Here is a 130,300-nt window from a genome sequence, read left to right as displayed (position 1 = left end):
CGAAGCCACGACCTTGCAGTAAAGAAAGTCGAACGCTCTATAACCACTGGACTTAGACTTTTTAAACAAACAATAACAACGGATTCCCACCGAGTTCATGTGCAAAATATGGGTTAAGAATATCTCTTAGAATGAGACAGAAGGACGTATTAGGACGTAGTATACTATAGCTAATTTATTAATAACCAATAACTGGTCATTATAGATTATTTATATTGATTTACCCGCAAAGGCGCAGCAGCGAATGGCGCAATAGAATTATGTATACCCGCAATTACTTCTATTATAATTTACGATGTTTTTAATTTATTGCTAAAAATAATTGAGCGTCATGTAATTATATCAGTTAATTGTCGATACAGAATTGCAAACGCTTCGTAGAGTTTCTCGGTCGATGGTTCCAATGAATTTTTATACGGGGTTGCCATATCAATTCATGGAATTTAACAACTTGAAAGTTGGCTACCGTTATTGAAGTAAGCCGTGAGTGTATTTTAGTTGCTGACCAAATATTTCTCAAAAATAAACATGCCAAATTGAGTCGCTAAACTAAAACATAATAACGTCACTAACGCAAAAGGAAGTAGAAGCACATAAAAGATGTAACTTTAATATTGGTTTGTACGATTTTTTCCCACCCTGTATAGATGGAAGTCGATTTAATTTCTTATTAATGAATTATTAAATTGTTTTTTCTTCTATAGGTTTGGGAAAGAACAAGTTCGCCGCATTTGTATGCGATCATGCATGGCTCTCTAATTAAATGATAGCAGCATATTAATTAATGCTATATAACCAAATTCGAACGCGTATTCTTGCCAATACTCAAAGAATATTGAACACATATTATAATTTTAATTATAATACTTTGTTATTGATGGCGTTCGCTATGATTTTATAATCAATTTAATACATTATACTGCTCTATTTTAAATAGGACTAATGAATACAGTGTTTTTTCATATTTAAATTCATTACTTTCGTATCGTTGGAAAATTTTAATATGTGCATAATGATCGAAACTGAGACAGTAGAGCGCATAATATGTATATGAATAAACTAGTTCTTAGTTTTTCTCTCATTAAAAATACCATTTTTTTGTTGCGATTATACAGACCTTTAAATTTCCCACGCTGGTCAGTGTGACGTCATTTTACATGAAGCTCGCCAGCACCTTAGAATGATCTTGAAAACTACATGATGTGTCATAACTATATTCACTTGATATTTTTTTCACACCTGAGGACTTTCAGCCTGACTGAAAAAAGAAAACTGTCCTCTGGTTACCAGAAAGCAACATTGCATTGTTATGCTTGCTACATGAATCACCTATATCACGTAATATTTGGTATTTGTATAAGGACGTCATCCCTACTGGCCGAATGTTACAAATTAATATTTTCGATCCAATGTGTTAACGCAAATCATTTTAGTAGGTACCTCTCTAAGCAGATATCATTACTAATCCTACCTAATTTATTATTTTTAGCATTGTCAAAGAGTCTATCGTAAGTGATGACAGCCTAATGAGCCGCCCAGGGCCTCCGCCCATCCGCCCACCGCCTTGGGCAATGCAACGGTACTGGCGGTGACAGAATATTGTCAACATTTTACTAAGTAAAATAATTGTAAGTTTATTTTATAGATCGTTTGATCCAAGCAATCCGAGCGTCATTATTGTAGTGTGTGGACTCATGGATAATTTAGCGTGTACCGATAACACTCAAACATTAGCGGAAGAACAATGGGACGCGTCTTCGTGGCTGAAACTTTGACGAAACGATATGTATTCTGAAAATGTAAATCATTTTCAGAATTCTTTGAAACTTCACGGCGTTTTTTATTGCAATATCTGTAGAGTGGCAGAGAGTTTGGTCTTAAAAGAACGATAAGTTCAAATCAACTGACAATTTGCAATCTAAGTATGTATTTTTTACCTATCTAGGTAGGTGGTGAACAAATACAGTTTCTTATAACTTAGGCCTACCTAGCCATAACATTTTTATTTTACTTAACGACTACACATAAAGAGTAGATACTTTGCATAAAAAGGAAAGAAAAATTAATTACGTTGGTTGAGATCTTCGATCGAACTTGAATTTCGACAAATCGAAAGAAATTAGACCAAAAAGCGCATTTCACCTTATGCACGCGATGATACCCAGTGCCAGCAATAAGTCCTGCAGCTGATTGCGGCGAGCGCGGTAATGAGGCTCTCATTAAGCAATTATTAATTGCTGGCGACCCGCTGTGCGCACCAATCGCGGTGCGGGACGAACTTATGCCAAATGTTTGGGCCAATATTTGACACCATTCCATTTCTTCTAAGATGCTATTTGGTCCAATATTACATCATGCCGCTTAAAAACGTCTCATTTTTTCATATTGACAATAAATATTTGTTATGCGCACCAACTGCAGTGCGGGACGAGCTATTTACTTATGCTGCATATAAGTTAAAAGTGCCAAAATAAATGTTAAGACTAGATAGATAATAGAAATCACACTCCTGAATCTGCTCTACTTTTACCTCATTATAACAATTTGAATCATTATTGAAAAATTAATTAAGACAATGAATAAGGAAATAATATAACTTCTTTATGTGTGGTTCTTTTTTACTGGTCAAATTTACACGCACACTTTTCAGGTGATCCGAATACGAATGTATTTACAAGTACAATAATTTGTTCCAGTTTGTCTAATTTACAAAAAATAATTAAGTATTTTTTATAAGTCTAAACGTACGAATATCTATCAGCTTTATTATCCTGGCATTAGAGCTAGTTAGAGATCATATAAATTTATCATTCGGTATTTTTTATTAGTATACATTCAATTAACAGCGCTGTTATTAATGCAGCCAATTATACTTGATGCTCAACATCCTTCACTCGTAAATTAGGAAACGATAATGTTAAATTATTTAACAAACTCAATGCCACCAAGTTATTTAAGTCATCCCAAACAAATAACGCCGAACGCGGCAAACACAATAAACTCTTAAAAAATGATGTTTCGTACGTCGCCTGTTAAGGCAAAGTCATCAGTAAGTTATAGGGCCGTCCAGCCAGCCGCCATCTTAGTATTGAAATTTAACTTCAATATATTACGTTTGTTTGTTAAGTTAATTGTTAAATGGAGAGGCTCGTTATATCCTCGCGCATATTTTATTGGGGCCCAGCGCTTGCGCTTTCAACCCGTGGGTATAAATTCTTTGATTGTAATACATGCATCCGCTTTTTCGTATAAGACCATAGCCCGCGGCCGCGGCCATAGTGTTTTTCATAATCATTTTTATTAAAATCTCAAACATGATTAATCTCATAAACACGGATATTTATTACTATAATGGAACGTTGTTTTTAACAAGGTCCAGCGTCGGCTCGTTATTTGTTTGAACTTTTGTAAATTAACGGAATTCGAACGTTTCTATCAACGTTTATTTTTAAACAAATATAGTTAGGCCAATTCTGGTGGATCTTGTTAACCACAAATGGATCTCACATAACGTATCTGGGATACGTCCATATTTATTGACAGCGGTGCCTTAAAAGTCTGTAAGTTACGCTGACTTAAACGACCGCGTTAACGTTACAAACCCATTGAATTTTATTTGAGATCTAAATTTTTACGTAAACTCAAACATTTTGTAATCGACTAGAGTCATTTGTAATATAATCAAAAGCAAGGCATAAGCCGATTCGGCATTAGATTTAGAAATACGATTAATTTTTATGATTAAAATTATTAGATGAATTCATTATGAATGCAAATACGAGGCGTTTAATTTGAGATTTAAAAATATATGGAGCTTTTAAAGTTTTCATCGTAGATGCTATTGGAAAGTTCTCATCAAGGTTTTGTATCATTTTCGTAACTAACTGAGACCTTTCTAAAAATGAATCAATCTATTCCGTAGTCTCAATTATAAATCGAAGGCAACCAAAATCATTTCCTATTTATTGATTGTCGGTTAATTATTAACTAATTACCGATTGACGATAAAATATCGAACTTAATTACGACATAAATTTTTAAATTCGGTATAAAAAATAATATGTAATACATATTTTTTTTAAACGTCAGCCTAAGTACTTTGATTGAGGTAGGTACTCGTACTTCAACTAAAACAAAAATGCCTTTTTATTGACTGCCGCTAATTTCCCTTTTTCTTTGAGATTGCGTTATTTCCAGAAAATTAAATATATGAATTTGTTAATAGAAAAAGAATACAATTGAAAAAAAAATATTTTTTTTTTTAATAAATTACTCATCAGAAAACACTTACGACCATTTTGTCTTTTATAAATGGCAGTAGTATGTTTGACCTAATTTTCTCATACAGCGATAAGTCCCTTGTCAAGTTTTCCTACTTATCGCTACCCTATAAAACCCTGTAAAACGAAATAAATAAGGTGTCGACAGCGCTTTTTACAGCAACGCATAAATCCCGCACGACTTCCTAATCACATAAAACATTTACAAACAGTATTCCGACTATCCAGGCCGCGGGCGAACGAACGAATTTAATTATTCCCAAACTGGCCTCAAAACATTTGCATAAAACAACAATAATTTATCTATATAAGAAATTAACCTCTGCCTCAACTCAATTAGGTCGAAGCAGGCCGCATACTAAAAGGGTTTAATAAGTTTCGGTTTTTTTGTTTGTTAATTTAGTTTTTTAGTCGAACTCATAAGTCAGGCTATCAATTAGTCAATGCATCAGTCCCGCGTCGCTTCGTGACAGAAAGCGTTTAGTTTTAGTTGAGGCGAGGAGTTTGCTCTACGCTTAATCACGTTACGGTGCTTAGGCGCCTAAATGTAGTTTTAGAACGTGTTGAACATCTTTAATGTCGGTAAATGGGTTGCGAGATCCTTCTAGTATTGTGATATTATATGTAGAAAACACTAATAGTAGAGATTTTTCAGGCTTGCTGTATGTAGGCAAATAACACGAGTTAATTTGCACTAAAGCACAACAACAACACACGTTGATTCACAACAAGGACAACACTGCTTTGCATTAGTTACCAAATCAAATAGATACTATTATTATGTGTTTACTCTACATTTTATAAGTAAAGCTCTAGTATTTTATACCTAAGTAATTCTCAGGTTAAAAGCTCTAGCATCTTAATCCTATTAGGTAATTTGTGTTAAAAGTACTTTATAAAGATAATAATAATGAAACTAATTAGAAGTCAAGTTGTAAGATGTAAATTGCAATAGCTTAGTTCATCTCATTCTTGTAATTTCTTTATGAATAAAGTACAATCCACGCCCACATATTTATGTTAAGTACAACTGTAAATGCAACTTTTTCCTTAAGCAGGCGCCTTGACTAAATGCTAGTTAAGGGGGAGCAGAATTAAAACAAATTAGAAGTACCCAGAGGATTAAAAGCCCACCATAATTTTTGAGGTTGATTTTCAAATGTAACTCTACTTAGTTTTGACATCGCGTTGCTTGTGTGACATAATTATCTTCACAAGCAGAATTTGCCATGACCGTTGTTATGGGTCAATTAATAATGTAATGTAACTTGTCATCTGGTAGATATTAATACGAAGGACTTGATCAGTATCATACCTAGGTATGTTTTCCTTATCTTCTTGAGCACCCTTAAACATCTTAATCAGGGCCTTCTCTGACTGTCCCCAAGGTATCTTCATAAAAACCTAAACTTTCAAAATGTTTAAAACTCAGCAGCAGAACGACAGTTAGTTCTTAACATTAAAGCTAAAGAGAGCAAGCACCTTTAAATAATATCTCAAGGAAATCATTAAGCTTCAGATAAGAAATTGTACAAACTAGAATTACCTTGCCACAAATGTTCGCTAAAACCAGCAATACTTAATACTTTGTCTTTATTTCAACGCATTTAACTTGACCCCTTAACATTGTGCGCGGACGCATAATTGGAATGGCCCGGGGCGCGGTTATTTATGCGCCACATACATCAGTCGAAAACAAACATTCGGACAATCAGCGCGATGCAAATTGACTAATGCTGGTTACAGCACATAACTCGAGTGTTTATGACGTCGACAAGTTTATGTTAACTGTTAAGTCAATAACAGGAATACAGGTAGTTAGGTTTTACGGTTCATCATCATCATCATTTCAGCCATAGGACGTCCACTGCTGAACATAGGCCTCCCCCAATGATTTCCACAACACACGGTTTTACGGTTAATAAAAAAAAAATCCGCACACCTAGTACCTAATAACCCTCCTTCTGGCGTAATCGGGTAAAATGGCACTGAAAACCTAGATATAAAAGCCAATTTGGACGTGGTGAACTTTCAACATCCAAATCGCGAAAAACTTTGGCCCGGGTCCGTTGGACTCTTCTGTTGTGTTCGTCCTTCCTTCAAATGGACCATGAAATTAAATTTTAAATGGTGAAGTATTCCCATACCAAAAATTTGGCATTTATTCTTTAGAGAAAAAAAGAATCCCCCGAACTCTGCTTGTATTCAGTTAAGTCCACTTTTGGTGATGAACCAGACACATTCACAGAAATATAGAGTCACAGACTCTACCCACTTACTTATTTAATTTTTAGCGTTAAGAGTTGCATCTCAAACTAATTTGAAAATCATAAATAACTTGAAAAACACGAACAGCATAAGGCGGGAATTGAACCCACGACCTTCCGCTTGCGACTGCTGTTCCAACTTCTACCCGCTTAATTTAGCTCCACACTCCATTATTGTGTGGGTTCTTACAACCACACAATATTAAGAAGAGTGAATTTATAAGATCCAGTTACTATTTCATAATTTATGATAAAAACACGGTAACACAAAAAGTGTAGGTAACTTAAAGCTCTCACTTAATATTGCTCCAAATTGCAGCCGCTCACGAAAACAAAAAAGAATTAAGAGCCTCAAAAAATCATTTTACACGATCTCCTTTGAATATGTCGCACCAGAGGTGTCGTGTTATGCTAATGTTTTTAAAATAAGCCAACAACTGACACGAGCTGAGCGCTGTCGCGCAGCGGGCGCCGCGCCCACTCCTGCGCGCTAGCGACACCTACTGGAGTTACAGGAACAGTATGGGTTGGGGTCTGGTAGATTAATTTTTATGATAAGTTTATTACTAGAATCGGGAACTGATTTTGTGGCGGTTAGGTTGTCAGCTAGCAAAATCGATTCGGATGAGATCCTGGTTTGGCAATACCTATGCTCTAATTAAATTCTGTGTTAAATTTTATACGGTTAAAAAGTTGCTATTTTGCAATCTTATGTATGATAGCCTGAAGTGATTTCTACTGTGTTGCAGTTTGAATTGAAAGCCTTAATTTTATCAATAACAAACTTTCGCATTTATTTAGTAAGATTACTTTTAAATAAGTAATTATTTTTTCAATATGATGATAAAGTATTGGTTAAAATACTACCTACTAAAGTCAATGTGCAAGTTTTTCCTTTAAAACGAATGATATAAATGAGAAAAATACATAGTAATTATAGACACTAATCCGTCTATCTTAGCTAGAGTACCTACATAAATAATTCATTATTTCTGTGTAAAAGATGTCTAATTTGATCGTAAATTTATTTAATTTACTGCTAAGTGAAACACTGAAGTCATAACTTACTGACATAAGTACCCAATCTAAACTTTAACCTTTAACAAATTCGTTTCGTTAAAGTACATAATTGCTTTTGCTGTCTCAAGCAGGTAATAATTTACTTAACTGACACTACACTCCCACGTAAATATCTTTGACAGTGTATTTAATTGTAAATATTTAAAAAGTAATTAAGTGCTTATAAGTAAAATGATTCTATAAATGGGTAATAAACTCATCAGATATTTTTATAATGAAATAAGTTCTTAGAAGGTCTTTTCTTTGAAGATGGAGCATGATTTAAAGACACCCAGGATAGAGAGTGAGAAAACAGATCTGAGGACTGACTTGTCTTTTATAAGATGGAGTATGATGTAAAGACACTCCTAAACAAACAGTGAAAAGTCAGATCCTAAAAGAGGATTCATTCTTTGCAGTGTGCAAGTTGTATTAAATCCTCATCCAAAACTTACCAGTGACTCTACCTATAGGTATTACACCGTCTGAACTATCAGAGTCGATTTAATGATTGTTTAATTGCCAAATTATTTAGGGACAGGGTTACATCACGGTAGTATTACCGTGGTTACATTGTCTACATTACACTGTTACCGATGAATTGATAAATTCTAGTCTAACTAAACGTTAAACGTGCAATTCACCTTCATGGTTGTGTTATTATTGGTGGTCAAGCTGTAGATCCTGGCTGCACAGGAGTTGCAGCGGTGGGAACGAGAAGTCCCTCTAACTAAACGTGCAACAATATCACAACTTTTGCCATCCAGGTTACATCCTTGCGGATTATTCTACCATTGTGCTGTGCAATTTGTAGATCAGTGTACAAGTGGCGCAGTAAAGTGTTAGTGTTTATTAATTCAATTGTGCCTGTCGCAGCCCACGGCCCGACGGGAGCGTTGCGCGCGCGTCGGTGGCTTACAACTTCATGTGAGGTGGCTATGAATTTGGGTTTAAGAGGAATAGATGTTGAATGGATCGTCAGAATTGCAAAAGTAGGAAGTTGGGATGTGTAATGTAGGTAGTTTCATTCAATTTATTCCAGTGGTTAGTAGCGGTAAAAGGAACGGCGATATTATGAGAGAAAATTAAAGATGGGTCGTTGTAAAAAATGACACTCAAAACTCTATTCGAACTTATTTGTATGATTGATATCATCATCATCATCATTTCAGCCACAGGACGTCCACTGCTGAACATAGGCCTCCCTCAATGACTTCCACATCGCACGGTTGGTAGCGGCCTGCATCCAGCGCCTTCCTGCTACCTTTATCAGGTCGTCGGTCCACCTTGTGGGTGGACGTCCCACGCTGCGTTTTCCGGTACGCGGTCTCCATTCCACAACCTTGATTGATCTAATTATATTGAAATTCCAACGGTATACCTATAACTTGGAGTCCTTGACCAAGATCTTTAGCACAAGATCTGCTAGACCTTGACCATCTAACAGATCTTGTGCTCAACATCTGCTAGATGGTCTACTAGGACTCTAGGCTTAGCCGTTTTTGGTTTAATTTGAGGAATAGCGCGTCTACTTCTTTCAATTTGGGAAGAATGAAGTGTAGTAGTGCTTTAGTCAGTGTCATCATAATAATTTCTGTTTGAAACGAATTGCCACAGATTCTATACACTATACACATAATATCTAATCCTTTTATAATTGGTCTTAATTTATTGTCACCCTCAGCCCATCCAGGCTATAATGAGCCAACAAAGGCCCAATGTCCCCGTATCTATGACATCTATCGGCCGCGTCCAGACATTTATTCGCACTATCTTTATCAGTTTAATGCCCAACAAAGATGTCCTTTTATTGCAACCTTTCACTTGCAAATTGTATTCAAATATCGATGCGGGATGTCTGGATTATGAAGATGGAGTCGTAGTTTTGTTCGGGAATTGTGTGGACAGTCTTTGTTGTCTATCGCAAATCATTTGGAATTCAAAAGCTATTAGATGCTTTTCAAGAACCTGGATGCGTTGCTGGTCGTTATGGAAATTCTTGGGGGAGGCCTTTGTCCAGCAGTGGATGTCATTTGCCTGAAACGAACGAGGTTTCCGATTGCAAAACATCTGAATCGGCAACTTGTGAAACCAAAAGTTGCAATTTATCTGATAGATCTAGGTAATGCTTTTCCGCAATTTTCCGCTCTATATAAGTCATTTCTGTACTCAGTTCGCGGGAATTTATATAAATTAAACTAAAGGGTAAATAACAAGACGTATAAATAGGTGTCGATCAAACTCAACCCTCATTTCAAAGCTTTAATTTCCATTAACTTCCACCTTTGCTTTACCCATCAACCCTCAAAACGAGGGTGCTAAAGTTACCAATTTTCCGCTCGATTTACCGCCAAAACGTATATCCTCCATAACCAAAAACGCCGCTGTCATGCGAAGCATAGACAATTAAAAAAGAAAGCAACCAATGAGCCCCGATACCCAAACCTCCTTTGTTAGCCTCTAATTAATTACTTGTAAACAAGGGCGATGATTTTACGAAAAGTAAATAATAAAAGTAGAAAGCTAGTAGGCGTAAAATTAACAATGGCCCTACCATTTTTTCGACTGACAACGGTTAATAGTGAATGAATTCGGCTTTATTCGGGAGCTCTTTCAACAATGCCGGTGTTTCCTTCCTTTTGTGAGTCAATGAAATTACAACGAATTGATTTCTTGATCGGATATTAATTTCATGCGAACACATCATTTTAATAGGATTTTGTTACATCAACCTACTACTTGTTAGTAAATAAAAAACTTGAATTCCTTGTAAACATGATTGTTTGTATTTTTTTTTTCAGTTATAATAATTAATTAAAACTTATATCAGTCAGCATCAACGTCGCAACGGTGTTATAGAAAGTTTTTAAAACAACATTTATAATACTTACATAATTAATTAGTTTTCACTGTATTACGCCTATTTGACAATGCTATTTTAAATTAAGCCAAAATTCAATTATGGTTTTGTCTACCATGTGCTAAGCCCATTATTCTTCATTGCAAAGAACTAATTGTTGCAATTTACCGCTTCCTCAAACAGTTTTTGAGCAATCGAGTACTATTGCTATTTATAAAAAATTTTGGCTCACGCCCAGCCTATAAAAACTTAAGACTATTGGCTTATTATTACTAAGAAATTACTCGCATAATATTTCCACGCATTGTCACACCAATTGTCTGACCATCACAGCGGCTACGGGACTTTTTTCCAAAAAAAAACGACAATCCATACCCTGCCCAAAGCCAGTAGCCACCAATGCCACCATACACCATACGGCCGGCGCCAGCGCACCCAAACGGCGTCAAAGGCGTTCCCCAAACTTGCTAGTCAGCGCTTGCCGATTAGACTCCTCTAGTACTCGGCACGCCCCACCGGAATATTGGACGTAATTACCCCGCTATAATACCCGTCAGTTACTTGCAACTTTTTCCTAAATAGATTTTGGACACCGCCTTTTTGTAACTAGATATTAGCCGCTTGGTTTGAAAGGGCGATTGATATTCAAATATTTGCGTGAGGTGAAATGATTGCCTATTATGGAGTTGAAATGAACTCGGAAGATATTAAAATATGACTTAAGGCACGGTCAGGCGCGGTGCCATGTAGGTACCTACTATCAGGCCTGTTCATCTCCGCGAGTTTACCTACATCGAAAACAAAACACGCACGATTGCCCCCTACAAGAGTACTATTCGGCAAGGCCTCACATACGAGCGAACATTGACTCACGCACGCGTATTCTTGTGTATGATGGAAAAAAATAAAGAAAATGGTGTACTAAATACTGTGCAGTATTTAACTGCCTAAATAATAATAAAAACACAGAATGTACTTTTTTAAGTTGCCTCAAGACACTGAGAGGTAAATAAGTAGTTAATATTATTCATGATAATTCATGCTAAATCATGTATTTCCTCCGCCATTTTCTGCAGATTGGCACCTCACGTCACATCATTTTACCGAAGTCAGCCCTATAGCTTCGGCGCAGTACCGATCACTGACGTTTGTCAACAAAACTTTTGACAAACTTGCTTGACTCTTGAGACAAGCTAAATTACACCATATTGTTAATGACATTGACCATACATTTTTTTAAATACCTTCGCGAAGTAAAACTTCTGTACGTAGTACTTATTATTATTCTGTGGTACTATCGGCAACAGTGTTAACTGCCCATTGCCGGCCATGTCGTCTCGTTCTATCGCAAAGAATCACCATTTATTTTGATGAGAGCGAGAGCAAAAACAAAAATGGATAGTTAACACTGTGGCCGTGTGTGCAAGACGTAGTATGTAATATGTACCGTCAACAATAGGTACATCGGGTACTAGTTAGGCAGTACAAAATTCACGCCCGTATTCACAAACATTACTATGAGGTCTCACAGTGCGCGTGGACGCACAGGGTGACACACGATCCAATCACATAGCTCATCAACGCCGTGCGTTCGATTTGCTGCTTCACATAAGCAAGTATCGTTTGTGAATACGGGCGTCAGTATAAAAAAAACTACAAAAATACCAAACGGAGCATAAGTCGCGTTTATCGTGAAGAAAATCGTCGTCGTGTCGTGTCGATATGACTCTTAATATTGTGATCAATTGTCACCGATAAATAAAGCAAATGAAACAAAATGTATTTGAAAATGTATATGTTTTATTTTATCTACATATAAACACGTGTGTAGGATACGGTATTGCCAAATAATACTTACTTCTAAGAGACCAGTGCAATACACAGTGTTTTTAAAAGAAAATCCCTCAACCATAGTCTTTGGCACATTATCTTTGAATAGGACAAAGACTCGATTCCGACATTCAGTTCTTTTATACTTAAACTTATATTATACACATTCCTTCATAGCTTCTATACATAGACGATGTTTTTTAGTCTCAGAAAAATAACATATTTTCTTATATTGACAGGACCATTGCAAGTTCAATTTTGAATAAACTCATGTTAAAATACCGACAATGTGTAGAAGCCAATTTATAGGTTGATAGATACATTAAATACGATATAGATAACGACTACAAAATGCATACAAATATAATAATTTTATATCCTATATTTATACCTTGTGGTAACACAAAACAAAGAAAATTACATCTTATTTGTTCAAAATTAATTACATTGAATATTACAAAAAATATGTGGGATACATTTGTTTATAAAGAATACCTATTTTACATTGCAATATATTACACATAATTTTAAATATCTATAAAGTAATGCCATTTTTTGTTCGCATCAAGTTTCATTCAATAACAAATCATAATGTATTAGCAAATAAAAATCATAAAGCTTTCCTTTAATTAATTACAATATTTTATCTTAATCATAAAAACACAAAACTTTGACTTACCTTTTATTTTACACAAGTATTGTGACCCTAACTTAGAATTGACTACATTAATGTGACAAGAAAAAAATATCCTAAAATACATTATATGAGTATTATAGTATTACATAATGTCCGGAAATCGGTGGTAAAGGACAGGATATGTTTACATTTACGTACAGTATTATAATCATCAATATTTACAAAGTTTGAGATAGAAAAATCATTATACTATCATTGATATTACAAATTGAAAAGAAGAAAATCATTTTATCAAATAACTTATTAAGTATTCTATGCCATCGAGTAAGTGAAAAAGTTCACTATTATTATTAACATGTGAAAAATAAACACAACCAAAAAATTTTATCATCTTTTAAAAAATCTTTTTACTAAAACAAATATGTAGGTACCTATTTGACCGTACATTTTAAACGGATTTTTTAACCTATATTTATTTGATCAATAGAATAGAAAAGAATCTAAAAGTGACTAATCAAGGTTCACTATTATTTATACTACATTTTGAACCATTGCGAATTTTCTACAGGATTGCACAGCCAAAATTATGGTACAATAATCACATTCAGTTAAATCCATTGGTTCTTCTACTAATGACTTTGCAGACTTGGCGTAATAATAATTGATACTTTATAAAAAATGACACTACTGACATATCTTAAAAGCGGAAAAAATCTACACAAGATACTACAAGTACAAGTACTTTTTTTAAATAATTTGTCACTTATTTACCTTATTGGTTATAGACAAAATTCAAAGTAGAATAACAATATTTTTCATACCTTAGTAAGGCATATACAAATCATCAAGAAAATTAATGCTATGCCAAAATTACATTGGGTGAAGATTAACTTTTAAAAAGAAAATGTTCTTTTCATCAAAATTTCAACACTCACTCAAATAGATCATGGGCATTTAACAAGTAAAAAAGTTTTTAAGCCATTTAACTCATTTTAATGACACAAAGAATGAATTATCATGAAGATACTCTTATAGTAAATGTATAAAAACTTATGACGTAGAAGAGGCATTCTGCCTCAATTCATAGACGTCAGTTCAAATTCGTTACTATAATGACAAAAGCTATCTTACTAAGACACTTCATTGACTACTTTGGACATTACGTACAGTCGGATTCAGTGTAATTTGGTATTTCATTAACTTAGATTATGTCAAAAATATCACTTTAAGTAAAGTTTGCTTACTGATACGACAAAAAAAAACCTTTTATAAATCTGTCTATCTTTGTTGAATCCGACTGTACATCGGATGAGGCACTTCACTATTCAACAAATTGCGCTAAACGTGCCTACATACATAACATGTGTAAATGACAGGTCGAAAATTCCCTAGTAAATTCGTGATTGTTGTGCAGAAGATCAGAAGCACCTTAAGTGGTTGTGACTACGAGCTTAATGGTGACAAACACCATCCTTACACCATAATTTGACTCTATTCATGTCTTGTGACGACATTATGTGTCAACAAACTGGAGAAATATCTGCGTCTCATCCAAAAATGTAAGGAACATGGTCCACTCAATTTCCAATGTTTAATATGGCCTTTTTTTACTGTCTTTTAGGTTAAACAATGTAACCAATGTCTGCAATGGACATAAGAGCGTGCACCGTGCTCATGCGCTAATTAATAGCGATATTATTCTACAAAAATTCAAAGTCTAAGTCCGCACACACGTCAAGTATCAAACACGTTAGAATACACTATAATGGTCAAGGTAGTATAGCTTACAATATAGGCTATTGCTTTAATATCTTACATTTAAATTCATTCCGTTATTTAGTCTAGAACCATTAAAATTATGTTCTTAGGATTGTCTACATGGATATAGGAATTCAAACAAGGAAATTACATGGGGAAGACGTACACAGAAACATCTCCTTGAAAAGGTTAAAAAATATAATCACATTTGTTGCCTGTAGGCTTTGGTATTGCCATAATAAACAACATTCCCCGTGTAATATTATTAGAATTGGTAAATACTTATTTTATTAGATTCCTAGATTGGTAAAAGTCGTAAAAAGTTTATGTAATTGATTCATTCTCAGACCAATCAGAGTACAACACTATTTAGTGATGTTTTATCACCTCAAGTGGGATTACTAANGAAGGATACCCCTCAAGTGAGATCAAGCAGTGGAAAGTTATATCACATTACAAATACATTTTTATTGTAATTTGGTTGACTTGATCTAATTCGAAGTGACGTCACTCTCTCTCGAACAAGCAGTTCTAATCTAATGTAGGGTCGAATTTCCTAGTGATAAATTACATTTAATTTTGATACCTCACATTAGGGACTAAAATTACTTAGCCTCCAACTAGTTATCAATTCAAAATCATTCGCTTTCTTGGCCAAAGGTCGGTGGGCGTGAACCTTCATTAGAAATATAGAAATTAGCACTTACAGACCACACTACGTGGCAGTTTGGATATAGTTTATTTTCGATTCCATTGTCTCCTCGATTTCGGAGTGTAAAATTATGAACGACAGTGTTAGTACGACTGTAGTAATAATTTTAGACTGTGTCTAAGCGCTTTGTAAAGGTTTCTCGCAGAAAATAAATTACTTTTATGTCTCTATTAGGTTTCAAAAAAATATTTACAGCCACGCGAATCCTTGCTACATTTTTCGGGCACTAGGTGACTAAACCTAAACCCATTAGGGTAAACTATCCGGTAATGCGATAATACCTCGCTTTACGGTCGGTCACACTTACAATTCGTCTCAAATACCTTTTTATTAGGTACACTAGAGTTACGAAGTGGATTGCAGCGCCAGCGCAAGATTTGGCCACTTGATGGCGCCGGTGGTAGAATCGACAGTGTCCGATCATATCGTTATCCAAATTGTTCGATACACTTATTCACTTATCCATAACTTTTGGTACTCCTAGAACAAATCAAACCGTCTCAAATACCTCTTCACTTGTACACTAGAGCGACAGAGTAGATTGCAGCGCAAGCGCAAGCTTCGCGGTAGATGTCAGACGGCATTGGGTGGAAAATCTTTGCTATCTTATGGTACCGGGTGATAGTATTGACCAAGTGCTCGACTAACATATTACAAGTCTCGCTTCACATTCGGATACACTTATTTAACTTTTGGTACACCTAGAACAAATCGTCTCAAATACCTCTTCACTATCACTTCACGTACACTAGAGCGACAGAGTTGTTTGCGGCGCGAGTGCAAGCATCGGGCACTAGATGACGGCGGCGAGGAGAGCCGAAACTTGGCTATAAGATAAATTACCGGGTAGGTAACAATTACAAGTCTCACATCACTTTCGGATACACTTATTTAACTTTTGGTACACCTAGAACAAATCGTCTCAAATACCTCTTCACTATCACTTCACGTACACTAGAGCGACAGAGTTGTTTGCGGCGCGAGTGCAAGCATCGGGCACTAGATGACGGCGGCGAGGAGAGCCGAAACTTGGCTATAGATAATTTACCGGGTAGGTAACAATTACAAGTCTCACATCACATTCGGATACACTTATTTAACTTTTGGTACACCTAGAACAAATCGTCTCAAACACCTCTTCACTTGTACACTAGAGCGACAGAGTGGATTGCGGCGCGAGCGCAAGCATCGGACGCTAGGTGGCGGCGGCGGAAGGCGCGGACGCGGCGGGCGGCGCGGGGTGCGGGGAGCCTCGTAGACTGTTGTGTCGCCGAAGGAGCTCGGTAACTGTGATGGCCACTTAAACCGTGGTAGGGGTGGACAACTCTTTTAACCGAACGAAACCTCAGATTAGGTGACAGAATCGTGCCCTATCATAATTAGTAATAGCATTACAAGTCTAGCTTCACTTTCCGATACACTTATTTAACTTTTGGTACACCTAGAACAAATTGCTTCAAATACCTCGTCATGTACGATAGAGCGACAGAGTGGATTGCGGCGCGAGCGCAAGCATCGGACACTAGATGACGTCATAGGGAGACGAGAAACCTTGCTATATTAGTAGTAATAGCTTCACATTCAGCCACTTATTTAACTTTTGGTACACCTAGAACAAATCGTCTCAAACACCTCTTCACTTGTACACTAGAGCGACAGAGTGGATTGCGGCGCGAGCGCAAGCATCGGACGCTAGGTGGCGGCGGCGGAAGGCGCGGACGCGGCGGGCGGCGCGGGGTGCGGGGAGCCTCGTAGACTGTTGTGTCGCCGAAGGAGCTCGGTAACTGTGATGGCCACTTAAACCGTGGTAGGGGTGGACAACTCTTTTAACCGAACGAAACCTCAGATTAGGTGACAGAATCGTGCCCTATCATAATTAGTAATAGCATTACAAGTCTAGCTTCACTTTCCGATACACTTATTTAACTTTTGGTACACCTAGAACAAATTGCTTCAAATACCTCGTCATGTACGATAGAGCGACAGAGTGGATTGCGGCGCGAGCGCAAGCATCGGACACTAGATGACGTCATAGGGAGACGAGAAACCTTGCTATATTAGTATTAATAGCTTCACATTCAGACACTTATTTAACTTTTGGTACACCTAGAACAAATCGTCTCATACACATGTTCACTTCAAGTACGTCGTCTCAAATACCTTGCTGTACTTCTTCACTATCACTTCACGTACACTAGAGCGACAGAGTGGATTGCGGCGCGAGCGCAAGCATCGGACGCTAGGTGGCGGCGGCGGAAGGCGCGGACGCGGCGGGCGGCGCGGGGTGCGGGGAGCCTCGTAGGCTGTTGTGTCGCCGAAGGAGCTCGGTTACTGTGATGGCCACTTGCACTGTGCCTTTGCCCTCGAGAACGTCGGCCGCGCAGCACATTAGTTTCTGGTGAAAAAAATAAGTAAGTTAGGCCCAGAACACACGGTGAAACACAACTGAATCTATGGCAGAAACTTAAGATGCAACTCAAAAGTAACTAGAAGTTGCAGTTTCGTTTCACCGTGTGCTCTGGGCCTAAGCGATTTGTTAAATATGTCAGTGATATAGAAACACTTCAAGATATCGTATGATTCATCATCATTTCTCTCGGACCGAATTGCTATGTACCTAAATAAATGGTTAATATGTGTTCATAATAATAAGATCATTCGTTTTACAAAAATATTTGAAAAAAGAAACACTACCACCAGATAGAGTTAACTAGGCACCTATGCACCTCGCTGGAATGCGACTCCCTCGCACATCCCCTCGTTCACCCCATCCGTACGTCGATGTGACGTCACGTCTGCCAAGTGCGCACGTCGATGTGACGTCACGTCTGCCAAGTGCGCACGTCGATGTGACGTCACGTCTGCCAAGTGCGCAGTTAACTCGATCGGACTGTACTAGACTCAAAGGACTTCATTCATGAATAAACGTCGATTTTACTGTACTTGAATAGCTTGTGGAATTAGTCAAAAAAAAAGAGGAAAAAGTTAAAATAATAGTAAAATGGATCTCGACCGTTGCAAACTTCTAAACTTTTCTGTATGTTGATGTCTATTCACATAAAATAGAAGACAAAAATGTAAAATGATTATAGGTCAATAAATAATACACGGTAAGTACCAATGAAAATGTTTATTTTAAGTAGAGAAAAACATTGTAAGTACATACAAAAAGTACATCATAAAACATTTTGGAAAAACAGTTACATAATATAAAAAAAAAGTTTACTTATAAAATACTATATTCGTAATGGATATTAAGAAAACGCACATTAGTTGTAATAAGTTTGAAGAATACATAACATACATAAAACCGAAACTAATTTCCCTTTCTGTGATTAAACAATACTATAATACAAAATTAATTATTTTGGCCGATAGGAGTGTACCTTTTATAACCAAAATATATTTCAGCTGCTGATATGTTAGTTACATAATTTCGTAAAATAAAATTCCATATTTATGTAAATGAATCAGTAATTTGTAAGGCTCTGTTTCAGAAACACAACAAAGAAAAATAAACGAATTTATGTAATCATATTTTTTGTATTTATCATCGAGAAAGGTACACCATTGTCAGCGCCTATGAACTACACAAATAAGTACCCAAGCACCACAAGCTAATAAATATATTATTATGCTATATGTACCGTTTTAAATTATATATTAAATATTCTATCTTATGTTATCAGCATTGTACTCGCAACTTTAAAGCTCAAAATAACGTTATAAACAAAAGATATCAAATCAAATTAGGAAATGACGAAATATAGATTAGATGACACATAGTAAGTACATATAAATATGGCATATTTTATACATTTCATAAAGCGTTTTAAGGTAGTTTCGAACAAATATCAATCATATCTTTCTGCAAAAAATGAGTTTATGTATAGCATTTAATGAATGCCACTCAGAAATGAATTTAGTTATATTCGAAATTGATTATGGATTGTCATGGCGCTGAAAGATCTGTTTACATATTACATACTTAAATAATAAATAAGGCAAATACTGTATCAGATTATAAGTAAAATGGAAGAATGTAAGGAATTTAAGATAAAACAGATTTGAATCGCCTATTGCGCATCATTATACAAGTACACAATTTACAGTCTATGTATAATAATATATAAAACATCTTTGGAATGATAATAAAATCGTACAAAAATAACTCATCGTTGCATTCAAATGTCAAAGCATTTATGCAAGGAGAGTTATTAATATTTATGTCAGGTTTTTATAATCGACGAATTGTAAGGTCATTTTTTCTCTTTCAGAAAAACTTCGTCTGACATATTTTTCAGAAAACAGAATAAAAGTAAAGTTAAATTTGCCGTTCATACAAACCTGACTATAGTAATAAATGCAAGATACCATCAACAAATACTTTTTAATTAATTCTCCATAGAATTCGTTGGCATCACAAGTTATTGGCATGGTTAGGAATACTTTTTTATGTTATGTTAGTTATGTCTTTTAAAATCCAATTATTATGCGAAAAAAGCCTCAAAAATTCAAAATACAGTATAAATATAGTACTAATATAATTTGGACCAAATCTACTTTAAACATAAAAGCCCATAAGTGAAATTAACGATGCAGGGTTGAATGACTAAAGAGGTTATGTCGGAAAAAAATAACTATTATTTATGGTTAAAGTAGTCTTTGGTCGACCATATCGAAATCAAACGAAATGTTTGCATTAATAATACAATAACGATATGAAGTTTCGATTAAGGCATACAATTCTTATTTGATAAGAAACGTTAAAATACGTTAAACAGCTAAGCTACGAATATTTATTCATTTATCTGCTTACGACTATCTCAATACCATCCGTTTCGTACTCTTGGTATAATTCATAATACTTATTGCACCAATATTTTCTGTCATTGTACCTTAATTTCGGATTAATATTGAATTATCTTTGTTTCTATAACATCGTCTTCAGTTCATAATATTAATATTAATTATACTAAAAAAACTACATAATGTATAATCTTTATAGTATAAAGATGCAAAAGATCAATTTTATCGGTAAATTGGTGCAAAAAATACTACATTTTGTTAGTGTGGTATTAGTATACACTACATCTAGATAGCTTCGAAATAGCAATGACACACCAAAAAAATAAATTTTATGAAAGAAAAAACGTATAAAAAAGACTTCTCTCAAAAAGTTCAAAACAACAAACGCACTGAGATCGTGGGAATAGTGTAAAATAAATCAAACAAAACACACCAAAACACAGGAAATATAAAAAAAAAAAGTAATTGGCAAATTTCTAAAATACCTAATCTATAAACTTAATTAAAAAATTTAAATGCCTCTAATGGGAATGAATTTATCAATTTAATTGGAATAATAGAATTGAATCTAATTCAACCAATCGTACTAACCAATCGTTTTAACCAATTCATGTCTACGTCAAATCACACAAGCCAATTCTCCCTTAACAAGTCTTATTTTTCCAGTACAAATGCATCAAGAGTTCCTGATTATATTTCTATCATCGACACAAGTTATTCGCTTACATTTTATTAAATAATATGCTAACCTTACTTGGGTACACATAGTAAGCGCGTATTCCATTTTAGCAATTGTATCAACAGGGAATTTTGCCATTGTTCAAATCCGAATGGAAAAATACATGGATAGACAAAGAAAAAAAAAATAAATAAAAAAAGTCTGCATCACTCAATAATTAATTGTGTAAAAAAATCTTTGCATGTCTGCAGTACATTGTTACTGGTAGCCAGCCAGTACCCCTAAAGAAGTGAGAATGTCAAAGTTCCACAATAGGTTTTGACCCGTACATCAAAGACATAAAGGTCAAATTCATTGCGGATATTCGATATTTTTGGAAAATTGACCGATTGGCCACTGATATTTCACTGGATAGGGATAATAAATAGCAACACTAGGCGGAGTCTTTAGACAACTGGTAACACCAATTCGCTTGTCAGCAATTGGCATTGTTATTGCACTGCATATTGGTTTTTATGTACATCACACTTCGAAACATATTTGCGTAAATGCATTATCACCGTCAAAAAATCCTATAAACCATCAAGCGTAAATACAAGTCTTCCAGATCAATACCGACGAGTTACATCAAGCCTCATACAAAGTCTAGAATGCACTAGATAATACGAAAAAGCAGCCTCAAAATCTAATTTCAGACTACGTTCACAGTTTGACTGTGAATATGTAAGGCAATAGTGTGGTCCAAGCAATTCAATAAGTTAATATTGTAATATATTAACTTATCCAAATTGTTTTCGCACTAAGTATACTTATGTTACTGGGAATAGTTGCCATATTTAGTGTACAATATTAATTAAGTTGATAGAAAGATAGAACTCACACTGTTGTTTTTTTTTTGCTGAAAATTGTTTCAAATCGTACATAAATATTATTAAATGCCATATATTCGTAATGTAACAGAAAACACAGTGTAAGTTCTATCTCACATCGATAAGTATAAATTAAAAATAAGTATAAACTAGTTCACGCGTCCCAGCCGTCCATCCCAGACTTACAAAGGGTACATAATAAGTAAAATCGTAGATATAAGGAATGTGCCAAGGCACAGGCAAGTGAAAAGCAGTCTGTTCTCATTATCCTTAGCCGTTTCAGTCTCTGTTTTAAGATCCCTGTTCAGATTGTCCTGTATGTCGAGATTCATTTTTCCCCTGTCGTAGCGTTGCATATTCTCCTCTTGCGATAATTCTACTGGAAAATCCACTTCATCCGTGTCGTAAATTTCAAAGTTCTCGCTTCGGAGGACGTGATCTTTATAAAACGGTTGCACAAATTGGACTCTGTTATTCTGGTAATACGGGCCACGGCTCCGCAGTCCGTCGCCGTAAACCGGAGAATAGTGGATGTTTTGTGGTGATTCTGTGTTGTTGTTTTCGTAGTTCAATTGAAACTCCTCAGACTCATCAATGGTGTAGTTGCCGTCGGAAAAGTTGAAGTTGCTCAAGATTCTTTCTTCGGAGTACCTTCGGAGCTGCCGTTTGTAGTAGTTGACTTCGACGCAATCGACCGAGTTGTTATCGTAGTGTGTGTAATCGGGGTCTTGTACGTATTGGTCAGAGGTTCGAGCGTACGGGTGACCGATATCGCTTTGGTCGCGGAAAGGGGGCGGGGCGTGACTAGGGGGCGTGGCGTGTGCGAGGAGCGCGACCGCTGTGCGAGCGAGAGGCGCGAGCGCGGCGGGCGCGGAGTCCACGCCCACAATGTCCCCGGGCGAGCACACGTCCTCCTGCAACACACGCCACCCGTCTCTTTTAATAAACAGTCTTTTGTTCCGCTCGCAAAAGGATATCGATACCCTGTAACACTCGAAACGGACACGGCGGTACGAATAATATATTAAACGAGGAAAGGTCAGTGGGGCACAGTAAATCAAGCACTTTTTATCACCGCCCAAATTACGCCGTTATCGAAAATAATGAAAGCGTCATATTTATCAGTGAAACTGACAAGATAAAACGATCATGCAAAGTAGCCGAACCGTTACGTGATGTTCAATTACGGACTCTTTACGAACGGAAGGTTAAATGAAATGTTAAAGAATATGAAAGAATGGTTACCTCTTCAACTCCAATTTTTCGACACGCTTCCAAGAAGTTGTCCACGTTTCTTCGACACCTTGCCATTGTGAGTTTGGGCTGAAACAACAAAACAAATATTAATTACAGTTTAGGGAAAAATAATACAAGACGCGTAGGCAATGTAAGCCTAGTAATTTAAAAAAAAGCTATAAAATGAGTGATTCGACCGTACCGTCGACTTCGGTCGGTTACGGTATCTACGACAGTACTAGGGTATAAGGGAGTACCGTATCCGCGATAGTACTCGTACCAGGCCTGCAGAATACAAGGAGGTTACCACCCCTGTGATAGTGTTAAGTCTGTCAAGTACAAGGGGGTACTACGGTACCCCCACACAACACAAGGGGATGCTTTACCTGGGACAATACTGTATCTGCAGAGTATAAGGGAGTACTTTACCAACAAAATACAAGCAGGTGCCATACCTTTGTTAGCACCAGGCCTGCAGAAAACATGGGGGTACCGGACCTGGGACAGTACGAGTGTGAGGTGGCACAGCACCATGCCGTTGCAGAGAACCGGCGCCAGCAGCTCTCGGAACGACATCTTTAAGCGTCTCTACTGTCTGAAGCTACAAGGGGTACCGTACCTATCGAGCACAAGGGGGTGTCTATCTATCTATCTACGTCAGCCTTTGTCTATCTATCTATCTACGTCTTCAAACATAGGCCTCCTCTTCAACCTTCCACCGACTTCTGTACCTGGTCACTTGCATCCAGTTTATTCCAGCTTGTTGCCAGATGTCATCTATCTTTTACGCAGTTTTCCTCTACCGCGGGTTTTATTACGGTCTCTACTCCAAGCTCTTTCTAGCAAGGGGGTGTAATACCTACGATAGCAGTATACAAGTGGTAATTACCTGCGCAGGCGAGGGCACGTGCACGGAGGCGACGGCGCGAGGTCGAACGTGGTTGGCGAGATGACACAGTACCACGCCGTCGCATAGAACCAAGGCCAGCAGCTCTCGGAACGACATCTTCAAGAGTCTTTACTGTCTGAGACTACAAGGGGTACCGTACTTGTGACAGTACCAGGCCTGCAGAGTACAAGGGGGTACCGTACCTTCGACAGTACCAGGCCTGCAGAGTGCAAGGTAGTACCGTACCTGCGACAGCACCAGGCCTGCAGAATTCAAGGGCGTACCGTATCTGTGACAGCACCAGGCCTGCAGAATAGAAGGTAGTACCGTACCTGCGATAGCAAGAGGCCTGCAGAATACAAGTGGGTACCGTACCTGCGACAGTAAGCCTACAGAGTACAAGGGGGTACCGTATCCGTATCGGTAGAGTACAAGGGGGTATCGTAGCCGTACCGGCGGAGTACAAGGGGGTATCTTAGCCGTACCGGCAGAGTACAAGGGGGTACCGTAGCCGTACCGGCAGAGTACAAAGAATACAAATGGGTACCGTACCTGCGACAGTAAGCCTACAGAGTACAAGGGGGTACCGTAGCCGTACCGGCAGAGTACAAAGAATACAAATGGGTACCGTACCTGCGACAGTAAGCCTACAGAGTACAAGGGGGTACCGTAGCCGTACCGGCAGAGTACAAGTAGTAATTACCTGCGCGGGCGAGGGTACATGCACGGAGGCGACGGCGCGAGGTCGCACGTGGTTGGCGAGATGACACAGTACCACCCCGTCGCAGAGAACCGGCGCCAACTGTTCTGGGAGTGACATCTTCAGTCGTGTTTCTATTATCTGAAATGTACAATTAAAACACTTTAGGTACCTAACTTAAATAAGAATTATGTTTCCTATTATTATCTGAAATGTACAATAAAAAAAATTGGTATCTGCAATAAGAAGTGTTATTCCAGTAGAGTAGAATCGAATCACCCCCACTCTTTCCGTAAATGTTACAAGAGGGGACACACATGCGACTAACCCATCTGTCAAAATATGGAGTAAAAAACTAAAATGGGGAGTGTAAGCCAAATCATTCATTTGATTAGGGTGAAATGAGTGGGTCGTAATTCTGCAGTTAAGTCTAAATGACCTAATGGACAATAATGATCATATGTAAAATGTAGATAATGGTTACAGAGAAGTTCAGTAGTGAGAATAGTCCCGAATCTTAAATCCAATACGATCGAAAGTTCTCTTCAGATCGTAGATGTTTCAAACTTAAATTGTGATACCATCATCATTTCAGCCACAGGACGTTCAATGCTGAACATAGGCCTCTCTAAATGATTTCCATATCGCCCGGTTGGTAGCGGCCTGCACCCAGCGCCTTCCTACTACCATTATGAGGTCGTCTTTATGAGGTGAGTTGTGATACCGTTTCTTAATAAAGAGACCAACTTACCGTCCTCAACTGCTGCAATAATTCTTCCTCTTCCTTCTGCTTATCAAACTCCCTCTTCATGGTGAAGCTGAGCTTATCCGCCGCCGCCTCTTTATTCCACGCCATCTTGCCCGCCGGCTTCGGTGCACCTTTCAAGTACGACACGCTTGTGGTCAACAGTCGAGCGCTGTCCCCATTCACTCGCGGTATACTAGACTTCCCTATGCTATTGTACCCTAATGTACTAGTTGGTGATTTAGTAGGTGATGTCGGTTTAATGTACACTTCGGTTTGACCGTTCACTCGGTTGTAGTCTACGTTTCCATTGACGCTCGAATACATTTTGTTGACATTACGAGATGGCACAACTTTCTGCACTGGTCGTTTATTTTCTTCTTTGTCGTTATTCCCATTCTGACTCTGGAATCGTCTGGGGGTGGAATGGAGGAGGGGGGAGTTTGGCACTTGAGACGAATTAGGGGATGAGGTAGAAATGCTAGCGTTGGAAGATATGGATCGGGAGTAGAAACTAGGGGATACGTTACTGTAGCCGTTGACTGGTGAGTGAGGGGAGGACTTCGCGTGGACTGGACTCTGGTTTAAGGATTGGGGGGAGGAGTCCAGTTCAGGCGAGGGCTGGTCCGTTCGGGGTCGGTAGACGTCTTGCTGGCGCTGCTGTCTTAGGGCTTCTTTGTATTGTCTGGAAACATTTTTAATAATCGATTAGTGACATTGTGTAAGTGGGGGGTACAGCTTTAATAACACTTAGATATTATTCATTAGTCACTGTCATCTCCAGTTTAGATTGTTGTATCAATATTTACAATCACAATGCTGCTTAGTAAGCACATATAGATAAATCATTCAACAAAGACTATTTCTGTAGTGAAATGCAGATAAGGAAGAGGCGAGACACGTGACTACGCCGCTTCTCATCTCCCATTCAATATCCCAGAAACAGTATTTGAATGGTGGGACAAAAGTTAGTACATCAGTGCATTAGAAAAAAGCAATCTCATTAGTAGCAGGACAACATATTGTTATTTACATATTACGATAAAATGGCAGTTATGAGCACCCAATGTTAATCTATCCAAGTGTTATTAAAGTTTTAGCGGTATACAAGCAAAGTTAGTGCGGGCATGTGTGCGAATGTTGTGCTTATGAATGACCATGTACCTGTATGTTTGTTGATGGGCTACTTTACTCTTATCGTCGCCATTGGAAAGGTTCCCATCGGGCGAAATACGTAGGCTGAAAGGGACAACACCGGGGTTAATAAAAAACAGGTGGAAAAAAAAAGATAAAAAGACAAAAAATGAGACAGAGGAGCGATAGATGGCGGTGACGTATCTAGAGTTAGTTTTTACCTCTGGATCGGCGAATGCAAAAGAAAAAATAAAATAAATTAACGTAAATAACATAGCCAATAGAGTATCTAATAAATACAATCTACATCTATGTTGTACAGTCAATAGAATACTAATTGATGATAATGACGTGTAATCTTTTAGCTGGTGTTTTAATTAAATCCCTTTAGGTTGAATCTGAAATAAAGCGCCAAGCTATCTCCCATTTTATGTATACCAAAATTATTTTATCCTGCCTTGAAAGAAAAATAAATAGCAAGACATGATCCCCATACATATACCAAGTGTGTTTTCGATATTAAAAAGGTTTGACGCTGATGATACAATCAGCGAACAATATCAATCATTATGAAGTTAACAGTGAATTAGTCTGCCTTATATCGACAGTCATTTTCTAAATTACAAACTAACATTATTTTGTGATTAGTGACCATCAAAAGTACGTTTATTTCGTCTTATCAGTCAACTGCTAGACGTAAGCCTCTTCCAAGGAGCACGATATTTCCACATCCTTTTATAAACCAATTCTGATAGTTAGAATAGATCTTTAACATATACAAAATGACAAAATAAACTTGTCCATACTGCCTATCGGCTGTTACCCCATAGAAGTGTTTTTGAGAACATTTCCATATTAGTTGAAATGATCACCATTTGAAAACGAATATTACACTGTTTAAAGGCCCAGCGTATACAATAGAAGTAGCGTAAATGTCAAGACTTATGTCAATAATTCTTTTATAGGCCCAGCGCTTACAATAGTAGCGTAATGTCAAACTACTATGTCTAATTTGTTAACACGTTGACCTCAAAAAGATCTTCATATTTACACAAAGAGCCCCAATATACAATACTAGCTTTTGCCCGCGGCTTCACCCGCGTAAAATGTAGTGTCATAGATCGGCATAAATTATAGCCTATATGTTGATCTGGGTTACAAACAATAATACAGTAAAGTTTCAACAAAATCCATTCAGGATATTTTGTGTGAAAGAGTAACAAACATCCAGACATCCAAACTTTCGCATTTATAATATTAAAAGGCCTATTCAGACCTAAGCGGTATTCGCTACCGTCTGCGGCAGAGAAAACCCAGTGGGTGTGCGGTAGTAATACTGTTCAGACCTAAGCGGTATTCGCTATCGTCTACCTATGTACCTCTACCCACACCGGCAGCGAATATCGCTCAGGTCGCTCTAGCCGCGATACTTGATACTAAATACCTGAGCGAAACCCGCGCGGTATGTACCTCTACCCACAGCGGCAGCGAATATCGCTCAGGTTTGAATATGCCTTTAAGTAGGATAATCTCCACTCACCCCGATAGCAGAGGAGTGAGCGGCGCTAGCGGCGTCTCACTCGATAGAGACTGAGCCCGCGATAGCGCTGCTCCTGGAGACAGGGTTGACGGTGTAGATGGCGTTGACCGACCGGAGCCCCCGCCCCCCGCTTCGCCGCCTCCTGTGGTGATAAAATGATGATGATACACAAGCTGAGGGGACAAGGTTGCGCTTGAAGATGGCACTACGACTAAGCCCTGAGGCAAGCCTGGCCAAACCCAGGCAGGATTTTCAAAAAGCTGTGGCCCGGCGTAGCTACAGTCTAAGAAATGTTGCTCATCTGGAAAATCTATTGGACCAGCTGCAGCCTTGCCCTAAGGGCTTATCATAACAGGCGCGGATCCACCGTTGTGGGCACTGTGGGCATGCCCACAACCCTAATTTGCTTGTTTTAATTATGATCTATTGATAAGATCGATAGGCTGATGATAAAAACGGCTGACTGATGAGCCTTTAAAAATCGAGCGTGATTTGGAACACAGCCGTTCCACTAAAACGCCGCCGCCACCGACCACTTGGTGCTACTAGCGCGCCTGCCCAAGTCCAGTTTGATTTGATGATGTGACCATTGTAAATAATATCAAATTAAAAAAAAATTCAAAACACAGGTTAGGTAGTCCATGATTGTTCATGAGTGAGCTCGTACTCCAACCCAACTCTCACTTTGCTAATTTTTGGTGGCTGTGCCCACAACCTTTTTTGGGGGCTGGATCCGCGCCTGTATCATAACAGGCGTAAAGCGCGCCCAGAACGAAATAAAATTATCGCCACCTGAGTCTGTTGATGATGATGACACAATATGGCGATTACTCGTCCCACTCTTAGCTAGCCCGTGGAACCCTAAGCGGTCGCTTGAGACCGCGGTACAATTGATTTCTATTGTGTCTCGATTCGCTGATACTTGAAGTGCTATATGCGCTTGAAGATGTAATTTTGACCCTAACTAGCGCTTAAAAGTGGCAAATAAATAAATAAAAGAGTATGACTCAAGTATTAAATAAGACAGTGAAATTATCACTGGCTGTCTGTTGATAAAGTCGAACAATCAACACAAGATAAATACAATAAATATTACATTTTTAATGATTCTGCCTCTGAACTCATTATGTCACCAAGGTAATATCCAAGAAATACCTATGACTTGCTTGCAGCAGTTACATTCCTATTAAAGCGATGATTGTATCGATGCGCAAATTAATCATAATAATGAAGTCATTGTAAGCAATGCGCATTTTAATAATTTCCGTTCCGGATAAGCGAGCGCACAAAAGTGCGACTTATTCAAATCAAGAGTAACGAACTGTGACACGAAGTAAATTGTCATATCTACAAACGTACTCCTATTATAGTTTGTAAATTGTAACTTATGTTAGACCAATAAAGATTATTTTTAAATGACAGAACGCTTGCGCCAATTTTTTTGATTCTATGACTTCATCCTGTCGTGTTGTCTGGACTAAATGATGAGTTTAACCGCTAAATCTAAATTGGATTTATATTCTGAATTATATTGGATAGGTCATCTAGGATTTGGCCACTATTTATCTGCTAGCAGTAGTAAGTCTTTATAAGAAAAATCGTCGCAAATATCTACATAAATAAATATTATTGAGTAACGCCAAGCTGACTCGGTGTTGAAATTACAGCCATGACCAAAACTTGTCCATAAGAAGTACCTATTAAGAAGCATCATCGTCCTTATGAAACCCCTAACCTTTCACACTAAATACTTCTTCTAAGTTAGCTTGGTACATCATAAAAATACTATCGTCATTAGTCCCACATTTAACCTAAACATGATCAAAACTCACCATCATTTGACCACCTCTTGTCTACGCCGTCCGTACTGTATCCACTATCCACCACATGCCTCGGTTTGTGCCTCAAGCAGTCAATGGTAGCGTTGCCCGATGTAATTTGATGGTTCGCCGACTGATTCGGCGAGTTGTTTATGTACGAACTGTGTTTGGCCGTTCTTCGGGTCTCTTCGATCCTTTTGTGTGCCGGTAAGTTATCTTTGTTTGCCATATTCTCTAGGTATTTGAAGATGTGCACGCGCCCGCGCATGCAAATCTGAAATAGGAGAAGAAATTACGATTAGTAGTAGAAGTAGTTGTCATAGTAAAAGGGAAAACATCGACTTGGAGCTCGCGATGACGGGTACAAAACTCATTTATTTATGCAAGTAGGCTTATAAAAAGCACTTTTAGGTCCCAGTATTAACCCTACCACTGCTTCAGGATAATAAATGGGCCAGTGCTGAGTAGAAGCAGCGCAAGAAACTCAGTCACTATTGCTTGTCAGGTCATCTGGACCAGATCTGTTTGAGTTAGTTAGGTATCTTCTTCTAAATATATAAAAGGAGAAACTGACTGACTGACTGACAGATCAACGCACAGCCTAAACGGCTAAACGTAGGCACTTGAAATTTGGAAGGGACGTAGCTTAGGTACCGTAGAGGTGCACTAAGAAAGGAATTCCCGAAATTCCCACGGGAACGGGAATTAGCGGGAATAACGGGATTCACGCGTACGAAGTCGCGGGCGGCCGCTAGTTAGGTATAATTGATGCGGTTGTTGATGAAGGAAGCACCGCTAGGAATGTAACAAAATTGGGAGTTATTAGGAAGATGATATGAATCTTTATTATATTAGAACTAGGCTACACGATTTATTACACAGATAGGCTTAACAAAGAGATTCTCGAAATAATTGGGCTAATGGCAGATATGTATTATAAATGTATACAGTCTCCAACATTAAGAATACAATATTCTTGTTGCAAAATCGCACCTATTAGAACGGCATAAGATGCCACAGTTTTATGTGCTGTATGTACCTACATAATCAAATTAAAACAAATACACGGATGAGACGTATGCCAGAGCTCAGATGATATTAAGATTGGCATTTAGGTCTTGATTGTTGAGATCGGCACAGGGTCATTTGTCTTGATGCGTACTGCATACAAACAACAGGCAGTAACTAGCAGGCAAACCACGTTATTTATTGATTCAGGGGTTTGCAATTTGTAAATTCCCACTGTTTACGTCGAAATTAATAACAGTTGTCCGCCACTATTGCAAGTAAAAGAGATCTGCATTAAAGGGTCAGCAATGTTTATTACTAACTAGCGGCCGCCCACGACTTCGTACGCGTGGATCCCGTATTACCCCCTATGATTGAATTTAGCAAAATCACCTACGTTCTAAAAGGAACCCCCAAGCAAAATTTGAGACTCCTATAGTCTGGTCTGCGAGCACGTAGAATTTTGTCCAATGACCCCAAGCTACCCATCTTTATCGCTCGCGCGTCATTATGTTGCTGTTGCGCTCGCACATTCACTGCGGGCGCCCGTCGCACAGTCGCGACAGCAATATAATTACGCGTGAGCGATAAGGATGGGTAGCTTGGGGTCATTGGATAAAATTCTACGTGCTCGGCGACCAGACTATAGCACTTGTAGTTTCTGAGATTTCGTGATAAGTGTGTCAGTCAATCAGTGACCTTTCGCTTTTATAAATATAGATAAAGATGGACATACCGTAGTAGGCGGTGAGACTAGAGGATTGTTGTCCAGATTCAACGTGACGAGTGTGTTCATATTCCGCAGCTCCAGCGGCAGTGAGGATATGCAATTACAGCTGACGTCCAAATGTTCCAACCTAAGGTATGTAATTTCTGAAAATAGAAAGGTAATTTTGTAATTATTCGATGGTTTAAACACTGGGTTTAACAAAACTGCGTGGGGCTTGTTAAGTGCCGTTAACGTTTGTCATCACGTCATTTGCGTCTAGGACAGAATTGCAGAGGTTCTACTTCTTATGAATTAAGTTGTCAGGGTGTGTAATTTGCAGTTAACGTCAATAATTATACGTCCTTACATGATTGGGAGAGGCCTGTGTTCAACAAGTCATCCTATGGCTGAAATAATGATGACTTAATAGGAACATCTTCACCAAAAGCATGTAGTATTTGTCCCGAAATCTTTGAAATTAAGATTTATAACATATTAACGTCACAAGTTCCTATTGCTAACCTATTTTCATCACACCCTTTATGTAGGGGTATAGCGTTTTGTTTGACGAGTCTAAAATTTGACTCAATTAGAGTGGCAGTCATTAACTAACTAGTCAAGAGTTCAAGTTCATAATACTCACGTAAAGGTAATAGTCCTAACTGGTTGTGGCTCAAATCTAAAGCCCTCAGTCCAGAGCAGTCTCCCAGAGCCATAGGGACTTGCGTCAGCCTGTTATTGGAGGCATCCAGCTCAGCCAGTGACGTCATCTTGCCGATCTCCTTCGGCAGTGTGGACAGCAAGTTGTCGGGAACTAAGAGCACCTGAAGTGGCATCTGACATACTTCTCTGGGCAGCTCGGTGAGCTGATTTGAACTGTGAACAAGAAAAAGAAAATTATGGTTAGTGGCACTTTAATTCTGCTACAATATCTAAACAATATGGCTACTTATTCAAGGATTATTACAGAATTTTTCGTGACAAATGAACAAATAGGGTTTGACGCGATGAGATCCGACACCACTAGAGATCTAACCACAACGACTTTGCCAACGCAAGTATTAATATCGCAACCTTCACCTCGGAGGATAAACATAATTCTCATAAATAATGTTTCCTTGGATAAAGAATATCATCTTTCAAGGTGTCACCCTCAATTCTGGTTCCCCGTTGCATGACAAACGCGAGTATAGTCCGTAAATTTTAATTATCGTCAAACGTCAAAACTAATTGTGCGCCCCACGATAACCTGACGTCCATATAGCACGCAGACACTCCAAAAGCCAACAACCTAAAATGTAAACAAATGCACGCAATCGAAATTTGTTATTGGTGGCTATTTTTAACTGGAACATACTTAGGGATAAGATTGCATGTAATTAGATCGGTTGTAACATAAATCGCTCGTCGTTTAACCTAATAGACGCGGAGTTGGTGCCAAGAAAACTTGTAAACACCCAGTTAATCGGTTTGTTAGAACTGAACTTCCCGATGCAGTGGAACGACATGAAAATGCTCTCGCATTTTATATTGACACAGTTCAGGAACTGGAGCGAGATAAATTGGACGTTCTTTTTTCTTGCGGGGATAGTGTTGATACATTTGTAAACACGACCCCACACGTGGAGAGCTGCGTAATAATAAAAGAGATAGGAGTTGTGATGAAACTGCTTATCGTAGTGCTGAATAATACATTCTTTGACTCCGTAAGTAAGTATACTGGATAGCTCCTGTCATCAGTAATCAAACACTTAGCTGTATAAGTAGAGTACCCAGACCCACACCTGATGTAGCAATTTAGACTTTCATGCACCCCTGAAGCAATTTTCACTTCTTTAGTCTGAAAGAGTCTGCATAATTTTACAAATTGCTAACCAAAGTGGTATTGTTAGACGCACCCTCGTCTGCGGAAATTTTTTGGACAGACCATTATCGGGCCCGTCTAGACGCGTAGACATGCCTGAATCTAGATTCAATACAGCTAGACCGGGAATCAATAATAGAACGGAGGTGAACGGACGTGTCTTTCTTAGCCGCATATACGGAGCGGATTCAACGTGTCGAGACTTGAAACTCATGCCATTAGTATAAATACTACAGCCTTTCAGTAAAAATTAGAAAATAATATAAGCACGAAAAGCAAGCGAGAAGCTTGAAACCCTCAAACGATGCTTCACCATTAAAAGCATGCTTTTAATAAAGCTACCTGTTATCATGACAGAAGCCACTCCAGATAAGATTACAAAGTGGTTTCTGCAATTGAAATACTGTAGAATAAAGGGATCGTTTCTTCATTGCATATTCCCTTGAGCATTTCACAAAGTGTTCGTTCATACAAAACGATCTTTGACGATGTAAGCTAAAAATATTATGTTTTGTAAGATTTCCCATTGGGATCCGTTAACACAATTCCGAACCAATATCGTTCCACCATGTAAGGCAACCAAGCAGTTACATAAAGAAACCTGAGGCCAAGTTGTCAGTTAATGTAAATAAGTTTTCTAGACAACTTTTTGCATTTGATCCCACTTTTTACATAGTAGAACTTGGATGGAGTCGAACATTGGTGGGGCGCTGAAAATGGAACAAAAAGAACCAACAGCGCGTGACATGGCGGAAGAATAGGCTTAATTAATTACATAATTATACATGGATATAACTTTAATCTAAATTGTATCTTTCGCATTTTGGTACTTCATTCAAAAAAATTCTATATTTTATCAATGTGAATACAATACGTATGGGACACAACTGGAGTAATGGACGAAGAAAAGAAATTACGAATTCAGTAATGCTTTCTTGCCTTTCAAAACCACTTTCAGTGTCACGGCTAACTTGCCCGGGGCCACTCCCACGCCAAATTAGCGGGTCTATGATGACACTCGCCCACGGGACCCGTTTTTATTGCCTCAGAGGGTCGACCCTCAGCTCCCTGGACATTTGAAACATTCGCGTAGGCGCTCCGTTAATAATTCAAAGGTTTCCCAACATGGTTGATGTGCAAATTCTGGCCGCTCATATGATTAAATCAACGAGCCGTACTCCGGGCAATCTAATTTTGTCCGGAGTATATAATTTATTTAAAGCGTCAAGCATTTAGGCTGAAAGGTTTTGCTGCAATCCGCACTCATTAATAATTTATTGGAAAATGCATTTATTTCACCGGAGTGCAGATGCGGTTTGGTTTAAACAAATTTCAAATTACTCCTGCCTGCCCTAATGAAAATAAATCTAACATCAAGGACAACAAAGTCTAACAAATCGTATTCGTTTGTATTCCTCGTTCCCTATAGCATTAGGTGGGACCTTTCCCCTCGTAGGTGATTCACTGATTATTTGCACGGCCAGTGGGTGTTTCAAGGTCTGCATCATATCGATTCACTTCCTACAGTAGGGTCGGAGAGGGATGACAACAATTGACATAACGACGACCTTAGCAAATTAGTTCGCGACTAACAAGGTTACTGACAATAACAACACGTCCTTTCTCCATGTTATTTACGAATTATGAGGGAAATAATTTACCTTCTATCGTAGGGTGAAGAGAATAACAATTGCGTTCGTTATTTGCTTGATCACTAAACAATGGCCATGGCTGATTGGGAATGGAGTCTTATCACGACCGTGTCTGCTAAAAAATTTCCAGATTTTCAAATTGGTTTCCGAGTACTTTTGTCCATAACATGTCGGATTGTTGTCTTAGGTCTACACAACAGATGAAAATGAAACCGCAAGTTTGTTTGGACACGATAAGTTTTACAAATTCTAAAGCTATCACGATCGTGGGAACTTATTGGTTCCTAAAAACTTTCATCCCTTATTTCACCCTCTTCCACTATTATCTTCGCGACGAAAAGTAACGCATGTCTAGGATCCAATCATCTCTACCTTACCAAAATTTGCTGAAATAGAGATATTTTTTTCGCATTTTACGACCAATTGTTACCGGAATAGATAGAGGGTCATTCCATCGTTTCGGGTGTTACGTTCGTACACACATATTCAACAATTTCTTGTATTTTGAAATAGTATTTTAATAATGTTAGTGCCTTAATCTGTCCGTTTTTAGTTGTTTTATCTAAATAATAAAGTTTGTACAGCTTAGAATGTAGGATAACGAAAATATGAGTCGAAAAGTGTGCGTTTCGGGCGTTACGAGATTTTGCCTCTATGTTCTGACTGTTGCTGCATTTACTCGAAATTTAGCGAATTTTCTTAAGGAATCATACCTAAAACTTACAGGACTTCTAAAGTATGAAATTTACNCATGTGTAAGGTACAATAATAAAACAAATACCTGTTTTTTTGTTTCGGGTGTTACATCGCCGAAGTAACAAGAAAACACACTTAAAACTTGATGATTATCAATTTTTTTGGGACTATGACGCTATCTACCAATACTATGATAAATACCCTCAAATCATATAGTGGCAAAACGGTTCATAGATTGATAGTTTTTTTTAAATCGTATTACCAATAATAAGAGAGAAAATGATCATTCAAACAGTTGACTTAAGTATAGACTTTGAAGACTAATAACTTAAAAATTACTTGTTTCTTCCAGATTTTTTTTGTTGCACATTATAATTTGGAATGTTTACTTTCAAAATTCATCAGATTTAATGCGAAAAGAACATATTTTGTTTTTCACCCTCGGTAACATTTGTCATGGAATGACCCTAGATCCCCTAATACAATCAGTTTGGCGCGAGTGTTCCATATTCGAAAGCTTGGTCGTGCGCACGCGCACTCAAACGTCATGGCCCGTGCGCACGCGTCGAACCGCGATCACAATGCGTGAGTTAGACCCAGCCAGTGGTTTTATGACGGTGATTTACCGATATTGTGGGCATAAATAGTATTTTGATTGTGCTATACCCGTTCTACTAGGCGGTTTTACACATTCGCACTACCAATTCGTAATGGCGGCGTAAATAAGTGTGCTGTTGAGTAAAAGTTGAGTCATGGCTTATGATTTTATATTGGCTAGGGGTTTTCAAACATTCAGAATATGCGGAAAGGACCTCTGAAAAATATTCACTGTGGTACTTATATGCTAGCGTGAAAGTAAGAAATTGCTTATTGGTTCATTTAGATAGAGATCTTGGAGGTTCTACTCTAGCTAACACTAGTAGCGCAGATAGGGCTGTCAAAATCTTTATTTCTGTTATCTATTAAGATCAGCTTTTGATTTAGGTGCCTAATGCCCATTTTACCATCAATCCCTAATTTTTAAGTGTATAAATACATAATATGGATTTTGTTTTTATAGGGGTCACTTAGGTGAAAACGGGCATAAGTGTACTTAGATTCATGATTTTGTAGAAAAAATACTAAATAAATAAATGTGTGGACGGTAAGACCTACTTGAGCACTTTCGATCAATGTTGGGCCTAGTAATCCTTCCAAACAGCTGTCTTCCCATACAAGACATACTTCTCCTTTTACACCCATCCCAGGAATATTGATTTGACACCGCATTGTCCTGCGTTCCGTTCAGCGAAAGCTCCATAACAGAATAAACACAACATTTCATCGTAACTACGCGAAACAGTAGGTTTACGATGCGAGACCGATGTTTGGCGTGTGGTATTACACAAGCACAATATTCCTGGAATATAAGCTTGCGCTAGATTTCGATCGCATGCAAACGAATGATATAACTTGAGGTGCTAACGGTACACTTTATTAGTTCGTTGTGCGTGTGTGGGAATTAGGAAATAACATGTAGGTGACAACAATACATAAGAAACATTATGGCAGCAAGACGAACCACTGTCTCATGTGATGCTGACGCCCGTATTCACAAACATTACTATGAGGTCTCCCAGTGCACGTGGACGCACAGGGTGACACACGAACCTATCACAGAGCTCTATTCAACGCTGTGCGTTCGATTTGCTGATTCACTTAAGCAAGCATCGTCTGTGAATACGGGCGTATGATTGTTAAGTTTAGGACGTCTTTTAAGACAATGACATGTCAAAAATAGCGGACGCTTCTGTCATTTTCAATTTGGAAATGTTAAAAAGGAAGTTAATTAAATTACTTTTGCCAACCCTATAATTTTAACACTTTTTAAATTGATTGTTCATAAAGACAGACGTCTCATTTCTGCGTGCCAATCTAACGGCGGTTTTGTTTAGTACTTAATCATGTACACCACGTGCGAGCCGTATACGGACATACCAAATCTATAAAATAGTTAAACGCCAATTTGAACCGTATGTCTATGAGCACTAGGAGTTGTTGCCAACCAGTCAATACCATACAACCGGCAACACGGCCGTGACATCTCCGGTCGTTCACCTCACACACTGATCTTTTTGTCGACCTACAAACAAACTTACTTCACATTCCATAAGGGCTATTTTCGCTTTGGTATAATGTTATGGGTTATTATGGGCTATTAAAGCATCGTAATCTCTAATGCAACCGAGATAAAACCGTAAGAATTTTTGAGTATAAAACTATCAACACCACAGGTGCACACTTTATAGAGTCCATTTGTTGCCAGATACATTGCTGTAATAGCTGGGTTCTACCTACCTATTAATCTACCTATAATTACAAAACTGTAAATGCAATTGACAATTTAACACAAACTGTTCATTACAAATCCAAAGTAGCTGCATTCTGACACAGATTAATTTAACTACAGGCTGTGTCGCCACTTGAAGGACTTAAAAGGATGTTAGGGTAATAGATATAAAACTTAATAAGAGTTGAACTACGTTGAACGCTCATAACTTAAGCTCTAGAAATATTGAAGTAGGTAAATGTATTAAAGTTCAAAACAAAAATATATCGAGAATTCTGAATGTGAGACCGCTACCAGGGCAGAAATCAAAAGGCCCTATAATCATAAAAGATACTTGGATCTCGACAAAACGTTTGGTTTATTTCCAACGTCATTATGGCCATCTCGGTGGATGGTCCGCGGAGATTTTGTTATTTCTGGCTTGGGGGCAACGTCATTTCAAAAGACAGCCATTTCAATGTTTCAAGTCGTTTTCATCGTCTCTCAGGCATAAGAACTAACTAAATACAATTAGAACTACACTGATTCAAAATAGAAATCAAGTACAGTCAGAAATGAAGTAAGTTTTAAATGTGATTAACAATAATTGTCCTTTGTCCAGCAGTGGACGTCATTTGGCTGAAAACGAACGAACGAACAATAATTGAGTTTAGCAAGTTGTAGCGCAAGTGCGACCAGTAAGACTGATTGCTTTCATAGTGGATCCTTATTGCTTACAAATTGAATTAATGTATCATGTAATATTATTCCAGGTTTAAGTTTCTAATAACGATAACCATAATTAAATATTATCCAATGTTTATAATGCCATTTTGGTTTAGTTCTTGGACTCTTATCGATCCAGAAATACTATCAAACGAACAAAGTGAAGAAAAAAAAGTTATGAGTTCTAAAAGTTTATTATTGTTATACTTATTGATGATGTTAGACTTTAGTCATTAGCACTAAATATAAATATCCATGAAAATAGAAAGACAACACTATTTTACTTTACTTAGGACATTAGATCATTCGCTGTAATATTATTTGGCTTTACAAAATTGATATAAAACTTGTATGATTATTCAAACATGTGGAGATACCTTTACTGAGAAACGTGGCCTTTAATATTCAAGTGGGTACTCTGGCAGGCAAACTAACGACAACCTAGCCTGCCTACTTAAATATTTCTCTCCCTTAAAAGGGGTCAAAGTTTGTATAATAAATCCTTTTTGCCTGAGTATATCCAGTAATTTGCTTGCTCAGTCAACGTTTGAGCTACATTTCTAATGAGACAGGATGACTGTAGGTGACCCAGTTTAAAGATTAACGTTAAACCCTCATTCGAATGCCCGACCTCTTTTTAAATACTGTTGAAGAGACTACCTACATAAAAAAGTACGACAGGCATGCTGAAGCTAGCGAGAACTAATTGACAGAAATACAGAGTAGCCCTGGATTTAATCCAAAAATTGTTTTAAGGATTTCTCACACTGGGATGGTCTGCAGTCAGGTCAAAGGGAATGTAGATTCAGAAGACGTCCATCCAGTGAGGCAAATTAAATATCTATGAATGCGTTCACTTCCCGACAAATATTGATTGTTTTCAATATGGGTGGCGTTTTCCCGACTGCCTGCTGTGGAAACTACCTCTCACTACTCTACCAAAGGTTGTTTTGATCATGTGAATGTACAAACAACAGCAAATCAGATATAATGTTGCAAAATTGCCTCTATTACTAAGCACATAAGAGATCACCATGTTTAGTTTGGCGTGCCGTCTTTTACCAATATCCGACATCGTAATGAATATTTCGATGATTTACAACCTAGCCAAGAGAGGATTCGTACAAATATCGATAACCCATCTCCGAGGGGTGTAATCCGTCTATTTAATCGCAGCCGCTTCTAGCAGAAAAGATGAGAAAATAGACAGATTTTATTTAAAACTATTTTACTCGCATAACTAGTATTAACTAGGAATGTTTTGATGTTTATGAATAAGAGAGTATGGTTGGTAACGTTTATTTATGTAGTAAAATGTCACGTAGTAGTTATGAAGGTAGAGCATATGAACCAGTTTATTTATAAACACCCATCTTGCTATTATGTAGGTCTCCAAAATGGGTAATCTTTTTTTTTTTCAATTTTTTTTTCAAATCTCCACCTGTGCCAGAGCCCAAAAACTCTAAGTCTCAAAGTCAAAGGCTACGTTAGCGGGCAAAATAGAAAAAAAAACGTTGACTTGAAACGCGGGAGAGTCGATGTGTTGCGGTGTGGTTGTGGTCTGCAGACGCCAACACGGACCGAGCGTTTACTTCCACGCGCCGCAGGCTAGACGCGCGCCGTTCGATAACGCGCGTTTGCTAGGGTGACCAAGGTTTCAGATATTTTTTGTTTTTTATTGTGCGAGATTCAAAAAGTAACGCTGATTGAAAACCTAGTCCTAAATTAAGTCAAAGTTTATACAAAAGGAGGCGAAATAGCTTACACTTCACAGACACTTCATGCGTGAAAACGCTTTAAATATTCGTGCACATTTGTCAAGTTAATTATAGAGGTCACAGCCGAAGGCTCCAAAAGAAAAACCAAAATGATTTAATAAAATTTAATTTAAAATAAAATTTGTTACAATTAGTTGCTAAGCCTAGTTGACCCTATCGATGTAAGATAAGAAGTAAGTTTAATAAAAATGAAATATTGAAGGAAAACGCGCCGATGACGCGGTAAGTTGCGGTGTCAGCGGTGGCGTGATCGTGCAGCGTCGCCTGACGCTGCTATTGAAATAATGGGTGTGTTTTATTTACATCACAGGCAAATACGCTCGTTTCAGTCAAATAAAGTCCACTGCTGGACAAAGGCCTCTAAGGATTTTCATAACGAACGACCGGTCCTGCGCTGCCGCATCTACGACCTTGAGTTATTTAATAAAAATTAATTATAATAATTAATTTACTCTTTAATACCTTTTTAATTATATTTAAGACCAACAAGTATCGAAGCACTTAGTCTGAAATAAGTAAATAATAAAAACGTAATTGCTCGATGTAATTAATTAGGCAATGTTTTAGAAATCAACAAGGCCCTGTACGCCTCAAGTTCAAGTCAAGGTAAGTACCCGTGTTATCAATGTAGATAGGTACGCAACATTGAATATGTCAAGAAGGTCAGCAGAAGAATTAATTAAACTTCAAGTACGAAAAAAAGAAAAATTTTTAGCTACTTCGTGAAAGGATATCCACCCTAACGAAAACAGGCGGCCATTTTGGAGTTTAACCGCAGCGTTCGCGTTCCCCCGCCGGCAGCGCGGCAGTCGGCCGTCGCCTGCCCTTTCAACTGTACGAACGACGAGCACGCGCGTTCGCACCGCGCCGCTAACGCCGCGTCGACGTTTTTTTTTATCCACGTCATGCAGTTCGAATACGATCCTGAACGACTGATAGAAGAGGTCAAGAAACGAAAGGGCATTTGGGACTTCGAGGACGCCGATCATCGCGCCAAAAATGTGCGACACCAGCTATGGACAGAGATCGTGAACGAACTCCTGCAATCGGATGTTAAGATCACGAAGAGCGAGAGGCGCGAACTTGGTAAGCAATCTAGATGTAAACACTGAAAAAAAGAATACATTTTTTGCAATGCCGTGCGCTGTGCCTGATAACTGCACATAGTTCAAAGTCGTAATTTGGCGTTCATGTGGCGAGTTAGTTTTATCTATGTAGTTAGGTAGCTACCAACCTACTGACTGATCGAACCGTATCGTTTATTCGCGTTCTTATTCCTACGCGTTAACGACGAACAACCGCGAGTGCGTGGTATATACGGCGCGATGCAAAGTTTACCCACGTTGTCAGTAGATGTCACTAGCAATATAAACAAACTACTCGAGGTCAGCTTTAGTTAATTTTAATTTTGTTTGTTGACAGAAATTCAACTGCAGAAGAAATGGAAAAGTATACGGGACTGTTTTCAAAAGTACATACAGAAGCCGAACAAAACGAGACGACCGTACATTTATTTTAAGCAGTTACAATTTCTTTTGAAGTCTGATGCACCAGCGGCACAACCAAACGAGGGGGAAACGAGCGAATCTGACGAGAATTCGAAGCAGTCGAAGAAGTGGACGTTTAGGAAGAAATTGAAGCTTGCAAAAGACGCCGAAAGTTCAGAAGACGACACCTACAATTTGGACAATGAAGAGTCTAGGGATTATTCAAACGAATGTGCTGTGGAGTATGAGATGCCAGTTCAAGTAGCCAAGATCACGCAACCAGCTGATGAGTTTGCCTTTGCCAATGTTGATGCACATGGTTCTAAAATGGATAACGACGATCCCGATAGACTGTTCCTATTATCCTTATTGCCACATTTGAAGGCAGTGCCTGAGGAAAACCGCCTTAATGCCAAGATGGATCTAATGCAAGTACTGAGAAATGCAAGTTATTCAGTCTGTCGGGACCAAAAGATCTTTTGACTACGATCTCTTAAGTAAAAGTGTGATAATTTGATTACCTAATTAGTTATCGTTGATATAGATAATATAGTTTATAAGTACATACCTACTTCATTACGGAGTAAACTAATTAATTGCATTGTTAATTTGCATTCCAGGTTTTATTAAATTTAATATTCAAATTAACTTTGTTTTCTTGCATAATCGATTAAATATAAACATGAATTAGTTAATGACTTCTATTAATCAACATGAATGATCTAATATCCGAAACCGCAATAAATTCATGCTCAATTTATAGGCTAAGTACAATTTGCAATAAGTAGTCTGCTATGAATTGCAGTGTTTAAAACTAATTACAAAAGTCTGAATATAAGAAACGTGGTCACGTTAATTAAATCAGCCTTATCAATATAACATGTAGAAGTATCAAATTCATTTCTTTGGTAACCTACCACTGAAACAAACGACACACTAACACATGCCAAAACCTTTTTTGCATAAAAACTATCCTATGCTGTCTAGATAGACAATTCTTACCAGATGGTAAGAAATAAGAATTTATTTAGATCCACATCATAGATTTAGGGATCAATTTGGAAGATCGCGTTGGCGGGGCGCTTATTATGAAAGAACGCTCTCAGTATCTGATTGAAGTACCAAACAAACTAAAAAGTAAAATATAAACCAAGACTCGTAGTAAATGATGAATGAGAGTAGTAAATATGTTTAAAAATAGCATCAGACTACACAATGAAATGGTTCGTGTAAACATCTACAGACAATGAAACTAACTCTAATAATATTATTGTATTAGTAGCCGAATTATAACAATGATGATGTTTTAATCTTACCTGAGATCTAAATAAGTTAGCGACTGCAATCCCCCGACCGTCCCGGGAACACTTCTGATGATATTTTGCGATAACAACAACTTTTCTAAATACACATAAGTAGTCACTTCATCGGGCACTTCACTGAATCGATTCTTCGATAAATCTGAAACAAAAAACGAACAGCTTAGTTATCATACAAAATTTTAATCTTACTAAGCAACCTTACAAAATCCTGTAATATTATTACCGAAAGTGAACCGCAGTTATAATACCTCAAAGCGAGGGGAGTGGTGACCGTTTGAGGGGAGGAAATAATATTTTTTCTACTTGTGACACGGTTTATGGGCAAAGTAATTGGCCGCCACGAAAATACTCGGAAAGTAATGGGACTAAAACTTATTAACAAGCAAAGTAATATAGTAGTTGATGTTACAAACAGTGGCGTGGATATACCAATGCAATGGACTCTACCTTCTTGCAAACGGTGTTTTATTGATGAAAATATCTTTTGCATTCATACTGCTAACTTCGAAATAATGTCAAAGATTACAGAATATTAATCCTGTCTGAACAGTCGACAGTTGTCCATCCATCAGGCATATTATCCGCAATAGTTGCAGCGATAATGAGCAGCTACTTTTAAACCGGTGCATATTACACAAGTCTAATTGCGAAGCACAACCAAGCTCTTGCATTAGAATAACGTGGATTAATAGTTCCAGCTTCACTTTGCGTTATGACAGTGAAGCATGTAAAACCCATTATACTAATGCGTAGAATGTATCCCTTATAATAGCGAGATCTGTAAACCAGTTGATAAGTTCGTCGAACCTAAAGGGTTGGATGTGGTAAGATCGGATACCGACCGCAAGTAGCTTTACAAGAATAGTGATTAAGTAATCACAAGACTGTGCACAAGATTTGCATAAATCAAGCTACTACTCGTAATCCAAACAGCGCTCTCCGAATAACAGTGATGGATGGCAATTTTGTAATATAACATCGAGTTAAGAAGTGCAGCAACTCAAATGTTCCTGGAAAGGATTCCACAAAAACGTAGATAACGCTGCATTGATAATAAAAACCATTTCATGTAATGCAAATAATAACACTTGTAGATAAGATATCGTAGTACTGAATGTTTTTCTTACGAAAGACGATTACCTACAGTTTATTTAATGGAATTCAACAAAAACGATAAAATGTTCTATCGGAAGGAGGCGGAACGAAATAGAGCAATATGTCATCAACATACAATGTCATCTAGTCGGGAATGTCGTTTTGTCATGGACTTTTCTCATATCTGGAAACTGGTCGAGTGGCATTATTTAGATGAGACTATTTCTATGAACAGGAAAAAGCAAATGTTGCGGTAGGGACTAGTATATTTGCGGATCGCATTCTGAGTCTCGAGCGAAACGTCGAACAACATTCATTCAATGTAGTTCTTCTCATCAATTACCTTCAGGATACATTTGAAATAAGAATCACCTTTCGCATATAAATGCCCACAAATTGTGCTGGAATTCATACAAATGGTCGCTTCCAGTTACCATGCCAGTATTTTAAGTTGAATTCGATAAAAGTGTTTAGTCAGCCCGAGCCACGCGATGTGTGTCAACAACACCGACCAGAAACAGGTTTGTTCCCCGGTTATTTCCGTGAGATTTTTCGTTTTGACAAACGGTGATTTCTCTATTAGATATTAAACTTGCTATAAGGACAATGCTCTTATAACTATATTATAACCAGTTATTTTAATTTCCGTGCCTAATTACAGCAGAAGCAATAATGTAATAGAACATTATCCCTTGGGATGCCGGGACATTTTAATCAAGAACTAGGTCGACAACAACAGGCGTTCGCCAGTCAAGCATACATATACATATAACATGCGGTTCTAAAAGGATTTTCTAGACCGTTATTTCTGTGTAAGCCGCAGTGTTTCACTAGTTTCTTTCAAGAGAGTCATTTGCTGGACGCACAAAGGAAAGAAAGCAAGGTTCGTAAAGACAAGACTGGTATAAATAAAAGGGTTCTGTTCCTTCGTGACAGGCTGGATGACAAAAGGGGGTCTCCGGAGAGTTAATGACAAGAGACGGGGCGACAATGAAGACGAGGCTTACTACTTGAGATTGGATGAAAATTTTAGCGAGTTCGGGAAACATAGGCCTGTTCTCGAGACGTCAAGGCGACAAAAGTTTGAAACTTTGCAAAGTGAAGGACGTTTTAATACAGTATTGATTTATTTCAACACAACCATGCACGAATTCTGATTGAACCATTAATTTTATCGAGTTAACAAGGTCAAACGATTATAGTCACCGATCAATTGTTACGATTGCTATAATAATAACATTAGTCTCGGTATGCTGAACTTTCCTTAAATACACTCGCGGGCAAAAGTATGGAATCACTAATATGAAGTTGCTTCCACGCGATCTTGTGTACTAACGAATTTGTTAGTAACAAAAAGCGTGCTTATCGGTGACCTGCCGTCAGTTTCAAGCCTGTGGCAGGCCTTTTTGGAGTCAAATTCTATTGTTTATATCTTAGACGAACTGTCCACTTGCTAACAGCTATCCTACGAACATTTCTGAGCTCTTGCTGGACGTCGATACCAGTCAAATGAAGATTTCGTAAAGAAGTTGACATGAAAAAACGGTTTTCCCTCTGCGATGTGCACCGGCAATGTTCAGAACTTGGTCTCGGGATAAAGCCACCAGTCTCCCGAAAGCGTCTTGAAACTTTCGAAACCCAGGACTGGCTTATGTGGAGCTGAGGTGCGACAGCCCGCTGGCTGAGCCCTTCATGCAATAGTGCAACGATTTGTGCTGCTTCTGAAGGTGTAGAATCCCAGGTAAAGTGTCAAAAGAAGCGGAGATGTGTATGGATCAACGTGTGAAAGCAAAAATCCGAAAACACTTGCTTTTATGGGGGGTAAATAGGCCGCAACTCGCGACGTATCAAGCAGTTGATACATGTCTTTTTCCTTACTTCACATCAGCCGGGATATCTTTTTAAATACTGGTGTGATTTAAATGAATTTGGTATCAATTTAAAGTTAAAAGTTTAATCTTTAAAATGGTGCTACTTTTTTTTTTACTAACAAATTGGTTAGTANGGATTTGCAATACTTACATGTGGTAAATGACTTCATTGTTCCTGTAGTTCTTCGTTTCACTTATGTTATTGCACGTTACGACGCATTATCCAACAATATCGGAGAACATTTCCTCAGTACGACTGAATCGCGACTAACCTGGCGTCGCGGGCGATGTTCGTTTCTGGGCATATCGCGGAGACACGCGCCACGCCCCCGTTTCACATCTATTCCCTTCTATGATCTGAGGTTAGTACACAAGATCGCGTGGAAACAACTTCATGTAAGTGATTCCATACTTTTGCTCGCAAGTGTAGATTACAATATGTGTGAATGTGATGAATGTTAGTTTCATGTGGCTAATAAATTAATTAGTTGTTAACCTATTACAATATGGTTGTTGTCATGGAAATAGATGGCAAAGGACTTAACTAGTTGTACCACGAATAGCAATTGTCTTAGGTCGCACTTTCATTGATCAATCTCTTACGTTTGAATAGTGTGTTAACGGCTTTAGTGTAAACACTTAGCTCCCACTTCCATTTCCGGTGGATATCGTTAATACTCTGCTGTACACTATAGGCGTAGCTACGAGATGTTATGATTCATTCGGGCTGAGTGAGTAACCTCGCAGACGCAGACAGATAACAGAAATGCATGTACTTTGCTAAGAACAAATAAATAAACTATGTGAATCCCCTACATAGATATTTTTATGCATTAATATGGCCTCTTCTAAAGCAAAATTTTACTAAACGACAAATCTGTACATTTTAATGGCCACTTAGATACTTATCTGTCTTTAGTTATTTAAATGGAACTTGGACCTCTTGATTAGACTTTTATCAGGGTTTTTAGTTTTAGTTACAAATAAATTGAGTTGAAGGCTAAGTATTAGTTTACTTTGATTGACAGAGATGGTAGAGTATTGAAGAACTGTATCGTGTGTCAATATTCAAAAGAACTCTATACAGTTAAATTTGACGATGACAAATTGGTCCACAAACTCTGGATTTACCAGATTCATAATCTGAACACGATTTACTTTACTGATTACTCTTTTTGCTTTGAACGATAATTTTATGAGGATAAACAATTTTACTAAATAAAATTTTAAACAGAACAATCAAACGTGACACAGCATAAAAGCCAAAAGATCTGTGCAAGTCTGCCCAAAGTTAAAAATAAATAATTGAAGTACAAAACGGAGCTGCTGATTTGATGATGTAACCCCGGCAAGGCGGCGAAGACGATCGTTAATTTTGTTAACTGGAACGTACAAACATCATGTAGGCACCAGCAAGTCAACATTACGACTCTTCCGATAATAGTTCTCGGTTGGTTAAATATAATTTTCCTGTCTCATATTAATCCTATTAAATACTAGAAGAATATAATACACAATCCCGAACGATCCATTTTATGTGTCACTCTTTCAACGCGTATCCAGCCCAGACTGCTATTTTTAAAGTAAAAGGTGAGATATTTTAACTTGACGAAGGTACGCAGAGGGTAAAAGGGCATTTGATACGCATCGACCGTGAACCTTTGACTGACACCGTGTAAATAACAGAGGTTAGCACTTAATAGAAATACGGGAATAGCCCCATTAGGAACAGTGTCACCAGTCACTACAATCAATTTTGCAAGAGATGCCTTGAATAAACCATCCAAAACCTTTTGCGAGATAAGAGGCTTTAAGATACAACGTTATCATGAATATTGAGTCCTCTTCAAGATTTATTAGTCACACAAGATAAACAAAAGAATAAAATTCATTTGCAGAGGTCATATCAATCATATCAGGCCATGCCAGTTCTTTTCCGAATTGGCACACTTGTTGTTATCGCGCGTCTTAACAACACAAATCATTTCAAAATGCTATTATTACTTTCATTTGTTAGTGTTACTTTCTTGACGTCAAACACATGTGCGAAATTAGCAAGCATTAAATATCCGCGAGGCGAATGTGGTGAAACAAGTCCGTAGTCTAGTTTTTGCGATACCTAGCGTCCTCGAAAAATAACCGTCATCAGCGAGCACATGGTAAGCTAACGAGGCCCATTTTTCGACACCAGTTGATTTTTCCTGTATTTTAAACGTGTCATCGGAATGCGTAAGAATAAGAGGTGAAAGTGCAGCATTTTGAGGTCTCAGTTCAACAAGGCGATCATATTGGTGGCGGCGATTCTTTTGTATTGTACCAATTCTTTAAAGTTTAAACTAAGCGTCAGTCCTATCAACTCCTATCTCTTTTCTTGTTGACTTATTTTATGTTCTTTTAATACAACTAATAAAGGAAAGTCCCAGTTTAGATCATGCAGAGGCTATCCCCATTATAGTATAAAATTTCTCATTGAAAACAAACGAAGGTATTGCGATAGTTTCTTGAGCTATATCAAAAAGAAGCCGAATGCGCCATGCTGGTGACGTGCCAAGACGCGATGCGGACTGCGGGCCCCGGCAACCTTGACCGGCGACTCCACCGCATAAATCTGCCCAAACACTGCACTCAATAGGTATTCGAATCGCACAGAGCAACGTACGCGGGGCGTGTTCCTCATTAATTTCCTATTCAATTTCGAATTCAACGGACAATGTGCTTTCAACTTACGTACTTCGGCGTAATAATATGGCGCCAGTTTAGTGCGAGCCGCTCGACCGAGACTCGTTTTAAATGCAAATTCTTTAAAATCTACCAGTATCATTAGCGTGAGGTTCGAGGTATTTTAAAATTATTAAAAAACGTACGCAAGGTCATTGGTACAACTAATTACATATTTTTTACTAACTTTATTATTTCCTTGGTCTTTCAATAGCAAAATTGCTTCTTAGTTTATTACGAATCTGGGGCCACGCTATCGTACCATTACACTGCGATTGTATTACTTCTTCTATGCAAAAAGAGGGCGCTCGATATCTCTGTGTTGGCAAAAACAAAACGATCATTTATATCGCACACGATCCGTCGGTATCGGCAGCACGTAGTAGTAAGTGATAGCGCAATTCGATCTGGTTACGATCATCGCTATTGTGTTAATTATGTAGAAGACCGACCCGATCGTGTGCCCCCGTTCGTGTAGCAGCAACAATTGCAATCTATATACGGTTACATTGCTCAATCAATATATCGCGTTGCAAACTCAATTAATTTTCGCGGACGGCCATCTGGCTCGAAGGACTAAATTCCCCGAACGTAGCTAACGTAGTGCTCACAGCGGATATGTGGCCCCGTGCGTCATGCTCATAAAAAATGGCAAGTGCGACTCCGTACGCCAAGTGGGTCTCAATAACGGTACAATAACGAATACAAGATGCTAGTTTATTTTTTCTATTGCTGGCCTACTATAGCCAAATATGATCTAATAGTTGCGATTACCGTTCGAGGCGGTGGGTGATAAAAGGGAGTGGATACAAAATAATATAGCAGTAGTGCTTTTCAAACTATAGCTAACCAAAGATGTAGTTCATCGAATTGTAAATGAGTAAGCTTTTGATCGATAAGAAATGTTTAGGCACATATTGTACGTTATGGGAAAATGACCTCATTCAGCCCAAACCTTATCAGCAAACTTAAGCCGTATAATATTGGAATGATAACACAAATATAACGACGCATGTTTTGAACAGGAAACAAAGAGCGTTCAAACTATGTCTAGATAGAGCAAGTGCAACGAAGTTGAAATGAGCTTTAAGTGTTGGAAGAGGAAGAGGGAACGGTAAAGTTTTGTGTATGTTCCACGTGCCGCCTGATCAATACAACAGTCGGGACGGCGACCGGCTGTCGCAGCACGCCGTATCACCCCAAACACAGCTGATTCCTCCCCTCGCCCGGTTCGTTCACCCCTCACTCCGCACTCCTTTGCACCCTCTGCTACTTTCGATCTCGCCGAAAACATTCGCAACGGATTTTTGTATCCCCATCGTCATTCGCAAAAGGAAATTGGGAATTTCCTTAAATATTTTATAGGTTTACGTAACTTCATGTTTATGTTTGAAGATAATATATTTTAGTGCGATAGGTGTCAACCTCTCATTGACTTGCGAATCTCGATGGCTATGGGCCAAAATTTGTCTACTATGTCAATAACCCAAACAAGATGTATTCCCGTAAGGGATATGGCCCTTCTAAAGACATTTTATCATACAAAGCAGGCCCCCAGACACTGATGGAAATACAGGACGGATACACGGAACAACAACAACAGCAGTATACGAAATACTTAAAGCAATTGAGAATTGAATTTCAACAGCGTTGGTGTAAACCGCCACAGTTCAACATAGCATTTTCTGAATTGGAACGCGTCAAAACGTTGGGCACAGGTGCCTTCGGAAGAGTGATATTGCTTAAACATACAAAAAGTAACAAATTATACGCAATGAAAGTGTTGGAGAAAGAGAAAATAATTAAAATGAAACAAGTTGATCACACCTTGTACGAAAAACGTATTCTAGAGGCAATAAGATTTCCGTTTACTGTCTCTATGGAATTTAGTTTCAAGGACAACAGTTACATTTATTTCATAATGACCTTCGTACCAGGTGGTGAAATGTTCACTCACCTTCGTAGAATGGGTAAGTTTGAAGAGCCGTTAGCAAAATTTTACGCCAGCCAAGTCGTTCTAGCCTTGGAATATCTGCATTTCTGCAATTTAGTGTACCGAGATCTAAAGCCGGAAAATATATTGATTGACAAAAACGGTTATTTGAAAATAACAGACTTTGGTTTTTGCAAAAATTTACAAGGAAGGACGTGGACTCTGTGCGGCACACCAGAATATTTGGCTCCAGAATTAATTTTGAGTAAAGGATATGGGTTTTCGGTAGATTGGTGGTCATTTGGAGTGCTTCTTTACGAGATGAATGCCGGCTACCCTCCGTTTTACGCTAACGAGCCTATGAAAACATACGAGAAGATCGTAGCCGGTAAATATAGATGCCCCTCGAGTTTCAACGCCGATTTAAGAGATCTTGTGAGGAACGTGCTTCAAGTGGATATCAGCAAGCGTTTCGGCGTTATGAAAAATGGGGTGATGGATTATAAAAATCATAAATGGTTCAAAGGGATAGAGTGGGAGGCTATTTTAAATTGTCGATCCCAGCCACCCTTCGTTCCAAAATATAGATCACCGGGTGACACTAGTAACTTTGAGCGTTATGAAGAAGAACCGATCGTTCCTGGGTCGTATTGTCGTTTTGAATCAGAATTTATGGAGTTTTAGCCGAAATAAAGTAGCGGAATGTATTTATTAGCATAATTTTATTTACAAGTCCCACACACACTGCATAATATCATTTTTATGAGTATAATTTTCTCAATTTCTCATGCATATTTAAAATGTACTTTCTAAGATAATATTCTGATCGTAGGAGGCGGACAGAACACGAACTACGCGAGTTAGTTTTAAACATCTACCTATAAAAAAGAAAGCCCATTACAGGTGTAGAGTAGTAGCTGCGGAAACATAAAAACTTAGGTACCTAAATCTCAAAACACCATAAACATTATTAATACTCTCTTCAAAATTGAAAAGAAACATCCTCATCCGATGTACCGTCGTGTCCCTTCGTTTTGTTTGGATGGACTTGATTTGAATTCATAATACAGCACGTGCGTGAGGCTCCCCTCACGATGCGCAGGCGCACAGGACGGTAATGATAGGCGCGAGGGCACGCGACGACACCGTATTTTTAGAATATGACATTGTCTGAACGTTGGATCTAATTGTTGTAAGGCCTTCTCTGCCATTCTTGTAATACTTATAATTTACCCTACTTTCGTAAACTACTTCTTCCTAACGTTTATGGCTAAATTAATTTTGTATTTATTTACTCCTGACACGAAAGCGGTTTGAATTTTATAAGATCCCTGTATGTATTTATGAATTCTGAATACATTTTCTTTACCAGCACTGGAAATGAACCAGTCCTAGAGATTAAATGTGAAGTCAACCAACAAAACCAACGCATGGAAAACTAAAAGACGTAAATGACTAAAAACTATTTTGTTCTTCTGCCAAAAACATAAACTGGGTGTAGTATTGGTATTTCAATATATTAATGGCAAACTAAATATTGCGTACGTCAATGAAGCAGACAACACATAATATTTACGCTCTAAATATTACAAGCTGCCATTATTCATAGAATGTGATTGAGGAAAACTAACGTGAGACGAGCAAATACTTTAAGCCAAATATGTACCATGTAGGGCAAATGATCACACGTTTGTAATGTCTCATTTGAGACCTCCGGAGGAGGCACATTAGCATACAAAGCCCTGTTATTAACAGTATAATAAGAGTTTACCGACAAAGGTCATTTCAATAAGAATTAGAATGAGCTGTTGAAATAAAGTCGATAAAGTTTTATTGACTCTATAGTTAGTTACTAGAGTCTAGAGCTTCTAGAAGCTGCATTTTGATTCGAATGCACGGAATCTTTCCAAATTAATTGACCATTTTACTACCAAAATGCCAGATTTTACGATGACAGAGGAATTTAAACAGATGGTAGTTCTCGTAAATTTTGCCATTCATTCGCCATAAAATGCTCAAGGTTCATCTTGAGAAAAGACACCATTTTATAATGCAATTTTAGTTTCCAGTCGCGTATTATACAGAAACAATGGCAAGTCCTGGTCATGAAACCCATCCCGTGGGTCAAAGCCACCCGACTGGAAAGCAAAGGAAGTGTATATCCGTCTCAAGATTGATGAAGATGCGATGGCAGGAAATTGCAATTCCTAATGGATAGATACTTTACCGCTAAGAACACCATTTAAATTAGCCAGACATTCATTTGCTATGGATAATTATGTCGCCATTCTTGCGTTCTGTTTTGCTTGAATACAAACCTCTATTTGATACGCTCTTAAAAAAGTAATTACATTTGAGTCAAAGAAAAATAAATAAAACCAAAAATAAGCTATACTTACCAGTGAAAGTGTTGGTGTTTTCTTTAACATCCAATAAAGGCTGCATAACAATAAATCAAACAAAGATCTTAGCTTTGTTAGTGTTTCGCAAAGTGACTTTGGCATTTATTTTCATTCAGATACAGTTTAGTGAAATTGTGAAGAGCGTCCATTTCCAAATGGCAGTGGGACAACAGACAAGCTTCGCTTTACAAGTACAAAAGTTCAGCAAGACAAATGTCCTACCAACAATGGCATTTCTTGCGCAAGAATCTTGCCCAACCCATGTTTTGGCTCGCGACGTTTAAGACGTTGGGAATGTTTGTCTAGGTTCCTTTGCAAATATTATGATTTATAAGTGTCGTCTCCAACTGAAGGTTGATGCCTAACAACACTCAGGAAAGAGAAAATTTTGAGAATAAACTACCAAAGGCCGTATCTACCGCTAATTGTCTGTCGTTGGAATTTTATCATAAGTGTGACGAGTGATTGCGTTCAAGAGTGGACTGAGTAGAGTAGTATGCCGTAATTTGAGCAATTTATTTTCTAATGCAAAAGATTAGAAAACAGAAAATAGGTGAACAGCTTTGATGGAATTATTTAAGACATCCGGATTTGATGTGGGTGCATATGAAAACACGCTCGCTTTTGGAACACAGCCAGCTTTTAGGTCATGACTCGAAGTGTTTGACGCTAATATTCAATAGCGTATCCGAAGCTCACTTGTGCAAGGTGTAATAGGGTTAATAAAATGTACAGACGGTTACACAAGCTGGCGTAAAACACGTTACATAACCGCAAGGGCTTTGAATGCTCGCTCGACAAGTTATCGTGTATTGATAGGGAGGCTAGGAAAGTTTAGATGACCTTGGGCAAAATTTAGTCCATTTTATATGAGCAAAAGGCAAAAAGCTTTGATATAAATATTCGTAGTTCTTAAATAAACATAATTATGAGGTACATGTGCTCATTAGATAAAGCTTAAACCATTTAGATGCAGACCCATATAAAATTAGTCTTTATTGAAAACTTCTACGAGTGCAAAGTACGGGCGCAAGTCAACTGGTGATTAAATAATCTGCAAATTGGTGTTATTAGCTAAAAAATTTAGAAAAATAGGTTAAATGCTGATCAAAAAGTTAAGAAATCTTACAGCCCTAGCCACAAAGGAGCTTTCGAACAGTTGCTCTCGCCTGCAATGTGGGTCAGAGCCTCAGAGGCCATGCAGACTCCGATGCAGCGAATCGCAAGGGCTTGACGAGAGGGTGCCTCAAATAGGTATGGGGGACAATATTGATCGTCAATTGATTGAACGACAAAGGGTCATAATAAGATTGCCTCCAGTCTATTATTACGCCTTTGACGTCTTTATCGCGTTACTCATTGATAATGGAAGTGCTGACATGACAATGTAAAACAAAACCCTCGAAGTTAAAACCGAACATATTGGTCAACGTTATCTGACCTAAATATAAACCAGTTAGTTGGATGACGAATTATAGCGTACGTAACTTAATGATCATTCATTGCTATTGTCATTACCAGCTCGTTCTCACCAGAATGTATTGTTCCGAATTCTAATGTTCAACACTTTCCTGTGTTAATTTTAATGTTATAATAATAGTAACTATTTTCAAATACGGTTTGTTATACCGGCGTAACTTTTGCTTTTAAAACGTGACGCAATTACGTGTGCAAATGGTAAACATTAGAACAAGAAGTCATTCACAGCGTTGTGAACTCTGAACAACAGTGCTCTGTTGCGGATCGCCCGATAACCGTACGCATCTTGATCTTGCACTGCGCCGGCACATGAAGAAGTTAAATTAGCACTGTTAATTTAATCAATTCATTTCCCACGAAGCCGACATGATCTTAGAAACTTGTTTTATTTCTACACGTTCTTGCTTAGGTTCAGTTTGAGCGATTTATGTGGTTTAGGTTTTTAATCTCTTAGAAAGTCAGCTGTAGCGTGATCTGATTCTGCATTGTCTGAGCTTTTAATGTCAACGCGAACAAAAGGCAATCTGTCATTATACACACTTCACACTTTTCATGAGACTATGATGGAAGGTCGATTGCCTTGGTGGTTTCGCATAACTGCGGCATATATTCTGTGACTGCGGTTCGGATCTCGATGGGGACGAATGTTATTGTTATGAACACGAGCGATGGCATGAATATGTTTATAATACGTTATCTAATCGCCATAGTACAAGCTCTGCTTGGTATGAAAAGTTTAGTAGGGACTATGTAATTAATTATAACAGTAAAAAAAAATGTCTGGGTCAACAGCGACGCTGCTTGGGATTCACTTTTACATCTAGCAGCATCGTTTCAATGAAATATGTTTCTCCTTGGAATAATCATAGCATAAACCGTACTACATACTGCATAATGCAGAACGGAAACTGCTAGGCTGGCAAAAAAGCAAATACACAGCAAGCCTACCTATGTAAATTCAATGAGACATGGCGAGGCGTGATTGCAAAGGAAGCTCACCACCACCTGCATACTAATTCATTACAGCAGAACATTAACCGACTGAATAAGAAGGCCAGCAGCCAGTCTTTGTTCTTAGACAACAACTGTACTATCATCAGAGGCCGGATAATGTCGATCAGTATTCTTGGCAGCCAGACCGAAGTATGAACCTCGAATAAGAATGATGTATTGTAAAACTCAGCTTCGCCAAAACTATGGAGGGTTTCATTAGGCAGACCCAAATCAGATGTAGATATACGTATGAATATTCTAAATAGGTACTCTATTACACCAAGTTTGCTAACCTTTTGGTTCAATTGACCATGAGCGCTCAGGTTAACGAAGCAGCGAAATGGAAAATTGAAAGCGTGCGATGCATTCTAGTACCTATCGTAACGCTCGAACCATGTATCCTTGTAAAAATATCGCCTGAGAAAAAGGGCACAGGGATAATTTTACCTCCGTTAAAAGCCACCCTTAAAAGGATCTGTTACATATCCAAACATTTCTACGTCTCGTTCATCTTGTTTGTTTACTTTTTTTTTCTAATGCGACTCCCACTCGTCCGCCTACACAAAAAAGGCAACGTTACCTGCTTGACGTCAGTCACCATTGAAAAGGGAATCGTAGGAAGGGGCTCCAACATAACTGTATGACGCAGTTAGTTGGTAACGCCACTTGTTGCCTCATTTTAATTGCGTTCAAATAGTTCCTTTTGAAAGGCTTTGCAAGCGGTTTGTTTGGGTCAAAATGTATGGCTTTAAGGTTGATATTGTCCTTTTTCACTGCAAACTGTGTAGGCAGTGGACTGGAATTACCTGGTTTGTTATCGTCCCCCCGTATCCGTGCGACGCTCGGCCGAGCACGCCGGTGCACCTGTCGCTATTATTGCGCCTTTCTGCGGTAAACTAATATAAAGTATAGGTTTCATACGTGGATGGAAGCGTAAATGCAATCATTATTGAAGAGGGAAGTGAATTATAACGAGAAGCTATGAACTTAGATGAGAGGAATCTCGGGGAACAACTTATAATGTGATAAGATTGCAATTACAACAACTGACAGAGGAAGATGATTTATTTACTTAAGTAAATATTTAAGATATCTTGACTTTGACAAGAGGTCAAATAAAAACAAGATAGGCAGACAGAACTGTTGCTAATGCACGGTCCTGGGTCAGACTGAGCTGCAAGAATGAAAGAAGAAGCGTGTGGCTCACAGGCGTTGTATTCGGGTGGATGGAAGAATAGTAATTGGACAATATTGAATCGACTACATAGATAGGTATAACCAGTCTCTACTCTACTGCGCACAACGATTTCCGCAGTTCGACGAATGTTCCACAAATTGGGTGATTGGATAAGAAGCAATTTGTAGATAGTTAATGACTTCATCCAACTATGGAGTAATTGACGTAGAGACACAAAGAACTATGTTTTTGATGCACCACGCCCAGACTTATCGCGCGATAAGATGCGTCGATAAGATTGTTACTCTAGTTAGATATAATTGCTACTTTCGTCACATAAAAGGCGCTAGTCAGCTTTCCAACTAGATTCGAATGAGGTTCGCGGTTTAATAATGCAATTGATAGTTTTCTTTAGCAATTTCATAGAAGATTTTTGCAATTTATTGTTAACAGCTGGTTTCTCTTTTATAATGTTATTGCTGGTATTGATTAATAGTCGTTGCCATACTTAGCAAACTAGCATTATTTCTAGAAAGGACGTTTCCAATCTTCTACAATATGATTTGAACTTTCTTATAATGAAAAGCAAAATAAATATTGATGCTCCCGTATCAAGTAAATAGAGTTTTCCATTTAAATCGGCTTGAGGAAGTAACAATATCCTTATGTGTACTTATTCATGGTGATTCCTGCCATACATGGAACCATTATTCTGCAGGTGGTCGTGATCTACCGTGTATGGAGTAATATTAAAAATATGTTTAATGACATTTGCAATTAAAAAAAGATCTTAGCAATGACATCATTAGGCGATCATAACAACAATACCACGTAGTTACACCTGAGCCCCTAATAGTCCAGTAGAATTAGCTTTTAAATCGGAAATAATTCCTACAAAAGATTTTATTGTTTTAATGGCTTCATTGGTTGCCCATTAAGACTCTTCTAAGTTTTCGACTTCGACGGAGTTGTGCTTAAGTTGTGGGGGCCCCCGAAAGAGGCATTTTTTCGGTTTTCCGGTTATACCGCGTAAAGGACTTTTACCCTATCAAAAAGTGGTCTTCATGACGGTTGAAGGGCACTCAATCCTGCATTGAATAAGACCAAATTCATATGTTTTGGACAAACCGTTCTCGCGCTAAAGTTCGGCAAAGTAGAAAATATACGTATAATTAATGACCCTCTCCACGTCCAATGGTTTGTTACCCACAGGCTTCCAAGTCTTGAAAAGGGCCACCTCAACCAGTGTAACCCTATCAAGGCTTACGAGCTTGATGCGCCTATCCTTGTTCGTCCCAGCGTTCCTTAACTGCGGTTGCTGCACCTCTTCCTGACACTCACCTGAACGACTCTGTGTTACCTACTGTGGCTGCCCCTCTTCCTTATATCCTCTTGCATGACTACGTTGCCTAGCCGTATGCCTGGTCTAAGATTCGACGCCAAAAATCAACAACAACAAGTTCATATTAAAACGCTGAAGAGTTTTTTGTTTGTTTGTTTGAACGCGCTAATCTCAAGAATTACTAGTTTGATTGAAATCATTATTTTTGTGTTGAATAGCTCATACATTGAGGAAGGCTATAGGATATATACAATCACTCTACGACTAATAGAGGCGAAGCAGTAAAGAAAAATGTTGCAAGCACGGGAAATAGTATTTAAACTATTTTCACGCGTACGAAGTTGATTTTGTGGCGTCGAACCTTGGACCAGGCATATAGCTAAGCAATGCAATCGTACAGGAGGGTACAAGGAAGAGAGGCAGCCACATTAGGTAACACAGAGTCGTTCAGGAGAGTGTCAGGAAGAGGTGCAGCAACCGCAGTTAAGGAACGGCTGGGACGAACAAGGATAGGCGCATCAAGCTCGTAAGCCTTGATAGGGTTACACTGGTTGAGGTGGCCCTTTTCAAGACTTGGAAGCCTGTGGGTAACAAACCATTGGACGTGGAGAGGGTCATTAATTATACGTATATTTTCTACTTTGCCGAACTTTAGCGCGAGAACGGTTTGTCCAAAACATATGAATTTGGTCTTATTCAATTCAGGATTAAGTGCCCTTTAACCGTCATGAAGACCACTTTTCGATAGGGTAAGTCCTTTACGCGGTATAACCGGAAAACCGAAAAAACGCCGCTTTCGGGGGCCCCCACCACTTAAGCACAACTCCGTCGAAGTCGAAAACTTAGGAGAGTCTTAATGGGCAACCAATGAAGCCATTAAAGCAAAAAAATCTTTTGTAGGAATTATTTCCGATTTAATCAATTTTTGTGTTTAATTCTACTGGCCTATAAGGTAAACCTCAAAAAGGTATTTTTCTTTTCCGATATTTTGGATAAGGAGATCTTTACGATATTCTTGAACTAAAGTAGCAGAAAATGACAGAAAAAACTTCGAGGTTAATTTCGTCTAGTACCACGTTAGCTTTGAATCCGTAAGCCATACTTATTGAGGCGCTACGAACGGCATACGTAATATAGGAACCTTGTAACTTCGCAAGGCCCTCCTCTAGACAGTACTTACAGTATGACTCAGCTACACGCTACAGCCTTTGGCAATTCAATTTAGAATCAAAGCTTTAGCAGTCTTATGGTCTTGCCTTGCAGTAATTTTGATCCGGGACGTAAGAAAGTTACCATTCAGGATGAAAGGTTGTCTATTCTATGAGTGGGTGCCACCAGTGCATGTCCCCATTTATCATCAAAAAGATTCAAAGGATTTAGATCGGTCTTCTGAAGAGTTTTTTTTTTCACTTAAAACTCTTGGAAGTATTTTCGGATCACAGACTGATTTTCTACGTTCCTGAGTATAATCGTCATGGCACCACAACCTTGCTTGATTTTTTCTAGCTTCTCTTGAAAATGCAGACATGGCATCACGGTTGTTGGCCCAAGAGCTTAGGATAGAGTCGTAAATCCATTTGATTTCGGAGTGGTTTCACTAAAAGGTTTGCCTAAGCATTTTAAGGTTGCGTTCTTTATTAAGTGTGTTAGAAGACAATGCTTCGTGTTCTCACACTCGATAGCATACGACAGATCAATGGTATAATTAGATTGACGGGGACGTCTTATGCTTGTGCCATGAACTCTAACGGTGATCGTTGAACTACAATCGATCGGATAATAGGGGACTTTGTTCTGGAAACAAACATGCACATACGGCGCACGGTTTAACTACCTATTCTTCCTATTTAAGTTGGAGTAACTTAAATAGAAAGAATAGGTAGAAATAGAAGGAATAGGCCATCAGACAAGACGCCATTGTGTTTAGTTTGATGTGCTGTCGTCTGTACATTCACCATGGCCTAAATGAGAAAGCATAATTAGGTATGTCTAGAATCAAAGTAATTTAATAGTCTTCCCTTTGATTAAAGGGCAGTTTATCAAGACAAAAAGATCTACCTACGTAAATGCAAATTACTAACAACAATGTTAATAATAAGGCCTGTATTTTTGGAAGAGGAAACCAAGAAATCGTGCCTGCTTTCACTGAGCTTCACAGTTTCACACTTGCATTTTGTGAAACCGCGCGATGTTTATACAAATGACTTTGTATAACCCTGCAGCTGGCCATGCTGTTACTTTTTTCGTAAAAAATGAAAAAAATTTGCATAATATTGCTCTCGTTATAATTTCGTCAGGTGCAAATATTAGGAAGCATTATGCAGCTGTTTCGATAAGATGCGTGCGCGCATATAAACGGCAGATGCTCTTATCTTGTGCTAAAATTTAGATTCTACAGTTTTCGACTATTTTTAAGCCAAATATGACATTAAAATATCCTTGCACGTGTGAAGAAACGCACATAAACAAACTAGGAATGACAGCACCATCACCTACTTCGTTCTAACAATAACACAGCATAAATTTTGAACAGTATTTCATACACAAGTGTGTAGTTCTACTTCTCCAGATGTTTTTTCAGTTAGCATGGAGATAAACAAACTTCGAAGAGACAGTTGTGAGAAAGGGCTTGGTCGTCAGTTACGATGGAGAATGACGCCCACGACTTTATTATGATCATTTGATGTCCCAAAATGTTGCCTGTTTTCATGTAGCTTTAGATAATATCACTGGATAAAAACTATTGAAATAATATTATAATTAGTTAATGTATTATTTAAAACAATGGCAAAGAGGACATAGGACCTTAATTAAGTAAGTAAAGAACAATGGCAATACAGGTAGGTCTTTGACTAAATGGCTAGATGTAGATTTACCATTTTTGACAAAAACAATGATCAAAGACAATCAAGAAATGTAAATGAGACATTATTGCAGCAATATTTTTAGTTGGTACACTTAAGGTTTAAATAATGTAGCAATTACTACCTAATTAAAGAACCATTTAAAAGATTTTTGTGTATCCCAAAGTGGGCAAAGGGCATACTAAATCGAAAATTACTTATCAGCCTTGTTTGAACAGTATTAATGATACCAAAGTTTAATTGGATCACTTTAATTGAAAGCAAACAAGCTCATGTACAAACATCCAATGGCTAAAGTTCCCAATTTAATTATCTAGACATAGCGGACGGACATTCAGCGATCAGCGAGGCTCGTGCCACCCCAACCCCTCAACTCTCCGCAACCACCCACTTTGACTATATGTACATATAGCCTATTATGTATCTTTTAAGGGGATCTAAATCAAGATAGGATGAAACATTTTAAAAAAAATGTTTTATGGACATTTACAGTACAGAGCAAATTAGCCTTGTAAAGACTAAATTTGGAAAGCAGAAGAGTGAGGTAGTTTAGTTATTTAATTGGTGTAATTCATTGAAAATAACTTATTCAGAAATCTAGTTACATATTGGTAATCTAACTAAGTAAAGAAATTTTTAATTTGTATTGTTGGTAATACAGGTAAATACCTAAATATTGATGCTATCATTGATGGTGGAACATTCATCTTCAGAACAGTTTACTTACTGGTTTCCAAGAATTGGCCTGCGTTCGAACTTCCTTTATCAAGACAACATCTCTCTTCCAAAAGTTTCTTAATAAATCTTACTAAAATCTTGAAAACTTTCACCATTCTTGTAATGATGAAGATTATTCAAAGTTAGTTTGACTAAAAGGTACTGAGATATAAAACATAGTTACTAAATAATTGTCCTAACATGATTTAAAATAACAGCTGTATTGCAGATATTTAGTTTTCTATGATTGATCTCTCGATCGATGTTCAAACATGCGGGACGCGGATACATGCCGGCAAATAAACAAAGTACCTCGAACTCTAGAAATGAATAAAACGATAGTAAATACTCAACTAAGGTGTACATACGGATGATATGTAGTAGTAGTAAACATTTACTACCTGTAAATACTACAGAAATACAGTACGATTTATTTATAAACGCAGACTTACCAGCCACAACTGTGTCACTCAAGTCATATTTCACTGGTTTCGGGAAGTCTCGCAACTTACGTCCACTTAATTTTAATTCACCACTCAAATAAGCATCTTCTAAAATTCTTTCTAACGATTTTGTTAACTGACTGTGAATATTATTGTGCCCATTCATATTTACACTCACGCACGGCCCCAACACGGCCATATTCCATCAGGTCAAAACGAAACTGACTTTTTTGTCTATGAATAAACAGAACCATTTCATTGGCTGACTGGAATGCTGCTAACTTCACGTTCCACGGATAAATGAAAGTTGTCTGTGGCTTATGTTGCAGGCAATATGTGAAATCATACTTTTTCAAGAGACTAAATGAAAAAAGGTGTGTAACTAAAATGCATGCATAGAGATTGCATTAGATGGCCATTATTTTATTACGGTGCTGTGCATAGTTGAAATTATCGATTTGTTTAATTTTATTCTTTGCGTAATAAATTCTGACAATATAAAAAAGACAAAATGTCAATGTCACATTCACGATTTTCCAGTCCATTCGTTCATTCTAACCTCCCTATGTATTACTTTTCTCTATGCTAACCTCTTTTAGATTCTCAATAGAAATGAGAAGTTTTGTTCTGTGATATTTAATTTATTAAATTACCAAAATGACTATATTTAACATAATACGCGCAGTAAACACATTAAAAAACACCGGAAAGCTGAACTTGGGACAAATTGAGGTAGGTAACTTATAGTTTTTTAATAATTAAGTTTCATGAAATCATTAATAAATCTTTACGTAATATCATAAACAAATCTTAATGTATTGAAGTAAATTAGAGTTCTGACTGATTTCCCGTATATTAAAGTGATTCTCTACAATATTCCTGCTGAAAAGGACTCGTCTAAAATATATTAATAGGTTTTTAAACATATTTCCAAGTGGGTTAATTTTCTGAAATTTTTAGTACATTATTATCTTTTCAGGCCTATTCATCATACGTCAAATATGCTGAACACAAGCAACTGGAAAGGATTCGTAACATTGGAATTTCTGCTCACATTGACTCTGGAAAAACCACACTGACAGAGCGGATACTGTTTTATACGGGCAGGATTGATTCTATGCATGAGGTAAGTAGAATTATTGAGTTAATTATATTCTAAATCATCTCTAGACATGGAAAATGATAAATTTATAAATAAATGTAATTATTTCAAACAACCTTTTTACTGTAATTATTTTTTATTTATCTGCTTCACATAATGTTTAGTTCAGTGCATCAAAAAGTTATGGTTATTCCAATTAGGGTCCCTTATTATGGAACACACACATTGGCATCTTTTGTTACTAATTTTTTTACATTTATGAAGTCATTCATAATTAAATTATAGGTCAAAGGAAAAGACAATGTTGGCGCTGTAATGGACTCAATGGAACTTGAACGCCAAAGGGGAATTACTATACAATCTGCGGCCACATACACAATATGGAAGGACCATAACATCAACATCATCGACACTCCAGGACATGTGGACTTTACCGTTGAAGTCGAGAGAGCTTTGAGAGTCTTGGACGGAGCAATTCTAGTCCTCTGTGCAGTTGGTGGAGTACAGAGTCAAACTTTGACAGTGAATAGGCAGATGAAACGGTACAGTGTACCATGTCTAGCGTTTATAAATAAGTTGGACAGAATGGGCTCAAATCCGGAAAGGTAATATCAATATTTCAAATACTATGATGTTCCGACATAATTAATTATTCAATCCTATTGTTTGATAAAATATAGCCAAAATGGCTATTAAAATGGCCACAATGATACTTTTCAGCACTTTGGCACTAAAGTCCGTTTGCCGAGTAGATAGAATATCATACAATAACCCTAAACTACCCATCATTATATTCATTATACCCAGCTGGGTATAATGAATATAATGATGGGTCCAATATCCCAAGCTACCCATCAGGGTAGCTACCCTGATGGGTAGCTTGGGATATTGGACGAAATTCTATCTGCTCAGCCACCTTACTTTTGATGTATAATGTATTCCAGGGTGTTAAAACAATTGCGTTCCAAAATGAATCACAATGCTGCCTTCCTCCACTTGCCCATTGGTCTGGAAAAGGAGTGCCAAGGGATTTTAGATCTTGTTGAAGAGAGAGCTGTTTACTTCGATGGTGATTATGGTGAAAAGATCAGATATGACGAGATACCTCAGGACAGGCGAGCGGAAGTGAAAGATAAGAAGCATGAGCTGATTGAACATCTTTCAAACGTAGATGAAACGCTTGGTAAGATAGAAAAGTTTAAATATTATTTATTGCCTTTTCTAAAAGTTGGAAATAATTTAAATTGTACAAATGACAGCACATCAATTTGAACATTGTGAAGTCTTATGACATTGTAACATGGGCTATTTTTCAACAAAACTTTAAAGTTTGATGTGCTTTTGGCTGTACTTGCTTTGTCCTACATGATTTTAAAATGAATTTATTTCTGTGGTTGCAGGTGAATTATTCCTTGAAGAAAAAACCCCCACAGTTTCTGACATCAAGCAAGCTGTTCGCAGAACGGTTCTCAAGCGCTCATTCACTCCAGTCCTACTGGGCACTGCGTTGAAAAACAAAGGAGTCCAGCCCCTCTTAGACGCTGTACTAGACTACCTCCCACATCCAGGAGAAGTAGAAAATACAGCTATAGTGAATGAAAAGAAAGAGGGTGGGGGTGAAAACATAATCTTAGATCCTGCTAGAAACGATAAGAAGCCATTTGTTGGGTTAGCTTTTAAACTGGAGGTCAGCAAGTTTGGACAGCTGACGTACCTGAGGTGTTACCAAGGAATGTTGAAGAGAGGGGATTACATTTACAATGCTAGGACCAGTAAAAGAGTAAGTTACTGAACAAATTCTGTGTCATCCATTTTGATCATGATTATTGACTTTTGTCCGAGTAGTTTTGTTATTCATATTTAGGACTAGAATCTATATGGCTACACCCATTCTAAGTCTATCTGAAAGATATCTTAGCAAAAGCATAACACGTTTTTCTCACACCCATTTATTACTGGCAACACTGAACTGTCTTGCTTGTATGACCATTGAAAAAAATTTATGTTTCCATTAATATTTTTTTGTATGCTCATAAAGGTTATTTATGTACCTAATTGTTTTCTGAGTAAACCATGCATGCATTTATGGTCTCTTTAAACTCCCCCTCCTTTATATGACTAGTTTAATATTAACATTGTTCTAGGTCAAAATCTCTCGCTTAGTCCGAATGCACTCAAACAACATGGAAGAAGTGAATGAAGTGTTCGCCGGCGACATTTTCGCGTTGTTTGGCGTCGATTGCGCGTCTGGAGACACATTCGTCAACGACAGCAAGCTGGACTTGTCTATGGAGTCGATACACGTGCCGGATCCCGTTGTGTCTATGGCTATCAAGCCTAAGAATAACAAGGACCGCGATAACTTCTCCAAAGCTGTTGCGAGGTGAGTGTACTGTCTGAATAACTTGGTACTTTTAGTGTGCCAAACAATAATGAGGCTTGTGTAGATACACTGTAGACATATCTTAAAGGTTGGAATGCACTTAAATAGCGTGGCACAGCGCTGCACTTCACTTACTATGCAGCGATGCTTGCTGCAACGCCGCTCTAAAGCAAAACACATCATCTTTAATAAAATAATATATTTTAAGGCTATGTGCCGTGCCGTGCAGCGCCGCTCAAATGTAGCCTGACCCTTAACGCTCTGAAAGTCAAGATAATGGCCGTTGTTCTGGAATGAGTTATCAGAGCTAAAAACCTCTATATTCTGCTCTAAGTTACACATACCTCTATACCAAAAGTTTTGGAGCCAAGAGTTTACTTTCGGATTTTTACAAATACTGAACTATTTCTTTCCAGGTTCACCAAAGAAGACCCCACATTCCAATTCCGCTACGACCCAGACAACAAGGAAACCATTGTCTCTGGCATGGGAGAGCTGCATCTGGAAATATACGCGCAGAGAATGGAGAGAGAGTACAACTGTCCTGTGGAACTCGGCAAACCCAAAGTAGCTTTTAGGTTAGTTTTATTCATTTGTTTTTAATTTCATGCCTATGTTAGTTTATTCATTTGTTTTTAATTATTTTTTCATGTATAAGGGCCTTGCCACACTGGCGGATTACAAGCGTTTTTTCTGCGAAGACGCGGCGTGTTCGTTGCGTCGCCGATCCGCTTTGATAACGCTTGCAATTCGCCAGTGTGGCAGCTCACTTAGATAATAAATTTTGTGGTATATTTTATTAAGATCTGAAGAATGAGACTGGTGGTATGATAGGCGTACAAGTACGCAAAGTGCTTTTTTGATATTTTATGTTTGAAGTGAAGATATACTTAGATGATAGGCTAAATAAATGTTTTTCCATTCTATTCTAAATTAAATCTATATATATAAAAGAAAGTCGTGTTAGTTACTCCACTTATAACTCAAGAACGGCTGAACCGATTTAGCTGAAAATTGTCAGGGAGGTAGTTTAGAGCCAGGAGAAGGACATAGGATACTTTTTATCCCGTTCGAAACTTTAAAAAAGTCTGCTTATTTATTGCCATTAAGGCGGAACAAAGTTCGCCGGGTCAGCTAGTAGAATATAATAGAAAAAGGTCAAGTTAGGTTAGGTCGTTCGTTCGTTTCAGCCATTGACGTCCACTGCTGGACAAAGGCCTCCCCCAAGGATTTCCATAACGACCGGTCATGCGCTTCAAAAATAAAATTTGTAATCTTACTTTGCCTGTTAAATTTTTAAACCTGTTAGTAACATTGAAATTTTAAAATATCTTTAGTAACGAAACATTTTAATCACTTATTTTCTAATACTCTTTTAGAGAAACCATGATGTCGCCTTGCTCGTTCGACTACCTTCACAAGAAACAGTCTGGAGGTGCGGGTCAGTACGCCAGAGTCATCGGTATTATGGAGCCGTTGCCGCCACAGCAAAATACTGGTAAGTTCATTGTCATCATCATCAGTTTCCAGTGCAAGAACGCCACCTTCTCTAATTTATTGCCAGAGGCAAATCAAATGGAAGATTTCACATATTGCTTAAGCTTCAAACACACCAACGCGCGCAGATCGCCATCGCCGGCGCGATCAAAGGCCAATGACGTGAAAAGTGAAAAGAAAGAAAGAAAGAAAAATATTTATTCGATGCAAGTAGGTAGTCAAGTTTGTGCAAAATCTGATTTTTATGTATGCCAAACAGTTTTGACAGTTCCAACTCCTTGCCAGACAGTTTTTTTAGGGTAGCTCCCAAAGCCACCACGACCCAAACTCCATAATTTACCAACATTATATCCTATATTGGGAGCATACGCTGACAAACTTTCAGCTTTTATAAAATGACGTAGGTCTGGCGTTCACTAGCTCTTAGTCTATAATGCTATTATGTGTGCTTTTGAAGGTTTAAAAGATACTTTTTGTAATTTAATTTAAAAGAATTTATATTGGAATATAGGCTTCTTCAATGAAAATCAGTACTGTTAGTAGTTCAATAACAGAAAACTTGTTTTATTTACTTCGATATACATGACACACGCAAGAAGACGAATTAGAATGAAAAAAAATGGCCGTCAATGTTGCCATAACAAACATAAACCATAAAGTTAAATTTTCTTACTTTTTTATATTCAACACTCCCACTAAAATTTAAATCCTTCAAACTAATATCAAACAAAAATTATTCAACTCTATCTAAAATCTGATCTCTGAGATATGCAAAAGTTTGAGTGGGCAGCGCTTTAGTCAAAATGTCTGCTAATTGACAATTGCTTGGAACATAATTAATTTTAACTAAACCCAGTTCAACTTTTTCCCTTATAAAGTAATACTTAACATCTATATGTTTCGANTATTCAACAATTTAACGTGTGACAATTTTTAAAAGGCGGTGGTATATTATTCCAGCATTTCGTGGCAGAGTAACGGAAACTACCACGAAATTCACGAAAAGGTGAATGCGCGACCTGTGACAGTTCACGCGACCTGATGACAGTTCACGCGACCTGTCATTGGCCTTTCATCGCGCCTGCGATGGCGAACTGCACGCGTTGGTGTGCTTGAAGCTTTACTCTTCTCTTAGTCGCCTATTTGTCGGCCGTTTGGTGTAGTGGTTCAGAACGGACTACTTTGCCGAGAGGTCCCGGGTTCGATTCCCGGCCGGGCAGAAATTGAAGTGATGAATTTTAATTTCTGTGACGGGTCTGGGTGTTACTATGTATATAAAAAAATAAATATATGTATTTAAAAAAAAAGTATATAAGTAGTATATCCGTTAAGCTAGCACCCATAACACAAGCATTAAGTTGCTTACTTTGGGGCTAGCTGGCGCTGTGGCGAAAGAAAAATCGTTTGTGAATACGGGTGATATTACGACATCCACGGGGAAAATGGGGGTCTTCCCCCCTATTCTACTCTCCCATTGACTTTGTAATGCGAAATCACGACAAAAAAAATATTCTAGCGCAAAGTATATAGCATGTTACATCGATGGCGCTACATTCAGGTTAAAACTGTGGTATTTTAATATGGTTAAAAATGTATTATTCACATTTAACCCTTAATAAGGCAAGGCCAGTCGAAATTTTTCATTGTTTTTAGACCTTAAACAAGAGTGTAAGGTGAATTTAAGGTGGCAACTATATTGCCACAGCTTTATTAAGGGTTAAATAATATTATGGCTATTATAATAATATTATGCCTACTCTACTTTCCAGTGCTAGAATTCTCCGACGAAACAGTGGGCACGAATATCCCGAAGCCTTTCATACCTGGTGTCGAGCGTGGTTTCTTAGACACCTGTCAAAAAGGCTACCTAACTGGTCACAAGATCTCCGGAGTAAAGTTCAGGTTACAAGACGGTGCTCACCATATTGTGGACTCTAGTGAATTGGCTTTCTTCTTGGCGGCTAAAGGAGCTGTTAAAGATGGTAAGAGATTTGATAATCTTTGTTTGTTGTTTAGAGTTTAGAAGATGACATGGGTAACCCATGTCAACTCTCAGATAGGTCAGACATAAGTCCTATTTAGGTCATTTAGGGTCTCCTGGGGTCGGCTTATCCGGCACCAAGGAATCCAAGGATTATAGGTCCCTCTCACCCAAGCACTTGTTCCACTTTATGGATTGGATTTTTGCGGATGATAGGGAATAAAGGTAAGGGAAGCACAAAAGATTCCAAATCAAATCAAATCAAATTCGTTTATTTGTGGAACATAGGTAAATAACATATTACAGGTGTTAAAAATTAAGTCGGTATCACTATGTTTGGCCCAAGGTCGGCGTACAAATTTACATAACATCATTGAGTCGTATTAGGTTAGGTTCCGACGGGTTGACGTGCATTGCGCTCATGCGCGGCCCTATATGAGATAAGATAGGTCATATAAAGTGGTAAAGAAATAATTTTGCAGATATTAATACGAATGAGCAAACCTTTCACGTGTTTCCTATCAGAAAGATATCGGCACTCAAAGTGAAATTTTCTGTACATAAAACTTGTTTTAATAATCTTTCTGCCAGGAATCGAACCCGAACATAAAAAGAGATCTTTTTTTTATTTCTGTAATAGCATACTGATACTATTGCAAACATTTGATTTATTTTCCTTGTAAAAATAAAGAAGCCCATCTGAAGGCTATCACCAAATATTACCAATCAACCCATCTTTTCCCAGTATTCGACGAAGGCGCCTGGCAAGTCCTCGAACCGATCATGTTCGTCGAAGTGACGTTACCTGATGAATTCCACGGCGTCGTCATCGGCCAACTCAACAAGAGAGGCGGCATCATTACCGGTACCGAAGGAGCTGAAGGCTGGACCACTTTGTACGCTGAAGTGCCTTTGAATAACATGTTTGGATACGCTGGAGAACTCAGGTGAGTGAAAGACTTGGGACTTTTCAAACGTCTGCTAGAAAGATAAGTAGCCTATTGGTTTGCGCGAGTGGGAATAGCTTTCGAAAGTTAAGCAACCTTGCGCTTGGTCTGTATGTGGATGGGTGGCCGTTTTTCACGGTGTGGGAATTTAGGTGAGGGCATTGACTTGGTGGTGTTCTGAAATAGTACGATGGTGGCAAAATCTTATCATAGTAGTGAAATACTACTGAATTTGTGTTAAGGTTTTTGCTAGAGGTCTTGTGGTTGTGATTCTTTCATACAAAACCTTTAAGAGAACTTAAATGAGGGCTATCGTTTTAGCGCTCACCAGTTAGCACCACTGTTGAGTAAGGTCCTGTCATTTGCTAGCGAAGACAGTGGCACCAACTGGTGAGCGCTAAAGTGGTAGGAGGACTATCGCATTTGCACTGATCAAGATGACGCCACTGTAGAGTAAGGTCCTGTCAATCGCCAGGGGTGCCACCAACTGTTAAGTATAAAAACGATAGCCCTCATTGATTGATGGTGGTTTGCCACCACCATGATGTCATAAAAAGTAACCTACCTACTTTATAAAGTTTCAGTTTTTTCTTTTTAATCATTCTGGTCTTATCTATCATTCTTACTTTCTGTCTAAAGTTAGATCATTATCTTCTTTCCAGGTCTGTAACCCAAGGCAAAGGCGAATTCAGCATGGAATACAGCAGATACTCCCCCTGCCTCCCCGATGTCCAAGAACAACTCATCAGAAAACACCAAGAGGAATTGGGCTTCCTCCCAGACCAAAAGAAGAAGAAAAACTAACGTTAGTACTCTCTAGCTTAATAGGTATTGTTATTTAATTTTATTTTAAGGGTAATTTTAACTCGTAAAATTATATGCGAATTTCCAATTCATCAATTGTTTTATTGCTGATTAATTTCTTATTCTTTCTTAGTATGGGTTGTTTTTGGCATCAGATATGGCTAAAAGATTCTATTGTTACTGAGTAATAAAAAAAATACCTATAGTATTTTACAGTCTTTTGTTAAGTGAAGACCGCTAAAGTGCCACCTATAACCAGTGTGTGTTTTGTATGAAGGTACTTTTATTATGATAATATTTTATCATGATAAGTCAATGATCGGGCTCAACAAAATTGCATACCTGCATTAGGCCTATATGCAGTGGATTATGGGATAAATAAAATAAACACACATATTGCACATATTATAATGCACGTTTATAAAAATCCATTTATTCATAACACTCCACAAATATGTCCAAAACAATACAAATCCTCGTAACAAACGCTCCAGGTACAATAATAATAATTGGGTACTTATAATGTAAATATCTTACTAGCTATTTGGTGAATATACACCTACTTCCTTTGCCACTAAGGTCTAAAGTCTAAAATTCCAAGGGATTGGGGACTGAATTAAATATTTAAACACATTTTATAGCAATAATGTTCTAAGAACTATAAATACAGCATTTTTAGGGATACTTTATTGACTTTTTACTGGAAATTGCTCGACGGTACATAAAAAATACCTAAAATTTCTCTCATTACGTAATGTATTGTTTTAAACAAAAGAAATCAAACAAATTCCACTCTATTAATGTGACTTGTCTTAAAAACTTCGTAGATTCTACCTTCCTGAACAGAGTTTTTAGACCTTTATGTTATGAAAATCTGTAATTTTCACACAATCACCTTTCTTGTTACATTTCAAACCTTGTTCAGACGAAATAGGGTTCAAATATTATGATAACATCTTTTGTTAAAGGGCTAGTAATTTTGGCAGTATCAGTACACTCGTCGGCAAAATTAACTTGTCGTTTTTACTCTCATTCAATATGTAACTATAAATTGGATTTAAAATAGGCGGAGTGTCTTTACTGAATTTTTGATATTTTATTTAAGTACGCTGCTGACTAATTTCCAAACATTATTTAACTACTTACCAAGAACTTAGAATAATTGTGTTTGAGTCACAGTTTTAGTAAATAACTGAAGATGTAATACAATAAGTATAGTGTAATATGATATAGTGCGAGTATGATTTGTGAGAGATAGAAAGATGTGTTTAAATAGTATTATTTATTTACGGCTATGATACTAATCTATTTACGTTATTATGATATAACAATCTGTAAAAATCTAACGTCTAATGGTGTTTTGGTATTGGCACTTCGTTAAATCTGCGCGTGAGAGGTTTCTATATCTAATTTATATTAATTTCAATAAATTAAATTATCTTTTTAGCGACTCATGAGAAACGAAAATACTGCTGGTTTTAAATATGCTACAACCACACCAACGCGTGCAGATCGCCATCGCCGCACTATGGATCGAAATTGCGATAGTAGCGAAGTAAAAGTATCTTTTTTTGGGACATATCTTTAAAGATTCAACTAAAACATGAAAATTCTATACTTTAGTAATGTAATTAACCTTTCTCTTGTCGTCTTATCTAAAGAAAAGTCAATTTTACTTACTTTAATTTTAATTTTTCGGAACCTCATAACTTCTGAACGGGCAACTTTGTGTGCGCGCTGTTAGTGTAGGATTATAGTCAACAAGCCATAAATCAAGGCTCAAGTAGATTCAAAGCAAAATCTGTCAAGGCTTAGTCAAAATCGACCACTTTATGTTTCATTCCATACAACGAAAATGGAAAATATTTTTTTCCAGCCAAACTATTGGTTTTAGAGAAAAACGTTTCATAATATTTATTCATCAGAATAACATACCCTATCGATAGGTATTTTTTTCAAACAGAAATTGTGAAAAAAATATCGCTGAATATACAGGGTGTTTCTTGTAAGGTGTCAAGCCGAAGGCAGGTGATAGGTGAGGACTAGACCTATCGATTTCACCCCCATGTATGTTCTACGATTTTTCGTAGTTTAGAAGTTATCGTTAATTTTGTGATTTTTTCAAATTTTATGACCTAGTGGCTTAATTTTTTTTTATCTTTTTTTTGGGTTGACTTTACTTAGATTTCTTTTTTTTGACAGATTCCCTATTAGTTNGTAACGGAATCTCCGACTTACCACTTTAGTGGAGCGATTACAGAAAATAATGGCCTATTAAGTACATGTTTTTTTGTGTTATTATGAAAGTTTAGAATACTGCGCAGTTTTTAAAATTATTTTGGACCTATGGAAATTCTTTTTTTTTCTCATACATTTCAGTTGAAAATTTTAGAATGTTCTGCTAAAAGCATATTTTTTATGTTTCTAGCAAAAATTTTGTATCTTGCATCAAAGATAGGAAGGTGATTATTTTTTACAAATATCTGCAACTAATAGGGAATCTGTCAAAAAAAAGAAATCTGAGAAAAGTCAACCCAAAAAAAAGATAAAAAAAAATTAAGCCACTAGGTCATAAAATTTGAAAAAATCACAAAATTAACGATAACTTCTAAACTACGAAAAATCGTAGAACATACATGGGGGTGAAATCGATAGATCTAGTCCTCACCTATCACCTGCCTTCGGCTTGACACCTTACAAGAAACACCCTGTATATTTTCGTTAAATTTTTAAAGATATTCCAATAAAAAGTCACTTTTACTTACTTTTTTAAAAAATTTCAGAACCTCATAACTTGTGAACGGGCAACTTTGGGCGCGCGCTGATTGCGTAGGATTATAGTCAACAAGCCATAAAACAAGGCTCAAGTAGTTTCAAAGCAAGATCTGTCAAGGCTTAGTCGAAATCGACCACTTTTTCATTCCATACAACGAAAATGGAAAATATTTTTTTCCAGCCAAACTATTGGTTTTAGAGAAAAACTTGTGCAGCATTTATTAATCAGAATAACGTAACCTATCGATAGGTAATTTTTTCAAATAGAAATTGTGAGAAAAATCGCTATGTCCATAAATCGCAATTTCGATCCATAGTGCGCCGGCGCGATCATAGGCCAATGATTTGTCATGGGTCGCGCGACCTGTCATTGGCCTATGATCGCGCTGCGGCGATGGCAATCTGCACGCGTTGGTGTGGTTGAAGCTTTACTATCACTCGATATTATCTAAAGCCCGGTTTCCGAGCACGTATAATTTTGTCCAATGATCTCAAGCTACCCATCCTTATCGCTCGCGCGTAATTATGTTGCTGTCGCGCTCGCACACTCACTGCGGCCGCCCGTCGAACATTCGCGACAGCAATATAATTACGCACGAGCGATAAGGATGGGTAGCTTGGGGGTCATTGGACATAATTCTACGTGCTCGGCGACCAGACTATAAAAAGTAAATAAGTATGTTATGTTATTATGACTATCTGTGCTCGTTTCGAGTATTTTAATTGAAGTAGGATTTTTTATGAAATTGCATGTTCAAGTCTCTAACGCATTTTTAAATCACCTAATTTTGGTAACTACGTTAAGTACTGTTTCTAATTCAAATAACACCCTTAAATTGTATGTACACGATTACAATAATTATTTAAATAGTTTGTGCTAAAATTTCAAGTTTCCTATATAAAAATAATTGATTAGGGTTGCGTTTCCATTAAAGATGCGAGGAAAATACTTAGCGGTACCATGGAAACTTTTATGGACCTTTTTCATCGAAGCTAGTTGGTATACTGACTGTTGTTCAGCTGTGTGCGTTTGCTAACTACATCGCCTTATACGCGTGCGTAGGTTAGGTTACATTATAATTTAACTACGTCATATTATAATCTGACGGAGTTCATAATTTTACGATGACATAAACATCTCTCGTCTTTTTTTTAGTCTTTTTCATTACAGCTGCTCTAACCAAGTCATAGAAAATGGAAGTAATATGTACCATCCTAGACTGCATCTCACTTAACACCAGGTGCGATTGCGGTCAATAACCTGCCTTGTCTTGCATAAAAAAAAATGTACTGATATATTCCTAAATCGCGCACATCTTCGGTGGAAACGCAGCTTCAATGGTGGTTATTTATTATTTCTATTAATACATATTACAACAAACATATTTTCCAAGGTTAAAACAGTTACAAATTACCAGTAAAATACCTACTCAAAAGGTTGTCTTACAAAATGTACCTATAACCACAGATATAATACTAACTATAAAACTATGCAGATTGGAATGTTTATGTAAAAAAATATAATATGAATAAGCGTGTATTATGTCTTACAAGGCAATAATAAAATACTATAAGTACCGTCATGATAAAAACTCTGGCATACTTTTTAAAATGAATTGTATTTTAAATTCTGTATGAGATTGTACTTGATAACAATCGTGATCAAATCTACACCATACACTATAATTATATGGTGGAAAATCAACTTCTAAAGTAGTAACTTTCCAAAGTTAATACATTGTAGAATTTGCTCGTGACTACATTATATTTTATCATATAATATGGTTACCTAAATCCAGTGTTTTTAATTGTATCATCAAGGCTTCACCAAGCCACTAAAATAGATGATCTTACTAGTTACTTTTTTGTTATTTTCTGTACAAGTTCAGTAGAACTAAAACCAAAGTAAATAATGTACTGACTTTGTTAGCAAATATGTTTTTTGTCAAAGTTCATCTTTCAGCTTTGTCTATTTTTCATACAGTTCAAGCCTTGCCATGCCCGAGGTTATATCACGAAGGCACATTTAAATACAAATGCTTTAGACCGAAGTTTCAGCTGATGTACTATTTTTCCTAGAGTCAATCTTTCTACTTCCGCTCCACGACTCCTTGCGTCTTACTTCATTCTGAAATAATTCCATATTACTTCAAACTTATTGTTATCGTAAACAATTTAACGTATAACCACATAAAAATATTTATAAAATGGAATTTCGGAAGCATGCTTGGGTGAACACATTTTTCATGCGACAAAAGTGATATCAAAAGTTATATAAATTATGTAAGATACACATTTAAAGCGCTACATATAAATATTTGGGTACCTATGTTATTACGGAATTTTAAAATTGTGTGACACAACTACAAACATCGAAGATGGAAAGAAGGAAATTAAGAAAATACTAGTATTTTACTAATTTACTTACATCATAAGTTTAACGCTGCTTTTTCACTTATATACATAATTTTATTAAATCTATATTAGTATGTCTACAATATACAAAAGAGGATACTTATGGAAAAATAAACAGAAACATTGAAGAATTGCTATCTAATCTATGAGAAAACATTTAATATTTCACTAGAATCTTGATAGGAGTAAAGTAGAATATAAAAAGTTTTATAACTACAAACTACTAACATAATAATAGTATATTTACATATACACAGGAACCTAATAAAATACTAAGATCCGTATTATGAAATATCACTTAAAGGCGGTAATCTACAAGACTGAGGTTCTAATTCAACCAATAAGTTTGAGTATCATTTTATAATACCGACCTAAGTATGTGTACCTAGGTACCGAACGTTTGGAACATAATATTAATTTTATATGAAAATAACTAACAAAAATATGAAAAGAAGTTTTAGTGAAAGTTTGGTAAAGTCATAATGTTGATCATTATTTACAGCTGCTACGTAGAATTCTGTTGAAAACTTATTTTTTTCATAAATTCGTTCTCTATAAAAGAACCTGCATCTCACCTGATGGAAAGTGATGATCAGGCTGAAGGTGTAAGTGAGCCAGCTTCACCCGGAATCTGGTATGTGCTTAGTGCCTAACAATGTAAGCAGGTATGTTTTACATCGAGTTAAAAGAAGCTGATAAAAAGTAATCGTCTTTTGTAAAACTATAGAGATTTAGAGTAGGCGCACACCTTTGATTTTTCGTCGGCCGATAGTTTAGTCGGGCAGTTGATCAGTATGGGCATGTATGGGACTGCGCACACCACGCCGATTCGATTTGGCCGATTCTTCATACAATTTAAAATCGGGCACAACTATCGGCCAACTAAAAATCAACGGTGTGCGCCTACTCTTACTATGACTTGACCAAGATTTCCTATAAATCTAAAAAAGGTTCGCTTAACTTCATGCACGGTGTCGGGTGGGTACCATGCGTGCTCATCAAAACTTGGTGTCATTGACGCACACCTTCGTGGAATCCTCTTCATCCGCCTCATCCATGGTTGATAGACGCCTCTCAATCTCGGATAGTGTGGTTTTGGACATCAGTTTCTTGTGCTTGATACTGAAACATTGAAAAAGGTTTAAGCCCATTTAGATTTTTCCTTTTTTCAGCAGAAAAACTGTTTTGCCATTTGCAATCACTGTTTTGCAATCAAAAGATCCATTTGGATAAATAATTAGATTTTAGATAAATATTTCAGCTCGTCATATACCTACTTAATTTTACTTTTCTGAATATATTAACTTTGCTGTGATTCAGAAAGGACAATATTACTTTGTAATGATAATAAGTTGTTAATTCAAATTTTTATTCTATCTCAAAATATCTATTCATAAAGTTGTCAGTCCATCTAATTTATGATAAATTCTGTGCAAATATTCTAGTGAAAGGAACAGCTTTTACTTTAAAAACATACTTTTTCTTCCCTCCTTTGTGTTTGAAATCCTTCGATTCGCCTTTTTTGTTCTTGTTATCATTATTGACTTGTTTCCATATTCCCGTCTTGTTTACCTCTTCCGATATGTTTATTGACGCTAATGGTATGTTCATTATGTTACCATTGATCAACGGGATTTGTAGGTTTTCCTGGTACGGCGGAGGATTGCTTTTGTTCGTTACCTACAAGCAAAAATCCTGAGCGACACATTTAATCACAAAAAAACAAAAAAAAAACTGGAAAAATTGTGACAAAACTTACCTGTGTGTAAGACTAATAAAGTGACAAAATAAACACTGGACATGGAAAAGAAAACTACAATGGCAAAAATAAAAAGCTCATAAGTGAATAGTAACATACAATTTATTTCGGAGACAGCGAAGTGTACATGAACAACAAAAAATTACGCTAGTAAATGGCAGGATGACTAAGGAAAGAAATGTATCGCCTGATTGATTAATTGCGGCGGAAAAGGCGCAATATTTTTACATGCCATCCCACCTCTGCGTCTCCCAGCTCCCGTAATTCGTCCTGATTCCGCTTGGTCATTTCTGGCATTACGTCATCCAGGATCTTCATTTCTCGTCGAGTAAAAAAGAAATCCAAGGATTTCCTGATCCCGATCATTACTACCAACATGAGCGGGAACAGAATAGAGGTGGACGAGAACGATTTTATCACCCAAAGGCAAATAAGGCATGTCAATTGAATTGCTGTGAAAATGTGGACTCGACGTATTGGCACCTGAAAGATTCAAAACCAAGACATAAGTGTTGACAAGACATAATGATCAATACATACAAGACTGGGCGTTTTGTCAGTTCAGAACATGGAAATCACAATTACCTGTCTCAAGAACATGTGATCGGGTTGATATTTTTGCGGCATAAACATGATCAGAATTCTGTCAAAGAATTGAAGCCCTTTCAAAGATGCAACCCCCATGTATAAGAAAACTCCAAAAAGTACAGGCATTGGTATATGGCTCAATATTGGAGTCAGAACAACTGAACAGCCTATTGTTAAAAATATCAAAATATGGGTCACTCTTTGCTCTCTTACTCCTAAGAATTGGGGCTTTTCTCCTGGAGCTGCACATTCAGATTCTACTTTCAAGGAGTTCACGTGGTTGATGCTTAGAACTGTAGCCGCCACAAACCATGGCAACCCCATAATCGAGCAAATCTGTATCAAGATCGCTAAGACGAACAAGTCCAAATGATAGCCACATCCTTTCTTCAATTTGTTCTCTTTCCTATTGACTATCACAGCAGTTATTTGCTGGTCCATGAATATTAATATTGTGCCTAAAAGTGCTGGTAATATAGCAATGATGGCGGACCAAAAAGGGTTTCCATTAAATGGTGTTATGACCCATTCTCGTGTCGGGAGAGTAGGCTTAAATTCAGACGGCACTTCGAGTTTTGGTGTTTTAACACCCACTTTGTAATCTAAGAAGGACATTGATAAGATTGCAATAATTACAGAAAAATCACTGATGACTTGTCGGATCTGAAATGGAAAATTGAATGTAAATATTCAGCATTTTAAACCCAAAGTAATGTAGAAAACAATAATATTTTACCTTAGATGGGAAAAATAAAGAATTTTTGAAGTCCTTTAAAATGATTGATATCGTAAAAGTTCCCAAGAATAAAATGATCGACATCAAGTATACGTCCGGCACGTAAACTTTCGTATCACATCCTCCTCCTGCCAGAGTACCATTATAAAGCTGAAATAAGTACGAGTCACAGTTGTAAAGTTAGAAGATAAAATATACTTTAATTTGGCGTATAAACTTGATTGGCATGCTCAATACTACCTGACAAGACTCCTTGTCGACTAACGACCAATTAAACTGCTCGGGCACTCTGGAGTAATTACTTGGTAAACAGTAGCACTCATAATTGAGAACTTCATCAGGGCGTGTCTTTAGAGGGTATTTCTTGCCGATAGAAATTACATTTTCCACTGCCTGTAACATAATAAGTAAACAACTTAAATGAAATTGATATTTCTGAGCTGGCTCGTAATCATTTTAACTTGTCATTTTATGTTACCTTGTAAATAAATATAAACGCGATTAAAGTGGCAAAGTTTTCTTCGGTAAACCTCGTGATGTAGCAGACTAATGCACTCGCATCTATTGCTACCAGAATTATCAATATTATGGTTATCCATGTTCCAATACAAAACCTAAATGACATGTAATTCCAACCCAGCTGTCGGCAGAATTCAAACACTATAGTTTCGAATACTAGTACAGGCCCTGTAGATCCTAAAATTGTCAAAGGTTGTCCTGAAAAAAACCCATAGCCCATGCCACATACGAATCCTGATACGAGAGATTCCATGGCTGCCATGTTCTTTCCAGTTGCCTCTCCTAACAAGCCTCCAAAGGTTATGATAGGAGATAGACAAGCAAAGTAGAGGAAAATCCACGAAGCTATACATTGTAATGCTAATGCGTCTTTGAAATCCGACCAATACCAGGGCCTTTTCCTTTTTAGATCATTAACTAATCCTCCAAACAGTCTTCCAGTTCTTGCTAACCCTGATTCTTCTCTCTGTCTCTGTTCTTCTTCTTCTTCATCAGGTTCGTCTTTTGGATTATTATCATTTGGCCGTTTTCGGGGGTCTTGAGAAGGGATAGCAGCAGGAGGTTCAATACGTATTGCTGGATCCCATTCTCCGGGAGGTAAGACCGTTACAGCATCCAGAAACTCGTCTATACCAGCTAGCAAGTGATCTCTCTTTTTTGCGCGGTAGGCAACTTCATGAAATATTTCATCCGACATCAACGTAGCCATTGCCCGTCCGATTTCGTGGAAACTAGAATTACTGTTCGGTGGTCCTAATAACACGAACATAAATCGAGTCGGTACTGGTACTTCTGTAAGATCTCCCATTATAGTTCCAGTTTTAAGTCTGACGAAAGCTGAGAGAGTCTTTTCAAGGAAGTCTACTTCACCGACTAATATGTTAGAAGCTTCAGCCCCTTGTGGTATCTTACGCATAAAATTCACGTTGCTTTTGTGGTTTATATCGCCATTCATTGGTAGATCACCAGAACTATGGTTTCTTTGCATTGAAAGACTACTGGGGCTTTTCACCATACCTTCATCATGGCCGGAACCTGGAAGAACATAAAAAAAAAATTAATATCAAATTCATTCATGCAAAAAACATCAGAAAGCTTGCTGTGGTTTAAAATAATTGTTCAACTTAACCGTGTGCATTCGAATTACGTAACTGTGGTCTAAATAATAAATTATTAAATTACACATTGTGATGATTGTAATGTGTCCTGTGTTGTTTAAAATGAAATTAACCTAAATAACTATGATACCGTGAAATATTTACTTAAGGTAGCAATACAACAATTTCAACGCTTGTAGTCAAAAATCCTAAACTAAATGAGATCTACCTATTGAATTGAACCTAGTTTATTGAACAAATATTCAAGCATGAGCAAAGCTTACAAAAGTGGCAGACTGTTTGAAAACATAACGCAATGTAGCTGTAAAATAAACACATCGAATGATTAATATCAGAGGTTGAAATGATTTGAAAGAATCCAATGACACAAAAAGTAAAAAGTAAGGAAAGAAGAAAAACATTGACGAAGACAGTTATAAGGATAAGCGGTTACCCGCATTGGGGATGCCTAGGAAACGATTGAAATCTCCTTTGTGGGAGTGTCCACTTGTAGAACCGCCTTCATCCACTGCAATGGAATACAATGCCAATTTTCAAGAATCTTATATTAATAAAAAATTGTTTCCGACAAACAGTACACGTGGTATCGACACAAACATTATACATATACAAGATAAATATTTAGCGTTCAATGCGTGCGATTCGTGAAGTTTTTACAAATTGGTGTGGCTGGTGTGGTGGGGTTTCTGCACACATTTTACCGTTCCAATCGCTCGCCTGACCGGGCACTGCCAGATACGAGCCTCTGGCATCAGATGCTTGAAGAAGAGCAGTATGGGGCGAAGAGGTGGACCCCCGACAACTCCTCGCACTGGAGCGTCGAGAGCCACCTTCCTGCAAATCTGATAGGATACCGCCACAATACCCATTTAAAATTTATTCTAACTCCATTCCCGGAATTGTTTTGATTCTCCAAAAAACAAACATACTCACTTTTACAAGAAGAATGATTCCGTCCAATATCAGCAAGCGACCTGATTAAAGGTAGTCGTGACATGTTATTGTGATTTCGCCTCTCATGTTGATGCCTATGTCTTCTTAGCAAAGCGTCTTTCACTTTCTCTCTACTATCATATCCTAAAGATCCGTCAGCTACCATGCTGTCCAGAACATGATCGGCTACTTGTTCTAAAGAATTCGCTTCCATATCCAAGATTACTGATCCGTTTAGTATTAGGCTTCGGAGTTCGAAGAGTGAGTGAAGAGATAACGTAGCCACGTGAGGCTTCGACCATCTATTGCCACCTTCCTCCACATCTTCTTCGAATTTAATCCATCGTGCTGTTTCTTTCCATTCCAGTTCATCTCCATCCTTAACCAGCTCTTCCATCTCAGAAAACAGGGGATGCGATTCGAGGGTGCCATCGTCAAGATCCTCACCAAGTATAAATTGTACTCTTTGCGCTGGTGGTGTTACTGTAAAATGAATGCAGTTTTATATCAAAATCAGTTTTAAATTTATAAAATTCTGGCTCACATTTACAAATTGGATTTCTATCATCTAAAAAGGAAATAAATTTCAAAAATAGATAGAATTTTAAAACTAATTCAATCGGAGATAATGAAAACCAAAATGTGGAATGGGCAGACGTTGTTTCTAAACATGCGACGTCGATTTCCAAAAGTTCATGCTTATCAGAGCTTCAGTGGAAAATATCTACACCACCATTCTATTGCGAAAGATAATATGCTTTTAATGTTTGAACAGTATATTCGCGGAAAAATTTGCAAGGTAACGTTAACTTAACGATGACTTTGGATACTGTACAAAAACATATCCGCAATAGAATGGTGGCTTCAATGAAGACGTTAAACACAAAGATGGAGTTCAAATCAGAATTAACGCTAATCTTTTGGTAGGTAGTTCCTTACATGTTTCGCCGTCATCCGTGACGCTCAATCTTCTGACGCGAGCCATTATAGGGGGTCCTATGGATTTTAATAATTTTGCATATTTTGTGGAAATAAATACCGGTATAAGTCTAAAAATTAACATACAAATAGCTTGGAAAATAGATTGAAGTTGAAAGTATGAAAAGGTCAGATCTATTGTGAGAAGATACAAAAGATTTCCGATTGAGTTGATTCCGAGCACAGTTCAAAATATTGTGTAATATTTACGATAGGGACGTTATAAACAGGGACATAGGTGTGGAAAACATAGTAATTTAAACTTTCGTGTAGAGCTAATTAAACGGGCCTTATTTATTTGGTAGGTACACATGGAATTTGAAATCCCCTGCAAATTGAGTATTTCTAAGGACTCTTTAATTTACAAGACCATAATATCAATTGCTTTGAACCTTACTACAAATTGATCACCTTTGTTCTCTTCTGAAAAATCCGATCAAAGAGCAATCGCAGACCTTTATGGTAATGTGTAATCAGAAATCGGTTGCTAAGATCCTCTTAACTTTAATTCCTTCTCACAAGGTTACTAAGTATAGAATTTTCATTATTTTGAGTAAATAACGTTGCCAACATCAAAGAGTATAACGAGCTTTGTGTACGTCAATAGACCTAATTTGCTGTAGAAATGCTTTACTAAATATTCAAGCGGCATACCATAGGTTAAACAAATGTTTTACATTTTAGGATACACAACACAAATCACATTCCTAAAGAAATCCCTGTGTCAACTGAAATAAGGTTTAATCGTATCAAACTAAACACAATTTCCGCTCCGAATATCTGTGTAGATAGCCCTAAAATTGGTACCTAATTGAATTTTACGCCTTGCTTTCATTCGAATACCGAAACGAGTTTTATTCATAGAAATATGGGTAATCGATTAGCTGAAGGTCTTGTATTTGGGGCACTGATCATATTTAGAACTTCGATGATTAGCGATATAAATCATAGGCCCATTGGAAAAGAGTTCCAATTGCCTTTCAGGTTATGGTATAATTGGCTGAACATCCAAATCTTGTAAGTAAATGTTCTCACAACAGTCACAACTTTAATATTAGTTTATTGTGTTAGACCTGTCATAAGGGCTAAATTGAGACTGATTATGTTTCCGGATAGGATCAGGGTCAGGACTTTTAGGGCTTTGTCGAGACGCAAAGTCTCTAAAGTCTTTAAGTAAAATTATCGTTTAATCCACTGCGGGATGAAACCAATATAAAGTGATCCCTGGTCCATTACTCTTGTTTTGATAATAGCTAGGTCTTTGATCGAAGAGTGTCCTACTCCTACCACATTGGTCTGATATTGTCTAGGATCTATTGAGAACATCTAAAGAGGCTGAATTTTCTCTCACCTGGCCTGTCAGCATCCTTATCCCCATTGCGATGGTGGTGCTTGTGTTTCCTATGGGAGTGTCGCCGGGCCGGCACGTGGACCCCAACGAAGACTGTATGAGCCCGGTGCCCTAGAAAAAAAAAACAATGGTTAAAGGTTTTAATTCGAATTTTAATTTTGATGACGCACTTGATGAAGTACCAGGCTCTTAAGAGGTCGCTTGATTGACATCTGTTAGTGCCAAAACACCTTAAAATGCCTCCTATAAGACTTGATTTTCTCTAACACAGACGTCGCGTCGACCGCGCGTACAAATATACATTGAACGAACTTATTACACGCCACACTGCTCCGAGACACTACTATTACATTTCATCAGAAAGTCTGAAGGATGTGCTCTATTTCGAAACCATGACAATTGATATGACAACAAAGAACACTGCGTGTAAAGTGGTGACTGAGTTGTTTCGACGCTTCCTCTCAGCACTTGTCAAATACATGAGTGTCTCGAAGCGCTTATTAGATTATGAGACATGTTATGATGATGACTGACGATTTGTAGAATAAAATTGGTTAGAAGTAAGTAAAAAGTTGAGCATTCGATAGTTAGAGTAGGCGCACACCGTTGATTTTTCGTCGGCCGATAGTTTAGTCGGGCTGTTGATCAGTATGGGCATGTATGGGAGTGTGCACACTACGCCGATTCGATTTGGCCGATTATTCATACAATTTGAAATCGGGCACAACTATTGGCCAACTAAAAATCAACGGTGTGCGCCTACTCTTATGGGACAAGTACGACTGTTGATGAATAAGTTCCACTTTTACCCTATGCTACTAATGTAACAGCGTTTACACAAACCTGATATTTATTGACATTCTCGCCCACGTGAGTTTAAAAGTTTATTGAAATAAAATAAGGGATATTTCTTTGTGGACAAGCCGTCAGACGCAGGGTTAGATGACGCAATACTTGGTGTTATAAAATTATGAAAATATTTATACTACCACGATAAAAATCTTGTCGAACTTTGCTTAGGTTTGAGGCTGGTGTAACTATGACGAGGTCTAGAACTATTTTTGAACTCAAGCGTAGGTAGATTGAAGTCATTTATTGATTGGTTAACTAGCTTTCCGACCGCGGCTTCGCCCGCGTGGAATTTTTCGGTTTTTTAAATCACCTATGACACTCAATAATGTGGCTTTCTATTGGTGAAATAATTTTTAAAATCGGTTTAGTAGATCCCGAGATTACCCCTTACAATTTTACAAATAAGTATACAAACACACAAACTTTGCCTCTTTTTAATATTAGTATATTTATTTATTTATTTATAGTATAGATTTATGTAATGTTTGATGGGGCCAACTTACTACAAATAAATGAATCAATAAGAGGATTACTAAATAGTGTGACTGAAGAGTAGAGTTCATGGAAGAAGACAGCGATTCCCCAAGGTAAGACCTGGCTATAGCCACGGGGTTAACGATTTATGTCCCAGCTTTGGTTAGGGTTAATATGGTACCATTGACATGAAGTAAGACGATGAAGATGAATGTGAAAAGGGTGAAGGTATTTGCTATTTTCATGACTGACCACACAGCACAAATGGAAATAAAAGTATAGGTTTGGCAATTCCAAAATGAACTAGGAGGGCAAATGATGATGAAGAAACCCTAATATTATGTGTGTGTTTGAGTATGATAAATTACATGCTAATGGATCCTCTTTTATCACATTTAGGCGTTCATATGTATGTAGATTTAGCACTGAATAATTTGGAAAGGTCTCGTTTAGATTGCCGGCACAAATAACTAATTTACGATTCATAGACTAGTCGAAAACGTTTATTTATTCTGTTTTGTGGTAGCCGAATGCATAGCTATTATCTACATCGTTGTCTCTCTTCGTTGCATCCTTTACAATAACGATATTTTGTTCATTCAACTTAATGATTTCAGAGATTAGTGCTTCAGAATAATAACATTCCTTGACGATTTCGAATCGATAAGTTCCTAAATATAGTTCCTGTCCTGTTTCTCTCTCACGCCAGAAAAGATGAATGATGATCTCAAGAGATTTCGACAAAACAGAAACCACGAAATTATTTTCGAAGTAGGCATACCTACTTAGACTGTGAAAGCCTCACAATATGCTTATGTCCATCCATTCGAATACGTGTCGCTTTTAATTTTGTTATGAGATCTGTGATCTATTTCATCGTGTGAACTTTCGCCAATGAGGGTTTTCGCGAATGAAAAATCCGCCAGATGGCAATACATAGACGCGAGGTCCAAATGCTGCATGATTGGTTATTTTTTACATGACATTGACAGATATGTCAAAATCCACCAATCACGCAGCAGTCAGACCCCACATCTACGTCCCGCCATCTAGCGGATCTTTCATTCGCGAAAACCCTCATTTATTAGGTTTACAAAAGAAACACAAACAGTTTTCCAAAGTCGTCTTGTGTCTAAACTTGTAAAATTTAGGATATCAAGACCGTTTACCATTTTAGTGGGCGTTGGTATTTTTATTCGCTCGAAGCAAATTTTCTACTCCAAGTAAGTAGGTATGCTTGAAACTAGCAGCCACGTAATGTATTCAGCTGGTAACTCATTAAGACCGTTCCAGTGGGTGGAGGGCTGTCAATAGAGTGAACAAGTTACCTGGTATTTCTCATTAGATAGATATTAAAAAATAATTAGAATTGCGACAGTAATTGTGTGGGTATTTTAATTAGTTCTTTTAAAGATTCTGTATAAGGCTGACTTCTATTGAATGATGTCCTGAAAAACAATAAGACCTAAATTGAACTAGTACCTACTTTTTAATCATCTTTTTTAACATTTAATTTTCAGCTTTGATCAAAGGTAAGATCAAAGGTAAGACGACTAGCAAATTAAAAAGATAATTTAACAAAAATGCCAATCTTTTATCATTTCAATTTATATATGGATGATCTTTCTATCCAGGCATGTACCTGTTGTCCGTGAATTGAATACGTGATGAGGAAAATTCTATCAGGATCAATGGAAAGAAAGAAAGGTCGGTACAAACAAAACGTTTAAATATTTAATGTTAAAGACCCTTGGACATTTTGGACAATGTTAAATAGTATCTTTTAATAATGTAAACATTCATTATTGATTCGTGATTGTTTTAAACACGACTCTAAACACGACTATTTCAAATGTTACAGGAAATTATGAATGGCACCGACTTTTATTTTGCGCTACAACATTGAAATAGCGAAGAATATTGTCTTAAAAGCCAATATGACCTTATTATTTATCCTGCTAACTCCTAGACGCAGACATTTAGAACAGGCAGTCTAATAAAGAACAATATGAGTTTGAAATCATAATTATTATAGCAATTATAGTTACCACCCAGTCTTAGTCCGCTTTTTTTTGGGAATAATGTAACTTGTGTAGCTAGGTGGGATTTTGGTTTTTGTGAAGTTCCATTATAATAGGTAAATGTCTTCTAAAATGGTTCTCAATTTCCCAGACTACGGACGATAGCGAGGAACATTTAATTTGGGGGAGAAAAACGAAAATTAATTTAGGTCGGGACAGTGGCGGCGTAAGGCGTAGGCGACGTGGGCCACCGCCTACGGCCTCGCGGAACAAGGGGCCTCGCGCATCAAAAATTTTGAAAAAATGTATACAAGGTAGAGATGACAATATCACAATACGACAATAAATGCAAACATTGACTATTAAATATAAATTCTTGATAGCTAAACAATGTAGTTAAAAAAATTTTTTTTTTTTCCAAACAAATTCAGCCATAATCAGACACAAAATTAAGCAACAACGCCAATAACACGGTTTTAAGTGACGAACATTATTCTTTGGCGCAATATTCCTTTAAAAATAATCACTGAATCAAGAAATCAGAAACTGTCAATGAATAGACGAATAGACCGTTTGCTTGACCCGTTTTTTTTTTTTTTTATAAAATCCGTCTTCAGGTCGCCACAGAACAAGGCCTCGCGAAATCTGTCTTGCCCACATCAAATTTAGGTCTTGCCCCGCCACTGGGTCGGGACAAACTTGATTGATTGTGTTTTGATTAAGCAACGGGACTCAATTATTAAGGAATAACTAACAAGACTATTTTAACTATTAATACGGCACTTTTACTCGTATGTTTACATGAAAGTAGAGATTCATAAATTATTAAATAAAAACCTTATTTACCTACAGTAGGCGCGCGAGTTCATGTCCATCGGGGCCTTACTTACTTACCTACTTATTTACTTATACTTACTTATAAGTTGCAAAAAATATGGAATAAGTAGATAAGGTTGACCTACTTAATTGGTAATAATTATCGATATCGTCATTAGCATAATTAGTTAGGTAACAGCACTACCGCATTCCTCAGGATGGACATGAACTCGCGCGCCTACTGTAACTTAACCGTGGGACTTTCCTCTTTCCAGTTTTTTCCCCTTTCCAGACTTAAAACAATTGACGAAATATAAATCTGGGTAAAGCCGTCTCAATGATTTATTTATTTAGATTATTTCATGTCAATGTTCAATAATCCTTTTCTTTTATTCGTCCATAATGTAGGTACTTAAGTTAATGGGAAACCCTGACTGAACCCATTGTGCACCCTGACTGGGTTCTGCCAATAACCCTCCTTCTGGCGCAGTCGAGTAAAAAAGGAAACTTTTTTTATGACTTGAAAAGCCTATGGTCTAATGTCCGTTTTCACCATCAATCCCTAATTTTTAAGTGACCCGTATGAAAACAAAATCCCTGTTATGGTTTCCTTAGGAGTTAAAAATTAAGGATTGATGGTGAAAACGGACGTAAGTAAGTATTCTACTGAGTCTAGGGTTGTGAATTTAATTGTCACCCACACAATAGAACATGTGGCAGTATATTTTACGGAGATTCAGTTCACCGCTAAGACTTAAATGGAAATGCTTGAAGCGTATTCGTAAACCCAGTAGTAACAAGATTTATGTACACCGAAGCGTATCTGCCTGGAATCGATTTAATCTGCCACCCAGGTGTTAAAGTGTCGAGATCCGGATCTAGATATCGGGGTCAGGTGTCTTTACAGCCTAGGTCGACTGAAACGCTTGTAGATTCCTTTGAATGCAGTTTGGTTTCTTTATTTAGGTAAGTACTACAGTCTAATTTTTTAGAAATCAGCAGAAATGTCATCAAAAATGGCCAACTGACATAAAAATATTTTTAGTCTGTGAACTAGTGATGCGACAAAACCTCTCGTTAATCGCGAAGTGAAATTATTGTAGTACTTGCGTATCATCGCCGGGTGATCGTCAAAATACTAAAAATATGCAACAAAGTCGCAACATTGAATGTGATTGTGAACTGATTATGAAATTTTCGAGAACAGGAAACAAACTGTATGCACAGATGTAATCAAAAAACACACTGGACAGTAAAACAATCAATGATATCCGTAAAGATATTAAACTTCAAATAGTTGCAAAAAGTTCTGTTTGACAGGGTTGCTACTAGTGACATCTCGCTCGCTCAGTTCTTTGTTGCTCTATTCCGCTAGGGAGGTAATTTAAGATGCTATCAATTGAAAGAAAATTTTATTTTCTTTTATTTTATTTACTTATATAGGAAAATAAGCAATGGAACAATACGTAAGCATAATTGCATAAAAAAGTAAAATAATTTCGTTTAAATAAAACCGACTAAAAATTAAACTGACTCCGAAAAAGTATACACTAAAAGTAGAAAAATAATTTTACGTTATCTCCAATATTGTCGAAGTTATCGCTGGAAAACTAAACAAAGTAGGTATCTTATATTTTTTATTTAAAATTAATCAGTAATCGGAATAAGTGAATACTTAAAATAATATCGATTAAATTTACAGATTATTGTCTATGACTCACAGGTTACAGCACTGATGTGTCAGAGACAAGTCATAGACAATATGGAGATAACACATGATTTTAAACGTCAAGTCAATTTGACAAGTCTCACAAATTTTCATCGTCCACGTATTTTGCTAAAATAATTTGTTTCAAAGATTGATTTCAAACTTGTATGAACGTGAAAATGAAGTTGGTTGGTTCATGGGCTTGTTAAATAATGTGTATGATATTATGAACACGTAAGTGATTATGGTGTAATTGTGTATGAAAGTGTTTGTTTACATCTCTGCTGGATTCTAAAAAATCAAGGTATAGTTTCGCCTGCTTGGATTTCAGCTTGTCAGAGAAAGGTTTTATAGTGATCCGCAGTCAAGAATCTTGACTCAAAAACACTTATGCCCGTTTTCACCATCAATCCCTAATTTTTATTTGACCCCTATGACAACAAAATTCCTTATGTTACTATAGGGGTCACTTAAAATTTAGGGATTAATGGTGAAAACGGACATTAAAATCATAAACCTACATTTTAATATCCCTAAAGGAAAGGTAAATACACTTTTTCAACCCAGTAAGTTTTATCTCCACAATAGGTAGCGGCATAGGTTGTTGTGAAACCCAATGAAAACGTACCTAGTACCTACGAGTACATACTAAAAAGGTCTTACTACATACCTATACCTACATTAAAATTTATAAATAAATAAGTAACTTACACTTTGAAATCTGCTCCAGTGTCGTAAGAGACTACATTTGTAGTTAAAAATTTGCTTTCAGATTTCATATTGATGAAATCTGAATGATGAATTAATGAATTTGAGGGTTTTCGCGAATGAAAGATCCGCTAGATGGCGGGACGTGGATGTGGGGTCTGACTGCTGCGTGATTGGTGGATTTTGACATATCTGTCAATGTCATGTCAAAAATAACCAATCATGCAGCATTTGGACCTCGCGTCTACGTATTGCCATCTGGCGGATTTTTCATTCGCGAAAACCCTCATTCGTGGATGAGCCCAACTTTTCATTTAGCTAGTTCATAGAGGCGTTAATTGTTCTATTAAACTTTTACACGGTGGTAAAAGCCACTCTTTATTCTTGTTTATAGAGACCATAAAAAGGTGAATAATGCTTTGTATCCTTGTATAAAACGTTAAGGCTTAGGGGAAAGGTCAGATGTGAAGCCATTCAGTGGATCGTATACACGACATCTTTGAGGTCACACACGTTTCAATGTCCATAATCCGTGAGACCTAGACCTCACTTCAAATTCACTGAAAGGGGCTTACAGACCTGTATTTGGACTACCCACTTATGTCGTACGTAATGCATACTTAAGAAGATTCGAACATTCGACATACGTAGCTACGATTACCTCAGTCAGTAGAAACATCATCATAATAATATTATTATTGTTGACGTACACGAGTGAAAAATATCATCTTTTTCTATGTATTTAGCCATCTGAAATGTCTTATTTGGACTTACTAAGTAAGTAGGTAATCTTTGATGTTCTGAACAACAGTGGATCTGTGGATATCCAAGCCAATATGAGAACACTCATCTGAGAATCGAAAATAGGACTTTGGTTACCCTGGTATGGTTTAATTAAGCTTGAAAAAATAAACGGTTATCAATTTTATTATCTTTACCCAATGTACCGCCGCTGTCTTTACACATAGGTAGGCATTAAGTAGTATGATCTTAAAGGCAATTTCACGTTTACTTACACTAAAGCTCATGATGAGTTTACACATGCCTACTTAGTGGGTGGTTCGTATTATTGTACAGACGTCTCTCGTCTGTTTTTGCAACAAAAACATTTTCTTTGGTCTTTAAGGTTCAGCTAAACCAATGCGTACAGCCAGCGTGCGCGATGGCAATCAGTAGAAACTAAAGCCCGGTCTGTGAGCACGTAGAATTTTGTCCAATGACCCCAAGCTATAAGGATGGGTAGCTTGGGATCATTGGACAAAATTATACGTGCTCACAGACCAGACTATAGTAGTAACGCAAACGCTTACGTAGGCTGCACAGTGCATGCGTTGGTTTGGCCGAACCTTAATTTAGTCCGGGTTCGGTTGACTGTACATTAAGTGTGACTACCCGTCTTAGTTCAAACGATATTTGCGTAGGCAAATACACGTAACGTCTTACCCGAATTAATAGTTATAGGGCCCTAGAGACATGTCAATTAATAACGTTACACGCTTGAGTTGTTGGGCGCTGTATTGTGGCTGCTCAGTGGAGAGGCTTTCCTTTGAATTAATGATTTGCTTCTACGGTCAGTGGTTAGGCAGTACTTTGAAGGGACCAGAGGTTCCGAGTTTGAATCTCAGTTCATTTGAATTAAGACTGAGTTGCACCACCTAACTTTGACCGTAACTAAAACGATAACTGGTGTTTTTTGTATGGAATTTGACAGATTTTTGACGTTTGTCAAAGTTAAAGTAAGATAGTGCAACTCAGCCTAAGTGTAATATCGGACTGTGTTAGGAATCATTCACAGAACCTTTCAGTCTTCTGAAAGGTTCTGTGAATGTCCATCAGCTCATATTGCAGGTAATAAAAAAGATTGCCAAGACAGTAACTACCCTCTTCTTTCGTTGGAGTCTGAATTAAATTAAAGATTGTATATAAAGTTATAAATAAACATGTTTATGAATCGGTACAAAAGGGTAGCTCGTGTAACGTATTATAGGTAATGGTACTTCGATGGAATCACTTGAGAATTTGATCGTAAACGTTCGCAAACAATTTAGGAGAGCTTTACCTTAAAGGACAAAATATAAAATTGCGATATCGCAACATAATTAAATTCGTTGACATTGGACTTTTTCTCGATTTATGTTCAAAGTTTTATCGAGTTACAATCTCGACCTTTTTAAAGGTTTCACACATGAAGGATATTGGATGATCCAACCGAAGGTATTTTTATGACAAAAATATTTAGATAGGTTAATACCTAATTCGTCGTATCGGTTTATATTTTCTTTGACCTTGCCATTATCAAGTAATTCAATGCTTTAAAAATACCGAATAGGTACCCTATGTAATACCTAGAGCACAATTTTAAAATTCCAGTGACATCACACACAATTCGCATTTATAATATTAGTAGGATTCCAGTGACGTCACACACAAGTTAGTATGAGTGATATCACGCTCTGTTGATGGTGTCACGCTCAGTCATTATTCCATGCAAAAATAACTGTAAGAAACCCAAAAAAGTATTCTTTTTACATTTACGTGAATATATTAAGAAGTTTATTATTCTTAATTAGTACCTAATAATAATTTAATTAAGATACTACTGTAGCAAATAAAAAAGCCAGAGCTCTCCGTCGATGTATTTAAAAAAATATCTGGTGCTAGTGAAACACAAAAAGACTAAGAATTTAAATTCTTATCTTAGATCTAAAGAATAATTTAATTGAATAAGTAATAATGTTTTATAAAACGGTAATTGCTCTGAAACCGTTTAAATTGAAATAGAAAAGAAAAAAAGATCTTAAAATTTCTAAATTGCTAACTTGTTTCTCCTTAACTTTAATTACAGGTCCGAGAAAGAAAATAATAATAGGTATAAGTATTTGTTTAGATTGTGATACTACCTAACTACCTTTTGCCTTCGGCATAGTAGAACCTTTGGTGTGTCACATAATTCCGATCTTGAGTCTTATGATTAAAAGATGAAAAAAATGTAGTAAGTATGATATTATGAAAATTTTCCCTTAGGTATTTCATCTCTCTTCAAGTATTTTTTCCAAAAAGTCCATGCTATTAACAAAACCACAATATTTAAATTTTGTGGTGGATCTTTTAATCGACGATAAAAAGTAAAGTGCACTGCCCGGGAATCGAACCCGGGTCGCAAGAATGGGAATCTTGCATGATACCACTACACCAGCAGTGCTTGTTAATAATGCGCGAAAATAGAATACAAATTAAGTTACTACCTACTTGGTGCCTCATCGGTGCTATTTGAGGGTAGGTAAATTATTCTTGCTCGTGGTTTCTTGAAATTTGGTCTATCACAGAAAGACAATCGGGTGTGTCTTTTTAAAACCAGGATAAAAACTACTTATTCTATGATCAAATGGCTGCATAAAGAGAGTGGAGGAAGGCGATGAAACCTTACTGTGACAGATCGAAATTAACGCGGGCGAAGTCGCGGGAAAAGCTAGTAAATTAAAACAGCTAAAAAGACCCATCTATTGTAAGCTATGATAGCACAAATGCCAGAGTTGGAACTAGGCCGGTTTTGTCCCATTACTGCATTGTCAGAGCGATAATGCACTCCGATGCTGGTTCAGAATGAAACGATGGAAGTTTGAAAAGAAGGAAAAATTTAGTTTTTTTTTACATTGAAAAAGAGCGTGAGAAACGAATTCTGTTTGTATCGAAATTGGTGTCCAAAATAGACCTCCAGTTAGGTTTTCATTTGTTTTTTATTCCCAAACATTTTTGCCCATATTGGATCCGTGGCTTCCTGCCAAACACTGACGGTTTTCAGATAAGAATGGTTCGCAAAAACCGTATTACAATACTATTTTTATAACTACAAATACAAAAGTTCTACCTAAACTGTTCACCTTGTTAGTTGTTGACTTTGTTAACTAGGTAGCGTTGTAACTTTTAATGACATTAGTTAGGTGTTCCAAAACTGCACAAAATTGATGCCACTTGAAATTGGAGCTACATGTGAATATACAAAATTGTTGTAAAGTCGTAATTAAAACTACACTACAATTATACGACGCTACAGTGTTTAGCTGGGTGTGCTGTCGTCTGTAATAGGCTAAGTTTCTTAAAAAATCTTTTAGTCTGTCAATTATAATATCATTTCAATACAGGAATTTAATGTCTATTTCCATTTTATTTTGCAGTGTTGTCAAAGTACAGCTACTTGTTTATCAAACTATCCTACTAATATTATAAATGCGAAAGTTTGTGTGGATGTCTGGATGTTTGGTACTCTTTCACGCAAAAACTACTGAACGGATTTTGATGAAACTTTATAGTATTATTGTTTATAACCCAGAATAACATAAAGGCTATAATTTATGACATGACGATATATGACAAACTAATTTCACGCGGGTGAAGGCGCGGGCAAAATCTAGTTAAGTATAAATTAATTAATGGAAACTTTGGGTACCTATTCAGGACTATAAAGTTATAAAACACCAAACTTCTGAAAACTATTGTTTAATGGTGTTAATAACCACTCGTGACTTCACAATTCACAAATCTCATACCTCAAATTGTAGGTAGTACTTTAAGGCTGAGTTGCACCACCTAAATTTAACCGTAACTATAATCGGTGTTTTTTGTATAAAGATTCGACAGATTTTTGACGTTTGTTAAAGTTAAACTAAGATGGATCATTAGAATAAAACAAAATCTTCAAACAGTCGTTTTTCGAACAAATGTTTAATATTAATGATCTGTTTATAAAAATATACTGGAAATTCGTCTTCCGCTGAATATTGGAAATGGTTTCATATTACCTTATTGGTACTGAAGAGTCCCATTTACATAATTTTATTCTGAATCTTTGTTGTGATAAGTTGTTAAATTGTTTCTTTGTATAATAAAGGTACATTAATATTGTTTGAAACATTTGTTTAACGTCAGCATGATAATTTCTTTTTAAAAAACAAGTTTTTTAATCTCGCTGTCAATATTTCAATCTTATGAAGATGTTGAAAGAACAAAATTGAAAAATAATATTTTTTTAAAGTTGCTTTTTTACACTTTGCAAATTCACCCCTTGCTAATAAAAAGTTAGGTAGATGATATAATTACGGACAGCACTGGACGTGCTGGACAGCACCACACAACGTAGTAGAAAGGCGCTGGATGCAGGTCGCTACCAACCGGCCTTTGTGGAAATCAGTGGGGAGGCTTTTGTTCAGCAGTGGACGTCCTAAGGCTGAAATGATGATGATACTAAACGATAGTAAGTAACTAATAAATTCTCCATCAACTAAAGATAAACGTTATAATCAAAATTCTTCAAACTATCTACCTCTTACTTATAAGCTTAAACTTCTTCATAGAACGGAAAACGTCGTTCGCACGTTATGGTGAGCTTATTTTCATCGATTTGGTGGCAAACTCATAATAAATTAAGCTTGATAAGGTAATTTCATCTCTATAACCGTACAATAGGGTGGTATTTTCTTTATTCGTGATTGGTATCCCGGTGTATGTTTGGCTCCCTACTTATCCTACAGGAGCTCCCCTCTGACCTAGTTTCGGTTTTCGGGGACTTAGGTAATTGGAATACAAACAATCATACCGGAATATCACTTCATTTTATCAGGATTTGAGAGGTTTTTATAAAAGTCAAGTGCTGACTTAAACACTTTTTGAAAAAATTAAAATTTGAGGTGCGTGAAAATTTCGCTTATTTTTTCGACGTGTCTGGAATTTTTAAAAAAACAACAAGCGAAATGGCTGCCATTTTTTCGTTTTGCAAAGAAGAACGGTCACGCCCCATACAAAAAAAACCCAGACCCGACAGAAACGAGACATACCTCAGTTTTTTTGTCATGTCTTAATTAGTTAAATTATATATTTATTATATACGAAATATATGTATAACACCAAAATATTACCCTTTGTTTTTGTTCAGGCGTTATACAAAAACTAATACAAAATGCCTATTTATCACCAAAATTGGTAAATGTATGTACCTAAATGTCTATTACAGCTGCTATGGAATGTATCTAGGTGACCTGGAGATACAGCCGGATTATACAGGGTGGTTATACATGTGGAACGATAAGTGATCTCACTCGATTATTTCTAAACCAATTTTGGTGATAAATAGGCATTATGTTAGGGTTTTTGTATAACGCCTGAAAAAAAAACAAAGGGTAATATTTTGGTGTTATACATAGATTTCAAATATAAAAAATATATAATTTAACTAATTAAGACATGACAAAAAAACTGAGGTATGTCTCGTTTCTGTCGGGCCTGGGTCACAGATGACCGTTCTTCTTTTTTGACTTGTCTGGAAAATTTTCAGTAACATACTTATCGCTTGTTACTGAAAATTTTCCAGACACTACCAGCTGCCAGTTTATTTTGCCATGCTGCGCATAAACCTCTACAGAATAACATAAAGACTGTAGGTACTCGTAATTTAAAGATATTGAGTTAATTGGCCAAATTATAACCATAAGTCTCAAGTCCTCTTCCTTTCCTCTCAACCAAAATCTTAATCAATGAATGACAGTCCATAAAGTTCGTTAATCTCTTAAGTATCGGGATTTTCCTAAAGCTTTTCTTGTGTTGAGACAGAATAAACAGCTGTTATTGTCTAAGATAATATTATTATTGGGATTTTAAAACCTAAAGTTACCTACTTTGGGAAAAGCTATCTATCATGAACTTTAGCGGGATTATTAATCAGACGCAGGTTAGCGTACCATCCCTACATTGTCGACATTCCACCAGCTCGCACTAGGCGATTCGATAACTCTTTTATAATGCGAACAGCTAGGGACTGGAATTCGTTGCCTGCTGCTGTCTTTCCCGACAACTATAATCCGGGTCTTTTCAGGGTGAGAGTGAATAAGCACTTAGGGCAGATATGTACCTATGTACCATCCTAGACAGCATCTCACTTAACATCAGGCAGGTGAGATTACGGTCAAATATCTGCCTTGTTCTGCATAAAAAAAACCTTTTTACGAACCTTCAAAATCCTGTTCAGTGTAATCGTGATGGGTTTGTTTCCTCGCAGCTGGGTCAGTGGGAGCCTCTTCATCATCAGCCCTGGTCTCCATATTCCACGGCCTGCGAACAAGTAAACAGGTGAGTTTAATATTATTTCATAAACAAAAGAGGTCCACTGCTGGACAAAGGATTTTCACAACGACCACCCCTGCGTTGCTCGCAATTAGTTGCTAGGTATCGGCGCCCTTTACGAGATCGTCGTTCCACCTAGTGGGACTAGGCCTGCCTTTAGACAATAACTCGCGGCTCCGTTTTTTTGGGCTCTAGTGGAAACCATCGGGTTTTAGCGGGTAGGCCCCGCCTTTAGTGGGTAGGCAGGGAGAGTCCCACATATAACCCACTGGCCGTCCCCATCGACCAGACCTTCGACGTAAAAAAGGCCTGCCTACATGAGGTTTTTCACTCCATGATATGCCCCCAGAGGTAACTTACATTAATCCACAACTAAGCCTAGGCGCAGACCACCAACTTTTAGTTGGCCGATAGTTGGGCCCGATTCTAATTTGTATGAAGAATCGGCCAATACCAAATCGGTGAAATGTGCGCACTTTTATACATTTCCATACTGATCAACAGCCCGAACCAAAGAGGCTAACGCCCGTATTCACAAACATTACTATGAGGTCTCACAGTGCGCATGGACGCACAGGGTGACACACGAACAAATCACAGAGCTCTATTCAACGCTGTGTGTTCTATTTGCTGCTTCACTTAAGCAAGTATCGTTTGTGAATACGGGCGTAAATCCAAATGAATGTTAATACTTTGACTACAGTTTCTACCAGTTTCTATAGCAATAGATACTTAATAATCGCTATAAACTAATAGCCGACGCTAAACAGCCATCAGCGGAGTTTATCACATTACTAGGCGCGTCTAGTGTGCTAAGGTAATATTATTCTAATATCATCATAATGGAAACGCGAGCATCTGCCAATATCTTTTTAGGCAACATTTTCTGCCTAACTCATTATCTACTATTTAAGAGTAAGTAGAGGTATTTTTCTCAATTAAAAAGGTTTTTAATTTAGTAGTTCTCTACCATTTGTTGGAAGGTGCTTTATTTAAAAATACACCCTAGTCGGGCTAGTAAAGGATATGATATAGTTTTATATCGCGGCGTTACATTGAATTTTATTAACCGTAGGTATACTCATCGTGAAATTAAACCACCTCGCCAAAATGCAGTCAGAGGAAAGAGATACAAAGATCTCTTCCTATTCATGAAAGAAATGGCAAAACTTCCTCTTCCCATTATACCCAATTAGGGTTGTCAGGTCCAAAACCACAAAAGCCGGACTCTGTGTCATATTTAGAATTCATAGAATTCGTGTCATAGCTCACCTCGACTTTCGCCTAGCACGGCAGCCAAATAAAAAGCCTAACAAAAGCCGGAAAGCCAATATTTGGCCGGACAAGACCGTAAAAAGCCAAAAACACCTGGCAACCCTATATCCAATGCCAAATACAATAACTTGTTAGAAGTAGATAGATTGATTTCCAGGAGTTTCAGAGTGCTGTTAATATAACCACAGATTGATACATTAGTGCTGGGTAGTAGCTTCATTAGTTGATTAAACGACGTTTCCACGTGTATACCATTGATTGCAGTGGTATGGGATAATGCCTGCTTAATTGATCGCCATGGCCGGCCACTCCCGATTTAATTCTGATTAAGTAATCACAAAGCTATCTGTGTTGCCTATGGGAGACATAACTATCAGCTGATAGATAATCATGGGGTAAAAGGGGACTAGGAACATGTCTAAAGCGTGTTTATTTTTTGCTTATTAGTAAAGGCTGATTTACACGTATTAAGTAGTTAAGTAGGTGACGAAATTTTAACTTAATTTTAAGTGATTATTTGCATGTTACCTACTTAACTACTTAATACATGTAAGCCTTAAAGTAACTAACGAACTTTATGTGATTTTTATAGCGACTCCAGTGACACAAAGTAATATTTGATTTTAATTCATAAATTAAAATTACCATCACATGTAAGTACCTACTACCCCTGGACAAAGGAAAATAAAATGATAAATACTCGTAATTTTATTTCGAAAACGATTGGATTTAACTTCAGGACTTATTAATTTGGTAGTTAAGTAATAAGAATTTAAATAGAAATCGTTTGTCATATTCCAAAATAAGACTGTTTACTTTATAGCAGCATAAACTTCTTGTTTACAAAATCAACGAAGAATATTGGGAATATGTTTACTTTCTAAAATAATACTCATTAACGAGTTTTGTTTGTACTTTTTGAAGCCCGTCATAACGGGTTTAATATTAAAGCTGACATTTTTGCCTAATCCATAGCTGAGCAACTTTTAATCTTAACCATAATAATATTATCTATAAATAAATTTCGTCGAATTGGGCCTGAATTAATTAAGCCAGGACTTCGTCTGTAGACGATATCCAATAATTGACAATCTGTTAGATCGATGAAGCTGGACTAGTTCGCCTTTGGAGAATTTAACAATAACACTAATTGTTTTGATTGAAGTTAAATTTTAGTGATAAAGTTAACTAAGTTTTGGAGATAATGTTCAGACGAAAACAAAAATAGATTAGACCTAGAGATATTATTCTAGAATATGTACGTAAAGTGATAGTGATCAAAAACATTTGTTTTATAAGAGCGCTCTCTACCATTTGGTTTAATTTCAAAATCAACAAAGACAAACAAGTCCATTATTCAATACATACATACTTCAATGTAGATAGTTAATAAAGAAAACTGAAGTAAGTAACTCAAAAAGAAACGTGTGTTTCACGACAGTACCTACATTATAAGAAAAAAATTACACAGGTCAAACTTATTCTGTGCTTTAGCTTAGTTAAAAAGCTTTGTGAGCAGGCTCAAATTTTCTTTAGTCTCACACTTTTCGTGTTAAATGAGCTTTCATAAATATTAGCCTTGAAAGTTTTAAATACTAGCTTCCACATAATAATAAAATAAGTAGGTACTAGCAACGAACCAAAAGCCACGTAATCCGGGCTGAAACGCGTAAAATTGGGTTTATCAAGATTTAGTAGGTATAGTGTAAGTAATTAATTTATTAGTTTAATAACCTCGAGATCACGGATTATTGAACCTAGAATATAACTTTATTTATGTAATGAATATATACATTTTATTGTACAGTCAGGATCAAATAGTTCGTGACCCACGTCTTTATTACAATCAGACTATGGGTGTGTTCCCCACTTTTTGGCCACTTTGGTTGTCAAACTATTTGACGCTGACTGTACACCACACAAAAACAAGAAAAGAAAGAAATACTCAAAAGATACAGCATAATTCAGGCGGTCTTATCGCTATGAAGCGATCAAGAGAATGAGAAACATATTTGTTTATTCAATATCTTTAACCGACTTAAAAGAGGAGGAGATTCTCAATTCGGTTGGTATGTCTTTTGAGTAAGTTTATTATTTAATCTCGGAAATCGTTAGTTTATAACCCGTCTGAAACTGTAATGTGTTATTAATAATGTACTTAAGTTCAAATGAAACCCATCTCAAAGTTTAGCAGTATAGTTAGCGGTTTTTCAGAGAAACAACGCGGTATTTGAAGCAATGTGGTTTTATTTTAGTGTTTACTAAAGTTGAGAGAATTTAAAGATATTTTTAATAGTGAAACCACAATTTATATTTTGTGGTGAATCTAGTATACCTAATGAAGTAAGTGTGCGATAGGTATAATAATTTTGGAGCACTATTCCCACCTTTTGTTCCCATTGCTTTGCTTTAGCTTGGTCACAAGAAGAACAAACACGCAATCACCGAATATTTAGAAGTAGTGACACCCAAAGTGGCCAAGAAGTTGACCACACAGCATTTTTCAAATTATTGTAACAAAGACGTGTTGCCAACTTTTTGACTACTTTGGATGACACGAACTATTTGACGCTGACTGTACTTCTTTTTCTTTTATTTTGGCCACGACTTGGTTTTGAGAATCATGATTTCGCCATTGTCACGTAATCAGCTTTGACAAAGTTTACCTGACTGTACTTCCTCACCCACAAGCTTTCAGCTTGAGCAGTGTCATATCGTCAAAAGTTTTTACAAAATTTCACATTTTCACAAAAAAGGAACAGTCAGCCGTTTTAAAACAAACTCGAATCTCGAGGGCACCGAGGATAATTTTAATTATTGTACCTACAAAAGCTGCGTTGTCGCTCCCTTAACAACTGAGGTGCTAATTTGTTTTTATCCAGCTAAACGTGTCGGCAAATAAACAGAAGGCATTAACAACGTCTAGATAAAATCTACGTTTTGTTCGCGTTAACGTTGTAGCGAAATGTTTTAGCACCAAATAGGATCCTATTTTGTGGCTTTAGGCACGAAATATTACTAGTTACATAAGTAGGTACTGTGCGTCAAATGTAGGTATACCAACTAGTATTACCTATGTATTTAGTTATTTTTAAATACGCACATTATTCTGACTAATAGCTGGTCGCAGCATTGGCCCTGTGAATGTCATTCTGGCAATAATTAGGTATGTCGTATCACAAAAAAAAGCACACCTGCCACCCAAATCAGAATTCTAAAATGTAACTAAACTATATTCTGATTTGTTTCACCAAAAAAAAAAGCCTATAAAATTGACAAATGTGGCTGTGATTTGTGATAATTTCTGATACAAACCTTCATTCAACCCTTTTATTGTGCCCGCGGACATGAAATAGCAAAATGTTCTTTCCGAGGTTTATACAAAATTTTAAAACTGCATGTTTATTGGTAAACAGCGCCACCTATTATCGTTGTTTACCCAGTTCACGATTTTATCCGTATAAGTATTTTGTTTGGCCCACTTCCCTCACGTTGAAAGTCGACTATAAAGCTGAATGAACGTCGTAAAAAGTACATTAATTAGGACCCCTGTAGACCTATAAATTCAGGCATACTGAAGTAACTGGTCAATTTTGAACCCTATTACACTGCTATAAGATGCATCGCGTTGTATCTGTAACTAACTACGATGAGTTTCTAAAAGCAAGATATAATTTAGAGGGTCTAAATTTCGAGGTTTGGTAATTAGTTTTTTAGGCTGAAAGCTGAAAAGGGCGACTCAAAAAGGCAATTTCCTTTCCTAGAAAGGATGAGTAACCCAAAAATAATATACAATTATAAAAAACTCAACTGATTCTATCTCATACAGAAATTGTATAAAAAAATACCTTTGCTAAACCTTTAACTTTTTGTAAGAGTAAAGTCCAATATTATAGTTATGTAGATTTATAAACATGTACCTACTTAGGTATTAACTTGTCAAAAATATTTTTGTGGAACAAGCTACTGCAAAATGACGAGTTTACTAAAGTTCAAAGTGGTATGGTATGTATGTATACCTAACACCCTGTATATCTTAGTAGGTACCTATTGCCATTTTTTCTTTTATTTCCATATGACACACATATGACTCACCCTCACAGGCGTTATTGGCGTTAGCAAATAGATGATTAACTCAAAGGACGAGGAAGCATTTATCCACAAATGAGACGTGGGAGTTCCCTCAGGAAATTCCTGGTTATTTTTATGAACTAATCAACGGTTAATGCTAGCTGCTAATAAAGATAAACTGCAGGATATAACATAATAATTACTACTATTGTTGCGATAAATTAAGTCGTAATATACATTATTATCATGATCGTGAAGTCACGGAATCTAATAAAGGGTTATTATACCTACTACTTCTTTTTAGGTATTATCGTTTTCTGTTTGGGTGGCAGTGTATGTTATAAAATTATCACTTCACGGGATTTATTGCAACAATATCTATTTTAACGGTAAATAATATTTACCCTCCCGACGTTTCGGCTCGGTTGCACGAGTCATGGTCGCGGGCAGACTGAAGAGATGCGGCGTCGTCTGCTCCGGCGCGATGAGTTTTCTTCACCCACCCGCATTTGCACAATATTTTCGTCAGTGGTACAGTCAGTCCGACAAACTACACTAACAGTGTCCGGGTTTCCCTGAGACGGCCTAGAACGCGATTTGTACTTCGTTATCACCGGATTCCACGCTGATGATAGGTTAAATCCATCTTCTCGATTGAAATTCTTATGCTTTTTAATTTCAATGGCTTCACGTATCAACCTAACATGGTAATGCCTGTCAGTTGAGAGGATTTTCGGGTCATGAAGTTCCATCCAGTGATTAACGTCCGAAGTTAACAAATGTTCAGCTATCGCAGATTTGCACGTCTGTTGGTTCTTTACAGCCGCTATGTGTTCTTTGACTCTTTCAGCTATANCCGCATCTCTTCAGTCTGCCCGCGACCATGACTCGTGCAACCGAGCCGAAACGTCGGGAGGGTAAATATTATTTACCGTTAAAATAGATATTGTTGCAATAAATCCCGTGAAGTGATAATTTTATAGTAAAAAATGCAACATAATAGTTTAAAATAGTGTATGTTATGTAAATAAGATATTTTCTTCGTTTTCTAATATGTAAGCTGTAACAACTAAGCCGCCATGGGTGTTTGACATGACTGAATGGCACTCTGGAAGTCGTAAATAAATAAAGAAAGCCTGGAGCACAAAAACAAATGAATAACGCACTCCTCTATGCGAAGCGCGGTATCATATATCTTTGTTGTCTAGAACATACAATAAAATACACTGAGTGGTTTTACACCAAGTGCATCTCACATGGGAATCGAACTCGGAACTTCTACCCCCTTATTGATAAAAAGTTACACCTAGTATGAACCTCGGATTAAAACGACATTTCCATATTAAATGACCGTTTAATTAAGCCAGAGTTTAACTAGGGTGTAACTTTTATAAGGGGGCTAGCTAGAGTCGTGAGAGTCCAACTCTCTAGCGCCAGTGGACCATGTTTTCCGTTATTTCTGGAATTCCTAATCTACGAGTAAATCTAACAATTCCTTCACACTTTTCACTGAAAATGGGTTCCTTATCGCTTCAGGGATACCTACACAATCCAATCTTTCTTGGCCACTCTACTAACCTAACGAATGTAAGCCAGCTTCTGTAGCGTTGTTGATTAAAACTTGACTTGGTTTTAGAGACTTCTCTATAGATAAATATTCGATATAGGTCTTTGACTCAGGATTAGCAAATCTATATATATAAAAATGAAACCCGTTTTCCGTTGTCACGACATAACATGAAAACGGCTTGACCGATTTGGCTGATTTTTTTTTGTAGTTTCCTAATACTCTGTACAAGGTTTTTACGGAAAAAAATATAAAGAAAATCTCTACGCTAAGGCGGTACGAAGTTCGCCGGGTCAGCTAGTATTTTATAATAATTAAACGACACTACGCACATGTTATTATTTAAAAGTTTTTTTTTTCTGCAAATAGCTTTTAAAACGCGTTTTCACATTTTGATTTGATTATCTTAAACTTAAAAAACTAAAACTTACAGCACATCAGTCTTGCATCGCAAATACTCGTAAGGATAGTCCTTGAAGTAAACACTTTTGTACACCATTTCAGATATAAATCACTACACTTCAATTGGATTTTCAAACTGAAACATCTGTTTTCACGAGTACACAGGTGCAAAGAAAAATACACCTTACTACCTCGTAAGTCTTTGAGGTTTTGAAATATTTTCAATAATAAATTCTTCATTCGGTTTTATTTATAAAATGTATTTACACAACTTTATGTCAAGTCTTCAAAGCGATGGATTATTCCAGATGTGATTCGAAATCGTTTTTCTTTATCGAATGTTTCGATTGACGTGACATTTCGATTAGACTTAGGTAAACTTCTTTAATAGAAAATTACCAAATAGTAATTTAATCTTTTAAAGCTTTAACAGTCACTGCTATTAAGTTATTTATAGGTATTTTGATTACATTTTCCACCACTGAGACTTTAAAAGACGTTTCTCTAACGTTACAAGTGCGGTTCCAGCACAGTTCAACCGTAAACTCACTTGCGTTTGAGACGGTCGGTCGTTTTAAACAGCTTAACTTCGCCGTCTAGCAATAGGGCTAACGATATCGGTCGGCTCATTGAGTGGAAGATGGTAAATCTCTATCAACACTCGCCATCGCCTTCAGAGGGAAAGCGATTTAATTGCAATAGCAACTTTAAAGCAAAATAGAATGTGTGAATTGGAATTAAGCAATATAAATTGGGATAAAATAATGCAGGTAAAGTAAAGATTGCATACTTTGCTTTATGTACAGCGCAGGACCGTTCATTGTGGAAAACCTTGGGGGAGGTCTTTGTCCAGCAGTGGACGTCATTTGGCTGAAACGAACGAACGAACTTTGCTTTAAAACTTTATATTCAATTCGGCTCATTTTGTTACGTTCATCATGTTATAAATTTTTTGGACCTATTTTTAGATATTAGGTATGTTGATTACCTTCACAGACAGTACGTCATCGTCTATTTTCGTCCATTTTTAGTCCCACTCAATATTGCTGGAGTCCAATAAATTCAAATTACCTAAATGGTCTCAAGTTTCAAAATTATAATATCTTCAAATAAGTTAGCAAAATTGTGACTATAAACAGTCATAAGAAACTCCCAGGGGCAGTTCCAGCTTAGTTGCTCAGTTTAAAACTTAGGGACGTATACTTTACCCGGCCAAGAGATTCCCTAGACGTCTAAAGTTCAATTCTAACTTGGTTAAGACCCTTTCTCACAAACTTATTTGGTATTGTAAAGGGCGATCTCAGTTCTTATAGAGTTAGAGGTCTTATAGTATCTTAGTTTTACCGAAATAATTTGCTTTTTGAGGTAAATGTAATCCTTTATCCAAAAAGTATCTTGTGATAGCGATTATGAACTTTCGTAAAGTGTGATAGGTAAAATACTGTAATGTATTTAGGGAGGTAAAATGTAACAGAAATGAGAATAACCAAAACAGAACAATAAACCAATGCGCAGACCACCGATTTTTGTCGGCCGATAGTTTAGTCGGGCAGTTAATCAGATGGGCATGTATGGAAGTGCGCACATTACACCGATTGGGCCTTATCGGCCGATTCTTCATACAAATTAGAATCGGGCCCAACTATCGGCCAACTAAAAAGCGATGGTAGACCGCAGACCGTCAAAATTTATAACTAGAGAATGTTGTTTAAAAAAAATGTAAGAGATGTTGGTAATTTTAACTCCACAAAATAAAATTACTATAGTCACATAATAAGTTGTGCTATAGTTTCGTTAACCAGCTAGTTTACCATTCCAGCTACGTGCTTGTTGGGTCAACCACAATTCACAATCGTCGACGGTGTTCAACAAACTATAGATTTGAATCGACGGTCCGACACTAACACAAAAAGTATTGTTTTCCCATTATACAAACTACCTATGTACTTTGATCCTTCTTACGATTCCCACAATTAGCTAAAATGAATATTCATTAGGAATATGCGCGATAACTTAAGACATAGTTAATGAAAGCGGGCGTTGAACTCTTGGCGGTCAGGGAAAACGACTTAACTCTGATCGTGGTAGTTAGGATTTAGCACTTAAGTATGATTTGTGCTAAGTGCGTGTTCTTTCTCACTTAGCACTGCGTTAGAGCTAGTGATAAAGTACATCCAGGGCGTAAGGCTAGACGTAGGCGGACAGTAACGAAGAATAACTTCTAAAGGATATTTACCGGACGTAAATGGTACCTTTGTTTTAAGCATTGATTTTCTCAAACTGAATAGTATTTTAATTTGATTTCTATTTCTTTTTACCACACATAAAATGGTGACCTATTTGTGTGCTGGTTCAAGATATTATTTTTCAGAATAAACTGAACAGACCACGACACATCAAGATATTGTGCCATCTAATGTAGTTGTAATTAGTTCGGTTCAGCCAAATGACGTCAACTGCTGGACAAAAGCCTCCCCCAAGGCTTTCCATAACGACCGGTCATATGCTGCCCGCATCCAGGTTTTTCCCGCATAAGTTGTAATTAGTATGTCTTTGCAATTAATATATATCTCGAAGCTAATGAGTGTCTTGTTGATTGTGAATTTACACTAAAATAAATTTTGTAATAAAATCTTTTTATCGTAAGATGTCTCAGCGTTACCTTTACGCATCGTCATTCGAAATATTTTTTTAAGCAGAACAAGGCAGGTATATGACCGCAATCGAACCTGATGTTAAGAGAGATCCCATCTAGGATGGTACATAACTGCCCTGTAAGTGCTTATTCAATTCGAAGCGCTCGAAATTCTACGACCTACCAGCACACAGCTGGAAGCTTCCTAGCGTTCAATACTAGGTAACCCATATCGGACAATAGAAACGCCGGACGTTCCATACCACGCTGCGTGTACGTGTCACCGTGATGAAGCGCCGTCATTTGGCGCCACGTTTATAATGAGCATCTGCCGTAAAACGAAACGTTCTTATTGGAACTAGAGTTTGAAGGCTCTTTTGTAGAGCGTGGTGAAGTGTAGATGAAAATAGATATTGGAAAACGAGGCTTGTTTATTTTATGAAATACCTTTTCATGAAATACCTTAACAACCTCATAATCGGAGTTTCTGCACAAGGGGTAAGTAATGAAGTGGAGATAAAAATAGATAGGGAAGGCTTGTTTGTAATTTATTAGATGAAATACCTAAATAACTTAGCTAGTTTCTACAAAACCACGTGTTGCTGGATGTTCCACCAGCTATCCTCTTATGATTATGAATTTATTTATTTTTTTTACTTTTTTTATTTTTTTTGTTAACACTCTCTTTATGAAGTCCTAGTACACTTTGTTGTCCTAGAAAGCTGTTTCCATTCTTCTTAATTATTTTACTATCAGGCCCAGAACCTTACTAAACAATAATATCACTCAGGTACCCGTAACAGGCATATCCATCGGTTTCCTACATCATTTCTTTGTTGATTGTATGAAGCCAATAATATTTACTCACAACTACATTACCTAGTCCTTTATGTATTACTTTATCAGAAATATTACGTCTGAATGTTGTTTACTCAGCGGTATCCTGGATGAAAGCCATGTGTCTGCCCCAACACTCGCTTTCACAGAAAATGGAACTTACCCCAATATACTTAATGGTCAGAATGGCAAGTCAAGCAATACCGACAAAAACCAGGGTGAACTCGAACTATTTTATGATAGCACGAAGTTACCAACTGTTACGGACTTGCCTGAATTAATCTGAAAAGTTTTGCCTTTTACGTTTAATAAAATGGTAAAAATCCCAATCGTTACCAGTTTAAGCATGTTCGGATAAAAAATATAACTCAATAAATATTTGTGTACGTGCACAAATCTACCTAATCTTAAGTCATATTGAAGATAGAGAGGATAGAGTATTTGACGTTACGACCTGGTCCAGGGTTCGATTCCTGTTACCTAGGGCACCAATTATATTGTGTTAGGAAATTGGCTTAAATCGACGGCTATCGAAAAGATCATGATCATGATTAAGGGTACTTCAAAAGTTCAAGCGGTGTAAACTACTCAGAGCTATTTCAGACGCTTATATAATTATCATATAGTCATTATTAAATTTCATAACTTATGAATAATGCGAAAAAGTTGCAAGTCCTCAATGTAGGTAACTATATTAATTTGATTACGATTTGAGTTGGTAGAAATAGTAATTAGTATGTAAAAGAGTAAAAACAACTGTGAATTCATGCATTCCCATCGCTTAATTAGAAATCATTGTTTTAACTGAATGCATTAGAATTGTGTTGAATGCGAAATGAGCTACGATTAGGTTACAAGGGAAAAGGATGATGGGCATATTGGGCGTTAAACCAACAGAAACAAAAAGTATACTAAATTAAAGCTTAATACTAGTACTTCATTTCATAGTACGGCAACAATCCTGAAATACGCGGGGATACGGAGATAGAGGTCGTTGAATATGCAAAGTTTCCATAGTATTTCACATCACATTAGGGTAATAAAAATAGTATTAGGTCAATTAGATTGCTTTTATCGATCATATTGAGAGTATTGTATCATATCTTACTATCGATTCTATCGATTTAGTAAGTATGTATACCGAATAAATCATAATCGATTATTCGATTGCAATAATCGATTATATTGCTGAAAATAAGGAATTGAATTAACAATCAAATGATAGTAATGATGGTTATCAATAAAATCGATTAATCGAATTGTCAATCGATACATCGATATTTGGCAATATCGATCCGTGATCGATTATGCGACAACACTACAACTTAACTGGTAGAAATCCCCTTGAAACATGACTGTGTTCATGTCCTTTCTTTAAATGGTACCTAGGTATAGTCCTACGCTTATAATGTAGAACATGGTTTAAATATACCATTTGTTGGCCCCACTCCTGAACTGTTGGACATAATAATGGATAAATAACTTAAAGTATTTAAAATGTAAGTAGATAAGTATATTAATTAATAATATTTTTTGTTTACGCAATAAAGCACCTATCACTATTACACATTATGTCAATTTCCAAGCAAACCCGGGAGTTTTTGGTAGTTATTTATATGAAAATATATTTCTGATATTAAGTCCTAACAAATAATAGTAGTTACATTTCTGTTGGTTTTACGCCCAGATTCCATAGAAAAGTGCCCATCATCCAAATGTGTGACATCCAAGAAAATTAATACTTAATGCGATTCATAAGTACTGAATTCGTGTGAGTTGGTACACGAAGCGTAGTTACTACGGAAAGTGTAATTTTTGTACGTTTTGATGCCATGCTTCGTTTATGTTAAAAGTCGACGCCAACATCAAGGTTGTTGCAAATAACTTGATAAATAACTTTAGTTTCGATCGCTATTGTTTATCACCGAAATTCCATGCGAAGTAACTTCGTAGAGTTAGTTACATTTAGTAAGAAATGAACGTACCATTTTTTGCTCAAGAGAGATGCGTGCGCTAGCGGTAAAAATTTTTTTGAAAAGCTAAGCGGGTGAAGCCGGGGTCTACATCAAGTTTAGTCGTTAAATCTAACAAAGTAAACAAAACAGCACTTTACAAAGTGAAATAATTAAAGAGTGCCTTTCTATGTATAGTTGAGGAGTAAAAAAGAAAAAAAGTTTGCTAAAAAGACATGAAAAACTAAACGGAACTCATTGTCATCAGCGGAAAAGCACCCTTTTTAGACACGATACCGACTCGTTTATTACATCGAAATGAATAAAGTTTTATTTGTCACTCAAATTCGCTGTCAGGCTGAGCAAAAGTTTTCGTAATTTAGGACGAAGGATTTTCCAGTCTAGGTTCTGAGAACTGGTGACGGCAGATGTATTAGTTAGCTAAATGGCACAATGAGAGGTAGTTTTTTTTTATGGCACAGTTACACTATGCGGGAAATTGACCGAGACAGATAGTCTAAACACGCATTTCAGTTAGGTTCGCCGTGCGTAGTTCATAATGGTGTGCGTTTTTGCGATTCTATTCGATCAATTTCCCGTATAGTGTAACTGCGCCATTACAGTTGTTTTGCAGGTGTCGAGGTTCGGAGCAACTCCGAGTCTCAAAAGTCAAAAGTAAGTCACGTATCAACATAAATAACACCTTTTATTTAGATGGCATAAGAATTTTCTGAGTGTCTCTGTTTACTAAATTAAATCGACGGCATCGTCGCACTCGCACACAGTTGGTTGACTAGCTACAACTACGAGTATAATAAGGTGAAATTTTGTTATCGTCGTCGGTACAAAGAAATAAAACATTTTAAAAGTAAATTCTAATACTGTTAGTAGAATTTAATTTTAAAGTAAATTCTACTAACTTGATAGTAGTTACCAACAGTACATACCTACTCGTATATGCTCGTATCCAACACGTAGCGAATTACATTTTTTAGATAAAGCGATGATAAACTTAAATCTCTACTTGATTGCCATTCGCAAATGTCCACTTGTGTGCATAAATTATGCATATAACTGACACGTGTCGTCGCTCCAAATTAGCTTAATTCGAGCTTGGTTCAGCCAATTACTTAAATTGCCCAGTTTAGAGATGAAAAGGATTATACTCGTATATGAATGTGCGACTATGGTCTGGATAATATTTGGACTTGAAATTATATTACAGTTTTTGTCAACAGTTGTGTTGAACAGTTTGTCAGCAGTAGAGTTGTCAGCTGATCAGTTTGGTGACTGAATTATTTGTTAGACAGATGAAGGCTGAACAAATAGCAATTTAGTTCTGAGCACTCTGGGCCCTTAAGCTAATAAAACACATTGGTTGTTCAGCACAGACTGTTACTTGAAAACCCATAGTACAAATCACATACAATAGGTGGCAGCACTGTCAGACATTTTATCTACTAGCTGTTGCCCGCGGCTTCACCCGCGTGAAATTCAGTTTGTCACATATCGTCGTAAATTATAGCCTATATGTTATTCTGGGTTATAAACAATAATACTGTAAAGTTTCATAAAAATCCGTTCAGTAGTTTTTGCGTGAAAGAGTAAAAAACATCCAGACATCCAAACTTTCGCATTTATAATATTAGTAGGATTACAACAGCTGTTAACAGCACTATAATTACTAACTCTCTCTCTCTCTCTGTAGATCTGTCCACTACATTTAATTGTAATTTAAGATAATCACCTTACATTGTAAACCTTTAGATTTAGATTGTAGAGAAAATAAATTATTTATTTATTATTAACTACCAAGCGACGAAACAACAGAAGGTGCAGAAGGAATACAATATCTGACAACCACCCAGAAAAAAAGATGGTGTAATCTCCGCTTAGATTGCTTATTTCACTATACCTTATTTGTACTGTCAATGCTCTTAATGATCACCCTTCAGACCCTTAGGGAACTGCTAATAAAGGACTAATATTATTGAAGACAAATCACCAATTTCGCCAATTAGGATTTGACCTCCCCTCGGGGGAATAAGAAACAAAACCTCTGATTAACACTAGCCTGTAGGGATCAAATCAGAATTCGGCGTAGAGTTTCGACAGGGAAAGATAATTGTAACTAATATTTCTGTATTAAAGTTATACTAGTTTTTGTTAAAAGGGGAATGTTTGCTCTATCCATACAAACTTGGAACTAAGAGGCTGGTTGACTTTTAATAGTTTGACACACTGTTTCCGAGTTGAAAAACCTGTATTTGAATGATTTTTTACTTACCCTTAGGGAAAGAAGAAACAAAACCTCTGATTAACACTAGCCTTTAGGCATAAAATCAGAATTCGGCGTAGAGTTTCAGCAGTGAAAGATAATTGTAACTAATATTTCTTTATTAATGTTGTAATTGGTAAAAGGCAAAAGGGGAATGTTTACTCTATCCGTACAAATTTGGATCCTACTTACTACGAAATAAGGTATAAGGGGCAGGTTGACAAAACTTTAACAGCATTTCCAGACACTGTTTCCAGTAATGCAGGAATCCCGTAAAACTGGACTGTCGACTTTCTATCGTGTGTGTTTAAAATTCAAATTGCGAATTCGAGCCAATCGGGTTTTTGCGGGTCACTGCAACTGAAATCACGTAGGTTTACTGCTAAAACGGGATTCCGCAAAACAGTCCAAACAGTTCCTGCAATGAACGGAATGTCTTCTAGGGAACTAGCCCTAACTAAGAAACTAATTCCCGTTTTCACCATCAATCCCTAATTTTTAAGTGACCCCTATGGTAACACTTAACAGGAATTTTATTTTCATAGAGGGGGCATTTCACGCGAAGCGGACAGCGAAAATCAAGTCAGGTTTTGGATTTTGTTCATATTTGGATTAAATGTACTGCTATATGACCTGAATGGATGTGCATCATTATAAATTTTTATGAAGCTTAGTTTATTTTTTATGAGCGTTCAAAAAATTGGTAAAATTTTAGGAACAGATTTTTCTGAAGCTATTACTGCTATTATTACATTTGATTAAAAACAAACTGACTATTGGACTTTTGAGAATAAATAACTGTGTTTCTTACTATTTACTACAAAGGATGATGGGCANGACTTCCCCCAAGATTACCACCGAGCCGTTTTCTCTGTAAATATTTTTCTTTTTTTCGTCTGATATCAACTAGGTACGCATATTCGGCGCTCCCTCTTGGTGGCCAGATGACAGACGCGAAATTAATTCAGTAATAACTTTTTTCATCACATTTATTCATGACGTTAACAAGCACATAACATAACATGAACGCTATAGTTTAGCCGGTTCATAAAGTCTGTAACTAAAGTTGTATGTGTGTGAGTAAATGTGACTTTAATAGTACAATCAGCGTCAAATAGATCGTAACACCTAAAGTTGTGTCCAAAGTGGCCAAAAACTGGACCACACAACCTTATTCCAATTGTAACAAAGATGTGTTGCGAACTTTTGGGTTACTTTGGGTGTGACGAACATTTGAGGCTGACTGTAACATATGAAAGAAGAAGTATGGCGTTCGCTTTACTCACAAATAAATCCGTGTACCCAAAATGTGTTCCTCAAGCAGTCTCATTTGTTTTTCATATCGCATCTAGCCCGGTCGTTTTTTGCAACATCGTATATACCGAAACCCTTTTAAAATATTCACGAATCAGCGCACGCTGGTTATTTTTACATCGCTCCAAAGCAAAGGCCTTTGTCGTCGAAATTTCTTGTAAATATCTACTTAGTTACAGAGACAAACTCAAAAGTGAAAGAGATATTTCATTTATTTATAAGAGTCGTTTCGAGTACCTACTTTGATAGATTGGATTGTAAGACAGAAGAGACGCTTGAAAGTTGAAAGGCATAGTCTTAAGGCAGGCTTTCTCAAACAGGGTACGCGAATCGCTAGGGCCTTGGTGCTAACTGGTTATCGTAAAAGGTAGGCGATAAGAAAAATAAGACCTATCTTAATATGATATAGATAAGTGTGACTGGCTAGCTACAAAATCTGCAAAGAAATCTAGTCTTAATTGCTTCACGGAACAAGCTATGACAAAAATCTAGGTTCTCTTCGTTCACAGATCATAAGTTTGAGAATCCTTGTCTTAGGTGCTAGTGGCCTTTATTAAGAAAGATAAAAGAAAACTGCTAGGTATTGAACGGTATTGATCAGTGCGGATAGAGGAACGTGACGAAAATAAGTATTGGGGTCTTATTATTAGGTACGTTGTTCCATCCCCTCACCTACTGGTTGAGCGATTAAAGAACAGCTTAGACAAGGTAAAATTCGTGACTTATAAAATTTTGCAATCGCTTCATGGAGCAAAATTGTTATTTGTGAAAACTATTTTGGCAAATGTGAAGTTTAATTGGTAACTCTATATGTGTTATAGAATGCTGTTTGTTTTCCTAACAATAAAATAAAATAAACATTACGGAGAGGCTGAAAAAATTCGTCTCTACGTCCGAAATGAAAACAGTCACACATGTTACTTCGATTTGTTACATTTCTCATGCACGTTCACGAATGGTTAAAAATCCACAAATTACTCGTATGTTTATTTTTCAGGTTAATTTATGTGCACTTTTTATTTCAGAACAATTCCAGATGTAAGTGCCTACCCATATCTTTCCACAAATAAATTAGGGGGCACATATGTACCATCCTGGACTGCATCTCACTTAACACCAGGTGCGGTTGCGGTCAAATAGGTATCTGAGTTGTCTTACATAAGAAAAAAAATATCAAGGTAGGTTTTCAGGTACGTTTATGCGACTTTTTTTTACAAAATCATCCAATAGAAGTCAGTAAAGGCTAGTCATCGAATCGGTAGTAGATAGAGTCATCCAATCGTATTACCTCGCGACGAACGCCGTAAATCAATTCGCTTTCGCTTCGCTTCTCGAGCAAACATCGCCTCATACCCTTCAATATCCGATATTTACTTCGCAGACAATTTCCAAAATTGGAAAGAAAATTAAGTTTTAAATACAATAACGAAACGATAAACATCCGTTCTTTATTGTTATTATGAGCCTATAGCTACTATATGGCCTGTTGGGAATATTTTACGGAATATTTTGCTATTTACTTGTGTGACATATTAATTGAAACTTTGTAGGTCATTTAGTCTCCACTGTAGGAGGACGATCATCACAATTTACCACAGGCAAATGGAAAATTTTGCCAGATGGGAGGTCTGATGTTGGCATATTTCTCCCTTTAGTCACCTCTTACGTCATCCAATGAAGTGGTCACACGACTAAGATTACATAATTGTATGGCATAAATGTTAGGTTTCAATTTGATGCTGGCTTTCTGTAATTAATTCTAAGTTGCAAACGTTCAAATTTTGGATGAAAATTGAAAACATGAGTGAAACGCCGGGTGTTCTTCCAACTTCAATATTCATTTTCGAGTTAGCGGCCAGTTGCGGTCTATTTTCTAGCGCCACAACCGGCCGCAACGCGAAATTCGTGTGTTAAAGTTTTCGCGAGTTATTTTTGTGGCATTTCTATAAATTTTTTTAGTTTTTAAAATATCGAGGATAAGAGAAACTTAAAGTGACGTAGGAACAGTGTGCTTACCATGAGTTTACGTTAGGTAAGCTCGCTAGCGAGTGCGAAGATTTTAGTTCTTGAAAGTAACCGTTTGGAGCTGTGAACCGCTGTCATACATTTAATGTCATTTTTACGCAGTCGCTAGCGAGCACACATAACGTAAACTCATGGTAAGCACGCTGTTCATTCATACTTTTTAATATAATTGGTACACAAAAGAAATATGAAACGTACATTCTAAATTCGAGTTGTTAACAATTCACGTGAAATTTGTAAGTACTTATTAACACGTGTAGACTTATTTCAAAGACCCTCTCGTTATCGTTACCCATGTTTTCGTAATTATCATATTTAGGCCCGATTCGACCAAAGTTTTATCCGAGAATAGTCTGTTACGAGTTCCTGGTATAAGTGGCACATTGACAGTTTCAGTATGGGAATTTTTATTTTATTTTATTTTTCTTTATTCAGAAAACCACAGCTCTTTATAATAATAATACAAACAGAATTATGTCAAAATGTCGAATAACTGACGATTTATTCTGTGATTAATATTTACTCTTGTTTGGTCGAATCCACCCTTAAGACAGCAATTTTCCGGATAACATTTTTACCGTAATTTACCGTATTATTTGCTCGGTGAGCCAAGGAAGGCTTTTGTAGAGATTGCATTAGCATATTTTCGTGCCAAAACAACCCTCATGACGAAATATGAAATAAAACAAGGCAACGGACGACAGTAGGTACATCAAGGTAATCACTGTGAAACTTCATGCTATAGTAATACGTGTAATTTTACGACTAAATAAACGCATACCTACCTGTGGACAGGTTTGTTAGGTGGGTCGGAATATGACTAACTTTGACATAAATCTAATCAAACGGTGGCAAAGGATATTTAATTGAATTTTGCGTGAACGGCATAAAGGCTTAGGCTGGGTTGCACCACCCTAATTTAACTTTGACAAACGTCAAAAGTTTGTCAAACTCCATACAAAATACACCCGTTAACGTAATAGGTATTTACTGGTAAAGTTAGGTGGTGCAACTCAGCCTTAAAGTTTAATCTTGTGAATCGATACAGAACTTTGAGTGGTGTTTATAAGCTTGTACAGTCAACAGCATATCAGACTAAGAATTGTTGGAAAATCGCACCTGTTATAACAACTACAAATCCAGGTTTTAACTTTACCTTCAACTTCACTCAGAGAAAACAAAAGCCAGTTTTGAAATCCAACCATGGCTCAGAATAAAAAATTGTTGGTACCTATACAATACTGCATTCATAGCTCTGGGACCTACGAGAGTGAACAATGAGACAGAAAATAGATACTTGTCAGCAAAAATGTGCTCTCAAATGTGCATTTAGGTACTGATCACAATTTTGCAGTCAGATAACTCAAAATCATTTGGAATCCGGCCATATTTTGGACACCATATTATACATACCGGGAGGTACAAATTGAACCAGTTTCGGTTTAATAATAAACTAGATGAAAACCCGGCTTCGCTCGGGTGCAATTTGACTCATATTACACAATTATAGGTGCAACATGTAGATAGATGTTTCTGTAGTCATCGGTTCTCAAAGAATATTAAATATAGATTCATATAGCTTCGTTAGTTGTGTTTAATAAATATGGTAAATAAAAACGACAAATGATTTTACACAAATTATTTTTATTTTAAATCAACATTCAAAATAAACTAAGACAAATTAACAAAACAATCAATATCAATCGTTAATATAGGTTATGTAAATAACTCTTATTAATAGTGAGAAACGGGATCAGATAAGAAAATACTATTTTCATCAATATCTGGCTCCGGAAGTCCGAAATCTGTTAGTCTCTTTCCGTGGAGTTTTAATGTTTCATCAATTTCTTGTAAAGCCAACTGTTTGGATAATATTTCAGGGCGGGATCTTGTAAAGTTTTCGATAAAATGTGATGCAAATTTTTCCCAAAGAGCATTAGGATCAGTTACTTCACAAAACACGCAAATTAACGCAAACAGCTGTCGTAATTGCCGAGGAAGTTTGAAACCAATTGCTTCATCCAAACATCTTTCCCATTCTTGATCGTCAAAAAGTAGCCCCCTTGCTTGAGCAGCTTCTCGAAATGATGTGTACATAATATTTTCATATTAATAAGTTCTAACATCTCTGAAGCAAGTCGGCCCTTTGACGTGAAGAAGTAATAGCCGGAGATAATATCGTTCCCGATCAGAAAAGGAATAATTATACATTCTTGCAATTACTTTATCAGCCGCTGACTGAGATATTCCGTGGTNCTATAGATGACCCACGCTGAACTGTCCCGCCAAACTCAATGACAGGGGGGCGCTACCATCGTTCAACTATATGGTTTCCAACATGGCAAAAATCGGAACCAGCGATCCGGTATTGACGGTGGCGCCCCACTGTCAATGTCATCGATAGGACAGTCCAGTATTTTAGAACTATATAAGGTTATGGCTAATATTCTTTTTTTGTGGTTGAATCGGCCAATACCAGGTTTAAAGAAAAAACACATAACAAAGAGTATATTATCATAAAAATCGCGAAACGCACTGATTTCCATTTATTTATGGATCGATGACAACCCAGCTTTTGGCGTTGATCGCATAGTGAGTGGATGGTGAACTACTAAAGATGGCGACAGCGGTTTGTTTGTCAATGCCATCGGAATTTAACGAAATTCTCCATTATCCGAATTTTGCGGATATATGTTGTCGACTCAAAATCGTTATTTTTTTATGCTTTGTTATTCATATAAGGTTTCGATCCAGTCTACCGTACCCCTTGACGAAATTATTAATATAGATTGCATTTAATTTTACAGTAACCGCGCGCGAAATCCAGCTGTTGGTAATGCTGGCTGTAATACGTTTTCGAAAAAAGAAAAATACTTTATGAGCGACAACTCATTAACGCGTGTCATTTGTTTATTCAAAATTGAAATTCGAATAAATTTCTACCTATAATTTTTTTTTTGTTAGATTTATGACCATTTGCGGTTTGCATATTTCAACCAGCCAGTGTCAAGTAAGTATCGTAATATTTCAAGCTATCAAAATAGGTTACAATTAGGATTGCACAGATTATTGAGAGTAATTATGTATGTCCAAAATTTTCAATACCTACCTATCGTATTGCAGTACCCGTAGTAACAGTACCAACTACAGCTCTATTTTTTTTTTCAATTTAAGTAACGCTAAAAGCACTTCGATCGAGATTTCTAAATATACTGTAAAATCTCAGTCGCGATTCTGTTTTGCATAATGGAACTTACTCGTAAATTATGCAGGCAATCAATGGCTAAAGTGGAGCACTGAAGTCTAGGCTGGTGAATATGGTGGACTGCTTATTTATGCACTTTTAATACTGCATTAGCGATAAACATAAATAAGTAGTCAAGGATGTAAAATTAAAAGGTCAGTTAGATATTCAGCAGATAATATAATTTAGGTCCCACTAATATGTAAAAGCTTTTGAGGATGGATGGTTTTTGTAACTCTTTCACGCAAAAATGATAAAACTTTTTTTATGCATAACAAGGCAGGTATTTGACCACAATCGCATGTTAAGTGGAATGCAGTCTAGGATGATACATATCTGCCCTGTAAGTGCCTATTCACTCTCGCCTTGAACAGTATCATTAAGTTATAATAATTTATAACGATCTCTGATAAACTGGAATTCTCGTGGACGTCTGCGGCTTTATAAATTTGCATTATGAGATTTGCATAGAGAGCATTAACAGATTACCTGAGATTAAATACATACCTCCATTTTCTAATTACAGGTAAACGCAGGACCATTTCATTTATCTTTCCTTATCGCTGGAAAGGTCGTATTTCGTTTCAGATTGAAGCACCTTAACGAATTCGGTCACAATCTAATTTTATTCGTATTTCTCATTAAAACTCAAAATATTACCCTAATATCTTATTTAGCAATTTTTTCATTAGCCTTCTATTACCTACTTGGCATTAACGTCATTTTAGGAAGATTTATTTGCAGTTTTATTAAAAAGCCTATCGCCCGTATTTACAAACGATGCTTGCTTAAGTGAAGCAGCGAATAGAACGCACAGCTTTGAATAGAGCTCTGTGATTGGTTTGTGTGTCACCCTGTGCGTCCACGCGCACTGTGAGACCTCATAGTAATGTTTGTGAATACGGGCATATGACACGTACTTGTAGTAAGTAATGCTTCCTTCGATATAATATTAGAAAATGTGAATACTCGGTTTTTTCTTTCTAAAGAATAAATGAAACATGGCACATAACATCAAAAAGATGAAATGACAAAATTATTTGCTACATATTCTTTCGAATGAATTGCGTAATTTATCTATTCAACCTGAAGTACGAGTATATTCCGTGATGACGTTATTCGTCTAAAATTGCTATAATGAAGGCGAAACAAGTCTATTCAACTTGACCTTCATTTAGGTACATAACTAGCTTTTGCCAGCGGCTTCACCCGCGAGAAATATAGTTTGTCACAGATCGTCATAAATTATAGCTTATATGTTATTCTGGGCTATAAACAATGATACTTTAAAGTTTCATCGAAATCCGTTCAGCAGTTTATGCGTGAAAGAGTAACAAACATCCAGACATCCAGAATCCAAATTTTTTCGTTTTTATAATATTAAGTAGGATACTTTAGATCCAAAATAGATGTGATTTTCAGTATTGAAGCAGACTTACTAACCACTTAACAAATTAAAGTGCTTGTTAACAAGAGGCTGGTGAAACTTCTAATTATTATGTTATCGGTTTTTCAGTTGAGATGATATTTTTTACAAGCGACAACAAAGCAGACAGTTAAAGTATTTTTTGTTAAGAAATTAATAAAATGATACTTAAATGTTTCGCGCCGTATAATAAGATTATTAATTTGTAAACATAACTTACATAATAGTCCCGTTAAACCCTCGTACTTGTGTTACGAGTGGGTTCACCACAATAATTCAGCCGCGGAGGGGTTATAACCCGCTTTCTCGACTCTGCTAGTCTAATACGAAAACCATTGGGCCTATGTCCATATAATAATAGAAAGCGTCTCATAAATAACAAGCAAAACATATCACAGGTATTTTTTTAAATATCCACAAAAATGTGTTGTGAACTGTTCATTAATTTTGATCGTGACCAAAATAAAGAAAAACCGCTTCAATATTTTCGCAACTTCATAAACTTCCTCTATTTCCGACACAACGTTTTTATGACACTTGTTAGTTACTTGTCACTTGAGAGACACAAGTTTCTGGTTCAGAGGAGTCCCATTTGCGCCCGGATACGACCGGGATTATTAGCCGCGTGTAAGAGGGAATAGGCCTTTATGAAGGGAATGGGTGTGACACATTCGCGATTCATTGGACTATGTTGATTGAAATAAAAGTTGCAGATGTTTGAAAATTTGAAGGTTTATGTAAAGAGAATTGCGTTGATTGGTTCGACTCCTTGACGGGTCAAATAAAACTTCAACTTGTGATAAGTACTACAAAAGCCGTATCTTAAGAGTCTTTCAGTTCGCGGTCCTCACTCGAAAAACCTTTTTCTCTAAAGGTTGTCTGTCCAGAAATGTTGGGACTTGATCATTTGTCAATTCGAAGAGCTATCTATTCCATATTTTATTTTTATACATCAAGCTACCCAATAAGAAATGTAAAAAATAAGAAGTCGCAAGATCCTCAATGCCAAGTGTAGCGCAGTTGCAGGGGAAAAACCCCCATAGCCATGTTGTTCGTTGATTAAAAAATATAACCCTGTAGGCAAGACAAAGCACACCATAAACCAGGGCGAAGCTGAGCCGGCATTAACTGCAGCCTAACGGATTTATAGCACTAACAATGTCGCAGTAAACAGCTAACTGGCTGTTAAAACTCTTTTAAATAGTGGGGAAGGCAGTAAGCCAATTAACTGGGAATGAAGAATAAATCTGCACTTTTTTTAACTCTGATAAAATACAAGGCTGGCTTTTTTCTTCCCAGTGCTATAGAGGTTGCATGTCTTTTTTTCAAGTTAAAGACGTCCACTGCTAGACAATTAACTCCTCCAAGGATTTCCACAATGACCTACGCTGCCAGAATCCAGGCATTGGGAAGCGTTCCATCAATACAATTTAAAACTAGTAAATTAAATTAACTAAGAGAAATAAAATGAAGAGATAGAACTTAAAGCAAGCTGCTCAATTCGAAAGTAAATGTTTAAAGTAAGTTTGGCAAGTGTAATATAAATAATTGAGTCGAATCAAAATAAGAAAACGGATCGTACTTGCCAAATTGTTCCTTACACTTCTATACCTAAAATCTTATTTTCATTACGCTCTCTCTTCGGTTGAGTATTTCCATTTTCCGTTAAAGACTTTCCTTAACTACAAGATACTATGTAAAGCTTCAGCGGTGTTTAAGGAGGAATTCGATTCGTCTGTTGGCGTCTCGAATTTTCTCTATCACACAAACGAAAATTCCGAACATTTCTGGCAACAGACCACTTCATATAATAGATGGGAAATAAGTAGCAGCTTGAATTAAGACATTGAATTCCAATTTGAGGTAGGGATTCTTGGATGGCTCAAGCTTGGAGTGCAGGTGTGGTTTTGTTCCCCAGTCGATGAAGTGCATGATTTCGTTCCCTGCGTGCCCAAATAACTGCACGCAGGAAGATTTAATGAACGCTACTGACAACGCCACTCTTGTAGCAATGTTTTGGGCTGACACTGTCAGGTTTGTTGTCGACACGAAAAGTAGAAGAATCATTGAGGTGATTCGCAGTCAAAGTCCTATCAGTAAAAGTTGGTCATTCAATTTTGAAACATTTAATTTTGTTCATCATTATCGTAATTTCAGACTTCAGCCGCAGCACGTCCACAATAATTTCTAGATTGGTCGATCGGTAGCGGTCTGCATTCAGCGCCTTCCTGCTACCTTTATGAGGTCATCTGTTCACCTTATGGGTGTTTAATTTTTTAATCTATGCTTAATCTAGATCTGGATTGAAGAATTACTGTTCTTTTATAAACCTCTAACAAATAATATTNAAGCCTTCTACGGTTTGATCCAGGTGTAGCAGGAAGCCACCAATCGTCTTTTAATCGTGGTGCGTTTGCTACAACTATATACTTATAAGTGGCAACAATAGATACATGTTGTGGTATTTTTTTATTTCTCTGTATGAAAATTACAATATTCTTAGACAGATCTAAAAATGGAATAAGGACGAAACTTTAATAGTCTGGACTTTTAGTAGCGTATCTGTTAATAACGCGGTGCCCGTTACCATAAGTTGTCTGTCTAACACATACAATTCTAGGTATGTCCCATTCATTTGAAGGCAAATCGTTCTGGTGTGACTTGGTATTTGTGTTATTGATATCATTCCTTTTATTATTCTATCTCCATTAATGTGTGTTCATTAAGTTGCCTAGATGATTTGCAGAACCACCAATCCTTTTGCATTTGATACTAGCATTTGCCTGCGGCTTCCCTCGCGTGAAACTTTATCTGTCACAGAAAAACTTCGGCTCAGTAGTTTAGGCGTGAAAGCGTGATAGACAGACAGAGTTACTTTCGCATTTGTAAGGATATAGGGATTGTAGATTCTAACTTGAAATTATTACCAAGAATACGTTATTTCACTCTCTTTATAAACTTAGAGACATATCTGACAAACAAGCGAGGACGGGTGACAAGGGTCCAGTGCGATGTTAAGCCAATAAAAATACCAAGACGACAAATAACTCTGACATCTAGAATACCTTTGTAAAAATCTTTTTGATAAAGCATTGTAATACCAATTTGATTAAGGTTCACTCATCGCTTTTTTTAAAAGAAAATCCAGTAGATTCACAGCTAACTTCTAAATTTAAATCGTTTATAGGCCCTTTTCCCTGTATAGCTACAATATACGTCTCAAACTCCCAATATAGCTTGCCCTACCACCACTTCATGATAACACTAACACATCGGCTGATGCTGAAAAGACGTGGCGAAAGAAACTCACTTCACTTTTGGATGAGAATTCTACTCGTTTTCCTGAAACGGCTTTCGTATGTTTTTTCTCAAGTTGATCGTCTTTAATCTTTTCTACAACGTACGGTGTCTCCAAAATTACATTTCCAACTTTAAACAAGTTCCACGGCGAATGTTTGTGAAGATAAAAGTTACAGGTCTGAATCCTTAACAGCTTAATTGCAGTCTCAAAGGCGGTACACTTTGTCCTTGTACGATGGCTTTGTAGACAGGACCTGGAATAGATGGCGTTTCTTCCAATTTGGAAGTTTCAAAGCGAAATTCTTGGCGTAAAATAGAAGGTATTTTTTCATTGCCATTTTCGTCGGGCGTCGATTCGGGCGGAAAGGTTTTTAATCGAAATTAAATTATATTCTGTTCCCACTCTCTAATACCCGTATTCTTAGGCTGAGTTGAACCACCTAACTTTGACCGTAACTGTAACGATATCCGGTGCTTTTTGTACAGAGTTTGACAGATTTTTGACGTTTGTCAAAGCTAAAGTGAGATGGTGCAACCCAGCCTTAATGTTATTTTGATACAAAATCAAAATCAAAAATATTTATTCAGTTTAGACCACAAGTGGCACTTATGAACGTCAATAGAAAATAATAAAAAAAGAAAAGGTAGCCCTTATGGGGCACTTTACAGCGCTTCGAGACAAACATATGGCAAGTGCTGAGAAGATACACGTGCTGACGGTATACAATTGTGTTGCAGAATATTAATATTATGGTAAGTGTTTAGTTTAGTTTATTTTACACTAGCTGCCCCGGAAGTTGTCCAGTCTTAAGAAAAGTTAATATGGCCGTTAAGTTTACTCAATTTCTTTAATTTCCCACGCAAGTTTCCTAATTTTTCTAACTTAAGAGCCTTCTCTTGAGAGTAACAAACACAACGAGTGAACAGGGATATTCTAGGCTAGCTCGCTCCATCTTCACGTGGTCGCCCCAAGCAAACTTGGCGGCGCACTGTAGCAGACGAGGCGAAGAAAATCGGCAAGACCTGGAGCGAGATCAAACGCGAAGCTCAAGACCGAACGCGATGGAGGACCGTTGTGGACGCCCTCTGCCCCATCTAGGGGACATAGGACCGTAAGTCGAGTCTGTCAAGTCACTCCATCATCTCATCTTCATCCCTCTGGTGAGTTTGTTATCAAGGCTAGCCCTTAGTAAAAAAAGAATGGCTAAAATATGACTTATTTTTTTAGGTAAAAATTATTACAACAACTATTAGTCGACATCACATAACTATGCATTTTCATAAAGCCAGCAAAGTAAACAAGGTCCATATTCCAAGAAATCATTTCACACCTTTGTTAATGGAAAAAGGACCGATTTCTCGGCGTGTACCCAAAGCTCTCACTGACTTGACAGCCATTGAAAAGCTCTCAAGATATTTTTGGGCGAGCGGCTTTGAGATGGAACTTTTGATGGACTGAAGGTGTAGTGAAATGTCGTTAGGCAAATGATTTATTTATTGAAACGTAGTAAAATAAAGGTGCCTTGAAAAATCAGTCACAAGTCTTTAAATATCAGAGGGCCTAGTGTGAGTTTACATAAGTGAGCGCGTAAAAAAATTACATTAAATGTATGACGGACTGTACAGCGCCGCTAGCGGAAACTTTCTAGAACTAAAATGTTCACACATTTTTTTTAACGCTCTCACTATTGAGGACGTTGCCCACTGTATCTAACACTCGTATTCACAAACGATGCTTGCATAAGTGAAGCAGAAAGTCGAACAAGAGCTCTGTGATTGGTTCATATGTGACCCTGTGCATTCATGCGCACTGTGAGACCTCATAGTAATATTTGTGAATACGGGCGTAAGTTACTTATTCGTCGTTTGACTGACCACATTATTCATCATCTTATCTCCACTGGAGGAGGCTGACCCTATCTAAATTACCAGAGGCATATTATGTACATAGAATTGGGCCCGTATCTATTTAAATCGTATTTATTTTTCGCCGTACTCACAAACGATGCTTGCTTAAGTGAAGCAGCAAATCGAACACACAGCGTTGAATAGAGCTCTATGATTGGTTCGTATGTGACCCTGTGTGTCCACGCGCACTGTGAGACCTCATAGTAATGTTTGTGAATTTAGGCGTTAATCTCCTCTGCGGAACCATGCCATACCTATACCTATCTAAATTTGAAAATGAATCGTTCATATCTGGGTATTTAAATTGGATTTTATGTAAACATGATTGTTAATTACTCGTACAAAACAGCATCAAATTCAATGTGCTTATTTTGATTCCAAAGGAAGCAATGCTACGACAATGTATGAACAAATCGTTTGGGAAATACAGCGGAAATCGACTAAGTTCGCCGAGCGCTTTCAGCGCAGCCTGTATGTGACGGTAAACGTGAAGGTAATTCAGCGATTGATTCATTTCAGTACTTCCCGTTGAGCTATTTCTGAACGTTTGATTCAAAACCATGCCCTAGGCTGTTTCTTGTCGCCATTATGGTAAGCACCTGAATAATACAGTATGGAAAGACATCGATTTAGGAAATCTATAATAAAGCGAAAGGTCACTGACTGACTGACTCACTCACTCATCACGAAATCACAGAAACGACAAGTGCTAGGCGTCTCAAATTTTGCATGGGGGTTCCTTTTAGAACAACAAATAGTGAACTACAAAATTATTACAAATAGGCTTTATGGCGTAATGCAAATAATAATTGAAAAATTGCAGCTTCGTACAAGCATTTTATTGACAAGATTAATAAGCGTGAGTTTTAAAACGATAGGACTCACTAAGTTTAATGTAAAAGAAAATACATTATATTAATGTATTTGTAGCAAGAACATAGAAAAAAAAAACAACGTAGAAGGTAGAATTGTTTCAATTGGACTCAAAGCAAATTGACTGTCAGTGCTCTCTTTTATTACGGCTTACAATAATGATTTTCATCAACATAAAAGTAATTTTATCGTTAGTTCTTTCAAGTCGCTTGCTGGCCTAGACACTGGCAGTCAAGTTCGCACTATAAATATCTTCGTATTTATAAAACTGTTTCTCTATTTTCCATTGACTGGCTTCTCTTAGTTTTCTTCAAGTTGATTCAGTGGTTTCAAGGTTGTTAATAAACTAGGAAAAAGCTCGGAGTTTGTGAGAACTCTCTTGAGTCTAGAACATAAACATAGAATCAAAAAAAAATCTGACTAGTAGAAAGCTAATAAAATCCTGTCATCCGCTTTGCAATGGAGGGAAGTCGAACCTTAATTTCGAACTCCTCTATATTCTTCTGATTAATTTCGTTGCGGGTCCAATGACAGTTTAACTTTCCCCCGGGACAAACTTGACCTTCATAAATTTGTTGGGTTTTTATGGCGGTCAAGCTGTAGATCCTGGCTACACAGGAGTTGCAGCGGTGGGAACGAGAGGTGGGAATAGTCCCGTAGTAGAAAGCTAATATTATTTCCAATAGTGATAAAGGTAAAACTAATGCTAAATACTCAAACATGATATTATTATTTCACTAGAATAAACCGATTGCCTGAAGTGGGCAACTGCCTAATACCTACCCACGATCTGATTGATGACCAGCATGTTTTCAAGTATAGTATGTAAATTGTATAGTAGGTGCTTAAAAAACAGAAATAATTTCCGATAAAGGTAATTAATTACCTATTGTAAATCAAGTCTCCATCTCACAACCGTGTTTACTGTCGATCGTTTCATTGGGAAACATTCGCAAACAAAACTTTAAACTCCAAACAATTGTTTTACAAAAGCCCTAGTACAGCGCAATGAATTGCTAACTTTTCTTGTTCAATGCCAATTAAGAGAAGTTTGCGGTGGTCTGGACAAAGAATTCCATTCAAAAACTAATAAATTAATTACATTTTGGCAGAATTAAATATTGGAAATAAGTTTTTGTAAAACACGGTTTTAATTAAAAGTTTGAAAGCCTTCTTTATCTATCGTTCAGGAATTTTATCAAAGTGTTGATGGAAAGTTATATGCCATTTTGGACTTTAGGTACATAATGGGAACAATAATTAGGCTGAGTTGCACCATCTTACTTTAACTTTAAGAAACGTCAAAAATCTGTCAAACTCCATACAAAAAACACCGGTTACTGTTAAAGTTACTAAGATTGGTACAACTCAGCTTTAGTAAATAGCGATTGGTGAACCCAGTAAACAGTAATTATTGATGTTTTGATTGAATCAGTACTTCGAAGAGCAAGTTAAGCTAGTCTAATTGAGTCATGGGGCTATTGCGATTCATCAAAGGTTAGATACCATGTATATGTGAGATTAGTTTAAATCATATGATATAAGAACACCAGTACGTACAACCTAAGTAGGTACTCGTACATGATAAATGTACCTAAATAACGCCCGTATTCACAAACATTACTATGAGGTCTCACAGTGCGCGTGGATGACACACGAACCAATCTCAGAGCTCTATTCAATGCTGTGCGTTCGATTTGCTGCTTCACTTAAGCAAGCATAGTTTGTGAATACGGGCGTAAGAAAACCCAATAATTCTTTCAAAACAACTGCCACGAGTAGGTACGCAATTTAAATAAATATATTTTCCTATGTTATAAAAAGTTTCAGATTTCACAAACCTCCAAGTTAAGTAGGTACCTACCTACCCTTCAGTTTGAATCAGTGGCTCCGTACCTTTTCTGGAAAAGGGACAGCTTTTATTTATTTTAGTACAAGTAAAATAAAAATAATTACCTTGCATGTATTTCAATGAAAGATACCCAGTTCGTTCATTCGTTCGTTTCAGACAAATTAATTAATAACGTCCATTGCTGGACAAAGGCCTCTCCCAAGGATTTCCACAACTACCGGTCCTAGGCTACCCGCATTTAGGTACTTCCCGTGATCTTCACCAGGTCGTCCGTCCATCTAATGGAATCCCTTCTCAAACTACGTCTTCTGGCTCTTTGGCTCTTTTTCGCCACTTGAAAACTTATCTGTATTAGTGACCATCAGCTCTACGATCTAATATACCCCGCCCACTTACACTCTTATCAATTTCTAATATATGAATCTTATAAGAGTTCGGTAATCTTAATATATGAATCTTATAAGAGTTCGGTGAGCGCGTTAGAAAAATTTATGAAAAGGACATCATCCACGTTTCATATATTTTTGGTCCAAAATCAAAAGTGCCGGCCAACAAAAAAAAGTGCTGTATTCTGACAGAATACGTCTGCCTTAGCATTTGTTACTATGGCACCAAAGCCGTAGCTCCACTGTGCGTCGAGTATTTGAGATCTAAAAGTCATCGACTATTCATACATTTTTTGTTCAAAATCAAAAGTGTCGGCCAATAAAAAAAAAGTTCTGTATTCAGACAGAATACAGCCGCCTTATCATTTGTTACTATGGCACCAAAGCTGTAGCACCACTGTGCGTCGAGTATTTGAGATCTAAAATTCATCGACGATTCATACATTTTTTGTTCAAAATCAAAAATGTCGGCCAATATAAAAAAAAGTGCTGTATTCTGACAGAATACGTCCGCCTTAGCATTTGTTACTATGACACCAAAGCTGTAGCACCACTGTGCGTCGTAGTATTTGAGATCAAAGTCAGTCGTTTCACATATTTTTAGAACTCAAATACTACGATGCACAGTGGTGCTACAGCTTTGGTGCCATAGTAATAAATGCTAAGGCGGACGTATTCTATCAGAATACAGCACTTTTATTTTTTGGCCGGCACTTTTGATTTTGGACCAAAATGGATGATGTCCTTTTAGTTCTTGAATGTTTCCGCTAGGGGCGCAGTACAATCCGTCATACGTACAATTTTTTTTTTTTTAAATAGCACTCAGATATAAATAGCTGCTAGTAGCAGTTTGCGTGGCGACCGCACAGTTAGCTGGTGGGAAACTTGACCGGCTTCTCCACTTCTCTGGCTTCGTATAGCGGTTATGCATTTGCTCGATAAGTTACATTGAGTTGATTAACACAGATT

At 37.1% G+C, this 130,300-nt stretch overlaps 5 protein-coding genes and 1 non-coding gene across 12 annotated transcripts; 3 read left to right on the top strand and 3 right to left on the bottom strand.

The window, feature by feature from the left end:
- Positions 1–15,113: 15,113 nt before the first annotated feature.
- Positions 15,114–62,646, bottom strand: Lrch (Leucine-rich-repeats and calponin homology domain protein). 4 transcript variants are annotated; one of them, XR_003656086.1, is made up of 12 exons: positions 62,418–62,641; positions 43,369–43,513; positions 32,185–32,417; positions 31,569–31,705; positions 29,837–30,098; positions 28,005–28,146; positions 26,495–26,569; positions 25,337–26,015; positions 24,589–24,726; positions 23,006–23,083; positions 17,013–17,798; positions 15,114–16,844 (listed from the first exon to the last, which is right to left on the bottom strand). XR_003656086.1 is itself a non-coding variant. In XM_028307815.1 (11 exons), the coding sequence occupies exons 1-11, from the start codon at positions 62,605–62,607 to the stop codon at positions 17,643–17,645; spliced, it is 2,235 nt and encodes a 744-aa protein (XP_028163616.1). In that variant the 5' UTR covers positions 62,608–62,641; the 3' UTR covers positions 15,114–17,642. The 4 variants fall into 4 exon arrangements, 2 of the variants coding, with proteins under 2 accessions (XP_028163616.1, XP_028163615.1); XR_003656087.1 differs by having other exon boundaries at positions 15,114–16,333; positions 17,036–17,798; XM_028307815.1 differs by having other exon boundaries at positions 15,114–17,798.
- Positions 41,347–42,544, top strand: LOC114355133 (uncharacterized). Its single transcript, XM_028307819.1, has 2 exons — positions 41,347–41,651; positions 41,988–42,544. Exons 1-2 carry the CDS (start codon positions 41,471–41,473, stop codon positions 42,533–42,535), a joined length of 729 nt encoding a protein of 242 aa, XP_028163620.1. The 5' UTR covers positions 41,347–41,470; the 3' UTR covers positions 42,536–42,544.
- LOC114355132 (cAMP-dependent protein kinase catalytic subunit alpha) lies at positions 50,525–51,687 on the top strand. Its single transcript, XM_028307818.1, has one exon. It carries the CDS (start codon positions 50,554–50,556, stop codon positions 51,673–51,675), a length of 1,122 nt encoding a protein of 373 aa, XP_028163619.1. The 5' UTR covers positions 50,525–50,553; the 3' UTR covers positions 51,676–51,687.
- A 353-nt stretch (positions 62,647–62,999) lies between the features above and the next one.
- mEFG1 (mitochondrial translation elongation factor G 1) lies at positions 63,000–71,177 on the top strand. Its single transcript, XM_028307817.1, has 11 exons — positions 63,000–63,140; positions 63,388–63,534; positions 63,796–64,115; positions 64,455–64,693; positions 64,911–65,290; positions 65,655–65,893; positions 66,310–66,471; positions 67,273–67,391; positions 69,160–69,372; positions 70,117–70,318; positions 70,981–71,177. Exons 1-11 carry the CDS (start codon positions 63,066–63,068, stop codon positions 71,120–71,122), a joined length of 2,238 nt encoding a protein of 745 aa, XP_028163618.1. The 5' UTR covers positions 63,000–63,065; the 3' UTR covers positions 71,123–71,177.
- Positions 71,178–74,549: 3,372 nt separating this feature from the next.
- On the bottom strand, positions 74,550–105,787 carry Ndae1 (Na[+]-driven anion exchanger 1). 4 transcript variants are annotated; one of them, XM_028307813.1, is made up of 14 exons: positions 105,331–105,787; positions 97,874–97,974; positions 84,295–84,405; positions 82,905–82,961; positions 81,966–82,448; positions 81,734–81,874; positions 79,874–80,949; positions 79,636–79,788; positions 79,396–79,545; positions 78,657–79,322; positions 78,312–78,554; positions 77,790–77,992; positions 77,338–77,434; positions 74,550–76,025 (listed from the first exon to the last, which is right to left on the bottom strand). In XM_028307813.1, the coding sequence occupies exons 1-14, from the start codon at positions 105,396–105,398 to the stop codon at positions 75,939–75,941; spliced, it is 3,636 nt and encodes a 1,211-aa protein (XP_028163614.1). In that variant the 5' UTR covers positions 105,399–105,787; the 3' UTR covers positions 74,550–75,938. The 4 variants fall into 4 exon arrangements, with proteins under 4 accessions (XP_028163614.1, XP_028163611.1, XP_028163612.1 ...); XM_028307810.1 differs by lacking the exons at positions 74,550–76,025; positions 77,338–77,434; positions 77,790–77,992; positions 81,734–81,874 and adding an exon at positions 81,466–81,540 and having other exon boundaries at positions 78,065–78,554; XM_028307811.1 differs by lacking the exons at positions 74,550–76,025; positions 77,338–77,434; positions 77,790–77,992; positions 81,734–81,874; positions 82,905–82,961 and adding an exon at positions 81,466–81,540 and having other exon boundaries at positions 78,066–78,554.
- Positions 94,005–94,075, bottom strand: TRNAG-CCC (transfer RNA glycine (anticodon CCC)). The gene has a single exon. It is a non-coding gene; the product is annotated as a tRNA-Gly (tRNA).
- Positions 105,788–130,300: the final 24,513 nt, after the last annotated feature.

This window comes from Ostrinia furnacalis, unplaced genomic scaffold (assembly GCF_004193835.3).
Source record: "Ostrinia furnacalis isolate ACB-3 unplaced genomic scaffold, ASM419383v2 OfSCF2350, whole genome shotgun sequence".
NCBI lineage: Eukaryota > Metazoa > Arthropoda > Insecta > Lepidoptera > Crambidae > Ostrinia > Ostrinia furnacalis.
The sequence above is the reverse complement of the archived record's forward strand: the minus strand, read 5'-3'. Positions and strand labels throughout refer to the sequence as shown.

Coding starts and splice junctions, on each gene's coding strand:
- Lrch (XM_028307814.1), bottom strand. CDS start 62,607: ATGGCCGTGTTGGGGCCGTGCGTGAGTGTAAATATGAATGGGCACAAT. Junction 30,099..31,568: donor TAGTCTCACCGCCTACTACG/GTATGTCCATCT, acceptor CTCCTATTTCAG/ATTTGCATGCGCGGGCGCGT. Junction 26,570..28,004: donor CTCACTCCTCTGCTATCGGG/GTGAGTGGAGAT, acceptor TGTCCCTTTCAG/CCTACGTATTTCGCCCGATG.
- LOC114355133 (XM_028307819.1), top strand. CDS start 41,471: ATGCAGTTCGAATACGATCCTGAACGACTGATAGAAGAGGTCAAGAAA. Junction 41,652..41,987: donor GAGCGAGAGGCGCGAACTTG/GTAAGCAATCTA, acceptor GTTTGTTGACAG/AAATTCAACTGCAGAAGAAA.
- Ndae1 (XM_028307813.1), bottom strand. CDS start 105,398: ATGGTGTACAAAAGTGTTTACTTCAAGGACTATCCTTACGAGTATTTG. Junction 77,993..78,311: donor GGGAGCTGGGAGACGCAGAG/GTGGGATGGCAT, acceptor TTTTGCTTGTAG/GTAACGAACAAAAGCAATCC. Junction 76,026..77,337: donor ATGAAGAGGATTCCACGAAG/GTGTGCGTCAAT, acceptor GAATTATTTCAG/AATGAAGTAAGACGCAAGGA.
- mEFG1 (XM_028307817.1), top strand. CDS start 63,066: ATGACTATATTTAACATAATACGCGCAGTAAACACATTAAAAAACACC. Junction 63,535..63,795: donor GGATTGATTCTATGCATGAG/GTAAGTAGAATT, acceptor ATTAAATTATAG/GTCAAAGGAAAAGACAATGT. Junction 65,894..66,309: donor TTCTCCAAAGCTGTTGCGAG/GTGAGTGTACTG, acceptor ATTTCTTTCCAG/GTTCACCAAAGAAGACCCCA.
- LOC114355132 (XM_028307818.1), top strand. CDS start 50,554: ATGTATTCCCGTAAGGGATATGGCCCTTCTAAAGACATTTTATCATAC.